The 144,179-nt window shown below is 40.7% G+C and overlaps 1 protein-coding gene across 7 annotated transcripts; it reads left to right on the top strand.

Annotated features, from left to right (window-relative positions):
- Window positions 1–52,917: 52,917 nt before the first annotated feature.
- ADRA1A (adrenoceptor alpha 1A) lies at window positions 52,918–143,946 on the top strand. Of its 7 annotated transcripts, none has more exons than XM_067039922.1 (4): window positions 52,948–53,236; window positions 54,504–56,037; window positions 137,308–137,693; window positions 142,324–143,946. In XM_067039922.1, exons 2-4 carry the CDS (start codon window positions 55,155–55,157, stop codon window positions 142,330–142,332), a joined length of 1,278 nt encoding a protein of 425 aa, XP_066896023.1. In that variant the 5' UTR covers window positions 52,948–53,236; window positions 54,504–55,154; the 3' UTR covers window positions 142,333–143,946. The 7 variants fall into 7 exon arrangements, with proteins under 7 accessions (XP_058927712.1, XP_066896023.1, XP_066896025.1 ...); XM_067039924.1 differs by having other exon boundaries at window positions 53,024–53,085; XM_067039923.1 differs by lacking the exon at window positions 52,948–53,236 and adding an exon at window positions 53,782–54,012.
- Window positions 143,947–144,179: the final 233 nt, after the last annotated feature.

Genomic DNA, 144,179 nt, shown 5'->3' with positions numbered 1-144,179 from the left:
TTACAGGTTACTTTCAAGCTGTGTTATACCACATCACATACAGTAAAAATAACCTTAAAATAGTATACTTTCATTTCTCCTCTCTTGGACTTCATGCTGTTTTATTAATATATTTTATTTATAGATATGTTGTACATTGTATAATACAATGTTATTATGTTTGTTTAAACAATTATCTTTTAACAATATTTAGATAATAATTAAATTAGATAGGTAGATAGATACAGATATTGATATATATCACCCATGTAGTTAGTATGTCTATTCCTTTTCATTTACTTCTGTAGACTCAGGTTTTCATCTGGTATAATTTTTCTTCTGCCTGAAGGAATTCCTCTATTTTTTGTGCTGTGTGCCTATTGATAATGAATTACTTTATCTTTTTTATATCTGAAAAACGTTTTATTTTGCCTTCATTATTTAAAGGTTTTTTTCCTGGGTAAAAAATTCTAGATTGACAACTTATTTTCCCCCCAGTATCTTCAAGATGTTGCTTCACTGTCTTGCTTAAATTGTTTCTGATAAAAAATCTTTCAACTTTATCTTTGTTCTTGTATACATAATATACAGTTTTTCTCTGTCTGCTTTTAAACTTTCTCTTTAACATTGGTTTTGAGCAATTTGATTAAGACATGCCTTACTGTAGTTTTCTTTATCTTTCTTTTGTTTGGGTTTATTTATATTCTTAGAACTAAGGGTTTATAATTTCAGTCAAATTTGGAAAACATTCAGCCCTAATTTTGCCATATAACTTTTTCTGTTCTCCCTATCTTTCCTCTCCTTCAGAGACTTAATTACACATATAGGCTGTTTAATTATGTCCCACAGTTTACTGATGCTCTTTTCATTTAATTTTTTCTTTGTGTGTTTAATTTTGATAGTTTTTATTGCTTGTCTTCAAGTTTAATAATCTTTTCTTCTGCAATGTCTAATTTGCCATTAAACACATCCATGGATTTTTCATCTTACATATTTTAGTTTTCATCTTTAGAGGTTTAATTTAGATTTTTAAAATAATTTTCATGTCTCTAACATTGTAAACATATAGCATTCAATTATAATAACTATTTCAATTTCCTTGTCCTCTTTTCCACATCTGTGTCAATTTTGGTTGGTTTCAAGTGACCATTTTCTTCTCATATTTCCTGGCTTCTTTGCATATTTAGTAATCTCTCATCAGATGCCAAGTATTGCAAATTTTGCCTTGCTGGATACCACATATTTTTGTATTCTTATAAAGTTTCTTGAACTTTGTTCTAGGATGTAATTAAGTATGTGGGAAACAGTTTGATCCTTTTGGATCTTGCTCTTAAAATTTTCTAGACAGGACCAGAGCAGCATCTCATTTAGTTATAATTATTTCACACTACTGAGTCAAGACCCTTCTGGGTACTCTATCTAATTCTCCATTAATTATAAAGTTTTCTAGTCTAGCTGTCATCCTTGTCCATTTTTAGAACTTGGTGCTGCTTGGAGGGAAAGAGAGGGTATTGGTCCATGAATATGGAATGCTCAGTTAGAGGAAAGTTAATTAGAACATTGATTGTTTACACCTATATTTTAGCAACCATAATTTTTCAAAGCACATTAAAATCACTGAGAAATGTGATCTTTTAGACATTACCAACTTAGAAATTAACAACATCAGAGAATCAGAATTTTTAGTATTTTATACACCCTTAGAAATGATCTTAGCTAATGATTTTCAAACCCATGGAACCCTTAGGATTCTATGGAAGTCCTCCAGGACCTTGGGAGGGACCAGGGGGGCAAGGAGTGTCAGAGGAAAATAAGTGGGCCACCAAAGATTTTTGGGAGGGAGGGAAAGAAGAGAAAAATGTTGCTTAGCTTAAAGAAGTCTTTCCTCATTAGTACTCACTAGTAACAAAATTCTAATCATACTTGAGATGTAAAAGTACTCAGCTCAGAAGACTACATTTCCCACCCTCCATCACAGAGATGGAGTTTTAGCCAATGAGATGTCAGCAGAACTTTACATGAGACTTCTGGGAAGACTCCTTGAAACGTAGGGCCACCCTTTGGTCCTCCCTTGCTTCCTCTGCTCTGGCTTGGAATGTGCAGGTGATGCCTAGAGTTCCGAGCCTCACCTTGAGCTCTAGGGGACACTGGAGACAGAAACCACGCATTGAGGCTGAAGCAACTCAAAGTGAAGAACTTCAGTTGAGGATGAGAGTATGGCGCCATCATACTACAGCAGGTCCCAGACTGCCTGCTTCCAGAACTATTTTAAGAGTGAAACATAAACTTCTGTCCTGCTCAAGCCAGTATTCATTTCTGTCAGTTACAACCAAATGCAATTCCTAGTGATAAACCACATTTAACATATTAAAAATCAGAGGTCCTAAGAATTGCCTTTGAGGAGTCACTTCTAAAGAACTTAAACATTTATCCACTGTTCTTTTTGGAATACCAGTTTGAGTAACGTCCCAACCACCTGGGTGTTCTTAATAAAGAAGTTGTGACCATCTATAAACATGTGCTCATATTTCAAAACAAATTTTACAGCAAGAAAAGGAATTTTTATAAGCATTTCTGTGAAATTAAGCCATATAAGCTTATTTTCAGAAACAAGTTAAATTAGTTGACCATGAAAATAAACACATAAGTTGCAATAATTTAAAGATGATAGTAAAAAATACTATTACATTAAGTCAAGGTATGTTTATTTTTGGACAAATCCTCACAAAAACTTTAGAAGAAGAATTGTATATAAACTGCCCATTAAAATTAGCTATAAAGTTAAAAAACAGTAGGAAAATACATAGTATTGTGAGTTAAGAGAGGAAGTATCCAAACTGTACTACTGTGAATTCGTCTTTTTTCAAGGATGTTGAAAGAGATTTTGAATTTGGTTTTGAAGTAAGGATTATGAAAAAGAGAGAGTCTAGTAAGTATACCTGCTCACCTGTCAAGATGAAAGCTTGACTCCACACCATGTAATGTCTATTAATCCCCTTTGATTTGTAAAATATGTAAAAATTGTATGTAAAATATAGAAGAAATAAAATTAAATCCTTTCTACTCTACATTTCACCCCAAAAATGGCCAATAAAGCTCCATGCCTTTCTGTTTTGATTTGGTTTTGCTCTGAGAGATTGTTTGAAGGAATATTTACATCTCTAGATCAAAATTTCTTAACCTTGGCACTGTTGACATTTGGACAAGATGATTCCTTGTGGTGGGCTGTCCTGTGCATCATGGGGTGTTTAGCAGCATCCCTGGCCTCTACGCACTGGATGCCAGTGGCACCGCTGCCCACACAGTCATGATAATCAAAAATGTCTCCAGACATTGCTGGAAGTTCCAAGTGGAGAACAGCCACTCTCCACTGAGGACCACTGTTTAGGCTGTGTTTTACTTTAATCAAAGGTTAGAGAGCTTGCCTGATGCTAAGCATGTTGGAAGCAGGAAAAGAATGAAATAAGATTCCAAGCCCTTCTCCTGCCAACTTTGTAAAACCCGTTCTCTTAGAGGAGTTAGCAGAGATGACTTGGAGAAGCTCACCAGCCATGAGCTCTTCCCAGGCAAGGGCCCTTTCCTCTCTGCTCAGGTCCTGACAATTTAGTGTTTCTTCTGGCCAAGTTGGCCTGTAACCGAGTCCAGGCTCGCTCTGCTGGCCACACGACAAGTCAATAAATCGGGAGGCCAGGTGCTGAGACAAGGAATAACGACTTTATTGGGAAAGCCAGCAGACATAGGATGGCAGACTAGTGTCTCAAAAAAACATCTCGGGGGCTTCCCTGGTGGCGCAGTGGTTGAGAATCCGCCTGCCGATGCAGGAGACACGGGTTCGTGCCCTGGTCCGGGAAGATCCCACATGCCGCGGAGCAACTAAGCCCGTGAGCCATGGCCGCTAGGCCTGTGCGTCCGGAGCCTGTGCTCCACAACGGGAGAGGCCACAACAGTGAGAGGCCCGCATACCACAAAAACAAACAAACAAACAAACAAAAAAACAAAAAAACCCATCTCATCAGGGTCTGAATGCCAGTTTCTTTTATAGAACAGAGAGGGGAAGGAGTTGAGGAAGTCAATTAAAAAGACCATTTACAAAATATCTCCTGCTTGGCCAGCAGAGAGGAAGGGAGTGTGTTAATTTCATCTTTTCTGCAGCCATTCACAGGTGGACAGGGTCAGGGTGTCTCCCCGTGAGCTGAACAAAGGCACATTAGTTTAACTGTCAGGCAGAGGAGCAGGGTTCCCTCAGGCAGGCCATTATGTATGATTATAATAACAAAAGCAACGAAAAGCAAAGGTTAAAGTAAAAGAAACAGATCCAGCATCAGTCAGAATTGGCTCTTCCTTATTAACAGTCCTGGGTACGGGTTATTGCAAAGAAACCCTCTCCCTGCTGGTAACTGGTGTCTACCTACTGCTCCTTGTTTCCTTCCCTTTGGCCTTGAGGGCACTTTCCGGCAGGGAAGGAAATAAGGTCTAAATACTGTGGAGGAGGAAAAAACTTTCCTGTACCCTTCTAGGCATTTCTGGCTGGTCTAAGAATGATATTGACATGAGACAGATTAACCGGAAAAAAATCAAATTTAATTACATGCAATCATGAAGGGGATATCTATCTATCTATCTATCTATCTATCTATCTATCTATCTATCTTATTTAAAATAAATTAATAACTTTTTAAGCCTCCCCTTAATCCCACATCTCTCTCTGCTTCCATTTATCTGCTTCTGTTCACAGACCAATTTCCTAGTCATGTTCTGTACTCACTATCTGTTTCCTTCCTCCCCATTCACTCACCCCTCCACCAGCTCCAATATGGCCTTTGTCCCTGTTTTTCTATAAGAAAAGCATTTACTGAAGTCCTCAGTGACTTGTAGGCTTCAAAATGCACTGGACATTTTTCAGCTCTCATCTTATTTAACCTTTAAGCAGCGTTTGACACTGCTTTTCTCTCCTTTTTGAAACACCCACTTTCCTTGCTTCCATGACAACTTACTCTCCTGGGCTTTCCTACTGGTTCGACCTTCTCATGGCCTTTCTAGGCTCATCCCCTACTTGGACATTCCATTCTCACAATGCTCAAGGCTCAGCCCTAGGCATTCTTCTCTTCTCTCTCTGTCCCCCCACCCCCGCATGTTCTCACCCTTGCTCATGGCTTCATTTGGCCGTGCTCATATATATACACACCAATGATTCTCAATGTCTATCTTTTGACCAGTTCTACCTTTTATACATTGGATCCTTATGTACAACTATCTACTTGAAATCTCCACATGGACTTCTCAAGGATATCTCAGACTTAACAAGTCCAAGATCAAATTCTTGATCTTCCATCCAGTCCAAACCTGTTTATCTTCCAGGATTCCTATATTGGAATGGCACCTCCCCTCCACTTCATCTCATACCATACTTCACCTTATTCTCTGGCTTTGGATCATATTGGCCTTCTCTTTGCTCTTCATATGGACCATGATCTTGTCCCCAAAAGGCATGCTGTTCTCTCTGTCTTGAATGCTCCCCTTGGCTGCTCTCTTCTAAACGTGGACTCATCTTTCAGATCTCCACTCAGCATTGCTCTGCAGGCAGTTTTTCCTGATATCTCAATATATGAGGGACTCATCTGATATCTGCTCTCATAGAACCATGCTCCCTTTGCTTCATGTAATTACATGTCCATCAGTCAGTGTCTGACGTCTTTGGATGGTAAACTTCATGAAGGCAGGGGCCCCATCTGTTTTTAATCTCCATTTTACTCCAGGGTCAATATTTTTGGAATGAATAAATGAATGAATCAAAAAAAGAGAAAATTGCTTTCCCACACTGAGTTGTTTGCCTTTCCTCATTATTTATAGTGTTTTCACATACTGACTTTCTTATTTTTATGAAATCGAATGGGTCCATCTTTCTTACTTTAAGACCGTTTTTCAAATGGCCTTTGCCATCCCAAGATTACATAAATATTCACCAAAATTTCCTTCCAGTACTTTTATGGTTTCATTTGCAAGGTTTAATTCTTAACTCCATCTGGAATTTATTTCTGAAGGAAATGAAATAGTGCCAGCTATTTTATTTAGAGCCAATTTTTCCTAAATTGAAAATTTCGGCTATAACCAGTAGTGTGATGTCATTGAAGATAACAGGATTTGGAATCAGAAGTCCTGGATTTCAGTTCAGCTCCCTCACTTGCTCACTGTGCAAATTTTAGCAAGTCATTTGATCTCTTTGAGAAATCAGAAAGTTTTATGAGAGGAGGACTCAAGGGAAGAGACATTTCAGAAATCCTCATGAGCCAGATGGCCATTGAAGGGGAAAGGGAAGGGAAGGATAGACTAATGGTTAAGAGCATGTTTGAGTCAGACTGTCTGGGTGTCAATCACTATGCTCCTTACTTTACCATCTGTCAAACAGGACAACAACTGAGACCTTCTTTATATGGTTTATTGTGAGGGCTACACAAATTAATGAATGTAAAGCACTTAGACCAGAGTCTGGATCTTGGTAGCGATAAGTAATAAGCAATGGTCCTTATACAAAAGGGATGCCATTATTTCAGTGAGGATAACAGAGAAGATGTCTTTTTCATACTCTCTTGAAGGTACGCTGTCAGGGTGTACTCCATAATGAGCTAATAGGAACAGTAAAGAAATGAAGTCGAAACATCAGCTTACCGGCAATACAACCAAAAGCAACTCTCTCCCAGGTCTAATTTCATGTTCTTCTTGCAAATCTGTTGTCTGTGGTATATTTTTATTTTTTTAATTAATTTTATTGGAATATAGTTGATTTACTATGTTGTGTTAGTTTCGGTTGTACAGCAAAGTGAATCAGTTATACATGTACATGTCTTATTAGTTATCTATTTTATATTTAGTCGTGTGTATATGTCAAACCTAATCTCACAGTTTATCCCTCCCTCACCCCTTTCCCCCTTGGTAACCATAAGTTTGCTTTCTACATCTTTGACTCTATTTCTGTTTTGTAAATAGGTTAATTTGTACCATTTTTTTAGATTCCACATATAAGCTGTGGAATATTTTTAACACAAGCAGAATAACCTTTAATGTTTTCCAATTTAAGGGAGTAAGTTTATTAAATTCAGTAAATTATTAAGTCGAAGTTTATAAAAACCAAGTCCTTTGACATGGACAGATTTTAATAATATCACTGGATATGAATTTTTTTGAAAAGAACTGAGAAATGTGTCACATAGTGTAAGTGAGCAAGTGAGTGGGGGAGAAGAGTTACCTCATATGCCCAATCACAATGAATTTTTCATTATCATTTTGATCCCCCAAATGCAGGAGTAACCAGAGAGGTGGCATGTTTTAACTGCACAGTATCACAGAATAATAAACACAAAACCACGATTTTCACCTCTCCTTTCCTTTCTGAATATTTCCTTAGGTTGCAGACCCTGATATGGCCTAGCCTCACAGAACAGTCATAGCCAGGCCAAGACATGTGGTGTCCAGAAAGCGATTTCAATGATGAATGGAATTACGTGTCTCTTTCATTGAGTTCAAAATAGGGGATTTATTACTTGCACAGAGTTTAACACTGTAGCTCATTTAGAATAGCTTATCATTTTACAGTTTGTCACATAACTGTATAACATCAGTCACTCAACTAAGGATAAAATAAATCTGTTTTATTGGTTTTGTTTTGGAGTTTTTTGTTTTATTTTGTTTTTGCTTTCATGCTGGAAAAAAAGTGTTTTTATTTTCTTATGTGTTCACTTTCGTATTAGACATATTTTCAATTGGCAAGTTCCCATAGAGAATTCAGGTGCTCATTTGACATCAATGATTATAAATACAGTAGTTTAGTAATTCTATAAAAATTATAAAATATAATTTTATATTGTATTATATATTATATATATACTATAGTAAAATTTATAAACAGAATTCCTGTTAGCAGCTTTTCTATAATGTATTGAATCAGAGAAGCCGCAGTTATTGGAAACTTCAAAATAAAGTAATTTTTTCCTACATATATCTACCCTCTCCTCCATCACCGGTTCAGTGAGTAGGGTTGGAGGTGGAGCAGGGAGCAGGTGTGAGTCATGGTTAAAAAAAGCAACCCAGCTGCCACATAGCACCTCTGTGCTTTGTGACCACCTAGAGGGGTGGCATAGGGAGGGTGGGAGGGAGGGAGACGTAAGAGGGAAGAGATATGGGAACATATGTATATGTATAACTGATTCACTTTGTTGTAATGGAGAAACTAACACACCATTGTAAAACAGTTATACTCAAATAAAGATGTTAAAAAAAAAAAAAAGCAACCCGGGCTCCACTTCTCTGGTTAATTCATGTTCAGTGATTAACCATCCACGGCCAGCCACCTCCTGGGGTGTGTAGCCCCAGCTCTCACTTCTGGGACTGCCCAGCCAGGTCTCTGATCCTTTGCTTCTGGCCTCTCGGTGCATAATTCAAGTCAGTTCTTCAGTGGGGGCCAGTTAAATTCAGAGACAGGAGTCAAATCCCCATTTGCTCTCGGGTTCAAGCCAGAATCTCCAGTCCAGGGCTGGCAACAGCAAAATTGGTGCTTTGAAGCCTCCCCTAATCCCACCCCCTTTTGCCATCTTGTGTTTCTTCTCTACATATTGGAAGCCAGAGAGAGAGAGTCATGATTAACCGGGGCTTGTGCCCTCATGGCATAATATGATCAGAGTTTGCTCGATCCAGGGCACCCGGCAGAATTCTCATGATTAATTTTACCAGTTCTAAAATTATATTTTGCCAGTTCTATTAGTTTCCTAGGGCTGCCATAAGAAATTAGCACAAACTTGGTGGCTTAAAACAGCCAACATTTATTCTCTCACAGTTCTGGAGACCAGAAGTTCAAAATCAAGGTGTCCACAAGGCCATGCTCACTCCAAAGTCTCTAGGGAAGAATCCTTTCTTGTCTCTTCCAACTCTTGGTAGCTCCAGGCTTCCTGGGTTTATGTCCCCATAATTCCAACCTCTGCCTCTGTTTTCACATGGCCTTCTCCTCTGTGTGTTCTTCCTTCCTATTGTTCTATCAAGTCTTTTGTCATTGGGTTTAGGGTCCACCTTTACCCGGGATGATCTCATCTTGAGATCCTTAATTACATCTGCAGAAACCCTTTTTTCCAAATAAGGTCACACTAACAGGTTCCATGTGGACATATCTTTTGATGGGCCACCATTCAACCCACTATGACAGGTATGTAAGAAGAGGATGTCGGAACCTGAGTTAGCTGGTCCTGTATTTCTGATGTATTTTAATGATTTCAAACCCCTTAGAGAACACATTGCCTTTTTTTTTTTTTTTTAATTTAAAAATTTTTTTTTCGCTGTGTCACACGGCTTGTGGGATCTTAGTTCCCTGACCAGGGATTGAACCTGGGCCCTCAGCAGTGAAAGCACAGAGTCCTAACCACTGGCCCACCAGAGAATTCCCCCACTGCCTTTTGAAGCTTCCCAGCTGGCCCTATCTCAAATCTGACTCCTGGCTAGGGAGGGGAGGGCAGAAGTTGTGCACTGATTTAAGAAACAGACATTTGAAAGGAGTCTTACAATGGCATTCTGTACATTCCTCCACCAGAACTCCACTGGTGAGTGTTCAATAATCCTAGTTTCGAGAAACTACATCTACCAATATAACTAATATAACTCCCTTGATTATCCTCCCCAGTCAATATTACCTTCCTGCTTAAACCCAACATCTAACTTCCCACCCTTATTTCCAATTATTGACCAAAGTACTCACCTGCCTCATATTAAATTCATGAAACCACCAACAAATGGACATTAAACACTGATCAGCTATCCTACCTTGTTTTCCTAAAAAGTATGCTTCCCATCTCCTAGAACAGCTATTTCATACCTTCTCCTCTATCATCAAGAGTTTATCCCACAACACTGTTAGCCAATAATCATGCTTCTCAATGTACTGATAAAATTGAAACGGTATTTCCATTCTCAAATCTGTAATCAGCTGGCATATATATCCATAATCTCTGTCTATCTTTGTCTTTCCTCTCGTTATAATTTTTTTGTATCACACACTATTTCTTTTGGATAGCTTCTCACAACCCCTTCTGAAGGACCTCACTCCTGCAATGAGCTCTTCTTTCTATCAGCAGCTCTCCCTCCATGGATCATTCCTACTTCCATGTATCAATCCTGCTAGTATCCGAGCATGTTCTAGCAGCTCCAATACATTATGAATAAGCTCTTCCTTGGCCTGAAAGCCCTCATCTATTTGGCGTCTTTCTCTCCACCCCCTTTTTCAGCAATTCTTTTTCATTTTACCACTCATTTTCCTTGGATTTCATTTCCCATTACTCTATGGATTCTAACCATGTTCATGTCTCAAAAACTTTCATGTTGTCAATTTCATTGATTATCACTGTATCCTTAGCTTCCTTAAATTTATTTGAACAATTTCCCTGTTCTTTGTAGATTTCTGCACATGTTATTTTCTTTATTGTATCAGTGACTTCGTTTTTTGTTTTGCTTTGTTTTGTTTTGCTATATCCAAAATAAAATCCTATGGCCAATCTACCTCCCTCAGTTTTCTACTTGGGGAACTGATTTTTTTAAATCTTGGAGCACTGCTGAATTATGCATATATCTGTTTTAGCAATAGCATTAAAACATCCCTCTGTAGTATAAGTTTTATGTATCAAACAAAATGGTCATTGGGTTCTAAAATCTATCAGAATAATGAATAATTATCTTTAAAAATTGGCAGGACTTTTGCTTCCTGCAGAGGTGATTGAAGCATGACTTTTTGTGCAAATTAGACTGTTAAATTATTTCTTTGGAGCAAGAGGGTCTAAATATATTCTAATAGTATACATTTGTATAGCCCTTTATAGTTTTCAAGGAAATTTCATGTCCATTATTTTATTTCATCCTTACAACCACCCTGTAAGAGACTGGTATTTATCTAATTTTCACAAACAGGAGGAATGAGGCTTCCAGAGTGTATATGACTCGAGGCATTAGGATTTTTGAAAACCGTCCAGGCAGTTTCAGTGTGCAGCTAAGTTTGAGAAGCAGTAGATGGCCTGTCCTTTCTGGAGGAGGGCTGTTTCTCCAATTCAACTCCTTCTGTTCTTACCTTCAAAGGGAGTTTTACTGCAGTTTAAAGGAGAAGATGACCCTCTTGGGACCAAGTTTCTTGCAACACAGATATCAGCCATTTATAAGGGGGAAAAAAAAGAATTAAAAAAAACACTATAGGGCTTCCCTGGTGGCGCAGTGGTTGAGAATCCGCCTGCCGATGCAGGAGACACGGGTTCGTGCCCTGGTCCGGGAAGATCCCACATGCCGCGGAGCAACTAAGCCCGTGAGCCATGGCCGCTGGGCCTGTGCGTCCGGAGCCTGTGCTCCGCAACGGGAGAGGCCACAACAGTGAGAGGCCCGCATACCGCAAAAAAAAAAAAAAAAAAAAAAAAAAAAAAACACTATAAGCCCCTTTAGATATATAATTTTCTCCCACGCTAATGGATGTTTCTGCATCTGTATTGATTGGAAGATAAAGGAAGTCAAAATGTATACAGTGTGATTTGTGGGAAAGTATCAAAACATTCGGACCTATCTCATAGGTTTTCACACATCATATGGATATTCATATTCAAATGTACATTTCAATAGCTTATGAATATCGCCATCTTATTCTTTGTAAAGGAATTACAAATGTGGCTCTGATAATATGGCTTACCTGTTTCTTTTTAATAGCTGGGGATAACATTAGAATGATTTGAGAAAGAGCCTAAGTATCTTAACACATCCCAACATATGTAAGGTCTGAGAACTGTTGGTTGTAAAATAATTTTTACATTTCTCCACTAAGCTCTGAGGCTGAACTGGAAAATGGGAGTTATTCTGCCGTGATGATGAAATGGCTCTGCTCCTAAGCACGCACCGGGGAGAGGCAATGTTGGTAAAATGTAAACCAGCAGCACACTGCAGTTTTTCAGTTACTAAGAGAGCATTTTTCTTGCAAAGTTGGGCTACGAATGAAGAACAAATAAAAAATAAATATTCCCAGAGCGCAAGTATATTCCAAGACTGATAGCAATATTATTGAAAGAAGAGTATAAAAATTGAATTAAAAATGATGATCCTTATACCTTTAAAATGATGATCAAGTCTTAAGAATATAAGGTTGCATTGTTACATTATATTCTGAAATCTTTGCTTCAGTTTGCTATATGTAAAAATGGGGATATCGTTTTTAAATTCACACAAAGCCTGGAGAGTTTCCTTCTTAATTTTCTCAACCCACAAAGAGCAGAATGAAATCATTTTTTTGTTGTTGCTGTTACTGAATTAGTTTCCATTGCTACATTTTAAGTGAAATACACTTAATTATGATTGCTTAGGTGACTCATTGTAAGGGAGCTGTTGGAGACTCATGCTCTGTCCATTTATTTATCTCTAATTATTATACCGAAATGGCATACAACACTTTCTTGAATGCATTTTCATCAGATGCATGCCCAGCTCAAGAACATGGATTCCTATTACTATTAAATGAAACCAAAATACTTTCATTTAATTTCTGAGGTGCCATCTCTATCCATCTTGTTTCTTCCTGTTTCCCAGCATGCACTCTGTCCCAGTCAGACTGTCTTCTGTCACCCCTCCCACTTCCTCATGCTAATGCCCAGGCCTGTGGCTGTGTTCCTGCTGCTTTCTCAGCTGGACTGACGTTGTACTTCCTCCGTAAGGGCACGCTCCATGGGAACCAAAGGGCAATGTAGCTCTTGTTCAGACGATGCTACAGTTACTGTCTCAAGATGGAAGGGGTCCCGTAAGCAGATTTTTTGAATGTTTGTGTTGTGCCGCCAAGATCAGTTGACTTTTTGGTGCCCCTGCTTACTCAGCAGAAAATGTGTCAGGTTTACTGCTCCTTGGGGAATAATCCATTTTCAAAATTCTGCAACTGATTTTCTTTGTATTCAACAGACGGACTTTTTTGCTCATTGATTTAGCACCATTTGGCATCATTAAATTTAATTAAACAAACAAGTTGGTTATCGTCCCCTTTCTTCTTATCATGTACTTGCCTGAGTGCTATTGACCATGTGCAAATGGCCTGTCACCGTTTCAGCTGAGGTGTGCATTATGCGCTACTATAGACTATTAGCAAGTGAACCAGACTATTCCTACCTCCATCCGTACCCCTTATGTGATTCACCAGTGTGTGAGGAACCAGTACTGCTTTGCCGTGTTTTCTCCCCAAGTCTGAGGTGCCCCTCAGCAGACTAAGCCTGTTGCACCTGCTGGTATAGCAACCGGCCAAGGCTACCGTGATTTTTTAAGGGAGGGAGGACTACAGCTTCTACTTCCTGTGAAATTCAATCAAGAATATCCCAGGCCCAAACTGATCTGCTTTCTCAAAGTTACCGCTCACAGAAAAGGGAACCCTCTTGCACTGCTGGTGGGAATGTAAGTTGATACAGCCGCTATGGAGAACAGTATGGAGGTTCCTTAAAAAACTACAAATAGAACTACCATACGACCCAGCAGTCCCACTACTGGGCATATACCCTGAGAAAACCATAATTCAGAAAGACTCATGTTCCAAAATGTTCATTGCAGCTCTATTTATAATAGCCAGGACATGGAAGCAACCTAAGTGTCCATCAACAGATGAATGGATAAGGAAGATGTGGCACATATATACAATGGAATATTACTCAGCCATAAAAAGAAACGAAACTGAGTTATTTGCAGTGAGGTAGATGGACCTAGAGTCTGTCATACAGAGTGAAGTAAGTCAGAAAGAGAAAAACAAATACCGTATGCTAACACATATATATGGACTCTAAGGGAAAAAAAATGTCATGAAGAGATTAGTGGTAGGACGGGAATAAAACACAGACTTACTCGAGCATGGACTTGAGGATATGGGGAGGGGGAGGGGTGGGCTGTGACGAAGTGGGGGAGTGGCAGGGGCATATATACACTATCAAATGTAAATTAGATAGCTGGTGGGAAGCTGCTGCATAGCACAGGGAGATCACCTCTGTGCTTTGTGACCACCTGGGGGGGTGGGATAGGGAGGGTGGGAGAGAGGGTGATGCAAGAGGGAGGAGATGTGGGAGCATGTGTGTATGTATAACTGATTTAGTTTGTTGTAGAGGGAAAACTAACACACTATTGTAAAACAATTATACTCCAATAAAGATGTTAAAAAAAAAAAAAAAAAAAAGTTACCGCTCACAAATAGCTCCAGTCCACCTCGTCTTACTCTCTGTCCTCCAGGGATGGGTTAAAATAGGTTAGGACAGAGGTTCTCAATTCTAGCTGAACCTTAGAATCACTTTGGGAGGCTTTTTTTTTGGGGGGGGGGAGGGTGTGGTAGCAGCTTTATTGAGATATGATTCATACAGTATATAATTCACACATTTAAAGATGTGTTTATTCAATGGCTTTAGTATATTCACAGAGTAGAGTAACAGTTCATTTAGAACATGTTCATAATCTCAGAAAGAAGCTCCATACTTTTTAGCTATCTCTCCTCTAACTCCCACCCCCATACTCTCAGCCCTAAGCACCCACTGGTCTATTTTGTCTCTACAGATTCACCTATCCTGGATATTTCATAAAATTGAGATCATATAATACGTAGTCTTCTGTGGCTGGCTTCTTTCACTTAGCATAACGTTTTCAAACTTCATCCATGTTGCAGCATATATTAGTACTTCATATAGTACTCATTAGTAAATTTTTATGGCCAAATAATATTCCACTGTATAGATATGTCACATTTTGTTTATTCACCCATCAGTTGATGGACATTTGGGTTGTTTCTACTTCTTAGCCATTATGAGTAGCCAAATAATACTGCTATGAACATTCATGTACAAGTTTTAATGTGGACATAATTTTCAATTTCTTGCATGTATATCTAAGAGTACAACTGCTGTATTCAAATGATAACTCTATTTTAACATTTGAAAAACTTCCAGACTGTTTTCCAAAATGACTGCACATTTTCATATTCCTACCAGCAGTATGACTTCTAATTTTCTCCATGTTCTCACCAACACTTGTTATCATTTGACTTTTTAATTCTGGCTGTGCTTGTAGATGTGAAGTTTCTCATTTTGACTTTTATTTGCAACCTTTTGGCTAATGATGATGAGCGACTTCTGTGCTTATGGTAATTTGTTTATCTTATTTGGATAAACGTCTATTCAGGTTCTTTGCCCATTTTCAATTGAGTTGTCTTTTTATTACTGAATTATAACAATTATAAAATTTCAAAAATCATTAAAAACATCTTTGTATATTCTAGATACAAGTCCCTTATCAGATATATGATTTGAAAATATTTTCTCCCATTTTGTGGGTTGGAAAGTTGTTTTCTTTGGTTTTTTTTGTTGTTGTTTTTGCGGTACGCGGGCCTCTCACTGTTGTGGCCTCTCCCGTTGCGGAGCACAGGCTCCGGACGCGCAGGCTCAGCGGCCACGGCCCACGGGCCCAGCCGCTCCGCAGCGTGTGGGATCTTCCCGGACCGGGGCACGAACCCGCGTCCCCTGCATCGGCAGGCAGACTCTCAACCACTGCGCCACCAGGGAAGCCCTGGAAAGTTTTTTAATAATGTTAATGCCTGGACGTACTTTTAGAGACGCAGATTTACTTAATCTGCTGGCTACCTCCACTCATACATTTTTTAGTGTGCCAGGCATAGAAGTACTGCATTAAGATATCTACCACCTTAGAGTCCTAGAACTGTCCTCTTTTGCCTTTAGAGCAAGGACCAATTTACTGGTAACAACTATTTCCAGACCCAAAGTAATTTTATTTGGAAGTTTTATTGCCCTTTGCTGCCCCAGAGCTTTGAGCAGGGTCACCCAGGTTTTCCTAAGCAGACTGATCTAACTTTGAACTTGAGAAGAAGAGATTGAGAGTCTCATTCCCTTTTCTCCCTTTGAGTTCCTTATGCAAAATCTTTGATGATACCCTCACCATCACCCAGACTTCTGCATCTCAAGTAGTTTTGGGAGGAACAAAATTTACCAAGTCAGAGAGAGCAAGGTAAAAGTAAAGGGTCTTCTAACACCTTTTCTCAGACAGTAAAACACCCTTCCTTTGTATTTATAAACCTACAAAGACAAATCTATTGACATTTGCTACACTAAAGAATATGCCCCAGATGACCTGCTATTGTTACTTCTAGATTTAGGTGCAGTTGCACAATTTTGAATGGCAGTTTCCCTTGCTTAAAACATCAATAGATAGGTGATAAGTAGAGGATACATAGATGATAGATAGATAGATAGACAGATAGATAGACAGACAGGTAGATAATAGCTAAAATTCTATACCCTCTACACAGGCTTATGATTTCCATCACTGCATCCACTGTGTGTTGAGAAGGTGCTAAATGACATTTAGACGGTCAATTCCTCATCTTTTTCTTTATAGGATAGTTCAGCATCCTTCTTCCTCCTCTTGAATTTAAATGTAGTCATTTTGAAAACCCCAAATGCCCCCATTTAGTTTCAAATTATGCTTTTAAAACACTGATTCCCAAATCCCCAAATATATGTTTTCAGCCAGGACAATCTGTGCCCTAAAGCCCTCACCCAAATTTCTAACTGTCTGTGCTGTGAATCAGTCCATGTGTAAATCCCACGGGCAACTGAAACTCCATGTTTCCCAGGAAAACTCATTTTTCCTCCTTCCAACCTGCTCCCCACCTGCATTTCTTGTCTAAGACACCTTCCAGGGGCTTCCCTGGTGGTGCAGTGGTTGAGAATCCGCCTGCCGATGCAGGAGACACGGGTTCGTGCCCTGGTCCGGGAAGATCCCACATGTCGCGGAGCAACTAAGCCCGTGAGCCATGGCCGCTAGGCCTGCGCGTCCGGAGCCTGTGCTCCGCAATGGGAGAGGCCACAGCAGTGAGAGGCCCGCATACCGAAAAAAAAAAAAAAAAAAAAAAAAAAAAAAAAAGACACCTTCCACTGTGCATTTCATCACTTTAGCCTTATGACCTCTCTTCCTGCTCTCCTCCAAGTTAATTACCTCCTAAAAATCTCTTGATTTCATCCCTTCGAATGCCTGCTCACTAACCTTTACCTGGGGGACTATTGCAATAGCCTCCCAATTATTTTCTATGCTTTCAGTGGCTTCGTAATCCAATCCAAAGTGAATTTTCTAAAAGGAAAATCTAATCAGGTGTGTCCACTGCTTAAATCCCTTTATTGGCCTCTCATCAATGCTAGTGGCTCTGCGCAGCTGGTGGTCACAGAAGCCTTGGGGATTTAATGGCAGAGTTCCAGAAGGTCTATGTCATTCACAATAATGGCACCTGTTCCTTTTTAGTTTTACCAATCAGTTACTAGAATAGGAAAAAAATTGTCAAAACTAATCAATAAATAAATCAATGATTTTAAGCATCTTTCTCTTAACAAAGGAACACTTTGCTAACTTCTCACTTCATACCTAATGAACAGGGACCACTGTGGTCAGTGAATTTCAAAGTGAACAAGCTCATGTCTCACGCAGTTTGTTACTCGATCGTATCCCACTAGCCATGATGGGTTTGAATTGCTTTTAGCTGTACTCTTAGTTTTTCTTTTATACCCATAATGGACCATTTGTTTTTTTAAAAAAAGCATAAAGAATATAATGTCAAAATTCAAGTTAGGAGAATAAAGATAACAATTCTGCAATCTTATCTCAAACTGATCTTCACCAGATCTGTAACTTGTGTAAATAACAAGTTATCTTTGCAGCAGATTTATATATATATATATATAGATCATATGCAGAAACCAATATATTTACTACTTTAAAAAAAGGAGGGCTTCCCTGGTGGCGCAGTGGTTGAGAGTCCGCCTGCCGATGCAGGGGACACGGGTTCGTGCCCCGGTCCGGGAAGATCCCACGTGCCGCGGAGCGGCTGGGCCCGTGAGCCATGGCCGCTGAGCCTGCGCGTCCGGAGCCTGTGCTCCGCAACGGGAGAGACCACAACAGTGAGAGGCCCGCGTACCACACACACACACAAAAAAAAAAAAAAAAAAAAGGAAAAAGAGGAAGTATAGTAATGAATATATTTAAGTTGACCATTTATTGGATATAAAGAATAAAACTCTATGTTGTTTAAGAAAATAGATTGGAAAGGTGACCAAGATAGAATAGCGGAGTAAGAACACACTGAACTCCCCTACTCTCACAGGTACACCAAAATTACAACTATTTACTGAGCAACTATCTATGAAAACAACCTGAAGATTAGCAGAAAACATTTTTCCCCAACTGAAGATATTAGGAAGGGGATTAAGAGGTACAAACCTCTGGTTATATAATAAATAAGTCACAGGGATGTAGCACACAACATAAAGAATGTGGTTGATATATTGTAATAACTTTGTATGGGAACAGATGGTTACTAGATTTATCCTCACCATCGTTTCCTAATCTATGCAAATGTCAAGTCACTATGCAGTACACCCGAAAGTAACATAATACTCTGAGTCAACTGTATTTTGATTTAAAAAGGGAAGAGGAAGGAAGGGAGGGAGGGAGGGAGGGAGGGAAGGAGGAGGTAAGGAAAGAAATAGATTGGACACAGCAGCCGAAAATCTTCTCTTGTCTCATCATGTAGAAACATAGAAATTAAAAAGTTGTTTCTTTAATTCATGGTCAAGAGGACAGCTTTTTGCCCACTTTTTTTTTTTTTTTTTTTTTTCTGCAGTACGCGGGCCTCTCACTGTTGTGGCCTCTCCCACTGCGGAGCACAGGCTCCGGACGCGCAGGCTCAGCGGCCATGGCTCACGGGCCCAGCCGCTCCGCGGCACGTGGGATCTTCCCGGACCGGGGCACGAACCCGTGTCCCCTGCATCGGCAGGCGGACTCTGAACCACTGCGCCACCAGGGAAGCCCCTTTTTGCCCACTTTTAATGAAGTGATTAATATTTACATTTTAATATGCATATTAATACACATTTCATTCCCACACAAAAACAAGTTAGGCACTCCTAATTTTTTAACAAATTATACTGGCAACAAATTATGCTTTTTTACAGATCATTGATAATGAGAAAAGGCAGATTTTGTCTATAATAAGACTATTATTAAAATTAAAATTATATTTTAATTGGATTTTTTTAAATCTAGAAGAGACAAGATCAATTGAGTCACATGCTGCTGATAAGTAAAGAAAGGTGAGGACTGAGAACGCCTTCACTCATCCAGTTTTTCCCCAAACCCACAGAAAATCGGAGTTTTCTTTAGGCAATGCTATCAAATACTGAACTCATATAGTCCTCAGTTACTCATTCAGCAAATATTCTGAGTACCTATCATGTTCCAGACCCTTAGATACACTGCTAGCAAGTGGTCTCTGCTCTCATGAAGTTTAGAGCATAAAATAAAAAAAACAAAAAACTAAGGGAAAAAAGCAATCAATTAAATAATTACAAAATGTTACGAGTACTATGAAAGTGTCACTTTCAGTCTACCTGAGAAGAGGACATTGGAGCTGAGACTTGAAGGGTAAAAAGTGAGGGCCTGCCGGGGAAACATTTTGCATCAATAACCCAGAAGGAGGATAATTTGGTGGATTCGTGGAATTGACAGGAGGCCAGTGTGACCCGTGCTTAGGAAGGCATGGGGGAGGGAAGTAGCCAAAACGAGGGTAGGACGGTAAGAAAGGGATATGGTGAGAAGTTTCGTTTTTTTAAATAATAAAATGGAAAAAAAACCTTTAAAGTGTTTTAGCCAACTGATTAACATGATTCGATTTGCATTTAAGAAATATAAATCCGGAGAGTTCTGTTTTCGGTATAGAGGAATGAGCTCCTGACAAACCAATCTCCCATATATAATAGTGTAAACTCTGTGAAACAAGAAAAAGCAACTATTTGAGGTTTGTGGAAACTTAACGAAAGGGGGAGATTCGGGGCCCTGTGTAACCTGGTCCCCACCGCTTTTCTGATATTTTTGCTTTTCCTCTCTCCCCCTTGCACCTTCTTTTCCAGGCACTTACTGTGCTGCCCACCTGGAGCCCTCTTCCCTCACACACGCCTAGCTGGCTCACATTCTCCGCACACCTGCACAAAGCCCTTTCCTGACCCTCTAGTAGAAAACAACAACCTTCGGGTCCGCCACCCTGCCAGGACAGCCTGCCCCCTTGCCCGGCCTTATTCCTCCTCAAAACACCTGTCACCATCTGACACACCATATACTTGCTTGTTTGTTTATTGTCCCTTTTATCCAAGCACACCCAGTAGAATGTAGCTTCATCAGAGGAGGGACAACTCCAGAACCTAAAATGGTGCCTGGAACAAAGCAGTAAACAAAACAAAACAAAACAAAACAGAAAACAGTATAGAGTAGTTGAATGGATGGATGAATCTGAGATATTCCGAAGGACTGGAGGGATCTCATTTGACGGTCTGAAAACAGAAGGTCCTCCTGCACATAGTGATGTCCGTGGACAAAGGAGCGATGGCTGGTGCACTGACCCGACTGGACAGGCTGGGACATGTCTGATGTTAGTGTGACCCATTAAACCTTGGAGGGTCAAGTCCACAGAAGCCTTGTGATTCTTCTGATGCAATTCCCTCAGATGAGATAATTAAGATTTGAAATGTGAAATGACTTGCTGAATTCACACAGCAACAGGGGAGATAATGGGCCTTTTTTTTTTTTTAATTCACAGTAGCTTTTTTTTTTCCTTTTAAATCTTTATTTAATCCTTTTTTTCTTAACTTTTAACTGTATATTGGAGTAACGACTTAATTGGGAAAGAATCTGAAAAAGAATAGATACACATGTATGTATAACTGAATCACTTTGTTGAACAACTGAAACTAAGACAATGTGCTTTCTGATCCCTGGTCCAAATCTCTCCACATATACCCATCATATCCCCCAGCCTACCTGCTATGGACTAAATTGTGTCTCCCCGAATTCATATGTTGAAGCCCTAACCCCCAATGTGACTTTAATTGGAGATAGGACCCATAAAGAAGTAATTCAGGTTAAATGAGGTCATAGGCTGCTCGGACAGAATTAGTACCCTTAGAAGAAGAAACAGCAGAGGGCTTACTCTCTTGCTCTCTTCCCCGTACACACTGGGGAAAGGCCTTGTGTGGACACAGTGAGAAGGTGGCCATCTGTAAGCCAGGAGGAGAGCCTGCACCAAGAATCAAACCCTGCCAGCACTTGATCATAAAACTTCCCAGCCTCCAGCCTCCAGGACTGTGAGAAAATAGATTTCTGTCATTCAAGCTGCCCACTCTAGAGTATTTTGTTATAGCGGTGAGCTGACTAAGACACTGCCCTCCCTTCTCAGTTACTGCCTCTTGTAAAACAGGAGTCGAGCTGCTAATCTACATCACCAGGTGGTTATGTCAGCCACTTAGAGAGGAATAAGGAATAAACAGGGAAGTGGGTTATAATTAATATCTTTAGTCGGCTCGCATTCTCAGACATAGCCTTCACAGGTGATTCACTTGACTAATTCAGTGGCTTAAACTTGACGTTTATAACAGCCATCAGAACCATGTCTATGTGAACATTTCAGAAGAGATTCCAACCATCTTCTCCTGTTGTCTTGTTCTCTGAGCACAAGCTGAATATGAAGGTGGAGGCAGAACAGTCAAGGAAAGACAAGCTGCAGTTTTCCAATTCAGTCTCTCAGCTTCCCTGGATAATTCACCCAGTGTGAAAGCAGTGAAGCATGGATTTCACTTATAATGATATAGACTCAGGCATATTAACCCAATTATTTTATTAAATTACTTACAGAAAATTTCTCTTATCTGGTGTTTGAATTACCTTCTTATTCCTAAAACTGAAAAAGAAAACTGGAGACTCAAGTCTTATTTTAGAAGAATCCCTGCCAGCAAAAATATTGATATTTAAATCCTGAGTTGGGGATAGGAAAGTGGGGGAGACTGCGTTAGAATTCAATCCAATTCACCCACAGTTTATAAAATGTAAAGGATATGCAAAGCTCTGGTTATGGTGTTGAAAATGCAAGAAAACCTAAGGCTTGCTGTGCGGTCTAGCTAGAGGTACATTCAAGACTCAACAGAAAGCATTCAGAAGCAATGTGGAGACCAGGCAAGATGATGACATGTGTACAAACATCAAATTGCCTTTCCCCAATTCCTGCTGAAATGATGATAAAGATTACGGAAGGACCTCCAGTGCTGCAGTTCTAGGAAAGATGGTATATACATACATACATGTAGATGATAGATAGATGGATAGATAGATAGATGCCAGAAACATTGAAGAAATCATTTAGATATAGTGAGATAGGATTGGATTAAAAGAAAGAATCATCTACTACCATGCTGTCTGCCCAGAAAGTAAGGGAAGAGAATCTAGCAAAACTGCATTAAAATCCTAGGATGCAAAGCAGTGAAGATTAGTACTGACAGGCTGTGGGGTAATGTGGAGGTAGATGGTGATGTATTACTTCCAATATTCAATATCCAGTGTAATATTGAAGAGCTGGATGAAACGTTTCCATTCTTCCAGCCTACTTGGACATTCTCGTGAGCTGGAGCCATGTAGAAGGTACACATCAAGGCAAGCATCAGGGGGACTGATCCTCTAGGGGTTCAACACAGGGAAGGTCCCTGCTGAGATGCCTTCCCAGCCTGGGTCAGGCTGTACAGTGACTGATGTTGAAGAGGGCATGGAGGTATGCCAGAAGGGAACTGCTATGAGGTAAACCAGAGAAAAGCTGAGCACTCCTGTCTCCCTTCCACTAGACTGAAAGGTTGAGGAAGAGGTAGAGTCATCCAATCTTAGACAAAGCACACACACAAAATCATGAAATCCTAACTATACAAGCTAATCTTGAGCAAACATGGACCTTCCTCCTAAACGGACAATAAACAGAAAGCTAGCTAAGCCATCAAATATTTCATAACAAAAGGAACAAATGTCATCTTCTGAAATCCACAGTTATTATTAGAAACAGGGGCATTTAAAAGAAACTGTGTAATCGTTGTTCTCAGTTTCTTATATTTCGTGTGTGTCCTGTGTGTCCAACTTTAGCACTTAATGCCCTCCACCACCATCAGAGGTGATTCCTCTTTGCATGTTTGCCCTGTCTCGGTAATACAAGTGTTCATCTTTCACTGATTTCCCAGGAACCATTCCACAGTGGCTCAGCTCATAGTAGTAGTAGTAACTCTTTTTATTCACATCAAAACAATAGAAACCTTTAACCAAAACATTTCCTCAAAATAGATCATCACAAATATGTACCTACTGGTGTGCTTATCCTATTTCAAAGGAGTAGACGCCATAAGACTCGTTTTCAACAACGATTGCAAATAGAATTCATTCCCACCTTAACAGCTGATTTTCATTAGGAAGAGCAATTAAATATTATTGTTGGAGAGGAACAATGAAGCATATGAGACTTCAAACTAATCTGAGTTCGCTGAAGATCAACACCGCCCCTTTCAGCTGCCATAATGTCTAAAACCCAGTGACAGAATAGATCACTGAAGTAACAAACCAAGTCAGATCCTTAAATTCACTGGAATCACCAAACAATCGGATCACCTTCAAGGTCATCTTTAAGCCAATACTCCCTAGGCAATCTGCAATCAGTGGCTGATAAACATTAATAATTGTACATCCATTCCCTGTGCAGAGTCAGTTGAAGGCTGTGTCAAGATGGACCACATTTCTGACGGGCGTGCAATACATCTGAAGAACATAAAAGACCAGAACAGGCAAGGGGCTCGCCCAGTAAGAAGAGAGAATGGGTGGAGTTGGCTGGGGCTGAGTAGGCAGTAAGGGTGTGACTAGTAACAAATGATGCATGTGTAAGCCTGCATGCTGTAGGACTCTCCCTACATGGAAAAGGCAAAACTATGGAGACAGGAAAAAGATCAGTAGTTGCCAGGGGTTGCGGGGGGAGGCAAGTATGAATACATGAAGCACAGGGAATTCTTAGGGCAGTGAAACTATTCTGTATTATACTGTAACAGAATAGATACACGTCGTTATACACTTCTCAAAGCCCATAGGGTGCGCAACACCAGGAGTGAACCCTAATGTAAACTACACCCAAGTTGGTCCTTAGCTGTAACAAATAGACTAATGCAGAATGTTAATAATAGGGGAGACTGGGTAGTAGATGAGGAGGGGGTGTATGGGGACTCTCTGCTCCATTTTTCTATAAACATAAAGCTGCTCTAAAAAAGTTAAATCTCTTATTTTTTTTTTAAAGGATGAGTACAAGAAAGACACCATAGGGATAATGGGAGAAAATGAAATAAGACGTTAACAGGTTAGCATCCAAGATGAGCTCAGACACAGGGGGCAGGTTTCAGGAATGTTGAGTAGTTAATAAAGAATAGACGAGGTGGAGTTTGAAGACCCCGATCGGCACAGAAGGGGAGATAGAGCCTTCCTTCAGAGCACAGAGGGCTCCTCTCCAAAGCAGCTCCCTTCTACTTAAATTTCTTCATTATACAGAAGCTGAATTAGTTAATCAGCCATGAGGTCTAGTTAGTTGCTTGTATAATTCGCTTAAATGTGTTTGAAAACACATGTCTAGTTTTACTGTGAATGTAAACCTGGTTAACCGTAGTTTCTTAAAAAACATGGAACATTATTCCTCATCTCATAGAGTCACAGATGCTTACCAACTGAGTAATAGCGATCCAAGTTTTTATTTCACTGGTCAAGGAGCTAAAGATGAAGATACAGGTGAAGTTTTTAAAGTTGTAAAGTCTTAGCCTGTGGTGAATTGGAAAAAAAAAAAAGAGAAATCTGTTGCATTTCTATATGCTAGTAACAAACTATCAGAACAGAAATAAAGAAAACAATCTCAATTACAACTGAATCAAAAAGAATAAAATATGTAGGAATTAATTTAACCCAAGAGATGAAAGACTGTACTCTAAAAACTGTAAGACATTGATAAAAGAAATTGAAGACGACCCAAATAAATGGAAATATATACCATGCTCATAGGTTGGAAGAATTAATATTGTTAAAATAACCAAAATCCCCAAGGCAATCTACAGATTCAATGCAATTCCTATCAAAACACCAATGGCATTTTTCACAAAACTACAACAAGTAATTCTAAAATTTGCACGGAACCACAAACGACCCCAAATAGCCAAAACAATCTTGAGAAAGAAGAACAAAGCTGGACGTATCATGCTCCCGATTTCACACCATAATACAAATCTGCAGTCATCAAAACAGTATGCACAAACCAGATCTGGCACAAAACCAGATACACAGATCAATGGAACACAATAGAGAACACAGAAATGAATCCACACTTATTAATCTTGGCAAAAGGGGCAAAAATATATGAGGAAAAGACAGCTTCGTCAATAAATAGTGTTGGGAAAATTGGACAGCTACATGTAAAAGAATAAACCTGGATTACTTTCTCACATCATATACCAAAATAAACTCAAAATGGAACAAAATATGTTACCATTTTAACAGCAAAGACTTTAGATGATCAGATTATTGATGGTCCTTTTTTGCTTCTATACTTGTTATTAATTTTATATAATGTGTCTATGTTACTTTTTAAATGAAGATAAATGACCACAACTAACATTAATTATTGTTTATGCTTAGCTATTTTCATCAAGTTTTTTAAGGCATAATTGAATTTTAAAATTGTTCTTCCCTCTGTTTCTGTTTTGTTTTTTTAAATTTGTGCTCATTTATCTTGAACACATTTTTATTTATGTATTTATTTATGTTTGGCTGTGTTGGGTCTTCATTTCTGTGCAAGGGCTTTCTCTAGTTACGGCAAGTGGGGGCCACTCTTTTTTTTTTTTTTTTTTTTGTGATATGCGGGCCTCTCACTGTTGTGGCCTCTCCCGTTGCGGAGCACAGGCTCCGGACGCGCAGGCTCAGCGGCCATGGCTCGCGGGCCCAGCCGCTCCGCGGCATGTGGGATCTTCCCGGACCGGGGCACGAACCCGTGTCCCCTGCATCGGCAGGCGGATTCTCAACCACTGCGCCACCAGGGAAGCCCCGGGGCCACTCTTCATCGCGGTGCGTGGGCCTCTCACTATCGCGGCCTCTCTTGTTGCAGAGCACAGGCTCCAGACGCGCAGGCTCAGTAGTTGTGGCTCACGGGCCTAGTTGCTCCGCGGCATGTGGGATCTTCCCAGACCAGGGCTCGAAACTGTGTCTCCTGCATTGGCAGGCGGATTCTCAACCACTGCGCCACCAGGGAAGCCCCCCCCTCTGTTTCTGTTAACCACAACTCCGGGAGGTCAGCTGTATGAATGATGAAATCATAACCAGGGTACAACTAGTGGAAAAAAGAAAGGATATACAAATTGTAGGCAGCAAAACAAAGAAAAAGCTAAGCAGACATGTATAGCTAGCATTAAAGATTTAAATGTTCATTTTGAATTGACGAAAAAAATAAAGAAGAAGAAAGAAAAACTCTTCTGTTCATTCTACATATGACAAAATTAATATCTCCAGAGAACTGAGCAGCAGGCAAGGATTAGCAATGGGTCCACTGGGTCTTATCAGGAACTTTGAGAAATGGGAAGATAATTTCTGGTGTTCCATTTCTTTCAAATACAGATGTATTAACCTAAGTGAAAATTTCCCCAATAAATTGTTGTATAAACAAAAGGGAAAAGATTTAAATGTTAAATTGATAGCAAATATCAAAATATGGGAGTAACAGTCTGTATTGCAAGTAGCGTTGTTATAAGATGCGACTAATGAGACTCTTGTCTGATGAACAACCTCAGTCCAAATTGCTTGATCAAAGTTTAAAGTCTTCCCAAAATCTCGTCTTCATCATGTTCAATAAAATAAAAAACATTATAGTCCTTGGTTAAAACATCCTTAAGAAGCATATTAAAAATTATGGCTTTTGTAATGGAAAAAGGTAGCTGACTATTTTTAAAATTCCCCTAGGATTAAAGAAACTCTAAGCTTGTATCAAATAAAGTAGAAACTAATTTAAATGATATTGCAGATTTAATGTCCTCCATTAACTTTCTCCCCATTCAGCAAGGAAAACATTTTTTTTCTGTCTTTTGCAGTTATCAGCCACTGACCTTGCACCCCAGTCTGACTCCCTGAAGAATTGTGACCCCAGGGCCTGGGGACAGGAGCTGGTTATTTTGAGTCACATCTGTCTGAGCCACAGATGTCAGTTTTGTTCTGTTCTGTTTCTTACTGAGAATGGGGTTATCAGAGAGGGGACTTTGAGTTCAATGGTGCTTACAATCCAACCCAAGGCAGTACAATATTGCATCTCTACTATTGGAGAGGATGCAGGCTAATAGCTTATGTGCCTTTAAACATTTTGTTTTCTTCAACAAGTTAATGTCACAAAAAAAGGTGGAGGAGACTGCTTGGTATTAAAAGATAATTTTAAAGCATAACAACCCAATGAAATGTGTGGACCCTAATTGGTTCAAACAAACCAAAGGTAGGAAGTATTTTGGGCACATTTGGGGAAATCTGACTAAAAGCTGAGCAATGTCAAAGAATTGTTATTAATTTTATTAGTTGTGATGATGGTATTGTGACTATGTCGGCAAATGTCTTTATTGTTTAGGGGTGAGTGTCAAAGTATCCAAATTTTAAAAAATTAAGCAAAAATAGATAAAGCAAAAATGTTAATAATTTTTGAATGTAAGTGAGGAATTTTTAGAGGACTATTATAGCATTTTTTTCTACTTCCCATTATGCTTAAATTTTTTTTACTATAAGAAGTTTAAGCTTTGCAGCAGTAGGAACAATATAAGGCTTGAGAATACATCGATAATATCAGAGAATTTTAGAACCGTGAAAGATATTAGAGAACATTTATTCCAACACCCTCACTTAGAGATATGGAAATTGCTGCCTCAAATGGTTGGCAAGTTACCCAAGGCTACATAATTGGTTGGTGACAGAAGCCAAAGAAGAAACTTTTGGTCTCTCACTCCCAAGTACCATTCTACAAGTACCTCCTGATTCCTAGCTTCTGCCCTGCCCACACATGACATGTAACTAAGCCAACATGGCTGCCACTCCAGAGCCACCAACTCCACTTCTTCTGGGGCACCTGCTGTGGCCTCAGGAGCCATCACCACAGTTGTCCCTGCTGCTGCTATAGAATCACAGGAGTTTCAGTAAGTAACACCATTCCTATGCCCCATCCCAGCTCAGATGCTGCCCCCACCAACAATTCAGCAACGAGACATTAGCACAGCGCCTTCTTCCTAACGGCACTCAAATTTCTTCTATTTCTCATTGCTTAGATTCTACCAGAGTGAAATGAAGTTTCATTGTCATTTTTAACAAAGCGGATTTCCTCCAAAAATGCTTTACTCCCAGGAGATACATTAATTGAGCTATACTGGCATTCCTCTAACATAGTAATTCTGCTTTTTCTTTTAATTTATAAATCTCTGAAGTATGTTAACAGTGAATAGAAGAAATGACATGAATTAGATGTGTGTTCTTTATTTTAGCAGGAAGGCCCTGCAAGCATTTAGGCAGGTTATAAAATTACAAAATGCCTAAACTTATAAAACAAAATTGGTTACACAGTTCATATTTATAGAGTTGAAAGTTGTACATTCAATTCTCATTTCTCATTCTAGATTCACAGTATGAATATCCATCTGTCCTTCCTTCCTTCCTTTTTTAATGCATTCATTTTTATAATGAAAGTTACCAAAGGTGAAATTGTTGAAAAATGCAAAATACTGCACTCAGAGAGAAAGAGAAATACTAAAACATTACTTTTATTATGACTTTTATTTACCACAAAACTTTCATCAGCCTATGTAGTCTTTTGGTAAGGAAGTTTAGCTTCCTTATCTCAATTAGGGATTTGTTTCAGCAATGGGATTTTTCCTACTTTCTAGTTCATTTAGTGCCTGTCCACAGGCCTGTGACACCCAACAGGCAGCATAAAATATAGGAAAGAGTAAATCACTCCTAGGCTCAGCATCCATTGACAATGCTCAGTAGTCCTACTTTAGATGGCTCTCTGAGACGGTGGTTCTGAACCTCATCGTCCTGCTCTTTCCTGCTTTAACTGGCCTCTTAGGACTTCCCTCCTCAAATGTCAGAACTTGCACAAGCGTCCAAACTTCCTCCCATCTCTCCTGAAGTTTTCCTGGTCCTAAACCCTCCTGAACAACTCTGTCCTATTGCTTCTTGTACTAGAACATAACAGTAATATCTTGTGATTGAAAATAAACCCCCAAAATTCTAGAACTGAAAAGTATAATAATCAAAAGTAAGAATTTAATTATTTTGGAATTTAGGCACTGTTTTGCTATTGTTTTAGTAATTACTCTAGAAATTTACTAATTTAACTAAATATGTTTTACAACAAGTTGCACACAATTGAAAAAAGAGAATTAGTAAATAACATATAGGTCAAAAATTATATCAAGAAAAAAGCATAGAGTGATCAAATGATGAAATTTTAAAAAGAGCAGATAAGTGATGTGGGAAATTCAGTACCAAATTCTACTATATAGTTGATTAAAGTCCCAGAAGGAGAAAAAGAAAAACTGAAAGAATAATGACTAAGAATTTTTCCAAACCAATTATAGAGATCAATCTACAGATTTAAGAAGCCCAATAAGGGGCTTCCCTGGTGGCGCAGTGGTTAAGAATCCACCTGCCAATGCAGAGGACACAGGTTCGAGCCCTGGTCCGGGAAGATCCCACAAGCCGTGGAGCAACTAAGCCCATGGGCCACAACTACTAAGCCTGTGCTCTAGAGCCCGTGTGCCACAACTACTGAAGCTCACCAGCCTAGAGCCCATGCTCTGCAACAAGAGAAGCCTGTGCCCCACAACAATTAGAGTTGCCCCTGCTCGCAACAACTAGAGAAAGCCCACGCACAGCAACAAAGACCCAATGCAGCCAAAAATAAAGAAAGAAAATAAATAAATTTTTTAAAAAAAGAAACCCAATAAGTTCCAAGTGGAATAAATAAAAAAGAAACTGAAACTTAGATAAATCATAGTAAAATTGCAGAAAACTAAAGATAAAGATATAATCTTAAAAGCAGTCAGAGTTAAAACAACAGACTACCTTCAAAAGAAAGATAGGATATAGTCTACCTCACAGGAATCAGAACACAGTAGAACAAAAAAGCCTTCAAAATACTGAAAGAAAATAACTGCCAACCTAGAATTCAACTTCAGTACCTCCAAGGACCAAGTTGAACTGAAGATATTTTCAGGTAAACAAAACTGAGGTAATTTGCCCCCGAAAGATTATAGTAAAAGGTATCCTAAAGGTCTTAAGGCAGAAAAAAAGTAATCCCACACGGAAGGCTCAAGATACAGAAAACAAGGAAGAACAACAAAACTGATAAATATAAAGGTAAACCAAAATGAGCACTGATGTTATCACAACAGTGATAACGTCTTGTTTGTGTATTATATCTATGATTGAATTAAATGGGAACAATAACATAAAAGTCAAGAGAGGATTAAAAGAAAGCCAAGTGTTCTTAGGTCCTTTATGGTTTCAGAGAAGGGTAAAATGATAGATTAAAATTAGACTTTGCTAGTTCAAGCGTACATACTGAATTTCTAGGGTAAGTACTAAAATAAGAGTTAAAAAGGACATAAATTCCAAACTAAGAGAAGAAATCAATGGAATAATATAGTAAATCCAAAAGAAGCCAAAACTCAAGAAAAAGAAACATACAACCAGTAGGGCAAATGGAAAGTACACACCAAGATCTTCTGAAGGATTACCAACCTGAGTGCGTCGTTTAAACTCTGGGATATCAGTATAAGTTTTTATGACTCATTCTTGGTTGCCGTCACCTGCGATTATGGAAGAGAGAGAACAAAAACCACCCAGGTTTCTCAACACTTGAACTTCAGGAGTTCTAATGTGTTAAACCTATGTGACCTCAACTAAGTCCCAGTTACAGGGAAGGACAGTGAGGTCCCTGAAATACAATTGCATTGAGAAAAGTGGAGTGCAAGCTCAAGAGGAGGGTTCAGGATAAGAACTGAAGGTTCCATCTGAAAGGATTGGTTTCTTCAGTGGGGCTGCTCCTGGGAGCTCCTCCAAACCAAACACACTGTCACAGTGCTTCTAACCTTGGAAAAATAGCTGAGCATCAGCTAGACAAAAGCCCAAATAGGAACATCTTGGTATGAACCTGGCACTCATCTGCCCTCAGAGGACTTTAACAACCTATTTATTAATCACTTATTGCTGGTTAACAAATTACTCCCCGAATTCGTGTCTGAAAACAACAAACATTTATTATCTCTTGGTATCTCTGATGGAATGAGGAGGTAGGGCATTTAAGAGGGAATTAGATTTAGATGAGGTCATGAGGGCAGAGCCTCCATGATGAGGTTAGTGTCCTTTTAAGAAGAGGAAGAGAGACCAGAGCTGTCCATCTCTCCACCACATGATGACATAGGAACTAGGAGGCTGTGTGCAAACCAAGAAGAGGGGACTCCCCAGATACTGAATCTGCTGGCACCTTGATCTTGGACTTCCCAGCCTCCAGAACAGTGAGAAATAAATGTCTGTTTAAGCCACACGGTCCAGGGTATTTTGTTATAGAAGCCCAAGCACACTAAGATGCATAGATTAACTCATTTAATCCTCACAATGACTCAGTGCAAATGTGTTATTACTATACATTGCACCGTGGAGGAAAAAGAGGTACAGAGAGGCTAAACGACTTGTCCAAGATCATAAAGCTAGTACATGGCAGAGCTGGCATTCAAACCCAGGAAGTCTGGTCACAGAGCCCGTGATTTCATCCATTCATTCCCCTGAGTGGACACCAGTGTCCTCCCTTCAGACTGTGTGAGTCCTTAGGGTTTTGGAAAATGTGTAGTGGGGAATGTAGACAGATTTATCTGATTTCTTTCCAGTATGGCAGGTGGGGCTTTGAGCAAGTGTTCACCAGAAAAATAAAGAAATATGACTACATCTGTTCCCGTAAAGGCAAAGAGTTACGAAGTGACTTGCTCTAGTTTGCAAGCTGACTCTGGGGTGTTTACCTTCTTTGGATTGAGCTGCAAATCCCTCTGCTCTTGGGTAACTGTGGTATGTTTCAGGGAGCAGAGAGGTCGAAAATCCCAGGAAAGGCGTCTATGGTTCCAACTGAACTCCACAAAGATTAGCTCAACGAAAGTCCTCAGAAGACAGCCCACTTTTCTCAGTGGCTTTTGACTCATTCCTTTCCCATATCCATCCTGAAAGTATGTAATAGACAAGCCTCACCTTACATTGACAGCCTGCCATAAAAATGAGTTGGGATAAATTGACTTGAGTTGGACATAATAAAAAAGCAAAGGGGATTTTTCACTTGTACCTCTGAACTTTTTCCTCTTCAAGAGCCCCACGCCTGAAGTCACGGTTCATCTGTCAGCAGCCATCACTGTATCTCCCCACGAGTACAAGCTGTTTGCAGCACAGCACAGGGATAAGCTTTCTCACGAAGTGGGATTGGAACCTATTTGCGTTTCTTCCTACAGATATGAAAATTCCAAAACGTCTTTGATTAGTTTTGCTTTTACCTTTGAAATAGAGTCCACTTACTCTTCCAGCTCACTTAATTCCCTGCGGTCTTCCTTGCAGTGGAGGAGATTCTTCGTGGGTACATGCTGCACCCAGGGTTTGCTCCCAGTAAATATTTGTTGGGTGATACAGTGAAGGAAACCCTCCTCTAAATCCTTCACGTAAACCTAAGTTTTCATTGGCCTAAAAGGAGAATGACTATTTCCATTTGAACTTGGCCTGGCATCAACGCTTTCGGCTTCTCTGGTTTTGATACCACTTCTCCCTCTCGCCAATTTCTCATAATTCATCTGGAAGCCTGGGACAACTCAAAATGCCTTGATAGCCAAAGAAACTCCAGAGCGTGAGAGAGTAATTCTGTAAGCACCAGTCAGCGACATCCAGGGACTTGAGGCCAGTTGAGATTGAAGCAAATGCTCCTTTTGTAATCTCTGAGTACAGACGGGAAAAAAAAAAATTGCCATGGGTAGGTTTCGTTTGGGTGATTCTTTTGCTCCAGTGTAAAGTAGAAGCTGTGACATCTGAAAGGGAGTGAGCAAAACTGGGAAGTGAAAAAGCAGAGCCAGTCTGCAATGGCAGCAGATAAGGCTTATGTTTGCATGTGATTCCAAACACTAAGAACAGAGCCTGCAAAAGTAGCTGTCATGTAGCAAATGTATCCATGAGGTTTCGGCAGTGGTGGGATTCCTGGTTCAATACTTAACTGGAGGCTTAAGTGGTTTTTGGTGTTGGTGCTACTTGCCATTTTATTTGTAGAACTTTCTTAGGTGGAAGGACAAAAAGCCTTCCAGGTATACAGTATGTTCCTAGTAAACATTTGCAGAATTTCCTGGACCTCCACTTCCTAGTCATTGATATAAGGCTATCTCGAAAATTCATTTTAGCGGTAAAAAGCTATGGGTGTTGTCAAGATCCAGGCATATTTGATATTAAAAATGCATTTATCTGTTTCTTTGAATTTCTCTTTAATACTTATTATAACGTGTTAATGCAGTTATTTACATGTCTACCTCCTCCTGTCCGTGAAGTACCGAGGGCAGGTATAGCTGTTATTCATCTTCATACTCTTAGCTTTGGGCACAGTGCCTTTCCATACTAGGTATTCAATAAAAGTCTGGGGAAAAGCCATCTTTAGAAACTACATTTCTCAATTATGAGTCCCATGTTAAATATTTTAAATGATATATAAAAGGGGGAGGGATAAATTGGGAGATTGGGATTGACATATACACACTACTATACGTGTAAGATAGATAACAAATAAGGACCTACTGTATAGCACAGGGAACTCTACTCAATACTCTGTAATGACCTATATGGGAAAAGTATCTAAAAAAGAGTGGATATATGCATATGTATAACTGATGCACTTTGCTGTACAGCAGACACTAAAACAGCACTGTAAATCAACTAGACTCCAATAAAAATTTTAAAATAAAAAAAAATTCAAAGAGAAGGAAACCTTTTCAACCTCTTTATCGCCCCCCTAGTATGAGAATGGGAAAACTATCCTGTTTTTGTGCTCATTATTGGAAAATACTCCTTAGGCTACCACCTTCATGCAGGGTTCTAAGCCAGACGTTCCAGAATATCATTGGATACTTTGAAATATAGAATGACTCTAAAATTGCTCCTATCCTCACCAAAGGTGGACAGCCAGCCTGCCCTTGAGGCAAAAGCCTAGGGAAAAGCCAGGCCCTTTTCCACTGGGGACCAGTTCCTTATCTTCAGAAGTCACACAGGTCAGCTCCTAGAGACTTTCTGGGAAGTACAGGCCAGAGGTGCCCTGAAAACTCCTAAGACTATCCTCCTCCCAAACTCTTCAGGCTAGAGGAGCGTTTGCCAGAGAAGCAGGTGGCTCGAGGCAGCCCTAATGCCAACCATGCCATAAAACAGGGATCAGCAAAATTTCTCTGCAAAGGATCAAATTTTAAGTATTTTAGGCTTTTCAGGTCACATACATATCAGTTGCACATTCTTCTCTGTATGCCTGTTTTCTCAAACCTTAAAAATATAAGAACATTCTTAGCTGGAGGACATCTACAAAAAATAATTTAAGGAGCCAGATGTGGCTCATGGCATGGGTCATAGTTCACCAACCCTGCAAAAGGCCAAATGAATGTGCTTGATGTTAGCATTATTCTTTCACTTTGTTGATACCTCCAAATCAACAACAAGTTCATTTTATTTTGGACCTTTTCCTGTTTAAATGTGTTAAGGATTTAGGTTCTGAAAACCTAGATTTCTATCTCTAAGACGCTGTGTGATTGGGCGAGCTCAAATGACTTCTTAAACTTCAGTTACCTCATCTTAAAAATATGAGTAATAGGCTTCCCTGGTGGCGCAGTGGTTGAGAATCCGCCTGCCGATGCAGGAGACACGGCTTCGTGCCCTGGTCCGGGAAGATCCCACATGCCGCGGAGCAACTAAGCCCATGAGCCATGGCCGCTGAGCCTGCGCGTCCGGAGCCTGTGCTCCGCAACGGGAGAGGCCACAACAGTGAGAGGCCCGCATACCGCAAAAAAAAAACAAAAAAACAAAACAACAACAACAAAAAATATGAGTAATAAATGAGTATCATATAGGGCCGTTCAAATACCCCAGTGACAAACCATACGTCACAGTTCTTTGTAAACTATAAACTTTATTTAAACTTTAGCTATTATTACACTTAATGTTATTGAACTCTTAGGAAATAGAATCACTCTGATGACATTATGGTTTAGTTTGTATATATATAGTTCCAACGATAGAGTGTGGGAAAAATCCCAAAGAAATATTTGGTTTGAATCATAAATTATTCGAAAGCTTCGAACTTTTCTTAGAAGCTATTATTTGGTTTATGTGGGAAATTACTTGCATGGAAAAGAAACTGTGGTTTTTTAACCTTCCACACTCAAAGTAGAAAAACCACAAAAGAAAAAAATATATTTTTCCAAAAATGATTTGTAGAGAGATTTGTTTTCAAGTGCCAAAGCTTCTATCCTCCTGAAGTTAAAATGAGTGAAGACGCATTTCTTTAGAAAAAAGAGAAATTCAAAATTTTGCTGCAAATTAATATAATACATTTGGTAAGGAGAAAAAAGCACATTCAAGTAAATGCTGTTGGCTGATTGTGACCAAAGTGCTACCTTGTCTAATACATTCAGGAATTGAAGAGCTTTTAAATGTCACCAAACTTGGCAACAAACAAAACAACAAAATGAAATTATATTCCACCCATGAGCCTCTTAAGGTATTTCTCCCTCCTCAAGAGTTATTGAAGAACATCAACAAATTGTAGTAAATGGTGATAGCAAATAGTGTGTCCATTTCCAAAATGTGTATAATATATTATCTCTAATGCCTCAGTCTTTCCTTTTAAGCCTTAGCATTTGACATCAGATCATGCTTTTTTAAAAAAGCCTGAAATTTTTGATATTTTATTCTCCCAGCTCTTTATTTTTCCCTGGCTCCTCTTCCTTACTGCACCCTGAAAACGTGAGTATTTGCCAACATTTTTTGATTGACCCAGTTGTCTCCCTAGCTCCATCCTCCGGAAAACAAAATCACTCATACTTATAAATAGTTGTCTAATGCACCTATTTCCGTTAGATTTTAAGCTCCATGAGAACAGGAACTTTGTTTTTTCCTTCCTGCTAAATCCCTACGTAAGAAACATGGAAGGTGGTTCACACTAACGACACCCAGTGTTTTATAATCACCACTGTTCCCCAGCATTCTCTGTAGAACTGTTTTCTGCCACATAGCTCACTAGCAACCTCAAACTCACCATATTCAAGCCACACTTATGACACTCATCAGACACCTCATAAATCTTCTCCTCCTGACTTCCTTCATAAATGTCACCAGCTATTTTCTCAGTCACTTAGAGGTATTTCCTTTTATCAAACAGCAATTTAATTCCTAAGTTATTGTCAATTCTGTCTTTTGAAGGAGGGGAGCTTCTAATATGGGTAGGGAGACCAAATAGTGCCACGTATACGCTAGAACAATGTTGAGAGTAGAAAGGAGCGCTAACGAGTTGGACCGTCAGGACGAGAGCATAAACATGGGCTGTCCTGAGAAAATGAAGCATGCGATCACCTTAGCTACGGACAAAGAACTACACTAGAAATCATACATAATACAAAGGTGTATACAATACAAATAGTTCCCGCCTCACAGAATATAAATAAGCCTTATTACAGGAGATAAACACAAGTAACTCTGAAATTAAGTACAAAGTGATAACTACCAAAATTCTGGAAGTTTCAGAGCAAGATTAATTTTGGCTGGGTTTATTAGGGGGAGGGTCATAGAAGATGTAACATTTGAGTTGTGAAATACAGAGCTGATTTGCACATGTAGATATGGCAGCAAGTAAGGCTGAATGAACACTGAGAACAAAACTTTGTGATTGGCAAGTAATTCAACACAGCTGGTGAGAAAAGGGCAAGAGTGAGAATTACGGCAGGGAAAACAGATTGTAGATTTCTAGTCAAACTGGCACTGTGAGTTTCAGCTTTTATTTGCCCTTCCTCTTCCCCTCTCGTATAAACAGCAACAATATACAAAACATTAAACATTTTACAAGGCTAAAAATATAAAGCCATACTCTACGAGAAATATCTTTATGGATCTAAAAAACAGATGTGGTCAAAGTAGTAAGCTTTTTTCGGAGCACAGGCTCCGGACGCGCAGGCCCAGCGGCCATGGCTGACGGGCCCAACTGCTCCGCGGCACGTGGGATCCTCCCAGGCCGGGGCACGAACCCGTGTCCCCTGCATCAGCAGGTGGACTCCCAACCACTACGCTACCAGGGAAGCCCAGTAAGCATGCTTTAAACAGGTTTGTTGAACCCAGATTTTAGAGACAGAGAAAGGCAAAGCTTTTATTACTCTAAAGAATGAGGAACAAAATGCACCAGAGCCAAGTTTACCACTTGAGTTTGTTTTGTTCGTTTTGTTGTTTTTGTAGGTGTGCGTGTTTGCTTTTTACTTTTTTTTTTTTCCAGAAATTAGCAAGGGATTCCAAAGTCTATATGGAAGTGTGAAGGGGCCAAATGTAGTTAACACAATAATGAAAGACAAGATTATAGAACTTTCACTATCAAAGTTACTGGAAAGATGCAGGAATTAACCAGTTTGATATGCAATGATAAACAAATAGACCAGTAAAGCAGAATAAGACCAGATGCTAGCCTTACATACTCAATTTATTTAAGACCAAAATGACACTACAGAGTAGTAGAGAAAGGATGCTCTTTTCAATAAATGATTCTGGGACACTGAAAAATAAAAAAATAATTTGGGTTACATGAAAAATAATTCACCTTGATCCATACCTCACACCAAACACAAAACCTATTCCTGGTGGATTAAAGATCCAAATTTGAAAGGCAGATAATATAGCTTCAAAAGATAAGATGAGATAATATTTCCACAGCCTTGGGGTATAAAATGTATGAAACATAAAGGAAAAGATGGATACATCTGTTAACATTAAAAAGAAACCTCTGTCCATCAAATGACACCATTAAGTAAAAAGACAAGCCATACCTCAGGAGAAGCGATCTGCAATACATATAACTGCTGAAACACAGGTATTCAGAATATATAAAGAACTCCCACAAATCAATAAGAAAAATACAACCCATTAGAAAAATGGATAAGAGACTTCCAAAATTAAGATATTCAAATAATTAAAAAGCATTTTTAAAGATGTTCAACCTCATTATGCACTAATTAAATGCAAATTAAACTTGCTGTGAGAGACAACACACATCCACTAGAACGACTAAAATGATAAAGATATTTGAGGAGGTGAAGGAACTAGAATTCTCATATTCTGACCTATGAGAATAAATTAGTATGAGCTACTTTTGAAAACCATTTGACATTTATCCACTAAAGCTTAATACACATGTATGCTAAGATTCAGCAATTTCACTCCTAGGTATATACTCAACAAAATGTGTACATAGTGTGCCAAGAGACTTATGCAAAAATGTTGACATCAACTTTTTCATTAAAGTAATCCTTACATCCATAAACAGTGGAACTGATAAATAATTTGTAGCATATTCACACGAGGGATTATTCTAGAGTTGTGCTAGATATGGTAGCCACTAGCTACATGTGGCTATTTAAATTTAATGATTTAAAATTAAATAAAATTTTAAAATTCAACTACTCAGTCACACTAACCACATTTCAAGTGTTCAGTAGCCATATGTGTCTAGTGGCTACCAAATTGGACAGCAAAGAATATTTAAAAATTTCTATCATTACAGAGGTTTATTGGAAAGCAAAATATATATAATATATCCATATATTATATATATATGCTTGGGATTCCAATCATATAAATATTAAAAAAATAGGGAAAGTAAACTCTGGTCTTAGAAGTTAGTATAGTTGTTAACTTTGGGAAGGACAGAGATAATAATAATTGGGAGTGAGCATAAAAGGTCCTACTGGGATTCTAGTAAGAATGTATTTCTTAATCAGGATGTTTACTTTGTGAATATCTAGCTAGCTGTACACTAACGATTCTACTGGGTTTTTTTCACATGTTATCCCTCAATAAAAATTTTATTTAAAAAACAAAACCTCATAAGAGAAGAAAATTAGATAACTCATAGAAATTTCAGAAAGAGACCTGAAAAAACACTGCACAAAATAGTCGACCAATAAACATATAAAAAGTTTCTCAAATTCATTAGTAATCAAGAAAACGCAAACTAAAGCCACAATAAGCTATTTCTACATACACACCAAAGTGGTTAAAATTAAGAAGACTGGGGCTTCCCTGGTGGCGCAGTGGTTGAGAATCCGCCTGCCGATGCAGGAGACACGGGTTCGTGCCCTGGTCCGGGAAGATCCCACATGCCGCGGAGCAACTAAGCCCGTGAGCCATGGCCGCTGGGCCTGCGTGTCCGGAGCCTGTGCTCCGCAACGGGAGAGGCCACAACAGTGAGAGGCCCGCATACCGAAAAAAAAAAAAAAAAAAATTAAGAAGACTGACAACAGAGACTCTTGTACCTATGTTAGGAGTGTAACTGGTACAACTACTATGGAAAAGTATGTGTCAATATCTACTAAAGTAGAACATCTGGAAGTTACACTTTGCCCTATGATCCAGTGATTCCACTTCTAGGAAATATACCCAATGGAAATTCTGGCCCATGTGCACCAAGAATCTTCACACAAAGTTCATAACAACATTATCCATAATAGCTAAACATTGGACAAAGAAAGGATAAATAAATATTGGCTTATAGTATTGACATACTATAAAACAGCATCAATAATGATCTACCTGACTTATATGAAAAGCATGATTGAATCCCACAAACGTAATCTTGAACTAAAGAAGCTAGATATGATTGAATATGTACTGTATGATCTACATAAAATTCAAAAATAGACATAAGTATAAAGTTAGTCATCAAGATAGTGGTTACCTTTAGGGAAGAAGATAATTGCCTATGAAAGAGGCTTCTAGGTAATTGGCACTGTTTTTGTTTAAAACCTGGGTCACTGTGATAATCCATCAAGTTGCACATTTACAATTGGTGCATTTTTCTGCATACGTGTTTTATTTCAATTTTAAAAGTTTAAACAAAGAATAATAGATAAGAATTGTCCAGCAATGATTACATGAATCTTCACTTTGAAAAGACAAAATAGTACCCAACAGAATAGAAACAAATTCACATTTTTTATGAAACTGCACAATACAAAAGGTAAAAATAAAAACTACTAGAGAGATAAAAGATTACATACAAATGCCAATTAGACTGATAGCAAAATTATCAGCAGCAAAAATGAATAACAGCATAAAAAGGATTAATCTTCTAAATACTAAAGAGAAAATAAATGTTGACTTAGAATTTTATCAGCAACAAAACTATCTTTCAAGAGTAAATATGAAATAAAAATGTATAGTTTTATATACACAGATATACACACATGAAGAAAGTTTTATGTCACTACAAAACTTCTGTGAAAGAACTATTAGAGATTATATTTTAACAAGAATTTAAAAATCTATAGAAGAGGGACTTCCCTGGTGGCACAGTGGTTAAGAATCTGTCTGCCAATGCAGGGGACACGGGTTCAAGCCCAGGTCTGGGAAGATCTTACATGCCATGGAGCAACTAAGCCTGTGAGCCACAACTACTGAGCCCAAGTGCCACAACAACTGAAGCCTGCGTGCCTAGAGCCCATGCTCTGCAACAAGAGAAGCCACCGCAATGAGAAGCCCGTGCACCAGAACGAAGAGCTCAACACAGCCAAAAATAAATAAATAAAAAATTTAAAAATCTATAGAAGAGATTTTTGTCTCCTTTGATCATTGATATTTTTCAACTGCCTAAAATAATGCATGGTACAGAGGAAATTCTCAATAGATATTTACTGAATGAGGAAGAAAAGTGAACAGGAAAAAAAATAGATAGCGATGAACAAAGTGAGGAAAAATTAGGAAATATGCTGGTAAGTTCAATTATAATTTTTATTTGTAAAAGGTGGAATTAAATTCTAATTGGCAAGAATGCAGATTTGGGAAGTGTAGTTCAATGGGTATTTAAAGCATGGTAAATGGTTAGTTTTAGGAGAGGAAGAGAAACAGCATAACTCTAGCTTTTGCTTGAAAAACATATATTTAATTACAAATAACAAAAATTTGATAGTAACTACTAACAGAATAGGAAAAATATACCAAATAAATTCAAAAAAAATTAAGTGAAAAAAAGAATAAAGAATAACTTTATTAATGCAGTAGAAAGAGGGAAAACTGGGGAGGAAACAGAGAGAAGTGATGATAATCAGAAAGCAAAATGATATGATTGAAATAAATCCAATTTTGAAAACAGATAAAATAATCCAAACAATCTATAATCATAATGCATGTGAACAGATGAAACTTACCTATTAAAATACAGAACTGTCAAATTATATTTAGAAAAAAAGTAAAGAATTATAGCATCTGCACAGAAGTACCTGTACAGAATAGTCCAATAACAAAATGACTCAAAAAGCTGAAAATAAAGGTCTTGAAAAACATAAACCAGAAATAAGCTGCCTAAAACAAACCCAGTGTTATAATATTAATATCAGACCAAATAAAATTTCAGGTAAAGATCCTTAATAAGAAAAATAAAGGGACATTACATTATGATGTGGCAGGGAATGTTTCTTGCTCTACCCCTCAATACTATGAGTATTATGGAATGAATAATCATGAAGTGGATGAACCTGGCTACAATATCAACATACACAGTGTAACAACTGTCATAATTACAAGGAGACAATGTTATATCCATAATCATAGTGGAAGACATTAAGTCACTTACATCAGAAACTTTTAGACCAAGTAGACCTAAAATTAGTAAGGGTAAGTGGAATTTTCATAACAAAATTAATGTGTTTGGGATTCCTGTGCCCAAGAAATAGAGAATATACATGCTTTTCAAGCACATATGAAACCTTTCAAAACTGATCATATGCTAAGTTACAAAGTAAGTCTGAGGAATTTCAAAGATTCAGTATCATATAGATTTATTTTCCTAGGCATCATGTAATCAAATTATGTATCAACATTAAAACAATAGCTTAAAGTTTTGATACAAAGAAAAATCACACTCCTAATTAATTCACGGATAAGAAAATAAACGTATTGGAATGTGTGAAATGTTTCAAACTAGATGACTATGAAATCACAACATAACAAGTCAAACCTTGTGGGAATGTTAAGTGGAATTGAGAGGTAAATTTCTTACTGTAAGAGTGTTTGGTTTGAAAAGAAACTAATAAAATGTCGAATTTGTGTATGTCCAATGTGACAGAAAAAATAACATCAGAATAAAACCAAATAAAGTAGAAAAAGAAAAAGGAAAGGAAAGAGCAGAAATTATTGGAACAGTAAGCACAGTAACATGTGTTATGATCCCAAAGCAATTAAATTTGAAATCAACAATATAAAGATAAGTTTCTTTAAAGAGACAAAACGAATACTAATGGAAACTAAAAGCGTGATGTTTAAAAACTGAGTTAAAACTATGAAACTTTTAGAAAAAAAAAATGATAGGAATGCATCTCTGGGCTAGGCAGAGTTCTCAGACTTGATGACAAAAACACAAGCTATGAAAGGGAAAATTGACATATCGGATTTATCATTAAGAAGAACTTTTGCTTTTCTTAAAAAGTAAAGCTAAAGACTGAGGAAATTCGGAATGGATCAAAGACGTAAGACCTGAAACCATAAAACTCCTAGAAAAAAACATAAGGAAGAACTTCCTGGACATTGGTCTTCGCAATGATATTTTGGATATGACACCAAAAGCACAAACCACAAAAATCAGAAAGTGGGATTATACCAAATTTAAATGCTTCTGTACTGCAAAAGAAACAGTCAACAAAATTAAAAGGCATCCTATGAAATGGGAGAAAAAAATTGCAAATCATGTATTGAATAAAGGGTTAATAATCAAAATTTATAAGGAATTCTTACAACTCAATAACAACCAAAAAAATCTGATTGTAAAATCGCCAGAACTAAACAGGAATTTTTTTTCCAAAGAAAACATCCAAATGGACAATACGTGCATGAAAAGATGCTCAACATCACTAATTACCAGGGAAATGCAAATTTAAATCACAGTGATATATCACTAACACACCTACCAGGATGGCTAAAATAAAAAAGAGAGTGACAATACTAGTAAGGAGGCAGAGAAACTGGATCACTCATACATTGCTGTTGGTAATGTAAAATGGTACTGCCACTCTGGAAAAATAGCTTGGTGGTTTTTTATAAAACTAAACACATACTTACCATACAATCCAGCAATTGCACTCTGACATTTATCTCAGAAACGTGCAAACTTGTGTTCACATAAAAACCTGTACACAAATGTTGATAGCACCTTTATTTGTAATAGCCCCAAACTGAAAACAACGTATATGTCCTTCAAAAGGTGAATAGTTAAACTAATTGTGGTACATCTATACCTTGAAATACTGTTCAGCAATAAAGAGGAATGAACTATTGTTACACGCAACCACTAGATGAATATTTAGGGTATTATGCTGAGACATAATAATCAACCCCCAAAGGTCACATACTGCATGATTCCTTTGATAATATTTTGAAATGACATATTTTAGAGACTAGTGATTGTCAGGGGAATGGGACAGGTGAGGTGGGAAAGGGAATCTGAGCAGCTATAAAAGGGCCACATGAGGGATCTTTGTGGGGTGAGGATATTCTGTATCTTGACTCTGTCAGGGTCAACATCCTGATTATAATATTATGCTATGACTTTGCAAGACTTGATCAACGTGGAAACTGGGTAAAGACTCCATGAGATCTCTCTGTATTATTTCTTATAATGGCATGTGATCTACAACTATCTAAAAGTAAAAAGTTTAACTGAGAAAACTAATTAAAGAAAAATCCTGATGATATTAAAGTATATCTAGAACTTAATGAAAAAGTAAGGACATCAAACCTCTAGAATACAGCTAAAGTGATGTTTAGAAATAAATTTATATTCTTAAATACATGTCAAAATATAAAGATTAAAATTAGTTATTCAACACCAAAATACTAAGATAATAATTGCAGTGTAAAACCAAAGGTGGTAAAAAGAAGGAAGGAAAGAATGAAGATGATGGCAGAAATTAATAGACTTCAAATAAGCAAAACAACAAAAGAGATGACCAACAAAATCAAAACTGGTGTTTCAGAAAGAAAAAACAAATTAAAAAACACTAAAAATAGAACTACCATACAACCCAGCGATCCCACTACTGGGCAAATACCCTGAGAAAACCATAATTCAAAAAAAGTCATGTACCACAACGTTCATTGCAGCTCTATTTACAATAGCCAGGACATGGAAGCAACCTAAGTGTCCATTGACAGACAGATGAATGGATAAAGAAGATGTGGCACATATATACAATGGCATATTACTCAGCCATAAAAAAAATGAAATTGAGTTATTTGTAGTGAGGTGGATGGACTTAGAGTTTGTCATACACAGTGAAGTAAGTCAGAAAGAGAAAAACAAATACCGTATGCTAACACATATATATGGAATCTAAAAAAAAAAAAATGGTTCTGAATCTAAAAAAAAAAAAATGGTTCTGAAGAACCTAGGGGCAGGACAGGAATAAAGACGCAGACATAGAGCGTGGACTTGAGGACATGGGGAGGGGGAAGGGTAAGCTGGGATGAAGTGAGAGAGTGGCATGGACATATATATACACTATCAAATGTAAAATCAATAGCTAGTGAGAAGCAGCCACATAGCACAGGGAGATCAGCTCGGTGCTTTGTGTCCACTTAGAGGGGTGGGAGGGAGACGCAAGAGGGAGGAGATGTGGGGATATATGTATATGTATAGCTGATTCACTTTGTTATAAAGCACAAACTAAGACACCATTGTAAAGCAGTTACACTGCAATAAAGATGTAAGAAAAAAAGAAAGCTCTCCTGAAAGACTGATTATAAAATAGGACAGAAAGAGTAGTTAAACAGTATTAGGAATAAAAAGACATAAATAGACATAAAATAGAATAAATATTTTTAAAGTTGTATGACAATATCATGAAAATGCATATTTTCATAAAAAGTTAAATTAAAATATAACTTAAAAAAGTTAAAACCAGAGTAAACTATAAACTAGTAAAGAAATAGAAATAGACAAAACTTTCCCCTCTAGAAAGATATTAAGTCAAGTATTTTGTACCTGAATTAGCACAACCTTCAAATAACAGAAGTTCTAATTTATTTATACTGTCTCAGAACAGAAAAAGAGGAAGAACCAGGTATGATTTTCTGGGCGAATACAATTATAATTTCAAAACAGAACAAAGAAAACATACGAAAAGGAAATCATAGTCCAATCTTATTGGTAAATATCACTAGAAAAAGTTATAAATAAATTACAGAAAATGAAACAAAAAGTATATAAAAGAAAACACTATATTAAGACCAAGTAGTGTTTATATCAAGAGCAGAAAAAAAATATTCAATATAAAAAAAAATCAATCCATATAATTCACCATACTAATAAATTATAAGTGAAAAATCATATGATCATCTGAAGAGTGAGAAGAATTTTAAAAAGCCTCTTAACAAATTAGAAATATATGGGAACCAATTTAACAAATTATTAGCAAAAGATATATACACATCATACTAAAAATTGCAGTCTAGAAGCATTCCCATTAAAGTAAGGATTAAGGCAAGAATGCCTATAATTATCCCTAAAATTCAACATTATACTGGGGCTACAATTAAATATAAAAGGACTAAGAATAGGTATAAACATTTGAAAGAAAGGCATAAAATTGTTACTAAATATAGATAATTGTCTTTGTAGGAAATCCAAGATGATCCAGAAATTTTAAAAATCAATATTAATTTTTTGAAAAGGAAAAGAAATAGTAGAAATTCAGCAAATAAGATCATTATACAAAAATTAATGCCATTCCCATATGTCAGCAAAATCTAATAGGGAAAAGACACTGTTTAGAATAGGAACAAGGAACATAAGATATCTAAAAATTACTAACCCAAATCAGGCCAGATGCTTATGAAAAATTGTTTAAAAATTATTAAAGAATATATTTTGAGTAAAAGGAGAAATATACCAATGTTGCTGATAGGACTATCATAAATATGCTCATTCTCCACAGTCTAACTCTTGCAATTACAATTAAAATTCCAATAAGATTTTCATTGAAAACCAATGAACTCATTAAAATTCAAATGACATTTCTACTTTCTGGAAATGGTGGAGTATTTTTGTCATAGTTATCCCGCACATAACAATTATAAATCCTGGATTATCTATATGTATGTGTGTGCATATGCACACTGTGTACATGTCTGTGTGTGTGATACAGACATACCCAGACAGACACACACAGTTTATTCACACTGGTGGTAGCTATATTCCATACAGTCACTGCAAACACTGAATTAGTGAATATGGAACCATTGCTCCTACGGGAAATGCAAGGTTAAGTTCTTGCAAGCCTCTGGTCACATCTTCACCAGCTGATCAATGTGAATCAGCTAGAAAAAACTGTATATTATCTACAGTGACAGAATGATATGAATTTGTCTGACTTCTCAGAAACAATGAAGGTTAGACAGTAGGACATACATACTCTGGAAAATAATTTTGGTGTGTTACACATTTTATAATACTTGCTCCCAACTAAAGTTATAATTTAGGCTTGCCCTTTTGTCCCTTTTATCATACTGAAAAGTATTGAATATTGATGTAAATTTGTCAGTTTTTCTAAAAAATTCTATTCTTTATGTTTTATTTTAAAATTCATGAGATTCCCTTTAAATATCTGTGAATGGAAGAAATGACAACATATATCACAAAGGGCTGACATCCTTAATGTATGTGTTAATTTTGTCCTCCAGTAAGCAGACACCGAGACATAATTAATCATACAAAAGATATAAGGGGGAAATTCCTGTGAAGGTGAAAGGAAGAGCTGGAGAAGGAGAGCCTTCAGACCATGATTCAAGTCAGAATCCTATGAAGCAGAGAGGAAGAAAGGAATACTGGGAAAGAAAAGTGTCAGACAGTTGCACAGTTGGAAGAAAGTTTTGGCCAGCTGATGGGGAACACTTGAGACAAAATCCCCCATTCAAGAAATCCCAGGTCTTGGGCTTCCCTCATGGCGCAGTGGTTAAGAATCCGCCTACCAATGCAGGGGACATGAATTCAAGCCCTGGTCTAGGAAGATCCCACATGCCGTAGAGCAACTAGGCCCATGTGCCACAACTACTGAGCCCGTGTGCCACAACTACTGAAGCCCACGTGCCTAGAGCCTGTGCTCCACAACAAGAGAAGCCACCACAGTGAGAAACCTGCCCACCGCAATGAACGAGTAGCCCCTGCTCGCCACAACTAGAGAAAAGCCTGCGCCCAGCAACTAAGACCCAATGCAGCCAAAAAAGAATATGATAAATAAAATAAAATTAATTAATTAAAAAGAAAAAATAAATCCCAGGTCTTGTAGTAACAGGCCTGCTTTAGGACTTCTGCTATGCTTAGCCATTGGTAGGGAGCAGCCTATAGGAAGTGTGGCATGAGCACAGGGATGGATCCAGAAGGACAAAATGTGACACTGTCAGTCAATTATGCAGCAGGAGATGTGATGGCACATTTGCATGGCTGCCATAATATATAAAGAGTACTTACAAAGCAACAAGACAAAAGGGGGAAACACCAATATAAAAATGGCCAGTGGACATTATACAAAATTACCCATCAGCCACGTAGAGCCATTTTCCCCCTTCTATGCTCCTCTCTGCATTGCAACGGCTGGAAGAATCTCTCTCAACCAGATTTTGGGTTACAATGTACCAATAAGAGGAATTCCTGTAAAAGAGAAGCAGAAGCCATTGTGTACCATGTAACACTGTCATGTAGGAATGAAGGCTTCAGCCCACAGCACATGTGAGGATTTGCCAGAAGATTCTTTCTGGGTGTCCTGCACATTATTGATGCTTCAGGCACCTGAACTCACCATTGTGATTTCCTGATATTCCTGTACTTACAGATTTCCTGAAAGCAAATAGCAGCTCTCCCTGATCTGTTTTCCAGTCTTTCTTAACTGTCTTATGAGCCTCTAATTCCTCCCTCCCTCTAAATCACTCCCTGCTTGAAACACCTACAGCAATTTCTGACTAAATCCTGACTGATAGAAACATGGACAAGCAAATCAGAAAAGTATAAATGAAAATGTCAAATCAGTGTATAAAAATACACTTATAATTACAGAATAAAAATTTTACTGAGGTTTTTTTACTTGTTAAATTGGCTAAGGTTTATTTCATTTATATTTATGTACTTATCAATTTTATTATAAATACTCAAGGTTAACAAGAGGGAAAAAAAAGGAGGTTCTGCCATACACTACTCTTAGGAGTTTACACTTTCCATTTGCATTTGTAAAACTTTCTTAGAAGGCAATATGTATTATAACCTTTTAAGTGTTCACAATTTTCGATTCTTTAATTTCACTTATAGAAGTTATTCTTAAGAAAAAATTAGAGTACAACGTTATATATGGGTATTTATCACAGTACAAGTTATAAATCAGACATCTGTTAAAAACATAAATATCCAAGTATTAATTATCCAAATATTTAAATTTATCATGACATATACACACAATGAAATTGCTATGCAGCCATTATAGGTCAGGTTTGGGCAGAAATCTAATAATATGGTGTTAATAATATTAAATGAAAAAACAAGATATATAACTGTAGATACAGTATGATCATAGTATTGTATATAATGTATATTTACACACATAATATTGTAAATACATGTATCTAATATATTTCATATATATATATGTCATTTATACACGTGGGTTTAGAAAAAGGGAAAATATTGCAAATATTTAAGTGTCTATTTCTCCAACGAGAGAATTACAGATTAGTTTTATTTTTATATATTTCTAACTTTTTAAAAATGTGCTACTATTAGCATATATTTTATAATGAAATTCAGGTCAATAAGAATTTTAATGTGCCTGTAAGAGCAGGTCAGCAGATGGAGAAATGAGAGAAAGAATTTCTAAATTTGTTACAGATATTGATTTAGGTGTTTCAATTCCCTTTCTGTCGTTATTGGACAAAGGTATTGGAAGAATTTGATTGATATGCCTCAACTAATATTTGCTACGCAAAGAGCAGAGTTTTATTCTTTTTAAAGTATAATTGGCTACAGGCTGACTTGATTCCACATTCCCACCATAACATACACTGTAGGGATGGGACGCTGTGACCCCCATAACTTGAAGCAAGTAATTTTCTCAGGGCGACGAGAACAATAGGGGTGAATGAGGCCAAAGACAGAATCATTATCTCATCCTAGGCTTCCTTCAGCAGTGTCTGTGCACTGTGAGTCTTCTCGGTTCATTCAAGGATTCGAACACAATGTTTGTTTGGAGAATCATGACTTGGATACTGCATCAGTATCATTCTGAGCAAAGTTTTTCATTTCCCTCACACTTTTTTTTAAGCCTTAGGAGAAGTCCTTGAAAAGCCAGGTCTTTTTGGTGGATACTAGCATTAAACCCTCTACCCTGTCAGTGGAATTATAAATTCCAGAAATCAGTTCCTAATTTCATTGTGTATTGTCTTGTAAGATAATGATTGACAGATTCTTTTTCTTCTTCAAAGTTTCCCACACTAGCTGACTTTCTCACTAGTCACTTACAGAGTCCTGCCAGTCTAAACATCAGTGTATGTCGACTGCAAGCCCTTCTTCTGCAATTAGATTGGTTCCCACAGTGTCTGTGAACACACACACACCACACACACACACACACCACTCTACTGTACAGCTGCTGTCCATCTGCTTACCTTACTTTTGTCTACCAATCCGAATCCTGCTTATCCTGCAAGCACTAAGTCAAGCAACATCATCCCATGAGGCTTCCCAGAACCTCCCCTGCAGGAGATTTCTCAAGTTCCAGCACATCTGAAGTCTACAGAGTAGCAGCCTTAGGTCCAGGTGATAGGACCCGTGCCTTGGGTGTCATGCTTTAGAAAACCCAGCTCAGACTCTCTCTGGCTGTGGCCCTTTCCACGGAGCAAAAAGTCCACAGGAGTAAGGTACTATCCCAGCCGGGAGCCTGTGCTCTCTCTTCTAGATCATGCTCTGTGATCTGGCATCTCCTGCCCCAAATGGCCACATAACCACTTTCAAGGACTTTAGGCCTTTTTTCTGGGTCTACCCTCTCAAGGGAAGACCATATCACAGGTGTGTGCACCCTGAGGCCCAAGGCCAGGAGGCAGCTGTTTGGGTGCACAGACTGAAGCGTTCACACGTATCTGCAAGGCCCTTCAAGATGTGGGACAAGAAGGGATAGGAAGAAAAGGAGGAGTAGACAGGAGTCATAGCCAGCTCTCTCACTCCGCCGTGTAGGGTCACTCTGGTTACATCAGTGGACCGGGGCATAGTTCGCAGGGCATTTCAAACACCTCTCCAGCTGAATACTTTGTGCTCTTGTGCAATGTGGAATTTGCACCACTCTGGGTTAGAAGTATGTTTCACTTTATTTTTTTTTAAATTAATTTATTTATTTTTAATGGTATGCAGGCCTCTCACTGTTGTGGCCTCTCCCGTTGCGGAGCACAGGCTCCGGACGCGCAGGCGCAGCGGCCATGGCTCACGGGCCCAGCCGCTCCGCGGCATGTGGGATCTTCCCGGACCGGGGCACGAACCCGTGTCCCCTGCATCGGCAGGCGGACTCCCAACTACTGCGCCACCAGGGAAGCCCTGTTTCACTTTAAAGCAGCACACAAAACAAGCAGAAAGGGAAAGGGTTAATAAGATTAATAACAAGAGAGTTGATAACTTCATGAGATATAATTTCACTCAGTCCAAATAACCCTGGGGTTGGGGGTTATTGCCTCCCTTTAAAAATTAAGAAACCAAGGCTCAGAAAAGCTGAGTTTCACCCTGGTTTCATAGGAGGGCAGGAGCAGACCTTTACCACTCCACAGCCTCCTCTTTCTTCGCTCCACCTTCCCATAGGCCTATCTCAACATCTTCCGGGACACCCGCATCAACCATTCTTTATGAAGATGAAGTTTCCTGTTTGCAAGTCTGTGAGAAGCCATGGAAAAATTGGTTCTGAGAGCTAGTTTAGCCAAGATTGATGTTCACCGGCTTGGAAGTGGATTTGAAAGACCTACCTGGTAGCATACAGAGGCCAAGGTGGAAATAAAGAGCTGCTCCTCTCGTCTGGGCACTAGCTAATTGGTTGGGGGGGGTGGGATTGTGAGTATGCTTTTTTGTTGGAGGTGGGGTCCTGGGAGTTCCAAAAGCTTTTGTACATTTTGACCCTGCAGAGTTGAGCAATTTTCAGTCACTCTTCTTGATAACACTACTTCCCTGATTTGCCACAGAACAGGTCTTACTAGAAAGCTCGCATTCACGGTGTAAGGTTAATGAATACGAAAGTAAACAATAATATCATCCTCTGGTGGATGAGATTTCTGAAGAACAGACATTGTACACGTATTTGATGATAAGATGTTGGAGTCTCAGGGAACTGCAGTAAAGCCTCTTCCACGGAGGGGACGGCATCTCAGAGAGCAAGTGACTTAGTAATTAGAGGGAACCCAGATTTCCTGTCTCCTCACCCCATATGCTTTTCCTACAACATAAAATTCACCCCCCTATAGATGTGGCGGGTGGGATGGCATTGTTTACAGGAAAGAGGTCATCTAAATATTAGGTCTTTGATGAAGCAGGGCTCCCTGATACTCTTGAGGGCATTCCTCTGAGGCATTTGGAGGTAAACTGCTATAAAAAAAGTCTCCCAGACATCTCCCTTGGAAAAGGTAACAATGTTAATAAACTTTTGTTCAGGTGAGGGAATTCAAGTACATACTTAACCTGTACTGAAACTTATCTCTTTATTACGAGGTTTAAGAGAACCTACTAGCTACTTTATGAACAGTGTGTTTTGTCTGAATCAATAAAGATGAAAGAAGGGGACTTAGGAGGTGGGAATCAGAGTGGAGAAAATTCTGGTATTTTCCCAATACTCTAAAACACAGGTGGTTTTCTTCAGTTTTAAGCTAAACAGAACATGGAATTTACCAGAAAAAAAAAAGTAAATAAGACTGGTGATGTCAACTTTTCATACTCCAGCTATTCACGCATTAGAGAGAAGTAACACTCTTTTAAAGGGTACATTTTCTTACGGAAACTGGAAAATAATTAATAGCACTTTAATAACACTAAGCCACGTAAGAAACTGCAGTGTGACCATCATACTTTCTAAGTCCATTTGTCTGAAGAAATGAGAGACGGATCGTATTTCAGAAGATTTAGATATGCTTACTTTATTTTCCTAGAATTATAATTTTATTATAATCGGATTTATTGAATTTTATCTGATTTTACATTCATCTTAAAACATCTGCAAATAATATAATTTACCTGCATATTTGGCACAACAATATGCTTCTTTTTTATTTTAACAGAACCTAAGTGTACATTGAATAAAGCTGTTCAAAAGTAACTTTACTGAGCATTTCTTTGAACACATCATACACACAGTAATATGTGTCTAGCAAGTGTCTATTTTTCTTTACTTTTAAAATCAGATAATTTAAAACAGTTATTTACTACAAATAAAAAATCCCTTCTCCCCGCTCCCCCCACCCCCACGCCACACACACACACACACACACACACACACACTTTCTTAAAGTGAAGCAAGAACCCAATTCACCCAAGGCAAGAGAAAAAAAAAATACTGCTGTGCAAACTGTTCCTGTTACCTCAGAGTAATACGGTAACAGCAGGAGATTACGGTACTAGCTGGGGCTACTGACTGTGTTACGTCAGCGAGAGCTGCAAAGTTCCTTGCCATTCTTTGCTGATGTCGGGGAGCTGAATATTAAAAGGGTGAAGGTGGAGTTATTGCCTGGCTGTATTTGGTTTTTTCTTTTTCTATTTTCTCTCTTTATTTTTAAAATCTCCAGGTAAAGCGTCTGTGAGACAGGAGCTTAAAGACGTCTGTGGTAGAGAAAGGGGTGAGTCAGCGGGTGCGAAAGAACTAGCAATTGGTTCGTCGGAAACGGTCCCCTCTCCCCCGAGGGAGGAGGCGTCAGGGCTGCTCCCGGGACCGAAAGCGCGTCCAGTCCCCGCCACGCGCGCGCGAGTGGCTCTGCATCCGCGCTCCAGGTGAGTGCGCTGCAGCGCCGGGCGCCGGCGTCCAGCAGGGCCGGGTGGATTAGCGAAAACCTCCCTCGGCCTCAGGGTGAGACCCAACTCCCACTTTTCCCCAAGCTCCTCCCGCTTCTTTCACCCGCACCCTTACCCCACCTCGTTTCCCTTATATATTTTGGGAAGTTATCTCCTCGTTAACAGGTGTGTTTTTTTTAACCCCGTATTTACCGCTCCGAGGTAGGGGGGAACGGGTTTCTGCAGTTGCTTGCTTCTTGTACCGCCTGTGAGCTCTAGAACTTGTGATGTTCACAGCAGCCTTTGCCCGGGAATCCCGCCTCAAGGCCCAACCGCAGAGTCCTTACAAGGCAAGGTGTGTCCCCACTCCCCGCATTCCTCCGAGATCCTGCGGTCGGCCCGCAGCTGTGGAAACCTAGCTTTCTTACGCAGACCGTGGTACGCAGCTCGGAAAATACGAGGCGTCCCCCGTCCGCCGGCGCGCGGACTTGATTTTTACGCCTACTGTACAAAATCAGCCGTGACTGGCGCCTGCACAGCCCCTTAGACAGAATGACGCTCCTCGCTCCCACTCTTCCTCTTGGACCCCCGGAGCCCGCCTGGGTGTGGCTTGAGGCTCGAGTCCTCCGGGACAGCTGATCCTCTGGCTAGGAAAGGAATCCTGCACCGATCTAGGTCGCGTTCAGCCCTCGTTGGGTCGCGAGGGCTTTGCTCTGGACGCGGCTCTCAGGCCGGCTTGGCTGGTCGACAGACCGACGCTCTCCGCACACTCAAGTGTGAGTTCCTCGGGCGTGAGCGTGCGCGTGGCACTGGCCCTGCGGTCCCCAGGCCGCCTCCTCCAGGTGACTGCGAAGCAACCTGTTCAAGTGGCAACCGGGTAGATCCTCCGGGTTTCCACCGGCTTGGCTCGGCGCTGCGTGCCCGTCAGCCGCAGTCGCGCTTCTCGGGCTCTGGGATTTTAATTTCACTGCACGGCTGCTAGCAGTCCGGCTGCCGGGCGCTGCAGCTTGGGGGGGGGGGGGGGGTTGTGCTTCGGCTCTTGAACCCCGCGAGACTCTGCGCGGCGGAGCGCGCCAGGGCAGATTCCCGGCGGCGGGGCACGGCTCGCGGTCCCTCCCGCGCGCTCGCCTGCTGCTGGGCGAACCGCTTCGGGATCACAGAGTCGGCGGGACTCCCCGCCGGGTCCGACCGCCAGTCGAGGCAGGGCACAGCCTCGCTCCCCAGGGCGCCTGGCTTACACTCCGCATTTCTCTTTGCGCTCTTTCAGGAGGACGCTGGCAAACGACGCTCCGCAGCCGCCTCGGTCTTGGCAAACATTTCACAACCACGTCCCCCGGCCTGCGCGCCTAGAAGCTGCATCTACCATGAGTCCAGCCACACTGAGGGTAACTGCGGGTGGGGAGAAGCGCCCAGATGCCAACGGTTCCCGCTTTTGAGATTAGACGGCAGACCCGTGCGTGCTTGTGGTTTGTGGGAGAGACAGGCGCTGGATGTTTGAATTCCAAATTATGTGAGAATGCTCAATCTTCACACCCGGACGGATCCGACAGTGCAGGACTCGCGTAATTCTGGGACTGCATTTTGCATCGCGTCTCCTCGAGCTCCGTGCTGAGTCTCGGGTTGGGAGGGAGTTGGGGCCCCGGGCCAGCGTTGCTGATACAGAGGGTCGGCGGGCAGCCCCGCGCGCCCCTGGCCATGTTGCGTTTAATGCCCTGCCCCTTTGCGTGGCCTTCTGAGGGTTTCCAGGGCTGGCCCGGGTTGCTTCCCACCCGTACGCTCTCTCTTACCCCCAGACAACCCCAGCAGGCAAGGCTCCCCGGAGCGGAGACCTTTTGACTCCCCGCTCCCTCTTTCCCACCTCCGCCCAGGCCCGGAGCGGCCCTCAAGAGCCGGACCTCGCCCGGCCCCGGCTGGGACCATGGTGTTTCTCTCTGGAAATGCCTCGGACAGCTCCAACTGCACCCACCCGCCGCCACCGGTGAACATTTCCAAGGCCATTCTGCTCGGGGTGATCTTGGGGGGCCTCATCCTTTTCGGGGTACTGGGGAACATCCTTGTGATCCTTTCCGTGGCCTGCCACCGGCATCTGCACTCGGTCACTCACTACTACATCGTCAACCTGGCGGTGGCCGACCTTCTACTCACTTCCACGGTGCTGCCCTTCTCCGCAATCTTCGAGATCTTGGGCTACTGGGCCTTTGGCAGGGTCTTCTGCAATATCTGGGCGGCGGTGGACGTCCTGTGCTGCACTGCGTCCATCATGGGACTCTGCCTCATCTCCATCGACCGCTACATCGGCGTGAGCTACCCGCTGCGCTACCCCACCATCGTCACGCAGAAGAGGGGTCTCATGGCTCTGCTCTGCGTCTGGGCGCTCTCCCTGGTCATCTCCATCGGGCCTCTGTTCGGCTGGAGGCAGCCGGCCCCCGAGGACGAGACCATCTGCCAGATCAATGAGGAGCCGGGCTACGTGCTCTTCTCCGCGCTCGGCTCTTTCTACGTGCCTCTGACCATCATCTTGGTCATGTACTGCCGGGTCTACGTGGTGGCCAAGAGGGAGAGCCGGGGCCTCAAGTCCGGCCTCAAGACCGACAAGTCGGTCTCGGAGCAGGTGACGCTCCGCATCCATCGCAAAAATGCCCCGGTGGGAGGCAGCGGGGTGTCCAGCGCCAAGAACAAGACACACTTCTCCGTGAGACTCCTCAAGTTTTCCCGGGAGAAGAAGGCGGCCAAAACACTGGGTATCGTGGTCGGCTGCTTCGTCCTCTGCTGGCTGCCTTTTTTCTTAGTGATGCCCATTGGTAAGTCTTTACAGCATCTCATTTTAGCGTTTAGGAGTCTTCACCCTCTTCCCATTATGCTACCCCAGACTCACAGTCTGGGGTGGAAGAAAATGGATCTGCATTTCAAACAGCAAAACCAGGGAGGGCAGTTAAGGAAGGGCTCCTATGTAGAAAAGTAAATTTTCATTCCCTTTCTGCTCCTGGTTTCATTTCCATAACGTCCTAGGGCACTTTTTCAGCTACTGCAAAGTGGCATCCTGCTGAAGCAGATTAATTGGTCTCCTTAATAAGAACGTCAACTTTTCTTAATGCTTTAAAGCATGTGTTTAATTTAAATACATCCATCCTCGGATTTCAAGTCTCAGTCTCCACCAGGCACTTAGGCAGGGGCCATGGAATGCCACTTTCACCTCTGCTGCTGTGGACTGCAGATTCTTGTGTCCTAAAAGTAAGCACCATGCTTATTCTGGACAAACGTGTAATTTTATTATTAGATTAGATTATTAAGGGTTAGTTATAATGGTCTGCTTATGTTCTGTATCTGTGTTCATTTTGTTTTCTGGATTCAGTGTGGAAGAAAGCATGGTGAGCCACTGACGAGAAAAAAAAATGATATTATGTCCAAACCAATTTAACCTTTAAAGAATTCAACATAATGTTTCCAATAAGTAAATACATTCCGCTTTATTTTAATACCAAGTATTAAAGCAAACACTACTCTTAGCCAAAATCATTCAGGAAGCTTCAGATGACACTGTTTGAAAATAATACAGTAATGTTACAAATCCAATTTTCGCAAATGCTAAATTAGCTGTTGTCAAACTAATTAGTTCATTATAAATATCAGCAAGCTGATCCGCTTGGAATCGTCGTCTGTCTCTGGAAGGCCTTCCTGAGATCCCCAAATGGTTGTTTGCTATTTTTAGTTTGTGAGCGCAAATATAGACCCACACATTGGTTATCCACTAACTCTGGCAAACAAAAAATTACAATAAAAAAATTAATTAAGGTCTGTTTCTGTACTTTTAGAGCCAATTTACATGGCATGTACTGAAAGTAATTTGCAACACTGTGTAGTAATAGCAGCTGTTCTTTTTTGAGGGCTAACTATGTTTCAGATATTGACAATTTCATATCATTAGTCCTCTCAATAACTCAGTGAGGGGAAGGGATTCTTCGGGTTCTAGAGCTTTGCTGTCTAACACCATAGGCACCAGCCCCACGTGGCTATTTAATGTAAGTTAAAATTAAAGAAGATTAATATTCAGTCCCAGCAGCCGTATTTCAAGTGTTCGATAGCCACATGTGGCCGGTGGCTACTGTCTTGAACAGCAGAGATATCACTGCAGCAATTTCTACCCAACATGGCTGCTTGAGAGGCCCTTCCAAGTCCACTCCCTGGCCTTTCAGCATTATTGCTTGCTCCTAGAATTGTATCAGAGTTTTGAATTTATTTAAATAGCACTCTTTACTTGAGCCACTGGCTGCTTACCTGCCTGTCTGCATACCATCCCTTCCTCCTGCAGTTTGCACATTTATTTTTGCATCTATCTGTTCACTTGTCGAGTAACTATTAAGCACTTGCTCTAGACACTTAGGATGAACAGGGCAGAAGAATCCTTGCAGTAAGATGTTTGCAGTCTTTGGGGGGAAATAGACAAAAACAAATAAATATATCTTAAGAAGTCAGGGATTAATAAGCAGTATTTTTAAAATGAACAGAATAAGAGGATAGAGTGGTGCTCTATCTGTCGATGTGGCGAGTGGGCAGAAAAGTCCTCTCTGAAGAGGCGATATTTGAGCAGAGACCTGACTGAAGTGAGGAGCAAGCCTTGCAAAGTCTGGGAGGAGAGGGAACAGCAGGTGCAGAGGTGGGAATGAACCTGACCTATCTTTTAAGCCAAAGTAGAATTTGCATATTATTCCAATTGTGATGGGAAGCCATCCAATCAAGGGGGCTTTAGCAGGTGAGTGGCCGGTCTTATATTTTTAAAGGATCATTCTGGCTTCTGGGAGGAGTGAGGGCTATTTTGGCGTGAGAGTGGAAACAGGGAGACCAGTTAGGAGGCTGTTGGAGACGTCAAGGAGAGAAAGGTGAGGATGCCCTGCACTCAGGTGGGACAGGTGAGGGTGATGTGAAGTGATCACATTCAGCACTTATTTCAAAGGTAGAGCTGACACGTTTGGACATGGGATATGAGAAAAGGAGAGGACTAGAGATAAGTCCCGGGTTTGGAGACCTAACAACCGGGTAAACAGTAGTGCGTTTTACTGAGATTGGGAAAACTAGAGGTCGTAAGGGGCTGGTGGGAGGGTGAAGTACAAGTGCTTATTTTGTACAGCCGTGTTGAGAAGTGTCTATTAGATGTCTTAGTAGAGATGTCCAGTAGGCAGTTAGATACTTGAATTTGGAACTAAGAGGGGAAGCTGGGCTATGATATAAACTTGGGACACATCACCATACTTAAAGCCACAGAAATGGAAGGATCTGCAAGAGAGAAAGTCTGGAGAGAAAAGAGAGATAAGGACCAAGGCTTGGGGCATCCTGATATTTGAAGGTCGGGAAAAGGAGAACCAACCAGCAAAAGAAATTGGGAAGGAGTGGCCAGGGAGGTAGGAGAGGCTGATGTCCCCGAAGCTGCAAGGAAATGTTTCACCACGGCAAGAGTCATCAGCTGTGTCACATGCAGCTGCTAGGCCAAGTCAGAGGAGGACGGGGAATCAACATTAGACTTGGCCATGTGGAGGTCCTTGGTGATATGAGGAGGTGCTTTGAGGATAGTAGTTTCCGTGGAGTGATGGAGACAAAAGCCTGATGGTGTGCTTTCTTGAGAGAGCGAAAGATGAAGTGGGGACAGTGAAAACAGGCAACTCTTTGGAAAGGTTTTGCTAGACAGTGGAGCAGGGAAATGCAGTGTAGCTAGAAGGATCTAGAGAGAATTTTCAAAGGTGGGAGACAGGATATCATATTTATATTCTGATGGAAATGATGGAATAGAGAGATCCTGATGGTGTAGGCAAGGAAGGAGACCAGAGGGTTTAGAAATGACAGGGGAGCCAGGGTGTATGAGCACAGAGGCAGTAGCTATGGAGGGAGAAAGGGAAAGATCTCTTCCAAATATATGTGTATCCTCAGTGAAATAAGAATCAAGATCATCTCAAAATCTGATGAATTTTATGTATTTTTAAAACTAAGTTATTTTTTAATTTCATAATGACCAAGAGAATAGAAAACATGCAAGTTTTTAAAAAGCAGGTGTTCCTCACTACCAAGCCAAAAACATTGTTGTGAGAGTTAAATTTTAGATGTGGGTAATGGTAATTGCTTGTGCTTTGCTTTGCACATCAAGAGCAAATTGTAGTCAGACAGATAAAACTAGACATCAGCTTAATTCCTCTTTCTTCAGGTTCCCTTCTGTATAATTCTGCTCATTCTTAAAAAGAAGTGGACCAAATATCTAAATGTATATGCAACTATCCTGTGGTATCTATATTCCCTATCTTCAGTAAATTGAGTTGAGTTGAAAAGAAATAAGAATCAAGATCATCACCTAAGAGTGAGGAAGGAATAGGAAATGATGGAGGTTTGAGGAGTAAAAGAAGATGTGAAAGATTAATCTTCGAGATGAGGGAGTAAATAGATGATGGAAGTTTAGGAGGTCCTGAGGATGTGTTTGAGACTTAGGGTCCTAAATTTAAAGGAAGGCCAATCCAGAAGGCTGGATGCTGCTTTCTCACAGCTAAGAGGCTGAGGATGATAGGGAATGTTGCTGATAACTGACTGTATCTAGGGACCCTGGTAAAGAAGGGGAGTGTGTTATAGCTGATTCACTTTGTTATGCAGCAGAAACTAACACACCGTTGTAAAGCAAGTATACTCCAATAAAGATGTTAAAAAAAAAAAAAAAAGAAGAGGAGCGTGTGAAGGGACATAGGCTAGATCAGATTAGGGGTCATACAGAGTTAGATGGTGGAAAAAGTTCAGGTGATTGGGAAAAGATAGGTGATTGGGAGTTTGGGAACGCTGGTGGTGGCTTAGCTATCCAAGGAGATGAGCATGACAGACTGGGTCTTGAGGTCCTCCAGGGGAAGGGAGACTCTGGTCTAATCATAGCCTCCCTCTCAGATCTGCTGTCTCGGAGACCTGGTAATGTTGAGGTGAAGATGGGCACAAGATCACTGAACCTACCACATCTATGGTCCACGGTTTCTTCCTGACACTAACCTAGTAAGGCACTATTTCTTCCAGGAGTTATGGCTGTATAATAAGTCCCAGGCACTGCGTTAGACAGGACAAAAGGATGACTAAAGCACGTTCCCTGCCCTCAAGGGCCTCACAGTCTAGTTAAGGAGACAGATTGAAAAAGATTGTCACAAATCTGTGAGATTGGTCCCCAGAGTGGCATTACAAGTGCTGAGGAATATAACAGTTAACTGTGTCTGGAGATCGATACAGAAGCTTCTAGAAGTATCGCAGGTGACCAAGCAGGGACTTGAAGACAGCACTACATCTGCCGGGCCATCAGTGAGATGTTATTTGTTTTTAGTAGCTATCTTAAGTCCATAGTTCATGCAAAATGTGAATAGAAGAATAAACATGCCATTGTGTTATTATACACAAGGGACACGAGCTTCTAATTATAACAAGTAGTCTCTTGGAAAGAATAGCTTATCATTTTGCGCTAGGCTGCCAGAGAACAGTGAGATTGGAAACTGAAACCAGAGCAGGGGGTGAGTGAGTGTAGTATACAAAGCTGAGAGGTGAAGCACCCACCTGTGTAAGAACCAGACCAGGATGTGCGGGTGAGTGAGGAGTTTCCGTTTCATTGCTGAAGGTCGCTCTGCATTTATGAAAAGGTTCTGTCTCCTCCTGGACTCTACACTTCACTCTCTCCCCGGCTCCTCCCAACCAGGGCTGGGTTACGTGCTGGATTGAACAGCGTGGTTGCAGGTAGGAATCTGACGTGTCTGCTCTCAAGTCGAAGTCTTGCTAGTCTTGTTGTCTTTCTGCATCCTAAACGTTTGGTTGAAATTGAGAACCCCTTCGGGGGAGGGGGGATGGATCATGCTTCACGTCGTTATCAGTCATTTATACCTTAGAGTGAATGTTTTTAAAAAACAAGTTTTGATCCTGAAGCTAACGAAAGAGAATCTGAAGGTGTTAGCTTTCCACATATGAAAGAAGGAAGCGTGTGACTGTGCCTCAAGGAAGCTTGGGCACCTGAAGTGTGGGCATCACCTTTGCTTATTTCATCCTTTTGTTTAGAGCCCCACAGTACCAAAGGCAGTGTGCTGGGTGGAAAAAGTGTGGACCTGAGATTTCAACCCAGGCTTTCTTCTTCATAAAATGTGCCTAGCATAGCCCCTAACACAGAGCAAATGGCAATAAACGTTAATCTTATCTGAATTCATATGATTCGCAGACCATCACTGACATTTTTTAAAAAAATAAATTTGTTTATTTATTTTTGGCTACGTTGGGTCTTCGTTGCTGTCGTGGGCTTTCTCTAGTTGCGGCGAGCGGGGGCGACTCTGTGCCAGTGCGCGGGCTTCTCATTGCGGTGGCTTCTCTTGTTGCGGAGCACGGGCTCTAGGCACGCGGGCTCAGTAGTTGTGGCACGTGGGCTCAGTAGTTGTGGCTCGCAGGCTCTAGAGCACAGACTCGGTAGTTGGGGCGCACGGGCTTAGTTGCTCCGCGGCATGTGGGGTGTTCCTGGACCAGGGCTCGAACCTGTGTTGCCTGCATTGGCAGGCGGATTCTTAACCATCGCACCACCAGGGAAGTTCCCACTGACATATGTTGATGCAGGATGTTGCCATGAGGGGTGGATGCCCTTGGAGGTCTGAGAAAAAGAAAGCATCAGAAAGAAAGGTCTGAAGGGGGGCAACATCTACTGAACCTATGGTTATGTGTCAGAACTCTGGGCACATTATCTGATTTAAATACAAAATAGGCATTATTGTCAGACTGAGCCATTGCTATTATCTCTGAAGGAAAGGAGACAGCGCTGGGCTGAGCTGTGGTTCAGGTGGACATCGACTACTTGAGAATTAGTTTAAAATAAAAAAGACAGCAGACAGCACATGGTAGGGAGGGAGAATAAGTTTTAAGATGGAGTGTTTGGGGAAAGTCAGTAGTGGCAAGGACATGATCAAGTGGAAGCAGTGAGGCAGAGAATGATTCCTTCATTTAATCTGCGAAATTTCAGAGTGTGTAGTACGTGCCAGGCGGCTGGAGAATCCCTGGAGATAAAGACAAATCCCTGCCGGGACTTCCCTGGCGGGCTAGTGGTTAAGACGCTGCGCTCCCAATGCAGGGGACACTGGCTTGATCCCTGCAGGGAACTAGGATCCTGCATGCCTCTCCTTGGCGTGACCAAATAAATAAATAAATACTCCTCTGCTTTATCCCACAGCATACATACGACACTCTTAGAATAAAAATAACAGCACAACCAGCAACATGATTACTGTAAACGTTAAAAAAAAAAAAAAATATTCCCTGCCCTAGTGGAGCTGAAAATGTGCACAATTAAATACATAGCAAAGTCTCAGACGGTGACGTGAAAAACAGCCAGGAAAAGGGGCGAGGAAAAGACTCTCGTGCCCAAGACAACTCGAAACTCTGTTGCTTCGCTGCAGGTACAAAAGATCAGGCCCCTGATATTTATGGAAAAGGTTGACTTCGGAGAGATAATGGTGGGGAGAGAATCTAAGAGCCACTGTGATCTTACCATGAGACCAGCTTTTCAGTTACTCTTGGCGTACCACCAGTCGTCTCGAAACATAGTTAACTGAAAGCAGCAGTCATGTTATGGCTTGTGACTCTGTGGGGCGGGGATGAGTCCAGGCCCAGTTCACTGGGCTGTCTGGCTGGACGTCAGAATCGGTGGCCGCTCTCCCTCCAGGGTTGAGACTCTCTCTCCTGCAGCGTGGCAGTTCTCTCCAAGAGGGCAGGAGCTGCCAGGCTTCTGAAGAGAGCGGCCCAGACCGGGCCCAGTGTCACTGCTGCCTCATTGCGCAGGACAGGCGAGTCATGAGGCCAGCATAGGTTCAAGGCGGGGAGAGAAATAGACTCACCTCCCGATGGGGGAAGCAGATCCATAACGGGATGAGGGGATTTTTGTGGCCATCCCGCAGCACCTCTTCCTCACAAGCGTATCAAATAGCATTTCTCTTTCATCCTCCAGTTATTTATGGAGAGCTCCCCGTATGCTGGGCTTTACACAATACACCATGTAAACACCAGTCCGGGTGCTTGCCTCCCTGCAGGCTTCTAATCTCCGCGGGGAAATAGACATCAATCAGATAACCACATCAAAAGTCCAGTGAAGACGGTGGGGTGGTACCTTGGAAACCTACACTGTGGATAAGAGTGACCCCGGGCAGGAGGGCAGAAGAGTCTTGCTGGGAAGGAGAGCTTGACCTCTGAGCCGAGATCTGTAGAATGAGGAGCTCTTCATTGGCTAAAAGGAGGAAGGAAGGAATGGGATGGGTAAAAACTCTGATAGGACTGGCCTGATGCTTAATGAGGATCTTCCAGAAGGCCCGTGTGGCCAGAGATGAAAGGCTGATTGAAAACTAGTATCAAATGAAGCTGGACAAAAAGAGATCTGACCAAAGAAGCCTTTAAAGTCATATTATGAGTTTGTGTTTTTATCTGAAGAGGACCAGGAGCAGAGACGACTTGATCAAGTCTGTATTTTAAACTATCAAAGGCTTAGTGAAAAGAAGACTGTGGAGAGACCAGTTGGGAGACATTTACACAGGACAGTTGAGAGGTATCCTGCCAAGTAGGATCCTTCTCGCCCGTGATTGAAAATATTTATTTCTGTGAGCTGCCACGTGGCCCTTGAATGCCTCTTCTGTCGCTGCCTTCGGAGCAGATTTACGAGAAATGCTTTCCCTGATCACAAATAGTCTGACCAGACTTGGCTTTAAGTTAATTGTGGCTCTTTTTTGCAAGACGAATGTGTCAACAGAGATTTACCGTCATCTTCAAAAGAATGTGCTGCAGGCTCAGAAAACGTCTACTATAAGTTCTAACAAAGCTTTGAACAATAGCCGCCTCTTTCAAACCAGCGGCACCCCGGCAAGTCATAACTTTGAAGGAGCCCGATACTTCGTGACCTAGGCATTGCTGTGTTTTGTTACTTCATAGTTTCAGGTTCAGATGCTAGGATGTTTTCCTGAGGCATTTTCTTTGTTTGGCAGATTCACTGTCTTTTAGCCCTTTTACTTGGTTTTCCACCTGGACACTTAGTGGCTTCTCCTTTTGAAACTGCATGTTTCTTTACTATTTGAAAATTTCCCCCCATATTTTTATCACTCGTTTATATTTCTATGTTGTGATGTGAAATTGCTCATCTGTGCTCTTTGGCCACATTTTATTAAGTCATTGATTTTCATTTATTTTCTTTTTGTAAGATTATTGTATACATTGAACATTAATCCCTTATTACGGCATATCCTGGGTTGCCAGCTTTCTCATGCTATATTCAGACATGCTGAGAAAATGTACCTTCTTTATTTTTCAAAAACTGATATGATCTTTTTCATGAGCTCCAGCGGGGAGACACACACACACACACACACACACACACACACACACACACACACACACACACTTTTAGTTGAATCCAATAAGTTCAGTCAAATCCAGTCACTTAAGCAGTGTCTTTATATACTCAGCCCCCCTTGGATAACTCAGCCTTTCAGGTTTGCCTGCTAAATTGTTAATCAGGGGCACACATAACCTCGTGGTTATTGGGGTCGGGGAGAGAGGAAATTATCGGGCCCTCAGTTGACCTTTCATGGTGATTTTCAGTTTCCTGCACTGGGGATGTTGGCTTAGTCTAGTGACCGGTACCCAGGCGCTGGTCCCCAGCCATCACGCAGCTGTCTCCCAGTAAGTCTGGGGTTGCAACACCCATGGACCATTGACACACCTGATGACTCAGCCCCACTCAGTCCTTACTGCGACTACAGACACTCAAAGTTTATGTGTGTCTCCGTTTGGTTCCTGGCTGGGGAGACAATTGCTCTGTGGCCATTAGCCAAAGAGTCACTTTATCCATAACAGCCCCCGTGATCAGCTTTCACAAGCTTCTGAGCTAAACCCTCAGCAATGTTTCATGCCTGTCTCAAGGTATGGAGAGCCCTGTGGGTTCCTTCCATGCCCCTCCACGCCACACCATCTCATTCCACGCCCAAGCACACCACACCAAACAGGTGTGCCAACCCAGACTTACTCTCTGCCCACCCACCCTGCCTGGGTGCTAGAGCCCTCCTGTGTCCTCTCCCAGATGCCCAGAATGGAAAGTGGGGAAAAGCACCTTCACTACCACCTTTATCTTCTTAAATGCCTCTGTGGTCCTTGTTGAGAGGGGAGCTCAGAACAAACACCAGGCTGCCTCTTTTCACTGCCTCCTTTCCCACTTTTCCCCACGGTCCACCTGTGGAGGACAGATGCGGCAGGCTTTCCCTTCCTTTTTCTGGCTAAATGGAACCCTCCTCAGAACCATGTCTTCTTCCTTCCCCGGGGGGCATCCATCTTCTATGGAACAGCGATGGCAAATGGATGCAGGCAGAGAGAGAGAGATAGGTTCACTAAAAATGGAAAAAAGACCAGGAGTATTTAACAAGGTTATAATCTTTATACATATTCAGCAACTGTTTTTCCCATTGGTTTTTTTTTTTTTTTTGCATTTTATCCTTTTTTGTGGCTTTTACAAATCCACAGACATTTAAAATGTTTATGTAGTCACATATTTTAATCTGTTTCTTCATGGATTGTGCCTTCTCAGGGATGCTTGGAGACATCTTCCCCCATGTAAGTCAGATAACCTCTATTTTCTCCTCGTTCTTTTAAAGCATCATTTGTCATCTACCTGGAATTTACTTTTGTATTTTGGTAGGTGATGTCTAACTGTATTTATGTAGAAATGGTTAACCAGATATTCTTAAAAGATTTATTGAATAACGTATCCTTTCCCATCTTCTCTGGAAAACTACCTCTGTTGTATTAGAGAGAATCCTGAATCTATTTTGGAACTCCCACTTCTGTGACATTTATCTGTCTCTCTAATATTGGTGCTACATTATTTTAGCTACTGTGGTTTCATAATACATTTTAATATTTTCTAGGTTAAGGCCCCTGGATGAATATTCCTTTTTAAAAAATAAATTTATTTATTTTATTTATTTATTTTTGGCTGCAGTAGGTCTTCGTTGCCGCGCGTGGGCTTTCTCTAGTTGCAGCGAGTGGGGGCTATTCTTCGTTGCGGTGCATGGGCTTCTCATTGCCGTGGCTTCTCGTTGCAGAGCATGGGCTCTAGGTGCGCAGGCTTCAGTAGTTGTGGCTCGCGGGCTCTAGAGCCCAGGCTCAGTAGTTGGGGTGCATGGGCTTAGTTGCTCCGTGGCATGTGGGATCCTCCCAGACCAGGGCTCGAATCCATGTCCGCTGCATTGGCAGGCGGATTCTTAACCACTGCGCCACCGGGGAAGCTCTGGATGAATATTCTTTTTCAAAATGATTTTGTCTGTCTTTGCACGTTCTTCCAGGAAAGGTCTGGACTCATTTTGTCAAGTTACATCTCTTACCCCCACCAACACCAACACACACACATCTTTCTATAGTTTATGGAACAATTTTATCAAAAATGAATTTTTAATTTTATCAAATGCTGCTTTTAAAATATGCATCAATATAATATTTTTCATTGATACTGATTTGATAAATTTTATTTCCTAATATTAACCTATCCACATATTCTTGGATTAAATTCTATCTGATTAGTGACATTATTTTTTTTTATGTTACTGCATTATACTAAGTATTTTATTTCTGGTTTGCATCTATTTTTCTATGTGAAATGAGTATATTGTTTTATTTTACAGTGTGTTTTTGTTGCATGTTGGTTTCAAGTTTATGTTAACTTTATAAAACGAATTGTGACACTCTCCATTTTTTTTTCTACCATCTGTAACAATTTAAATAGCATAAGAATTATGTGTTCCTTGAAGGTTTGAAGGAACTTGCCCATAAAACATTTGGACACAGCTCCTTTTATGGATGCAGCTCTAGGAGACTGGTTTCTATTTCTTCCATGGATAGTGGTCTATTCTGATTGTCAGATTTGATAATCTTTGTTTTCTTATTTCCCTTCTCATTGAGGTTTAACATTTTAGCACAGAATTCTACATGAAATTCTGTTATTTTTCATTTCTTTTCTATCTTTCTCATTTCCCACATCATATACTTGCGTTTTGTTGCTTTTTGTCTTCACTGAGATATCTTGAAAGATTGTCTATTTCATTAGTTTTTTCAAAGAACCCATGTCTTAGAGTTATTAATCACTTTGCTCTGTTTTCCAGTGCACTAATTTAATCTCTAGATATTTATTTTTCTGGTTATATTTTTTCTTTTATATTAACTTGAGGAAAATGTTTGGTTCACATACTTGAATTTATTCCTGTCTAAGATTAAAAACAACCAAAGTTGTACATTTTCCTCCAAGCAGACTTGAATTCCTTGCTTTATGTTTTGCTAGGCAGTACTCTCATCCAGTTTTTCTGTTTTTCCTCTTTTAGTAGCTCCTTAGTCCTATGTGGACAGAAGAGGATTCATTGTATTATTGTTGTTCATTAATTTTAAAAATAATTGGTGTTTTTATCCCCCATTTTTAAAAATTAATTTTGAATTCACTGTATAGTGGTCAGAGAATGTGAATCCAATAATTTCTAACTTATGAAATGAATTGAGGCTTTTTTAATGACTTGATATATGATCAATAATTAGTGCATTTAATAGATTTGATGTTTGAAAGATATATATTAATTAAACGTTAACAGGGGTGTTTTTAAGATCAACTTTATCCAGTATTCATTATCTTTACCTTTATCCATGATCTACTTTGTTACATATTGAGAGAGGTATGGTAAACCTTCCTACTGGGAGTAATTCTTCCAATTATTTCTTATATTTTTAACAGGTTTTACTTTATATATGTTGATGCGGATGCATGATATTTAAGAGATTAAGTCAATAATACCTTCATTTAAAGGTACTATTTAGATTTATTTACTTAACAGACTTTTTGTCATATTTATTTTTCCTTGATATGTACATTTTTGAAAATTAATATTGCAATCTCTAATATATTTTTGTTTGCATTTACCAACATACTTTTGCCTGTCTTTTTAAAAAAAATTATTTATTTAATTTATTCATTTTTGGCTGTGTTGGGTTTTTGTTGCTGCGCACGGGCCTTCTCTAATTGCGGTGAGTGGGGGCTACTCTTCGTTGCGGTGTGCGGGCTTCTCATTGTGGTGGCTTCTCTTGTTGTGGAGCATGGGCTCTAGGCACGTGGGCTTCAGTAGTTGCAGCAAGCGGGCTCAGTAGTTGTGGCTCGTAGGGTCTAGAGTGCAGGCTCAGTTGTGGTACATGAGCTTAGCTGCTCCGTGGCATGTGGGATCATCCCAGACCAAGGCTCAAACCCATGTCCCCTGCATTGGCAGGCAGATTCTCAACCACTGTGCCACCAGGGAAGCCCCTGCCCATCTTTTTAATACATCAGCTTGTGTAACTTGCATCAAATGGATTTTTCAGTGTCTGTGTGTCTTATCTGGGTATTTGTCTCTAGCAAAAATATAGCTAATTTCCACTGATTGTAACAGATATATTTGGGTTGATTTTTGTCTCCTGGTTTTATGTTTTCTTCCTTTTCTTGTTTTCTGTCTCTTGCAAACTGGACCATTTTATTCTTTGCTTTTTAAATTCTGCAGTATTTTGGAAAGGTGGTCTCCTATTTTTAATTCTACTAGATATTATCTTTGAGCTTTTCAAAAGCATTTTTTAAACCTTTGTTTCTCTCTTAAACAACCATCCCTATCACCCACCTTTGCGTGGGTGATAGGAAGGTGATAGGGAGGAAGTTTATCACACTCTTATTTTCCCTTCCTCGGGAAACCTACATCTTTTGGTTAATAAAATTTTGTGTTTTAAATGTCAGTTACTGCTATTAAATGTTTATATTTCCTATCCTGTCTTTTGTATCTTTCTGTAATTTAGTTTAGTAATACAAATAGCCTTCTGATTATATACTATGATTTACTCATTCATGAGCTCTGCATTTTGCTTTACCTACCATGTGAAATAGGGACCAGCACACTATGGCCTGTTTTTGTAAATAAAGTTTTATTGGAACACAGCCATATACATTTGCTTACAAATCATCCATGGCTGCTTCCATGCTACAGTGGCCGAGCTGAGTAGTTGCTGCAGAGACTGCACGGCCCACAAGGTTTAAAATATTTGCTATTATATTAGAGTGTAATGCCAAATAAATTTTGACCAATAACAACATAAGCCAAACACATTTTTTAAGCCCATATATGCCTGAGCCTAAATACATGAAAGACAACTTCTCTGAGTATAGAACTCGAGTTATATATTTTTTTAATTTCAAAATACTGTTGTTACTCCTCTGTCTCTTGGTATTTAGTGCTTTATAAATGACTTGAGGCCAACTTGATTATTGTTTTCCTTTTCTCTTTATTTATGTGTTTATTTTCTAACCAAGATGTTTATAGAATTTTTTCCCAATCAAATTAAAAAATGTCCCCTGGACATTTTTGGTTGTGGGGTAGCTTTTTCATTGTGATTGCCTGGAGCCCCATGCACATTTTTTTTTTTTTTTTTTTTTGTCCTGAAGCTAAAGATAGCATCCTTTGGTGATCACTTCGTCTGCTTCACTCTTTCTCTTGGAATTCATATTAGCTGTATTTTGGATCTCCTGTACCTGCCCCCATTTTCTCTTGCTCTTTAACTCACATTAGTCATCTTCTCGCTATTTTCCTCTGACTTCCAAGTTTCTCACGTTTCTCCAGTGTGTGTTCTATTTTACCTAGTTAGCCTTAGTAGCTACCTCCACCACCTTTGCTCCAGTCCACTCAATTTTATTGGCATATGGTTCCATCTTCATTATCGCCTACACTGAATTTGTAAACCCAATAGCTCCTTAAATCACATTTCAATACAACATAGAGATTTTCTTCCAGATCACTGTTTTAAAAATGGAGTTTATTTTTTATTTATTTATTTATTTAGTTGCACCGGGTCTTAGTTGCAGCAGGTGGGCCCCTTAGTTGCAGCTCACCAGCTCTTTAGTTGTGGCATGCAAACTCTTAGTTGCGGCACACGTGTGGGATCCAGTTCCCTAACCAGGGATCGAACCCGGGCCCCCTGCATTGGAAGCATGGAGTCTTATCCACTGTGCCACCAGGGAAGTCCCCAAAGTGGAGTTTTATATCTGAGGATCTCAGATTCCTCAGATCGATCTCATCTCCTGAACAGCTGCATCTTTTCACAGGAACAGTAATTCTCTTTTTGTTCAACCTCACCGAGGGTGACCTAGGGATAGAATTTGAAACGGGTTCTGTTTGGAACTGGTTGGGTCCTGGTCCAAATCTTTCAGAACCATATTAAGGGGGGAAGAAAAGAATTGTCTTTGTTGTAGTTTATATTTGCCAGAGTATACCGATCTGTTCATCCAGAGTGAGCAGAGAGGAGGTAGAAGGACAAAAGTTCACTGTTGCACAGCAGAAGAGTCCTTGTCCTGTTTGGTTGACACAGTGGGTGCAGTGATCTCTCCTCCAGGTGGCATGACCGTCCCCCTAGGCTCCACATCCCGAAGAGCCTCCCTTTACTTGTTTGCTTGTCTTGATGGGAAAAACCGAGGGATTTCCCACCCTGTGTGGACCTCAGCATCAGTACTCTCCTTAGGCACTCGAGTGCAGATACGATTTGTCTTTGAAAAGCTACCCCTGAGTCTGCCTGGATCTTTAGCGTCTGCTATTCCAAGCCCCTGGGGGTGTCACCTGGCAGCATTTGGGAGCCATCTTCCCTTCACCTCTTTTCTTGAGGTAAACTGAGGACTCATTAGTCCTTCATTGAGGCTGGTGGTGATGGAATTATAGTTTCCAGAAATCTCTCAGAGGTTCTAGCTTATGGATATGGCCCTTCCCCAGTGTTTCTTAGTAGTGATGTAAAATTTCACCTATACGTGTATTCTTTTAGATTTATTAAGAATTTAGAAAAGGGATGAGGAAGTTCAGCTTGATCCACACATCACTGCCTCAGCCCTGGCATCTTTTCAGGTTGACATCAAAATGTGAAGCAGAAATGAGAATAGCCTGACATGTGATCATTTCCTTTGGTTTCATGGAAGCTTGGGGTTCAAGACAAAGCAATCAGAGGGAGATGCCTGTGGAGTCAGATGGGGCAGAGTCTGTGTAGGTAAGCAGGCTGAACTTTCTCTTGATCACAAGTGGATGAGATGAAATCATGTGAAGAGCTTAACAAGTCTTCTTCTAGGTTAAAGAAATGAAGGAGTTTACGTATGGGACGTGAGGGGCAGTTGCCCTTGTCAGTTCAAGCTGCTGTAACAGAACACCACAGACAGGATGTCTTAAACAACGGCTATTTATTTCTTACAGTTTCAGATCTGGGAAGTTTCGAGGTCAGGGTGCAGCATGGTCAGGTTCTCGCGAGGACCCTCTTCCTGGTTTACAGATGGCTAGTTTCTCGCTCTTTCCTCACACCGCAGAGAGCGAACCAGCTCCGGTCCCTTTATCTCCTTATAAGAACACGGATCCCATCATGGGGACTCCACCCTTGTGACCTCATCCAAACCTAATTACCTCCCACATTGGAGGCTCTGCCTCCAAATACCATCACAGTGAGGGGTAAGGCTCCAGCAGATGAATTTGGGGTGGGGGACACAGCATTCAGTCCATAGCCGTGGTGCCTGCAGACCACTTTTTGCATCTACTTTAATTCCTAGAAAAAGCCTGTAAGATGGAAATCTCCGGGCTCATGTAGAGAAGTGGAAACCAAGGCACAAGGAGGAAATGACATCTTGATGCAGCTCCCTGGCTGCTCTCCCTGGAACAGAGGATGTTCTGGCCATGAGTTAAAAGCCCTGGGTTCCAGCTCCTCATCTGTAGAAAAAGGGGCTTGCATGGGACCGGTAGAGTTCCAGCTTCTCAGCTTCACAATTCCTTGTTCCAATGATATCCTACTCAGAAGCCCAAGATATGAAATGGATGAAAGTGGTGCTGTACCCATGGAAGCGGCCAGGGAACCCTGAGTCCTGGATGCTGAGTCCTCGCCTTCCCTCTGGCAGTGGCCGCAGGGGGGGGGGTCTGGAGCACAGATTGCCCTCTGTAATAGTATCTGATTCCAGACTCAGTAAAGGGTATCAGAAGAAGTTCGGTTCGCATTTTCAAAGGAGAAGGAGGGAAAGTTGACAAAGGGAACATCGGCTCTCATTGTTCTGGAATGCTGGCAGAGCCGTAGTCTTTGCCCAGAAAGGGTTTGAAAAGGGAACATTGCACACCAACCTTCTTTATTTTTTTGTGTACTCTCCGCATTTAGCTTATCGCTGGGCATTTAGTTGCCAGTGAGAAACCTGCTGTTTACAAATTGGTCATGTAGTTTGATCCCATATGATGAGACATGTTTTTGAAGGTTACCTGCCATCTGCAGTCATTTGCTTTGTAAAATGATTTTGCTGTCATCAAGAGATAACTGAAGGACAATCTCAGAAATGGATATTGTTTTTAAGGAAACTCTAGAATGAACTCCCAGAATAACAAACCATTCCTAAAGAATTCACAGCAGGAGTTCTCAACCAGGGGCGATTTTGACTCCCAGGGGACATCTGGCAATGTGTGGAGACATTTTTGGTTGTCACCATGTCACAGTTGGGGTGAGAGGTGCTATTGGCATCTACTGGATAGAGGCCAGGGATACTGCTAAACATTGCTGCAGTGTGCAGGATGGCCCCACAAAAAGAATTATCCAGCCCCAAACGATAACATTGCCAAGACCGATAAACCATAGTTTATATTAAAGGAATTCCTAAAATCAATCAAAATCTTTAGAAACACCACGTTTAAAGCAAAAAAAAAAGAACAAAACCAATTCTGATTATGATTCAGAATTTTTTTTTAACTGTGTTTCCAATATCTTGGCTAGTGATTCAAAAAAAAAGCAAACGAAAACAGTCTCCAGATGCCTCAAGGTCCCTAAAAAAGTAATAGTTGTCTACTCACTATTTTTTTTATTTTGGTAAAATTTACCATTTTATAGCGTACAATTCAGTAGCACTTAGTACATTAACAATGTTGTACAATCATCACCACTATCTACTTCCAAAACATTTTCTTTACCCTAGAATGAAACTCTGTTCCCTTTAAAAGTCGCTCTCCGTTTCCCCCATTCCAAGCCCCCAGCAACCTTCAATCGCTTTTATCTGTATAGATTTGCCTATTCCCGATAGTACATATAAATGGAATCATACACTGTGTGGCCTTCTGTGTCTGGCTTCTTTCACTTAGCATAATGTTTTGAAGCCTCACCCCTGTGTGGCATGTATCAGTACTGTATTCTTTTCCGTAACTGAATATCACTATATGGATATACCATGTTTTATTTATCCTTTCATCAGCTGATGGACATTTGAGTTGTTTCTACCTCTTAGCTATTGTGAATAGCACACTGCTATAAATATTCAGGTAAAAGTTTTTGTTTGAATAGCCGTTTTTAGTTTCTTTCAGTCTATACCTAGGAGTGGAATTGTTGGGTCAAATTGTCCTACTATGTTTAACTTATTGAGGAACCAACAAACTGTTCTTCACAGCAACTACCCCAGTTCACATACCTACCAGCAATGTATGAGGGTTCCAATTTCTCCACATCCTCACCAATACTTATTTTCCTTTTCGTCTTTTAATTATAACCATCCTACTGGACATAAAGTAGTATCTGTTGTGGTTTTGAATTGCGTTTCAGTGATGACTACGGAAGTTGAACATCTTTTCATGTGGTTGTTGGCCATTTGTGTATCTTCTTTGGCGTAATGTCTATTCAGGTCCTTTGCGCATTTTAGAATTAGGTTGTCTTTTTTGTTGTTGAGTTGTAGGAGTTCTTTATGTATTTAGGATACTAGAACCTTATGAAATATATGACTTGCAAATACTTTTCTCTCATTCTGTAGATTGTCCTTTCACTTTCTTGATAGTGTCCTTTGATGCACAAATGTCTAATTTTTATGAAGTCCAATTTACCTAATTTTCCTTTTGTTGCTTGTGTTTTTGGTGCTATATCTAAGAAATCATTGCCTGATCCAGGTCACAAAGACTTACCCCTATCCTTTCTTCTAAGAGTTTTTCGATTTAGCTCTAACCGTTAGGCCTTTGATCCATTTTGAATTAATTTTTATATGTGGTGTAAGGTAAGGTTCCAACTTCATTCTTTTGCATGTGGAAATCCAGTTGTTCAAGCACCACTTGTTGAAGAGACTATCTTTTCCTTCACTGAGTGATCTTGGCATCCTTGTAGAAATTCAATTGACTATAGATATATGGGTCACTTCTGGACTTTCTTTTCCATATTCCATATGTCTATATTACTGTCTTATGCCAGTATCACACTGTTTTTTGTTTTTTTGTTTTTGTTTTTTCTTGTGGTACGTGGGCCTCTCACTGCTGCGGCCTCTCCCGTTGCGGAGCACAGGCTCCGGACGCGCAGGCTCAGCGGCCACGGCTCACGGGCCCAGCCGCTCTGCGGCATGTGGGATCTTCCCGGACCGGGGCATGAACCCGTGTCCCCTGCATCAGCAGGCGGATCCTCAACCACGGCGCCACCAGGGAAGCCCTATCACACTGTTTTGATTCCTGTGGACTAGTTTACAGAGTCTGGAATTTTCAACTTTTATGAGGTTTTTTTGGTCCCTTCTGGAACATCCTTTAGAATGAAAACTGCCTTGGCCATCCATGAGGTGCATTCATTCTTCCTCTGGTACATCCAATCCTATATCCTTAGCCCATTATTCAAGTATTATTTTCCTTAACTCCACAGTTCCCCTATAAAGTTGTGAGGAGGTCTTTTTATCCTTGTTTTACCTGCCCAAGAAATGAAACTCATAGGTGTTAAAGAGTTTAACCAGTGCCACCAAGCTAGTAACAGAAGGTCCGTCATGATTTTTCCTCTATGGTGTGTTAACTTCCTCAATAGAACCATGTCGATCATATGGCAAACAAGGCATTAGCCTTGGCCATCATCTCCAGGAGAAAACAGAAAACCCTGCAGTATCTACCCTGACCCTGTCATGATTAGCTCGTATAATTTCCTGGATGAAGGGGAAAAGTAGTTATATGAAAGGAATTGAAGCTGGAAAAAGCCAGGACACGTAGAGGGATAAGCAGAAAATGAAAGGGAGCAGGGAGTCAATTATTAACAATGTGAGTCTAACGTTTGCTGAGTTCTCAGATGTTTTCGTGTCCAGTTCTCCTCCTGAACTTGTTGATTAATCAGAAGTGTTTACGGAGCAGCCAGCATCTGCTATGTGCTCAGTTCTAAGTCTAATGGAGGATACTGGAGAAGGTGACCCACTGCCTTCAAGTCCAACGGGGAAGAAAAGGATGACACCCATGAAACTATAGTTATCAGAACAAGCTCTAGGATTCAGAGGCAAGATAGGTCAGGCAGGGATTAGATAGTCATGGAAATCTCTGTGGAGGGAAAGAGTCTTCAACTGGGTGTTGAAAGGTAAGATTTGAAAAGCCAAGCTCCAAGGCAGAAGTGAACATGGCATGTTTATGCGCTAGTGAGTTCACCCCCTTGGGGAGGGTGGTTGAGCATGTGTGTGTGTGTGTGTGTGTGTGTGTGTGTGTGTGTGTGTGTAAGCGCGCACATGCAAGGGACAGCCATCGAAGACAACATTGACCAGGTTTGGTGGACGCCATTTCCTGCGTGTCTTATTGAAAACCAGACAAGGATTTTGGCCTTGAATTAAGAAAAACTGGGGAGCCACTGTGGGTAGAGAGCAGGGAGGTGACATGGTGGACAAGTGTTAGAATAAGATGAGATCAACAGTGGGGGTAAGACCCAGGCTGACTGTCTATGTTTGAATGAGAACCTGAGCAGGGGTGAGGCTATGAGGCACAGAGAAAAGGGATATTTCAAGGTAGAATCTATGGGAATCAGAGGCTGCATGTGATGAATCAGAGTGGGATAAACAAAACGTAGCATTTGTGCTTTGAGTGCGGAGTGGGGTTGCAGTGCCAAGGACAGTGACGCTGGGAGGATGAGTATCTTCTGCAAGGCCTTCAGTTTTGACCATGTTCAGCCTGAAATCATGGTGTTTAAGTGAAACTATCAAGAGCTGTGCTGTTCAATACAGTAAACTCTAGCCACATGTGGTGCATTGAAGTTAAATTAAAATTCATTGACTTTAGATAACATTAAAAACTTAGTTCTTGTGAAAACACATGTAACATTTTTCCCATGTGGTTCCACTCTAAATCCCATTTCATACATCCCCTCTCCCCTAAATTTCTCAGTGCTCTGCAAATACCCCATACCAGATATAAATGCCATGTCAGCTGCAAACACAGTTCCATAAAAAGAAAATGAAAATAAAAACTTAGTTCCTTATTCAGGCTCACACATTTCAAAGGCTCATTAGTGACATATGGCTAATGGCTACCATATTGGACAGTTGCAGGTATAGAACAATTTCTGTCATCTCGGGATGTTCAGTTGAACTGGACTGATCTAGACATCAGTAGCAAATATCAGCGTTTTGGTGATGGGGTAGCTCCTGGGACGGGAATGGGGAAATGGTGATGCTAATTCAATGGGTAATCTCTCAAGGAGGAGGGCCTAGGGATGACCCTTAGGACATACATGGAGTTGAGAGAATGAGGCATAAGAAGAACAAACAAAAATTGCCCTAGGTTTTTAGAAAAGTGGGAGACTCAGCATAGCATAACATCCTGGCAACAAAACAAGGAGAAAATGTCAGTTAGGAGGGAGTGGTGCCAATGTCAAATGCTGCAGAGACGTCTCGGAGAGAGAGAACCGGAAAAGAAATCGTGTTTAGTAATCTGAGGTCATTGGTGACCTAGCGGACTCGATGGCGGAGGGAGTGAGAGATGTGATTAAATAGGAAGGTTACCCGCTCTCTTTGAGACTGGGGTAGGATTTCGGGGACTAGGAGCAGTTTCAGGAGAGTGGTGGGACCAGGGCTTGGTAAGGAGGATGTGGAGGAAGAAAGTAAACGTGGGGTGCAGAGCCAGCAGCCCGGAGAAGGGAAAGGAAGGAAGAAGATGGAACTGTCACAACCAACGGCATCACAGTCAAGTATTCTTTCCCCAAGAAAAGGAAGATGGATACAAAAGAGAGACTCTTCAGGGATTGGTTGAGAGGATTAGAAGAAGGTACCTGTGAAAACCAGACACCTTTACTGTTGGGATGGAATGAGAAAGGGGGCATGAGGAGAGGGGTTAGACTTTGGGGGGCCCAGGGGATGGCGGAGCAGGGGAGCTGTGGGTGGGCTTGTGGCCGTTGTCCTCTGAGATCAGTAGAGTTGCATGAAGCCGGGGAATGGCTCAGTTTGGTCTCGCTCTCCTGTCTTCCCCACTTCCCTTCCACTGATTCTTCCTTCAGATCGATTTAATTCTGATTTTTTTTTTCTAACGCATCAGACCTTAACATTTATGCATAGTATTACTCCCTAGCTTTCTAGATTTCTCTAAAACTCTTGCAACTCTACATGTACACTTATTATTTGTCCATGTCAGTGTCATCTGTTTTATAAACTTTATTTATTGATTGATTTTTGGCGGAGTTGGGTCCTTGTTGCTGTGCGCAGGCTTTCTCTACCTGTGGTGAGCAGGGGCTACTCTTCGTTGCGGTGCGTGGGCTTCTCATTGTGGTTGCTTCTCTTGTTGCAGAGCACGGGCTCTAGGCGCGGGCTCAGTAGTTGTGGTTCGCGGGCTCTAGAGCACAGGCTCAGTAGTTGTGGCGCACGGGCTTAGTTGCTCCGCGGCATGTGGGATCTTCCCGGACCAGGGCTCGAACCCATGTCCCCTGCATTGGCAGGTGGATTCTTATCCATTGCGCCACCAGGGAAGCCCGTGTCATCTGTTTTAGATTTTTAAGGACAAGGACGGGCTCAGTTTAACTTGAGATGCACAGGGCTCCTCAGACTACTATGAACATAGGGGCAATTATTTCAATACTATTTAATTATAAAAATCAGTAATTACCCTTGTGTTTGAAGAGCTGCTTTTAAAAATAGATGTATACAGTTGAATACGTGTGCATGCGTGCGTACATATGTGTTGGCAACTGCATTGGCCAGACAAAGATCATTTGTCCTCGTTGCCGTTAGGGTAAACAGTTGTTAGAGACTGATTTCATTTTAGATTTTAGTTTTCTGTGGGCTGATAGTAAATGCTTTGTGTGCATTATTTCATTGAATCCTTGCAAACATTTGGAGTAATAGGTACTCTGATTCTCATTTCAGAGATGAGAAAGTTGTGGCAGAGGCTGGTTAAGTAACTTTCCCAGGTTCATGCAGCAAGTACAAGTGGCAGAGTAGGTATGGGAACATGATTCTCTCTGGCGCCCAACCTCGTGCCCTTAATGTCCTCTGTGTTCTCAGGCTAGTGCGCTAAAGCGACCAGTCTATTCCTGCTATCATGACCATGTTGACCACAGCTGTGATCATGCCCACATAAGGATGTGTCTGCTCTCTGGAGCCGTAATTCTCCTCTTGTTACTGAGAGGTGGAAAAATGGCTATGGGGAAATAACACAAATAACACCTCCTGGTGTCAACCCAGCCTCCATGGGGGACAAAATGCTTAGCAACTCTTTTCGAAGTATCCAAGACAAAACTTGACCTTTACACAGTTTCTCCATTTAGAGTTAAATTTGTTTTAACAAGTATGGTTTGAATAAATCAAGACCTCCTGTTTTAGCTATTTAACTGGGAAGGTAATATTTTCAATATGATTTAAAAATTTTTCTGTTGCCAAATTCCACAGGGCAAGGGGAAAAAAAGGAATGCTCAAGTTCAGGATAAAAAGAAACTTCCCAGGAAGTGCGCTGATACAAACCATAGCTGTGGTCATCCTAAATATCACTTTTACTTTACAAAGTAAAGTCCGGGGTTTCCATGGGAACTGCTTTTACCCCAGCTGGTTTGCATCATGATTTTGTATAGACGCCAGTGGAGCAGAACCCAGCTGCCACAAAGTTCAGGGGTCAATATCAGACAGGTCTCCTGGGACAAACACCAGAGAGAAGAATATTGCATGCACACCTTCTCCACCCAACCACTGCCTCCCCACACCCTTGTGCCTTTGCTGCTGTGCTGACCAAGTGCCCAGAGCTCCCCCGGGTCAGACGTCCTTTCAAAGTCAAACGATCAGGGGCTTCCCCGGTTGCGCAGTGGTTGCGAGTCCGCCTGCCGATGCAGGGGACGCGGGTTCGTGCCCAGGTCCGGGAAGATCCCACGTGCCGCGGAGCGGCTGGGCCGGTGAGCCGTGGCCGCTGCGCCTGTGCGTCCGGAGCCTGTGCTCCGCAACGGGAGAGGCAGCGACAGTGAGAGGGCCCACGTACTGCAGAAACAAAAACAAACAAACAAAAAGTCAAACAGTCAGCTGCGTCCAACTGTGACTTCTCTCTGTGTCTAACTGTGTCCATTGGATGGGAGTTAGAGCCACATGCTTTGATTTACCAATGTTACATCTGTCAGTACTCTTGGGCAATCGTGTTTCATAAGGGTTAGAACGTGGCTTCGATAGTCCAGGTCAATTGCAAACTGGAGAAATTGCATCCTGCCCTCCTGTGACTCACCCCAGCTTCCAGAGGGAAGTGATTTCCCAAGGTCACTACAAAGCTCGGTACAAAGGTGTCTTGTATGGAGAACATATGGCATGACAGTGCAAAAGAAATTGTACCGTGAGTCAGGAATGCCTTTCCTGTTCCCACCCTTGAACCTGGCAGAAGAGCCTGCCTCTGAGAACTTCCCTCCAATCATGGGAGAATCACAGGAACAGCGAATGCCTTTCCTCTTCCCCACGCCCTTCTCACCAGCCTCGTCCCACGCCCTGCTCCTGTTTTCTAGGCAGAGCGAAGGAACCAAGGAAGAAATGTGCCTCCTTCCACCACACCATTTCCATTTCTTAAAATAAATCCCAGCTTTCCTCTTCTGGGAAGTCACCCCGGAGTGGACTAGGATCTCAAAATATCTTTTATTTACTTTATGCAAGAAACATATTGAGAGCCTACTGGGTGGCAGATGCAAGCGGACCCTGACTTCAAGGTGGAGACCTAAGTAACTGAGCCCAATAAGGGGCTGTGATTATTACACAGGTACCGTTGGAAGAGGTTCCTTTTCCAATTTGGGGGCAGCGTGTCATAAGAGAAGTGCCTTGATGAGCATGATCTTTTTAATGTAATTAGCATGCACATTTCATAATTAAAATGTAGATTTTAAATACACACATCTGCATGCAAGTCTGTCTCGATATCTCCTTAGATTACAAAAATCTTCAGCATGAAAACCTGGTTTTTATTACTGTGGGTTAAATAACTGACTTACCTAGAATTGAGCTGAGGACACAGTGAGAGAGTCACTGTAACCTTGACTCTGCCTTCAGAACTGAGGGGACAGATTGGAGAATCTGCAGGCAGTTTATGTGAAGGGGACGCCGGCTGGATAGCTGCGCGGGTAGCGTCCAACTGGGAAATGGATTGACAACTAAGCCCCAGATCTACAGAATACGGGACATGCATACACTACTGTTATTTTCTACCACTTCTTTTTATTTTCTACCATTTCTTTAAAAGTAATGGCACCTACATTTTAACCATGATTTTGAACTTTTGAATTACCTTGGTTCCAAAGCATGACTTTTAAAGGTTCACACTTGCTACTCTTTGGCTCTGGGAAGGTTCCTTCTCCCCTGGACTCAATTCTTTTGTAAAATATATACTTATTTATTTTTTTTATGTTTTAGCCGCACTGTGTGGCCTGTGGGATCTTAGCTCCCCGACCAGGGATCGAACCCGTGCCCCCTGCATTGGGAGCACAGAGTCTTAACCACTGGACGACCAGGGAAGTCCATCTTTTTTTAAAATTAATTAATTTACTTTTATTGAAGTATAGTCGATTTACAGTGTTGCGTTAGTTTCAGATGTACAGCAAAGTGATTCAGTTATACATACATATGTATCTTTTATTTTCAGATTCTTTTCCCTTCTAGGGGGTTATTACAAAATACGGAGTATATTTCCCTGTGCTATGCAGTAGGTCCTTGTTGGTTATCTATTTTATATATAGTAGTGTGTATCTGTTAATCCCAAACTCCTAATTTATCCCTCCCTACCCCCCTTTCCCCTTTGGTAACCATAAGTTTGTTTTCTATGTCTGTAGACCTCAATTCTTCACCAAAAGAATGATGGGCCTGGTTTAGGTGATGTCTCTTAAGCTCTGTATTATATTCTATATACTCTATATTCTCACCTAAATCTGTCTTAATCAGTGTTGAATCCTCATGTCCAATGCACAGTAGTAAGTACTGAATAAATATTTGTTGAATTAAAGAGACTCAAAGCCAGTTCTACATGAGATGATAAAACAGGTCTTAATGTAGAGTTCAGAGATCCTGTGCCATATTGTATATAAATAGCAGAACCAAGAGTTTGGGTTTTCTCCCCGTCACAGAGACTTGGTGGTGACTTGGCTCTTTAAATTGGTCCAACTTTAATCTTCAGATGCAGATTCAGGCAAAGACTGGCCCGAGCCTCGTGTTGTTAAATATTTAAATTTAAAAGAAAAAAAATTCAATTATCCAAAACACTTATATGTGATCTTGTAAACTAAAAAAGTCTCTAAGTTTTCTTTTGGTGCCAGGAAAGTAAACACAGTGTGAAACATCTGTATGATCGAAAGCCTGTCCTGGTTTGTACTTGGTTACTTGGCTTAACTACATAGCCCTGAGAAACAGGAGTCTTGTGATCAGTGTCTACAGCCAACTGGAACAACTCAAGCAAAAAAATAAAAATAAAAAGAAGGAAAAATCTGAATTGTCCTAATTGTATGTTGTAGTGCTTCCGGTAACTTAAAGACAATTCTATTTCCCTGTCCTGAGTTGCCTTGTTAGAGAATAAAGTGTTAGGACAGGAATCCAAGTCAGAAAAGGTGGAAACACTGAGCGGTAGATGATGCATCTTCTCCTTGTGTGTTAGATCATTGGGGGGGTGGGTGTCAGAATAGCCACTGCAAATAAAGCATCCCCACTGTGGACTTTGATCAGCCCTCCGGCTATGCATTTGAGTACCAATGGCTAGTGCAGACTTCGATGCAACTCACTGTTTCTCCTTTTGACTGTGTGGTTTCCTGTAGATTCCACACTCCACCTGAAGCTATTTTAATACTATAGAATCTGTGTGGGACCAAAATAAATCAAAAATCTTTCAGAAGGGTCTTCTGGAAAAGATGCAGGCAGATGCCTGGTAGAGGAAGTGAACTCTACCTGCTTTTTTCTTTCTACTTACAAAGACACGTATTTTCCAGCACTTATGTGCTAAGCCATTTCCATATACCTTTGTTTAATAATTGTTGTTCTATTAGGCCCATTACCCAGTAAGGAGTGGCAGGGCTGGAATTCAAACCAGGACCCTGTGACTCTGGAACCAAGGCCTTGCCCCTGCACTGCACTGCCTTCCAGAGCTGGTCATTTGCTTCCCTGCAGCTCTTTTGGGCTGCATTTAACCGCACGAAGCCTGAGGTGACCTGAGCATTCACCTTTGCTGTCACCCACACCAAACACCATTGCTCGCACCTCCTGCAGGAGACAGAGAAAAGCATCCCCTTTTGAATAATGAGCAGAGATTTTGTTTGAAATTTCTGAGATTTCTTTGTAGTTTAATTTGCAAATTTGGCCTACAAGAGGCTACTTACTTGCTGTTACGTAAAGTACCTGCAGGTAGGAAAAACCACTAGGAGGTGAGCATAGCCACCTTAGTTACGGCCAAGGAGCCTAAATAATTCGCTGTGCTTCTCAAAGAGTTTAACGAGAGTTTTTAGTTTTTAGTGCCATTGCTGCAGTGTGATTTTGCTATTGTTTTTGAGAACCATGGATCTTTGACATTTGTTTCCTAACACAGTGTTGCAGTATAAGAACAGTGTCATTAGCCCTAGGGGTCTGGACAATTTGGTGGGCTTTCTCTTCCAGGATATGGGGTCAAGAAAGGTAGAGAGGGACTTCTGTAGTGTGAGTACTAAACGCGCTCCGTGGACCAGGGCCATGAGATTAGACTCGTTGCGTAGAACAGTAACCAGGTCACTGCCACGTGTGTGGCTCCTTTAAGGTGTGGGAAGATCTCAGGATCATGAATCAGAACATTTCAGGTGAGTGAATATAGCTTCCTCACTAACCACTTTGGCCGCGTCACTAAATATCTCTGCCAGGATCTGAATTCCTTGCCTGACGAATGGGGTTTGTTTGAAAGCTGCCTCAATCATCTCAGAATAATATTTTTGGAGATTCATCTGAGGGAGAAGATTTGAGTGCTATAAAAAGTTGTGTTAATACAGATGTAAGATTGTCTTGTTACATAGACCGCAGGGCGTGAATAATCCTTGTCTAAAGTGGTAGCCAGCTTGGTGGTGACGAGGTTTAGAACGTGCAGTCTGTGGACCGGGTGCCTGGCCAGGGGTGGTGGTCACTGGTCTATGAAGAGAGTATTTAGAGACATTTATAGCAAGATGACAGAAATTTTATGCCTGTTGAATATAATAATAAAAATAGGAGCTTGTATTTGCTCGGTCTTTAAGGTATTTTTCTCCCTTTTTAAAATTTATTTTTCTTACATTTAAAAAAAGGACTGGAACATGTTGTATTTGGAAAAAACTGGCCCTTCACACAGATGTGAGAAACTGTAGTATGTGGGGCATCAAAAATCCAGAAGACAAGTGAAAAATTAAAATAAGGGTTGCATGTTTTACCTATCCCTTAAGAGGCTGACAGGAAGTGGAAAATGTTAAGTGTTTGTTCCAGCTGGATGGGTCACTTCTCTCGAAGATGTCTGGTGTCTTGTAAACACAACCAGAGGACATGCTCTAAGGTCCCAACCTCGGAGTCTGACCCAGTATCATCAAAAGGAATAAAGGCCCAAAGGGTAGGGCTACAGGCACTTTTCCTAAGGTGGTGTCGAGGGCCACAGGGCCGATGGGACGTGGGTGGAGGTAGCCAGGAGAAGAAATCCCATCCACAGGAGGCCACGGTCAGCTGAGGAAGGAGAGAATGCTAATTTCCATGTCCGGACCATCAGAAGTGGCTAAATGATCAGCAGACAGCCTGCTTTCCATTCTGGTATTGATATTTATACATTGATGCACAGTTGACCCTTGAACAACAGGGGTCTGAACTGCACAGGTCTACTTATATGCAGATTTTTAAAAATAAGTACCTCCTACGTACTACACAATCAGAAGCTGATTAAATCTGCAGATGCCAACCGCGTGCAGAGAGCCAACTGCAGAGTTATTCACGGATTTTTCCACTGCGTAGGCACTGACACCCCTAACCTCCATGTTGTTTGACAGTCAACTGTAACTTTGAAATATATTTGAGAATCGAATAGGACAATCCTCATCTGATTTTGGCTTTTCATCCATATTTATTCTTCTAGATGAAATTTAGAATTGCCTAGTTCTAAATAAACTCGAATTTGGAATTCTGTTAACTTGTATATTAAAATATATGAAAGTGACATTTTCACAATACAAAGACTCCCCATCCAAGCATGTATCATTTCATTTAAGTCAGTTAATTTTTGTAGCTCTCCCTTTGTTTATTCTATCCATTTCCTGTTAAATATATCCCTAGGTATTTTAGATTTTTATTGTTACTGTGAATGGAATCTTGACCCCATTACATTCTACTTCTAATGATTGCTGGTAGATAAGAAAGCTATAGATTTTAATATTCTTTAGGTTTAACCAGTCATTTTCCTGCTCTCTTATTACGGTTCTAGTAATTTTTTAGCTAATTCTTTGGGGCTATCCAGGTTTACAAAAATCATCTGCACTTACTAAATGTGGTCTTCTTTTCCGATATATATAATTCATCCTTTTCTTGGCTAATTGCATTAGCTATTATTTCTAGAACAATGTTACATAAATGAGATATCCTGTTGGGACGATAGACTTTCTTTCTTACCAGCAGAAACATGGAACTTGAAAGCTCTGTGTCAGCCTCCTCTTCCTCTCCATTGTTTCTCTAACACTTGCTGATAGAAGTAAAATCTCATTCAGATGACTGTGAAAGACAATCTTGGGAGAAATATGCAAGTTGAGTGCTTTCTCTTTGCTTTGCCTTAATAATATGGGGCAAGAAGGAGAAGGTGGGATCGAAGGACCGATTCTAATGATGAGGTTCCTACATTTTATAGCATCTTAATTAGTCTCAAGAGGGTGTTTACCTGAGTCACCGCGGGGCTCCCTAGTGCAGGCTGGGTCAGAGCAGTTGCTCCAATTTTACAGCAGGCTATATAGCTCTGCCTTTCAGGGAGACAGTGGGGGTCCTTCTGAGTTCTTTACTTTGCATTTCCTACTTGACTTTAATTCAAATCCGTATGCAAGGTACCCACCCCTGACAAGCAAAAGGAAGATAAAATTTATCCCTTGGTTCTATTTCCAACCCATTCAAAAATAGAAGGCAGGCAGAGTTCTCAGGAGTAGAAGTTGGTTCAGCTGGGAGACTGGGTGCCTGGTTTCCACTCTGACAAGGTCAAGGGAAATCGCCAGAACTGCCCAGGCTGGGCATCTCCTCTGTTTCCCCTCGATATGGAGTCAGGTTAGGCTTCAGAATTGTCAACGTTCAAAGTACAAGATAAATCTGAAAGTCAAAGAGGCTGCTCTTTTCTTCTGCTTATGCTTTTCCTTTATAGATCTGCACAGACACTATATCTCTAGTTTCTCAAATACACACACATGTGATCATATCCCATGCAGTGGATGCCGTGCTGGGCCATCGGGTTCCTTGCCTCCGGGACCGAAGCAGTCATCCTCTTGGTGCTGGACGTGCTGATGGCCCACAGTTCACAGTTCAGTCTCCCCTCTGCTGGTGGGAGCTGCCCCCTCTCAGGGAGCAGCCCACGTCCAATGACAGTCTTTGTCCTAATTCAGGGCGACTGTCCAGATCTCTCCCAGCTCCCTTGGGATTGGCTTCCCTGCCCTACAGGTGTGACCCCGAGGGCACTTCCCATAAACCTCCTGCATGCAAACCTCCATCTCAGTGTCAACTTCCCAAGGAGTGGAGTCTACTGCCCAGTCTGTACCTCAATCCATTTCCCTGACCTGTACACTCTGCTTGAATTTTTAGTGTCATTCTTCTGCTCTTTTTTTTTGTGCCAACTCCTCCCTTACGTACACAGGTGCTTATGTACACAGGTGCTTTGGCTTCTAGGAGATAGATCCCTAAGAGGAGGATTGCTGGTTTAAAGGGTATGTGTGCTTTCCATTTTAAAAGACATTGCTGGATAACCTTCTTAAGACTTGGGGAGATCATTTCACCAGCAACGGAGGAGACTTCCCAGCTGCTTATGCTCTCCCCTGAAGATCAAAGGGCTCATCTTCCATCAGGGCTTTGTTCAGGCCTTTGTCATTTCCCGCTGCAGACCCGACCTTGTCTCTTCCCTGTTGGAAAGAAGGAGAGTTTGGTGAGGGAAAGACAAGGCTGACGGGCTTGAGAGAGTCCGAGGCCTCCAGGTGACTCCTTCCTCTAAATGGATGGAAGACACAGTGGGCCCAAAAGGGTCCTTAGCTAGTACCCTGTGAGAGGAACTATGCTCTTCTTGTCCCTAAAAACAAACAGGAAAAAATCTGGTGTGTCGCTGATGTACCCAGGCTGGACAGGGGGGAAGACCAAGGTGTGTATTCTTAAACTGAGAAAAATCTGTTTAGGATATTTGAGCACAGATGCACCTCCTCCCACGTCTAAGATGTTGCATATGGCCTGGCACCTCCATGACCTCTACACCCTTTCCAGACTGGCCACGATCAGCAATGGGGCATGGTGGGGGGCTTGTTGCCAGGCGGGTGTGTCTCTGCCTGGTCGGGCACTGGGCACAAAGCTTATCCCCTGGCTGGTCTTCATTGGCACCTCCTCTCCTCTTTCTGGTGTATGAAACTGAGCTGAGGGCTTCCCTGGTGGCGCAGTGGTTAAGAGTCTGCCTGCCGATGCAGGGGACACGGGTTCGTGCCCCGGTCCGGGAAGATCCCACATGCCGCGGAGTGGCTGGGCCCGTGAGCCATGGCCGCTGAGCCTGCGCGTCCGGACCCTGTGCTCCGCAAAAGGGAGAGGCCACAAAAAAAAAAAAAAAGAAAGAAAGAAACTGAGCTGACCCTATATGCTATTATTGTGATAAAGGATCATTACCCCTCATAAGCATTTCATAACAATCTATTTTTGCCAATTGTTTTAAGTCTCTTTTATTAGCTATGTTAGGCATGCTGTTATCTTAATCTTCTTAACGTCCATGTGAGAGTTTGACAAGTCAGCAGGGGATGTTGCCTTAGCTGCCAAGGGTACATGATTAGGTTACAGCTCCAGCGACCCCGCCGGCTCCGGAGCCTCGCTGCCCGCCCGCCTCCTGGCCGACGATTCATCTTCCCAGCATATTTCTTTATAAAAGGCCTCTGTCTCCTGAAGTCTGGGAAGTAATGATGCATCAGTGAGAACAAAGACCTTATGAAGACCGATATCTTGGGCTTCATTCAAATCATTTAATCCTGTGAAAATAAGTAAAGAGGAAAAAATGTGTGTGTGTGTGTGTGTGTGAGAGAGAGAGAGAGAGGGAAAGACCCCAACCAACCAGCAAACAGCGTCCAAGCTGCAGAATCAAATATATATAGATACACACATATATGTGTGTGTGTGTGTGTATGTATATATATATGTATATATATTTAACTTAAAAAACTTTTTATAGAAGCATAGTATACCCATAGAAGAGTGCACCTAAGTGTCCAGCTTGACAAATCTTTACAAAGTGAGCACACCTGGGTATCCAGCACCCAGCTTAAGAACCAACATCACCAGAACCCAGAGGCCCCAGGGGCCCCCTTCCTCTCCGCCCAAGTAACTGCTCTCTCAACTTCTAACCCATAGATTCGTTTTGCCAGCCTTTGGCCTTCGTATAAATGGAATCACACAAGACGTGGTGTTTGAGACATTTGTGAGCTTTTCCCATGCAGTCAAGGTCCTTTTAGTCTCATTATGCAGAATCATATTTTAATCTTCTGAAAGGGTTAACACAAGTCCAGAGGGAGTAGCTGACACTGTGGCAGAGCCTGAGCGATTCTTTTCCTAAGATCATTTCAGGGTAGGAAAATAATTGAGGTTTTGGCAGCTGAGCTGACTTTGGGCAGAACAGCTATTTCTCAGTTAATTCCTTAAGTAAAGCATCGTCTCTGCCAACTCTTGCTGTAGCCACGACGCTGAGCAAAGGTCCGGCTCCGGCTGCCCCTCCAGCCATACCATCTTTGGTTTTTACCTTCTGTTAACTTTTCCCCTTTTTGAGTTGAAAGAATTACTGTCCAGAGCCTCACCCTTTCATGGCCGTTTCCCTGTGGTCCGGATGTGGGTCCCGATGACTAAGTCGGAGGTTCTGGAGACAGCAAAAGCAAGCGGGGCTTGGAACCGGGTCCACAGAGTGAGATGGCAAGGAGCATCCTCATTTCGTAGCCGTGTTCCTCCAGGTCCTCCCCTTTCTTTAAAAGCAGGGTATCCATGGCTGCCTCCAAGGATCAAGTGCAGGTGCAGCTGGAATAGGCCATGAAGCATCTTCTGCTACCAGTGCTCTTGGGCTTTGACCTAACCTTCTGCTTGCCCCCCGGGACCACTGGGCCCCGCCCCAAAGCAGCCGCCTCAGTGTCTGGGCGGCAGCTGCGAAAGTGGTGCTTCTCAGGCTTTGGTGAGCATAGCCTGACCTAGAAAGCTTATTAAATGTACAGATTCCCAGCCCCACACTCCCAGAGATTCTGCCTCATGCGGGCTGGGCTGGGTCCTCGCGGTCCTGACACGAATAGTTGAACTGAGTCTGTTAGAGGTTTGTCCCCACACACCTTGTTCCCTTCAAGCTTTTGACATTTCTTCTCTCTGCAATACCCAGTCCACCTCCGTCTGCATTTAGGAATGTAGAGCCACTATTTCCCTAATGAATCGGCCTCAGCTCGGCTTGCCTGCATCTTAGATGAGGGTTTTCAGTATTTCCTCTGAAGACCCTTAACAGGAGTACGTGTTATGGAATTACTTATCTTTTTCTAGGTTTCCGTGTCCTGTAAGGTAACCGTCTGAGCCCCGACACTAGCTGTTTGCCCACGTTCACGATAACCTCCAAATGCAGGCTCTGTATGTTCAGAAGTGGGATCAAAGATTACGTAGCTGCATTTCTTTGCTATGTGATTGAGCCTTTTATCCTTTTGCCTAGTGTTCCTTTGTTGTTGTTTTCTTTCTCCATTTATTGAATTGTCATCTTTTCCTTGCCATTTTTTCTTATGGGTGAAATTTATAACATAATTTTAAGTGCCGATGAAAATTCCATTAAAGGTAAATTGATTAAAACTATGGGATGAATTGGAATCTTTGCAACATTGCTCTTTGCTTTAAGGGACATGCAGATCTCTTCATTTTCTCATTTTGGGGGAATGTTCTGGAACTGTCTTGTCTTCCTGTTGCCTCCTTTTAATGGATACTACTGGTAGCCATTAGAATTTGCCTTGTTTTGTGGTCATTTTCTTGTCAGCCCTGTATTTCCCCCCTTGTCACCTGGTCTTGAATCCAGCAGGGTTCATCCAGACCCTGGCTTTGCCAGCAAGTGAGGCAGGCAGGTTACCTGTGTCTCTACAGGTAGGGGCGGGTGATGGTTTGATCCCAGGCTCCGGTGGAAGCTGGAAGGCACCATGGTTCCTGGTGTGTTTCCCAGCTTCCAGCAATTGTTTGTGTACCGTGGCTCTGCTATTACTGAGATTACAGTGCTTCTGGCAAAATTATGTGCCAGACACCGTAAGCTTGACCTGAACTACCTCACGCGTACAGCCCCGTAGGTGCTGTTATGATTCAAATTTAAAGGAAGAAACAGAAATGGAGGAATCCCATGACTAAGTGATATGGCTTGTATGTGGCAAAGGCAGGACTGGCATCAGGCCCTGGGCTCTAACCAAGGATACCCTGCGTGCGGTTATGACGCGTCCCTAGCAAATATTAATGCTCACTAGGCTACAGGCGTTTGCAATGTTTAGGTCAACTGACTCATGGCCACTGACCACAAAGACTTGAAAGAATTGAAATGTATACCCCACGACTTCATTTATTAGAGAAGAGGTCTACAGGCAGCGTAGTCACTCTAAAATCAAGAGGATTTCATCGTATTGTGGTCATGCCAATATCACGGAAACAACAGATGCCTAAAGAAAGAAACACAGTCAGTCCTCTGCATCTCAGGCTTTAGCCCCCAGCCCTGCGTTCTAAAACTCCCTCCCTTCAGCAGCTGCTGGAGCTGCTCTCTGGAGACGAGAAGCACGTTTATGTTAAGGTGTTAACGAGTGATGAAGGACTTGGGCGTTCCCCCCTTCCAGGAGTACAGTGTTTTTATTTTAACAGGGTTGGGACAGGGAAGAGGACCTAGCATTCTTGAGCTTTGTACCAAATCTCCTGGTCTTCCATGAGGACTTGGAGGCTTTCGTAACCACAGGCAAGTAGGAGGAATTTCTTTAGACTAATCTTCCTCAACAAAAAAGTAAGGCAACCTGGTGGCAGGGAGACCCCGGATGGTTTTGTTTTGTTTTTGTTTCTGTTTTTTAAACTGAACAGCAAAAGGAACTAAGTGGGTTTATTTTTTTAATTTTTATTTTATACTGGCATATAGTTGATTAACAATGTTGTGTTAGTTTCAGGGGTACAGCAAAGTGATTCAGTTATACATATACATGTATCTATTCGTTTTCAAATTCTTTTCCCGTTTAGGTTGTTACAGAATATTGAGCAGAGTTCCCTGTGCTCTACAGTAGGTCCTTGTGGGTGGTCCATTTTAAATACAGCAGTGGGTACACGTCCATCCCAAACTCTGGGATGGTTTTTTTAGTACTTGTAAAGCAACTACTATTATAATTTGATTTTGCAGATGAGAAAACAAAGTCTCAGAGAGATTAAATACGTGTCACGTGTCACCCAGCTGGTGAGTGGCATTCAAACCCACATCTGTCTTATTCTAAACCCTTTTGGTTAAACCTCAACATTTTCCATAAACCAGCTTTGGCTGCAGTGAGACATGAAAACTGCGGCCACACAGTATCATCCTGCGGCAGTTCTTTGAAAATCCTGGCATTCTATAACTACGAGTCATCATCCTATTAAATCATAATGATAACGAAGTTAACATTTATGCAGTGCTTACCATGTGCCAGATTCTGTGTTCAGCGTGAATCATCTCATTTCATCCTCACAGCAGTACCATGAGAAAGATTCAAATCTTGAGCTCCATTTTACAGATGAGGAAACAGAAGTTTACTGAGTCAAGGAAATTGTCCGATCGTGCACAGCTGTGTCACGAATAACACACAGCGCCCTAGCTCTGGACCAAGCACCGTGCAATGTGCCCGAGAACTAGCAAGAGACCTGAGACCCTACTGTCTGTCTGATGTGTACGTATCATATGGGCAGAGCAAGTGCCCACAAGCTGGTTGCCAAGGGCATGGGTGGACCAGTGCCATGGAGGTTCAGACCGGGGAGAGACGAGCACAGACGGGATAAGAACAGTACCTAGGAACCAGGATGCTCTTAAGGCCTCATGGAAGGTTTCAATTTCTTTAAAATCAGAAGCCAAAACTAAACTTTGAGGTCAAAGAAAATGTATTCATACATAATATATTCATCTTTATACCAACAGTCATAAAATATAATTTTTAAGATTTTGTATGGAAGAAGAGCCGTGAAAGTTGTAATGTGGCCCTACTGCCGCCTCCTGATTGCAGGTGACACCACGGCCTTCGGGGGTGGCAGAACACGGGTGGAAGGAGTCTACTGAAATGCCGCATGCCCGTCAGAACACCCAGCCACCAACCGGAAACAGCTTCAAAAGATCATCTCGTGAGACAATCGTCTGAGTCAATTATTCTAACATTCCTCGTTTCACTTCCTTGGGGAAAGTGAAGGTACTTACGGTTATGCAGTCTGAGGAAAGTCACAGAAGGAAGTCCAACTTGAGCTGAGCCTTGACAGACATGAAGTATCGGCTCAGCTGTAAGGCGTCCTGTTTTCATTGTCTTCGTGATGAGAGGAAGGTCAGTTTGTACGGCTGGCCATCTCCTGAGAAAGAAGAGGTGAAGACGGCATTGCACAGAGCGTGTTTCTGATACGACCAGTGGCCAGCTCAGTACCTGGAACACTGGGGGAATTCAAAAAACTACGTTCTGTGTTGAATTGAAGCCTAGCACCATGGAAAGGTGTCTCTGTGGCTTACCAAGTTCGTGCCCTCATGCAAACACCAGCGTGTGGAAGCTGGAAGTGGGTTTTCTGTTGTAAGCAGGTATCAAATAGGCAACCAGGTCTGTGCCTAGCATTGAACCAGGACACCCATGGAGGACACAAGAGTGTTAGGAGATTTGGTCTCCTTCCTTCAGGATCATGAAATCAGGACGAGGAGTCTACGTTACACAACAATACAATTTGTATATAATTACGAAGTACGCTTTGTGTTTTTCTAAAGAAGCAACAGGAGTTGTATGGGGGCTGAAGCAGCTAAGGAAGAAGTTTTAAGGAGGTGGTACTTGACCTGGACTTAGAGAATAAATAAGACTTAAGTAGGAGGGATTCGGACATTTTGACAAGAATGGTTGACAGCTTGCAGGCGGGGTAAACACGGCCTTTGGGGGATGAGAGACCCAAGGCTGACTGGTGAGAAGGGCTTTTGATCTCCTTGCAGGTAAGGAAGTGGGGCTGACTTAGGAAATGAAGGAAATCCCTCCTCCTCCTTGCTTTCCTTACACCTTTTGAAATGCAGCCCAACTCTCTCTTTGGTGTTGGATGAACACCAAAAGGAAGAGAGAAGGAAGAGAGAAGAAAGGAAACAAAGGTACTGTTGGAAGGCGGAAAGCCAGCTGCGGGGTGGGGAGGGATGACTCAGTTGTCCTAAAACCCTCTTAAAGAAGAGGCTCTCTCCTCCCCCCTCTCAGCACAGAAGTGGGCACCGAGGCCCTGGAAGGTCTAGCAAGCTCAAGGTAAGAGATGTGGGTGTGGATGGCTTCTCTGAAGCATCCTTGTTTCATGCACTGCTTGATTTCCGAACATTCAAATGCTCTCAGAATGGAGCTGGCACATTTTTGTGACGATAATTCAGTTCCACGCTGTAAATCTGCCCACCAGCTTAAGAACAATTACTGATGCAATGGAAATCTTATGTCCAGTTGGAAATGGAAGCCGCCGTCTTTCTGTAGATTAAGAAGCAAGCCTACTGGTGGATCAGAGAGACTTGCTGTCTTTTTCCCCAGAAATAGTGTTGGGCTCATTTAACATGATTTCTACCTGTTCTCCTGCAATTAGTGTTTAAGTGACCATCTCTGGGTATTAGTCACTCCCAGGAAATGAAGTGATGCTATGGTAATTGGCCATGTAGGTTTCTTCACATCCCTGGGGATTTCACTTGGCTCGAGAGCATTTTTACATAGACCCTGTCTGCACTCTTTATTTAGCTAATTAGAAGGCTTAAGGGAATGAGCTGGCATTGGGGGAGGAGGGAGGGAAGAGAAGGAACAGCATATTGTAACAGGAAGCTCACTTGATTGAAACAATATCTGGGTTCTAGTCCAAACTAATAAGTCTTCTCTTCTATTATGTTCTTATCTTGGACAGCTGTGTTACATACATTATCTTGTTCAATCGTCCCAATAAACTTATGAAACGTATCACAACCCCCTTTACAGAGATGAGAAAAATAAAATTTCAGAGAAGCTGCCCTGACCAAGGTTTCCCAGCCGCAGTGTGGCAGAGCTGAGATTGGAACTAGAATTGGCCTTAATTCCCAGGCTCTGCTGGGAATCTCCACTTACTAAATAAACCTCTGTCACCTGAAGCAAGTCACTCCACCTTCCTGTCTTCCCTTTCTTCAACTTTTCATGATTCTGTGAAGATGCTGGCTCTCATGGAAACTCTAAGTGCCTTTCTTTTTTTTTTGTGCCTTTCTTTCTGAACCAATGGAAACTATTAAGCACCTTTTGTACTTTTTTTGGCTCCCTATTTCTTTTGTTCTGCTTTTGTCCTCCTTTCTACATATCTGAACCAGGGCTGGTGTTCACAGAAGTAGGGGCTGAGCAACGAAGGTAGGGGAAGGAGAGAGAAGCAGGTATATTCACTAGGCATTCCATTATCCAGCCCTGAACAGTACTGTCTTCTGACTGAGCTCAGAGGACATCCCTGGTGGTCCAGTGGTTAAGACTCTGCACTTCCACTGCAGGGGGCACAGGTTCGATCCCTGGTCAGGGACCTAAGATCAAACATGCAGCACAGTGAGGCCAAAAAACTAGTAAATGAGCTCAGAGCACCATGGTATATGGCAAAGACCCGAGGGCTTGGAGTTGGAGGTTTTCATTTCCAGTTTTGCCACCTTCTTGTGAGGCTTTGGCCAAATCGTGGTCTTATTGTACCTCTGGTTCCTCATCTATACAGCTGTAATTGTGATATACATCAGGGCGTGATGTTTCCTTTTCCTTGTAGTCACAAAAATGTACAAGTCAGTGTAAATAATGGAATTGTGGTCCGGGTGGGGATCTTGAGCCATTGAGCTCTGATCCTCCATTTTACACAGGAAGAAAAGGAGCTGCATTGCCTGGTGCCACATGCATAGTTGGTGGCACAGATATGTCGAGAACCCGGGCAGCCTCATAGCATTCCCAGTGCTTCTGGAGCCAGCCCACTTGTCCTCATTTCCAAGATGGAAGAAAAGTTCTCTTTCTTCAGGAATTTATACCTGTCATGGGGAAATAATGAACTCTCTGTCAATGAACCTCATCTACTTTCCTTGTACAAATTTTTGAGAGGGGGGAATCAGAGATGGGGCTAATCAGGGACAAGTTTTTCATGCCAGAGCACATCTCTGTGGGTGACCTATCTCCATAATGAATTCTGTGAGATGATGCTTTGTGAGGAAGCAGAAGACAATTGCTACCCGTGCCCAGCCCCCCAGCAGAGAGCCACCATGAAGGGTGGAGCTCATCAGGTGACATTGTGGAAGGAAGATGCCATGCTGTGCGGGTGTCTGAGAGTGGCACACTTTGGAGAAAGGCTAGCCACACATTTTACTTCCTGATGCCATCCTCCTTCACTTTGTACATTTCTTGCTGGTATTTATTTTTCTTTTTTAAAATTTTATTGAAGTATAGTTGATTTACAGTGTTGTGTTAATTTCTGTTGTATAGCAAAATGACAGTTGTACATACATACATATATTGTTTTTCATATTCTCTTCCATTATGGTTTATCATAGGATACTGAATACAGTTCCCTGTGCTATACAGTAGGATCTTGTTGTTTAACCATGCTATATATCCTAGTTTGCATCTGCGAATCCCAAATCCCAATCTATCCCTCCCCACCCCTTGGCAACCACAAGTCTGTTCTCTATGTCTATGAGTCTGTTTCTGTTTCGTATATATGTTCATTTGTGTCGTATTTTAGATTCCATGTATAAGTGATATCATATGGTATTTGTCTTTCTCTTTCTGACTTACTTCGCTTAGTATGATAACCTCTAGGTCCAAGTATTTATTTTTCTATTCATGCCTATAATAAAACAAGTCAGTTCTCAATTGGAAGGCAGAAAAAACCTTTCTCAGTCTGTACCCAAGAAGTCCTTGATATATTATACTGACTACAAATATCATTTTAGGTTACATACTAGAAGGTCTTCAAAGCAGTTTTATTTTCTGTATTTCTATTTACTCTACCTTAATCCTGTGAGGATTATTGTTATCCTCATTTATAACAGTTAAGTCTGTGTTGTCTAATATTGTAGCTACTAGCCACATGTGGCTATTTAAATGACTTAAAATTAAAAGCTTCACTTCCTCAATCATACTAGCCATATTTCAAGTTCTCAATAGCCACATACTAATAACTTGTATGTGTAATCTCCTTTAGCCCTTAAAACAATTTATGAGGTAAGTACAATCTTACAGATGAAGAATGTAGGTCTTGGAGATATTTTTTCACTTGCTAAGGTCATATATGGTGGAAGCATGGTGGATATTGGCTAGTCTGACTCCAAAATCTCCTCTCTAACCCACCATAGTGTATTTTACTTCTGATGGATAAATAGCAACAAAAAATTCTTACAAAATGTGACTAATGACTTCTTCCAGAAAGATGGAGTATATGTACTTTTGCCTAACCCTTCCACTAATTTTAACTAAAAATCCTGGACATTATGTATAAAGTAAACATAAGAAGATTCTGAAAGATGGAGAAAAGATAGACCAGCTAGAGACCTTCAGACCTGAGGAACAACACAGTGATAAGTTTCCTGTGTTGTCTTTTTTTGCCTCATAAATCACAGACTTGGCAGAGTAGATTTTAAAAACATGACCCATCTATATGCTGTCTACAAGTAACTCACTCAAATATATTGATATATGAGCTTGAAAGTGAAACAATGGAAAAAACAGACTATGCAAACATTAACCAAAAGAAAGCAAGAATGTCTATATTAATATCAGATAAAGTAGTCTTCAGAGCATGCAAATTACTGATAAATAGGTCAGACCACCAAGAGGACATTTAGCAATCCTAAATGTGTATGCACCAAACAACATAGCTGCAAAAGATGTGGAGCAACTGATAGAACTGAAAGGAGAAACAGAGAAATCCACAGTATACTTGGAGATTTCGACACCCCTCTCTCAACAATTGATAAAACAACCAGACAGAAAATCAGCAAGCATTTAGAACTCAACGCACTATCAATCAAGTGTCTAATTGACATTTATAGAAGGTGTCACCCAACAACAGCAGAAAACACACTTTTCGAGGACTCTTAGACTATATATCATTTTCTAAACCATAAAACTCACATCAACAACTATAAAATTAAAAGCATATGTGTACAGGTGGTCTCTGACCACAGTGGAATCAAACATGGAGTCAATAACAGAAAGACAACAGGGAAAACCCCAGACACTTGGAAACTAAAAAACATACTTCTAAATAATCCATGGGCCAAAGAGGAAGTCTCAACAGAAATACATTGAACTGAGTGAAAATGAAAAGCAAACATATCTCAAACAAAATGTTTGGGACACAGCTAATGTAGTGCTAGATGGAAATACTTACATCATAATGAAAAGTCTCAAATAATCTAAACTTCTATTTCAAGAAAGTAGAAAAAGGAAAGGAGAATAAACCCAAAGCAAGAAGAAGAAAGGAAATAAAAAGATAAGAGTAAAAATCAATGAAATTGAAAACAAAAACAATAGAGAAAATCAATAACACAAAGAGCTAGTTCTTTGAAAAAAATCAGTTAAATTGACAGACATTTAGTAAGACTGACCAGGAAAAAAAGAGAGAAGACATAAATTGCCAATATCAGGAGTGAAGCAGGATATCACTGCAGATCCTGCAGACATCAAAAGGATGAGGTAGTACTACAAACAACTCTACACACATCAATATGACAACTTAGATGAAATGGACTAATTTCATGAAAAGTGCAAACTATCACAACTCACACAATATAAATAGATAATTTAAATAGCCCTATAACTATTAAGGAAATTGAATTTGTTACCTTAAAACTGTCAGAAAAGAAATCTCCAGACCCAGATGGTTTCCATGAAGAATAATATCCAAAGAAAATAGAAGGGGATAGAATATTTAGCAACATATTTTGGAGCTAGTATCAGAAAGGAAGGAAAAGAGGGAGGGAGGGAGGGAAAGAAAGAAAGATAGAAGGAAGGAAGGAAGGAAAAAAAGGGAGAAAGGAAGAAAGAAGGGAGAGAGAGAAAGAGAGGGAGGGAGGGAGGAAGGAAGGGGAAAAAGAGACAAAGAAAACTACGGTCTAGTATCTTTCATGAATGTATGCAGAAATTCTTAACAAAATGATAACGAATAGAATTTAGCAATGTATAAAAATAATGGTATATCATTACCAAGTGGAATTTATTCCAAGGATGCAAGGCTAATTTAATATTTGAAAATCAATCAGTGTAATTTATCATATTAACACACTAAAGTCACATGATCTTATCAATTGATGTAGAAAAAGCATTTGACAAAAGCTAATATGCAGATATTATGAAAACCCTCAGAAAACTAGGAGGAGATGGTGAAACTTTCTCACCTTGGTAAAGATTATCTACAACAAACCTACAAATTACATTCAACATAATCATAAAAGAGTAAATGCTTTCCCCCTTAAATCAGGAACAAGGCAGTAATCTTCACGCTCACTACTCTTATTCAGCATATTGCTGGAAGTTCTAGTCCATGCAGTAAGGCAAGAAAAGGAAAGAAAAGACATGAAGCTGTCATTATTTGTAGATGATGTGATATATACATTGAAAGTCAAAGGAATCTATTTTTTAAAAAACCTTCTAGAACTAGTAAGAGTTCAGCAAGGTCTCAGAATACAAGTTAAACAAAACAAAAAATATATATATTTATGTACCGGTAATGAGCACATGGACATCAAAATTAAATATATCAGGGGCTTCCCTGGTGGCGCAGTGGTTGAGAGTCCGCCTGCCGATGCAGGGGACATGGGTTCGTGCCCCGGTCCGGGAGGATCCCACGTGAGCCATGGCCACTGAGCCTGCGCGTCCGGAGCCTGTGCTCTGCAACAGGAGAGGCCACAGCAGTGAGAGGCCCGCGTACCGCAAAAAAAAAAAAAAAAAAAAAAAAAAATCAATACTATACAAAGACTTAGGTTTAAATCTAATAGTGCATTATACAGTATCTGCATGCTGAAAACAATAAAATGCTGATGAAAGAAATCAAAGAAAATGTAAATAAATGGAGAGATATATTGTGTTCATGGACTCAACATAGCAAAGATATCAATTCTCCCCAAATTAATATAGAGGTTTAACACAATCACTATCAAAATTCTAGCAAGATTTTTTTTGTATCAATAGTTATACATAAGACTCTTCTCAAATGTATGTGAAAGGCAAAGGAACTAGAATAGCTAAAACCACTTGGAAACAAATTTCAAGTGAGAGGAATCACTCTACCAGATTTCAAAATTGATTATATAGTGACAGTAACCAAGCAGAGGGACAGACACACAGATCAATGGAACAAAATGGAAAACCCAAACGTAGACCCACACAAATATTCCCAATTGATTTCTGACAAAGATGCAAAAACAATTCAATGGAGGAAAGATAGCTTGTTCAACAGATAACGCTAGAGCAACCGGACACCCAGAGGCAAAAATTGAACCTCAACCTAAATCTTACACACTAAACAAAAATTAACTCAAAATGTATCATGGATGTAAGTGTAAAAAACACAAAGCTAGGGCTTCCCTGGTGGCGCAGTGGTTGAGAGTCCGCCTGCCAATGCAAGGGACATGGATTCGTGCCCTGGTCCGGGAAGATCCCACATGCCGCGGAGCGGCTGGGCCCGTGAGCCATGGCCGCTGCGCCTGCGCGTCTGGAGCCTGTGCTCCGCAACGGGAGAGGCCACAACAGTGAGAGACCCACATACCAGAAAAAACAAAAACAAACAAAAAAACCCAAAGCTATAAAACTTTTAGAAAAACAAAGGAGAAAATCGTTGACATCTAGGTTTAGACAAGACTTGACACTAAAAGCATTATTCATAAAAGGAAAAATTAATACTCTGGACTTTATAAAAATTTTAAAATTTTGCTCTGCAAAAGACCTTGTTGAGCAGATTAAAAGATGAGTTACATACTGGGAGGAAATATTTTCAAATCCTGTATTCAGCAATCCTAAGACTGCTATCTAGAATATCTGAGGAACTCTCAAAACAACAGTAATAAAGCCAATCCAAGTAGAACATGGGCAAAGGACATGAACAGACATCTTAATAAGTACATGAAAAGATGTACTTTTGAATGATAATGAAAAGCATCATTAGCCATTAGGGAAATGCAAATGAGAACAATAGATATCATTACACAACTATCAGGATGGCTAAAATAAAAAATAGTGACAACATCAGATGCTGGCAATGATGCAGGTAAATTGGATCACTCATAAATTGCCGGTGGTAATGTAAAATGATACGGACACTGGAAAAGTTTGACAGTTTCTTAATCTAAACATGAAACTATCATGCAACCCAGTAATTACATTCCTATCATGCAACCCAGTAATTACATTCCTGGGCATTTATCCCAGAGAAGTGAAAATTTGTGCTCACACAAAAACCTGTACCGGAATATTTATAGCAGGTTTATTTGTAGCAGCCCCAAGCCACACACAGCCAGATGTTCTTTAGTGAATGAATCGTTAAACAAACTGATCCATTCCTACTCAGCAATAAAAAGGAAAGAACTATTGATAAATGCATCATTCTTTGGATCAATTTCCAGAGAATTATACTGAGTGAAAAAAGCCGATTCCAAAATTATTACATACTGTATGACTCCATTTATAAACATTATTGAAATGAAACAATTATAGAAATGGAGAACAGATTAATGGTAGCCAGAGGTTAAGGAGGACATGGGGTTGGGAACAAAGTAGGGGTGGTATGCTGGTGATGGAAACATTTTGTATCTTGGCTGTATCAATGTCAATATCCGGGATGTGATATGGTACTATAGTTTTACAAGATGTTACCATTGGAGAAAACCTGGTAATAAGAGACCTCTCTGTATATTCTTACAACTATATGTGAATCCACAATTATCTCAAAAGAAATTTTAATTTTTAGACACCCATTACTTATAGACACGGTCATTCCAGAGTCTCAGTGTAATGAAGCCAGTTCTCTTTTGTAACAATATTTATATATTGACACATGTGAGCATATGTATTGATATGAAACCACAAATGCATGGCTTGGTTAAGTAGTAGGTGGTAGCAGAGAAGCAGAGAATGCTTGGTACATGCCTTAGTAAGGTGGTGAAAAGTCTCACAGAGAAAGGAATGTTTGTACTGTCCTGCTGAATGGATATGAAGCTGTAGGTAAAGGAGATCAAGGTCATTTAATCAAGAAATTACTCTTCATGGGGAGATTTAAAGAATTTTTTAAAAGGAATTTAAGCAACTTTACAGAATAAAAGAAACTGGTGAATAATTCTGTCTCTCCTAATCTTTTTTACTTAAATAATTATAGTATCTCTTTCATAAGATGCTTGTGAGAAGTTAAATGAAAGTGTGCATGTAGAAATGAGGACTACAGTACCTGGCACATACATGCTAAGAGATTAATAGTGGTGGTTATGTTTTTAATAAGAAATTCCCTGTGGGCATTTGATTGAGGGTTCATTCATATACAGTATAATTTATTCCGTATAGTTACACTACTGCAAGAATGTCATATTAAAGGAGTCATACAGTATGGAGCCTTTTGAATCTGCCTTCTTTTATTTAGCAGAGTACATGTGAGATTCATTCATTTTATTGCATGAATTAGTAGTACATGAATGCAAAAAAGGTCTTTGATCCACCTGTAATTTATATTTATGCATAATATGAGATTGGAATCCAATTTAACTTTTTTCCCCCTCGGATATCCAATTGTACTAGGGCCATTTATTGAAGCATCTGTGTTTTCCCCATTAATTTGCAATGTAACCTCTGTCACACATTAATATTCCATATATATATGATTGTCTCTGGGCCCTCTATTCTTCTTTCTTGGTTTGTTTGTCTATTCCTAAACCAATATAGCACTGGTTTATTTTATAAAAGCTTTATAATATCTTGATATTTAGGAAACTGAGTTCCTCCACCTTCTCCTTTTTTTTTTTGGCGGTACGCGGGCCTCTCACTGCTGTGGCCTCTCCCGTTGCGGAGCACAGGCTCCGGACGCCCAGGCTCAGAGGCCACGGCTCACGGGGCCCAGCCGCTCCGCGGCATGTGGGATCTTCCCGGACCGGGGCACAAACCCGTGTCCCCTGCATCGGCAGGCGGACTCTCAACCACTGCGCCACCAGGGAAGCCCTGCCTTTTGTTTTTAATGTCCTATTGCACGGTGGCCGAAACAATGGTTATAGCAATGGAGAGAATACAAGAATGCTTACTTATCAGAGTTACTTGTTGACCTTGTTACTTTGTCAGGAATAAGCTGGCTGCTCGGTTTGTGTGGGTCCTATATCACTGGAAAGAATGAAACACAGACAGAATGTCCACATTGTGGAGTACTGGTCTGGGCTCTAAGCATCAGATGGATGGATGGATGGATGGATGGATGGATGGATGCAAGGGTAATTAAGATCACTTTCAGCCACAGGTTCCCTGACAGGGAGAGTCTTCATTAATTCACTAAGTCTTCATTAATCTGTGAGGCAGAAAGTTTGGGAGGGGTAGGGCTGAGAAAGGCAAGACAAAAGAGTGCCAAATAGTTATTATGCCTTCTTTCTAATCTTGCCTTTAAAAGCCTCGCACTAGGTATGTTACTGAAAATCATTTTACCTGATCTTTTGGTGGCTTGGAGTAGGTTGCCTACCATGGATATAATAGGAGGAAAAGCCAATATTTATCAGTTTTTGCTTTTTCAGAGCAACTGAACAGCTTTCACTGAAAAACCTTCCTCTACTATGTGTAACTATTAAAGAGAGTATAATCTTTCATTACCTGTCCTTCGACTCACAATTTCTAGAAGTATATGGTTGTAATTAATGCTTAACAATTGTAGTTACACTATGTTTCCTGTTAATATGCATGTATCATCAGGAGAGTGGTGTCATTATTATTTAAGCCTAAGTATTAGTCACTTGTTATATTTTTTTCTGAGTAGATGTAAGTTGAAGGCATGTGGAGAAGGTACGGAGAATGTCCCAGAACAAGAATGGGTGAATAAGAGTTGCCATGCCTAGGAGTGGACGCAGAAGGGGAGGAAGAGGCAGGAGTAGGCATATCAAAGGCAGAAAAGACACAATTTTGCAGAGGTTACCTCTGGATTCATCTGATCAGAGTCCTGTTTTCTCAGCTTCCTATTGCAGCAGGTCACGTTGCCTTTTTCTTCCAAGAGAAAGTACATTAAATATATCAAATCAGACATTTTTTTAAAGGGCTTTTTGTCTCCCAAATACATTTATAAGTATGTTCATAGCTGTTTTATTTGGAGTGGCCCAACAACAAGAAACAACACAAATATCCATCACCTATTAAATAGGAAAATGCATTGTGTTGTACTCATATAGTGGAATACTATACAGCAATAAAAAAAATCAAACTACTGATATATATATAACAGTATGAATGAATCACACAGATAACGTTGAGTGAACAAAGTCAGACATAAAAGAGAACAAACTGCATGACTCTGTTTATATGAAGTTCAGAAACAGGGAAAATAAGCTATAGTGTTAGAGGTTTGAAGAGCCACTACCTTTATGGGGAGTGTTGACTGGAAGGGAAGCAGGAATGAGGGAGCCTTCTGAAGTGATGGAGATGTTCTGTATTTGGAGGTGGTTAGCAATTTCCTGTGTGTTCACATCCATATAAGACCATTGAGCTGGATACTGAAGATCTGGGCACTTTATAAATTTTAAGTTAAATCTCAATTTTTTTCTAAAGCAAGACATTTGAAGTAGAGCCCCACTTATATACTCTCATGCGCTGGAGTTAGCTCACGTTAACTCACGTTAACTCCAAAACCTAACTGAGCGCAGAAGCACATTTGGAGGAAATCATGAAAGAATAAAATGCCATGCCAGGTGAATCTTGATTTATTTTATTTTCAGGTAACTTTTCAAATAATTGGTTAATCATAGTTTAAATGAAGGCAGCTCTCTTTTTTTGTTTTTGTTTTTTTTACTTTCAAACTCTTTGGGGTCAGGCAAGCAGGAAGCACACGTATTAAAAACAATTGCAAAACCTGCCATCCAAGGAACAAAGATGTGTTGTCCATACATGATTCACAGGAGTGGATATATGCGATTTGGAAGGTAGAAATGAAATATACGTTCTGGTCTCTGCTAAAGTCTCCATGCCATCTCTCTAATGAAATAGTTGGTTTTCTGCAAGGAAAAATCACTGTGCATACTTTAGGCTGGAATATGCCAGGTCTGCCTTGCCAGTGTGACTTAGGAGTGAGATGTTAATAAGGGCTTGCCTTCTTATTTAAGATGCTTCAGATCATCCCGTAAATACTCAGTTACCTTTAACTGAGCTTCTTGAAATATTCTCCACCATCCTTCCTTAACACACTGCTAGAAGATTCTAACATATGGTTTCATTCAGAGTACATGTGCAGCCTCTCTCCCTGTTGAAATGGAGCAGCTGTTTTAAGCTTGTTGCCTGTCACCAACTCCTAGGATGGAGCAAGTAGAAAAATCTGCAATCACGATTACATTCAGTAGAAACTGCAGAGGGAATTCAGAAATTCAATGTGAAATTAACCCACAGTGGAAATTACCTGAACTACTAGAACTACACGACTACTCTTTTGTTTTTTCTTAAAAAAAAAAAGTTACTTTGGTACTTGAGATAGCCACATTACAAGATGTTGGCTTTTATTGACTTGACCTCTGAGTTTAACAAAAAAGACATGTACAAGCCGATGCAGCATAGTTAAGAGAAGGGCAGCCAGTTTCCAAGGGAAGATCTCCTTCTTAGAGAGTCCGACTGCTGTGATAAAATTTGCAAGCTGAGACACAAGAAAGAGTTTAATAATCTAAGGAAGAAATTATATTAACCGTCTAGGAAATCCGAGGACCAAATTGCTGGAGAGACTTTGCCAAAATTATACAGCAAGTCTTTTACAGAGATAAGCCATGTTCAGGATTGTCACTCTTTCATCTTCCTTTGAGTAGGTGACATCACTTTGCATTTTATGAGGCTAACTCAGTGGCCATGACTGTCCCTCAGCTCTTTGAGGGAACAGACCATCCCTGCATTCCATGTATAGCACAGCGCCCAGCATATAGTAGAGGTAAAAGCTGAATACGTGTTTGTTTATTTATTTGAGTTTAAGTGTCCTTTGTGCATCACTAAAGTAGATACGATTTTGTGTTTTCACAAATGGTTACTATCTATCATTTCATGGGATTCTCCCTGTTTGTCAATAAAAACTGTAAGGCAAGTATCAGTCTAGGACCAGATGACACTGAAATAGAAATGAGTAGTTTCCAACAGCAGAGTCTCTTACTGTTTCTTGGCTCGTGGAAGCTGAGACAACAGAATTAAGGTTCGGTTTTTCTCTACTAAGTAGCTTGCTTCCTTTGGGGGCTCAATATTTTTAGGGTAATCAGAAAGTACTTCTCAGAGAGGCTGGACCTTGGGGAATAATGGGTTTTCAGTATGTGGCCAGAGTGGCATATGAGGAAGATCAAAGGCTATTCCAGGCAGAGAGAATAGCATAACCCAAGGCATGGAAGCCCAAAAGGCATCTTTCACAGTGTTCAAGGCGGCTTTGGTTAAAGTTCAGTCAGAGTAATCGATTAGTGGGAGGTAAGATTGGAAACTCCCACAGAAATTATTTTGTAGAGACAAATTCAACAGTTGTATACTTAGCACATTCCATATGCCTTGCCTCATGAGAGATGAGAGGGGTAGGGTGGTAAACAGGCAGACAGGTTCCTACTCTTACAGAGCTCACATCTAAGTGTGATTACAAACAGCGATATAAACTTTCTTCACCAGCCGTGGGATATGCGTGATGACAAAAAGTAATCCCATCAGAATCATGGTGATCTGCCCCCCACAAAGCTTTCTGCATGGTTATAGTGGAAAAACTAATTATATATTGGTTTTTAAAATGTCTCCAGGTATGAGTTAACAAGAACCTGAACGAGATAGCAGCAATCAGAACCAAAAGAAAGGACGTATGTCCAGAATGCTGTACAAGGGGCAAAGAAATGAGGTTTTGTTTGCCCCACTGGATGTAGAGGTAAAGGGAGGGAAGAAGTCACGGGCAACAGAAGTTTTAAATCTTAGTGAGTAGGAGAGCGGGCATGACATCTTAGTGTCTATACCTTCTTAGTAGGAAACCCTACTAAGCAGAGGAGGGCGGAGGAGAAATGAGGTCAGTTTTAGGGTTGCAGTTGAGATATTTCTGAGATCACAACATTGTAATATTCTGGAAGCAGCTCGAACAGGGGAGAGGGCACACCTGCGCAAAAGGGCTCTGTCCCCAGTGTGGAAGTCATCTGTGCAGTTCTAAGAATGGCTGAGATCACCAAGGGACAAAGGCAATAACAAGTAAAAGACCAAATTCAAAAACTCTTCAAAATTACTAGGTCATCCATTTCCACAGTGTGTATAGTAAGAAAAATAGGGAGGGATCAAGCCAGGAATTTTAGCAATAGGGGACTGGTTTAATAAGCTATGCTAAATACACACACTGGAATACTATCCAGCTAGGACAAAGGATGAAAAGATCTTTACACGTTGATAAAGAAATGAGTACCAAGATGCATTAAGTGAGAAAAAGAAAGGAGTAAAAGTATATATAGTATGCTATATTTTGCGGAGGAAATGTAAGCAAATAAGACTATATAGACACACTTTCTTACATTTGCAGAAAATAAAACTTTGGAATAGTAAACAAGAAAGTAGTAAAAACGGTTTCCTGTAGGGTTGAGGGGGAATAGCATAGATGGAGTCTTTTCTTTTTTTAACAACTTATTTCCCATTTATTTGTGATTTTTGCAGGAGTTCAAACCAATGAGTAAAAACCAATTTTTACACAGAACTTGTTACTCTACTATTATTTTCAGAATCATTGTAATAAGAACTCTACCTGAAAAGGCTAATGCAGAAGAGAACTTTAAGGTCTCAAAAGGTTGTGCAAAATTTTAACAATTGGCATTAACAACAAACCAACCAGGGAAGGCTCTGATATTTGGCCTCACATCTCTCTTAGAGCAGTGGTCTTCAAAGTCTGGTATGTGTCAGGATCAGCTGGAGAGCTAACAGAGCCTCCGAAAGCCGGGATCATTTCCATACGAAAGGACTGGATCTCTGCATCTTTATCAAGTTCTATAAGGAATTGCAGAGGACATAGCATAAGGGGCTTGGGAACTGGGTCTGTGTCCAGAGAGAAGGAGGTGACGATGGAGAGAATTAGCCATCTTGTGAGGCAGTGAAAAGGAAGAAGGGAACAGAATGTACAGGTGAGGAGCAAAAACAGGTGGGTCCTGGCCTCTACGGCAGATCTATTTCTCAGTACTCCGCAACCCCTGTTCTCCAGCCAGGCCACCCTCACCTGCCTCTTCCTGAATATTATAAGTATACTCCTTCTTTTGTTCATGCCACATTCCCGCCAAGGGAGTACTCTTCCCAAGGTTTCTCACCAACACAAATTTTCATTCATTCCTTTATTCAATGAATATCCAAGCACCTCCATTCACTAGACATGCTGGCAGACCACACACCTGAATGAGGCACAGTGCCTCTCTTGAAGGGATTCACTGCCTATTAAGAAGAACAGACACTGAGATTAATGGTGTAGCATAGCATTCCAGAACAGCTTCTCAGATAGGTGACACTGACTCTTTTTTTTTCCTAACATCTTTATCGGAGTATCATTGCTTTACAATGGTGTGTTAGTTTCTGCTTTATAACAAAGTGAATCAGCTGTACATATACATATATCCCCATATCTCTTCCCTCTTGCGTCTCCCTCCCTCCTATCCCACCCCTCTAGGTGGTCACAGAGCACCGAGCTGATCTCCCTGTGCTATGTGGCTGCTTCCCACTAGCTATCTATTTTACATTTGGTAGTGTATATATGTCCATGCCACTCTCTCACTTCATCCCAGCTTACCCTTCCCCCTCCCCGTGTCCTCAAGTCCATTCTCTACGTCTGCATCTTTATTCCTGTCCTGCCCCTAGGTTCTTCAGAACCACTTTTTTTTTTTTTTAGATTCCATATATATGTGTTAGCATACGGTATTTGTTTTTCTCCTTCTGACTTACTTCACTCTGTATGACAGACTCTATGTCCATCCACCTCACGACAAATAACTCAATTTCATTTCTTTTTATGGCTGAGTAATATTCCATTGTATATATGTGCCACATCTTCTTTATCCATTCATCTGTCGATGGACACTTAGGTTGCTTCCATGACTTGGCTATCATAAATAGTGCTGCAATGAACATTGTGGTACATGGCTCTTTTTGAATTATGGTTTTCTCAGGGCATATGCCCAGTAGTGGGATTGCTGAATCGTATGGTAGTTCTATTTTTAGTTTTTTTGTTTGTTTGTTTGTTTGTTTTTTTTGCGGTCCGCGGGCCTCTCACTGTTGTGGCCTCTCCCGTTGCAGAGCACAGGCTCCGGACACGCAGGCCTAGCGGCCATGGCTCACGGGCTTAGTTGCTCCGCGGCATGTGGGATCTTCCCGAACCAGGGCACGAACCCGTGTCTCCTGCATCGGCAGGCGGATTCTCAACCACTGCGCCACCAGGGAAGCCCCTATTTTTAGTTTTTTAAGGAACCTCCATACTGTTCTCCATAGTGGCTGTATCAATTTACATTCCCACCAACAGTGCAAGAGGGTTCCCTTTTCTCCACACCCTCTCCAGCATTTATTGTTTGTAGAGTTTTTGATGATGGCCATTCTGACCGGTGTGAGATGCTATCTCATTGTAGTTTTGATTTGCATTTCTCTACTGATTAGTGATGTTGAGCATTCTTTCATGTGTTTGTTGTCAATCTGTATATCTTCTTTGGAGAAATGTCTATTTAGGTCTTCTGACCATTTTTGGATTGGGTTGTTTGTTTTTTTAATATTGAGCTGCATGAGCTGCTTGTAAATGACACTGACTCTTAATAGTGAAAATTAGTTAAGAATTGACTAGGGGAGAGATACCCTGCAGTCAAATCAGAAAGAAAGAGTCGTTTTGCTCTGATTCTAACTTAATGGTACCGATCATCTGTATTTCTTTCATTACTTAAATTAATATTTGAATCACCCTCCCTGATTCTTGCACGTACACTGTTATTTCATTACTAAAAGAAATCCTGTGAAATAGCTATGACCATCCTCATTAGACAGATAAAGGAGGAAGACTTGGAGAGGTAAGTGGCTTGCCCAAGGCTGGAAGCTAATTCCTCTTAGGAGGCTATGTTTAGTGGGAGGCAGGTAAGCTTGTAATCTTTATGAGGGAAAATAATTATCGTTGCGAAAAATATTATAAGGCTCTCTCTTCTTATATTGATTGCACCTGGTTATAGGACCTTGTTGAGCCACGGGTTTGGGGAATTTTAAGCTCATTCATTGAACACATTTTCTTTTGTAGTGTTACCCCTACATAAGTTTTACATTATGAACAAGGCCAAAGTCAAGCTCTGCAGGCCCTCAGTAGAGAAGGCGAAGGTCCATACGTATCCGAGCCCCGGCCCTCCTATCACTCATCCATCCTCTCTCAGTGCCCACAAGGTCTACTCCCCCTACTTGCATCTACTCTGGTGACCTGAGGTGGAGGGCTCTGCCCTGTTCTCCTTTTACTTCTTTCAAGCGGGGTCTAGAATGTCACTTTCCTTTCTGTGGATACCTGGCAGGTTCTTTCTCCTTTTCCAGGACGGTCCCTCAGACCATATCTAACCAGGGCCAACCACAATGTCTCTTCCTGTTTCATCCTTCAAGGCATGTGGCTGCTTTATATAGTGACTGAGCTCTCAATTAATCCAGAGACTTGCTCCCAAAGACACTTAGGGAGCAACCCCGATTCTCTGGCAATAGCAACAGCTCTACTCTAAACTCTAAGGCATTTTCACGTACTGCCCTGTGTAAAGCTTGACATCTTCCCACTAATTAATAGTGACCCTCTCGGTGATGAGTTACTATCTGGATTCCCATGCACCATCTGGAGAAGAGCCTGGACACCAGAGAATTTCTATTTTTATCAGGCTCTGGCATTGTACTTACATTCCGTTAAAACTGAGTCAGAAGCCACAGAAAACTTGAATAGTGCTTTTTTTTCCACCTAGGGCCACTGTATTAACTGATAAAGAGCTTTTTACACCCTCTTCGCTCTATTGTACTTCAAAGGATGAGCAAAACAGAAGCCTGGTTTCAATTTAAAACATAAACTCTTATGTGTAAACACTCAGCTTCTGGGGCTGGTTTCACCATATCCAAAGGAAAGCTGTGGTGGAAATTATTTTGATACAAACACAGTTAGGAGGCTGAATGAATTGCAGCCAGTTAAAAATACAACAGTAATAATTCCCCACAGTGGGTCATGCTGGGGTTGCGGGGAGAGCAGAGGTGGGGCAGAAGTGGTGGCCTGATAGATAGAGGTTTTCTTTCTTCCTTCCGAGGAAGAAAACTGTTATATCAACATGCCAGCTCATTCTTCAAACAAAAAGGATGTGGCTGCATGTGGTAAGGCCGAGGGGTACAGGCTGAGAGCATAGGTTCCTGATCACTGGGTTGCGTGAGTTCAAATCCTCTTCCTCCGTTTCCTTCTTGAGTGGTGTCAGGCAGGTTCCTTAGCCTCTCATGCCTGTTTCCTCATCTGTAATAATACTGTACTTCATAGCATTTTTGGAAAATTAAGTGAGATAATATATGGAACACATTTATAAAGTTCTGGGCACATAGTGAACATGCAGTAAATGTTGGGTCTTGGTTGACCTGGACTTGGGCTCCCTTCATTACAGCAAATCATTTGCCTCATCTTTAAGGTGGAAATGATATACCCACCTTGTTGATCTTAACCAGCAAATACCAATTCATGTTAATCTGCTGTCCAGCCTGTGACACTTTAGAGAATGAAAGAGAGGCTATGAATAATTATGCCAAGACAACTGGCGTGAACTGCTTCTGCCCTGGGCAAACTAGGAACGTGACTTTAAGTAAAAGAGATAGGTAGACATATGTGGCCCCAATTTCAGTGGTCACAATGAAGCTCCATCTAACTGATCTTTTAGGATTTGAATCCTAGCCTAAAATGAGCATCCAAATCACTGGTGGCATTAGAAAAAATGTCAGAGCTATGCCCCAGATCTCCAGAATCAACATCTGTGGAATCCAAGTGGGGTGTGTGTGTGTGTGTGTGTGTGTGTGTGTGTGTCTATGACTCCAAAGTTGATTTTAATATACACCCATAGTTGATGCTCACTGATGAGCTATGAAATCCCAATTTCATTTGTTAATAACAAAACAATAAGAATAAATTAAATTTCTATCAGACCTTATAATTGCTATTATTTTTCAAAAGTCATCTCATCTGATCTCTAGTACAACCAACCTCTAAGGCGTTAGATATTCTTCCGATGGGTTGAGGTTGTAAGAGTTGTAAGAGTTCTTTGTATATTCTGGACACATATCCTTCATCTAATATATATGTTGCAGATTAGTTTCTTCCTGTCTTTTTGTTTTTTGAATAGTGTCTTCCAAAAACAAAAATTTGAGGTTACCTGACTTGTCAGTGGTCATTCTGGAATTAGTCCCCAAACTTTTAATTTAGAGATTCTCCACTTTATGTGAGCATTTGTTCATTCAACAAACAGTGACATATGTTTGAGTAATTCAGAGCATAACTCTGGAGTCATGGACTTGTGCCTCCAGGCAAACACTAATCTGTTTTCTGTCACTATATATTAGCTTGGAATTTCTAGGCTCTTGTGTGAATGGAATCATATAGTATGTACTCTTTTTTTGCCTCTTTAATTCACCATGATTTTGAGGTGTGTCTATGTTGTATGTATCAAGTTAGTTCCTTTTTGTTGCTGAGTAATATGTATATTATAACATGTTTATACTTTCAACTATTGCTGAACATTTGGACTCTGAAGTTTGGGGCTATTACAAACAAAGCTGCTTTGAACATTTCTATCTAAGCCTTTGTGTGGATATATGTTTTCGTTTATCCTGGGTAAATACAAATGACTGGGTCATGTGCTCAGTGTGTGTTTTAACTTTTTAACTCCCCAAATCTTTTGCAAAACGATTCGACTATTTTACATTCCCACCAACAGTGTATGAGGTTTCCAATTGCTTTTCACCAGCATGTGCTATTGTCAGTTTTTTTTGTCTATTGTAACGGGTATACAGTGGTATCTCATGGTGATTTTACTTTGTATTTTCCTGATGACTAACAATGTGTATTATCTTTTCATGTGATTACTGGCCATTTGTTTCTTTTTTGGTGAAGGATATCTTCAAATCTTTTACACATTTTTTTGTTATTATGTGACATATATTGTCTTATTATTGAGTTGTAAGAGTTCTTTGTCTATTCTGGACACATATCCTTTATCTGATATATATGTTGCAGATTAGTTTCTTCCTATCTTTTTATTTTTTTAATAGTGTCTTCCAAAAACAAAAATTTGATAAAGTCCAATTTATCAATATTTTTCATTATATTTCATACTTCTGGTATTCTATCTGAATAACCTTTGCCTACTCCAGGGTCACAAAGCTGTTCTCCTATGTTTTCTTCTAGAAATTTCATAGGTGTAGGTTTATACTTAGGCCTATGATCCATTTTAAATTAATTTTTATGTATGGTATGAAATAAGGGTTAATGTTCATTTTTTTCCATATGGATAACTAGATGGTTCAGAAACATTGTTGAAAAACACTTTTTTTTTTACCATTGGATATGTATTAGTTTACTATTGCTGCTCTTAAAATTACTGCAAACTTAGTGGCTTGAAACAATAAAAATTTGTGGTCTTACAGTTCTTGAGGTCAGAAATAGATCTTACAGCACGAAAATCAAATCAAAATCAGCAAGACTGTGTTCCTTAAGGTTCTAAAGGTGAAATTGTTCCTTGCCTTTTGGAGAATTCGACAGACTGTTTGTGTGCCTTGCCTAATGGCCCTCTCCATCGACAAAGTCAGCACTCACATCACTCTGACCTCTACTTCCACTCTAACCCCAGCCCTCCTGCCTCCACTTTTACTTACAAGGATCTTCATGATTACATTGCGTCCACCTAGATAATTCAGGATAATCTTCCCATGTCAACATCCTTAACTTAATCATGTCTGGAAAGTTTCTTTTGCCACGTAAAGTAATATATTCCACAGATTCCTGGGAATAGGACATGGAAATCTTTAGGGGGCTGTTATTCTGCCTACTACATGTTACCTTGGCATCCTTGTCAAAAATCAAATGACAATATTTATGTAGGTTCTTGTTTGGACTATAATGTATAGTTGATCTACATACCTAATGTCTTGCAAATACCAAACTGTCTTAGTTCTCTAGCTTTCTACGGTGTTGAAATCAGGTAATATGAGTTTTCAAACTTTGTTCTTTTAAAAATTGCTCTGTTTATTCTAGATGTTTTGTATTTCCACATAAATTTTACAGGTTCACTTGTTAATTTCAACAAACAAAAAAGCCTTTTGGCATGAGTTTGGAAATGTTTCTTCTTCTTCAATATTTTGAAAAAATTAAGATTGGTATTTATGCTTCTTTAAATGTTTGGTACAATTCACCAGTGAAGCCATCAGTTCCTGGCTTTTATTTGTTGGGAGATTTTTGATTCCTGATTCAATCTCCTTACTCATTATTTGTCTGTTCAGATTTTCTATTTCTTCATGATTCACTCTTGGTAGGTTGCATGTTTCTAGGAACTTATCCATTCATCTCAAGGCCAAAATTATTCTCATAACAAATTATTCTCATAGTCAGACAAGTATATTACAAGAAAAAATATTAGGGACCAATATCCTTGGTGAACATAGATGCAAAAATCCTCAACAGAATACTAGAAAACTGAATTCAAAAGCACATTAAAAGGATCCTACACCATGATCAAGTGAGATTTATCCTTGGATACAATGGTTGTTCAACATATGTAAATCAATATTTGTGATGCTCCACATTAACAGAATGAAGGATAAAAATCATATGATCATCTCAATAGATGTAGAAAAGCATTTGACAAAATTCAGCACACTTTCATGATAAAATCTCTTTACAAATTAGATATGGAAGGAATGTACCTCAACATAACAAGGGCTATTTATAACAAGTGCACAGCTAACATCATAGTCAATAGTGAAAAGCTGAAAGCTTTTTTTCTAAGAACAGGAGCAAAACAAGGATGCCCATTCTCACCACTTCTATTCAATATGGTACTGAAAGTCCAAGCCAGAATAATTAGGAAGAAAAAAAAAGGACAGAAAAGAAAAGAAGGAAGGAAGGAAGGAAGAAGAGAGAAGAAAGAAAGAAAGAAAGAAAGAAAGAAAGAAAGAAAGAAAGAAAGAAAGAAAGAAAGAAAGAAAGAAAGAAAGAAAGAAAGAAAGAAAGAAAGAAAGAAAGAAAGAAAGAAAGAAAGAGAAAGAAAGAAAGAAAGAAAGGAGAAAGAAAGAAAAGAAAGAAGAAAGAAAGAAAGGCACCCAAATTGGAAAGGAAGAAGTAAAATTTTCTGTTTGCTGATGACATGATTTTATATGTAGAAAACCCTAAAGACTTAACCAAAAACTGCTAGAACTAATAAATGAGTTCACTAGAGTAGCAGGACACAAAATCAACATACAAAAATCAATGGTATTTCTATACACTAACAGCAAATTATCCAAAAAAGAAATTAAGAAAACAGTAGCATCAAAAACAATAAAATACTTAAGAAATTTAACTAATGACAAGAAATACCTGTATATGGAAAACTGTAAAACATTGATTAAAGAAACTGAAGTGCACACAAGTAAATGGAAAGATATCCTGTGTTTCTGGATTGGAAGAATTAATATTTTTAAATGTTTGTACTAAAATCTACAGATTCATTGCAACCCATATCAAAATTTCAATGACATTTTTCACAGAAATAGAAAAAAAATAAGTTGGAGGAAACACACTACCTGATTTCAAAATATATTACAAAATTATGGTAATTAAAACAACATGGTACTGGCATAAAAATATACATATAGGGCAGTGGCTGAGAATCTGCCTGCTGATGCAGGGGACACGGGTTCGTGCCCCGGTCCAGGAAGATCCCATATGCCGCAGAGCGGCTGAGCCCGTGAGCCATGGCCACTGAGCCTGTGTGTCTGGAGCCTGTGCTCTGCAATGGAAGAGGCCACAACAGTGAGAGGCCCGTGTACCTCAATAAATAAATAAATAAATAATAAATTTTAAAATATATACATATAAACTAATGGAATGGAATAGAGACCCCAGACATATATCCAAGTATTTATGGTCAATTGATCTTTGACAAAAGTACCAAGAATACACAGAGGGGAAAGGATAGTCTCCTCAATAAGTGGTGTTGGTAAAACTGGTTTTCCTCATGCAGAAGAATGAATCTTGTCCCTTATCTCACTCCATATAGAAAAATCAACTCAAAATAGATTAAAGAATTAAATGTAAGACCTGAAACCATAAAACTATTAGAAGAAAACAGAGGAAAAGTGTCTTGACATTGATCTAGGCAATGATTTTTTGGATATGACCCCAAAAGCACAGGCAACAAAAGCAAAAATAGACAAATGAGATTGTATCAAGCTAAGAAGTTTCTGCATGGCAAAGGAAACAATCAAGAGAGTGAAGTGATAACCTACAGAATGGGAGAAAATATTTGCAGACCATTCATGATAAGCAGGTAATATCCAAAATATGTAAGAAACTCAACTCAATAGCAAGAAAACAAATAACCTGATTTTAAAATGGGTAAAGGATGTGAATAGTCATTTCTCAAAAGAAGACATACCAATGGCCAACAGATATATGGAAGGGTGCTCAATATCATTAATCATGAGGGAATGCCAATCAAAACCACAATAAGATATCACCTGTTACAATGGGCTATTATCAAAAAGAAATAAGATAAGTGTTGGCAAAGATGTGGAGAAAAGGGAACCCTTGTGCACTGTGGGTTGGAATGTAAATTGATACAACTACTATGGAAAACAGTATGGAGATTCCTCAAAAAATTAAAAATAGAACTACTGTATGACCCAGTAATCTCACTTGGTATCTAACCAAAGGAAATAAGAGCAAGATCATGAAGAGATAACTACACTCCCATGTTCATCGCAGCATGATTTCACAATAGCCAAGTTACAGAAACAAACCCAAGTCCATTAACAGATGAGTGGATAAAGATGTGGTGTATATATACACCATGGAATATTATTCTTTCATGAGAAAGAAGGAAATTCTGCCTTTTGTGACTGCATAGATGAACCTGGAGAATATTATGCTAAGTAAAACAAGCCAGACAGAGAGAGATAAATACAGTGTGATCTCACTTATATATGTGAAATCTACCAAAAAAAAAAATCCAACTCATAGAAGCAGAGGGTAAAAGAGTGGTCCAGGGGCTGGGCAAGGATGGGGCAGGAGAGTGTGAGGAGATGCTGGTTAAAGGATACAAAGCTGCAGTTACGTAGGATGAATAAGTCTAGAGATCTAATGTATAGACATGATTACTATACTTAATAATACTCTGTTAAACAGTGGAAATTTGCTAAGAGAGTGGTTTCAAGTACAGTTATCACACACAAAACTGTATAGAAGTCTTTGACAAATGTTTAGATGTATTCCTAAGTATTTTATGTTTTAGGTGCTACTATAAATGGGATTACCTTTATATTTTACAAACGTTTCCCGCTAGCATATAAGAATACAGTCGATTTTTACCTATTAACCATGTAGTCTATGAGTTTGCTAAATGCATTTCTTAGTTTCTGTAGTTATTTTGTAGACTCAGCCTTTGAGATTTTCTATATACATAATCTTATCATCTGCAAATAAGGATAGTTTTCCTTCACCTTTTCCACTTCTATGCCTTTTAGTTCCTAATGTCCTGAGCAGATATCAGGGGAAAACAATTCAATATTTCACCATTATCTGTAGGTTTTTCATAGGTGTCATTTATCAATTACCATTCCTAGTTTACTGAGAGTTTTTATCATGATTATTTACTTTCGTCTTCTGTATCTATTGAAATGATCATTTAGTTTTTATTTCATTCTGTTAATATGGTGAATTTGATCATTTGATTTTTTGAAGGTTAAACCAGGCTTGTATTACTGGAATAATCTATAATTGGTCATAATAGGTCATAACATGAAAGGTCATATCCTTTTCATATATTGTTGGAAATTTATCCAATTCATCTAAGTTGTCAAATTTGTTGACACAGGGTGGCTCTTAATATTCTCTTATTATCCATTTAATGTCTATATAATATGTAGTGGTAGCATCATTCTTATTCACGGTATTGGTGACTCCTATTTTTTCTCTCTCTCTCTTTTTTTTTGGCAGGGGAGGAGGGGAATCAGTCTAGCTAGAGATTTGTCCACTTTATCGATCTTTTCAAAGAACCTGCTTTTGACTTGTTAATTTTCTCTACCATATGTCAGTTTTCTATTCCATTGATTTCTCCTTTTTATTATTTTTTCCTTCTACTTATTTTTAATTTACTATTCTGGTTTTATTTTTCCTTAGTTTCTAACACGGTAAGCTTAGGTCACTGATTTTAGGTCTTTCTTCTTTTCTAATGTAATCATTTAAAGCTCTAAGTTTCCCTCTAAGCTTTAGCTGTGTCTTTGCGTGCCTTAGCTGCATCCCATTCATTTTGGTGTGTTTTATTTTCATTACCTATCGGTTCAAAATATTTTCTAATATCCCTCCTGATTGCATCTTTAATTCATGAATTATTTAGAAATATTTTGCATAATTATAAGATAGTGTGGGTTTTCTTACGTATGTTATCATTATTAATTTCTTATGTGGTCAGACTGTCTGATTTCAGTACTTTTAAATGAAATGAGACTTGTTTCATGAAGCAGCTTATGGTCTATCTTTGTGAGTGCACTATGTGAACTGAAAAAGAATATGTACCCCACTCTCCTTGAAAGTAATGTTTTATATAAATGACAATAGATCACGGCAGTTGGTAACGTTCAGAACTACACACATTAAATAAACAAATTCAACATAGGTAACTCTTAGGATTTTTTAGCTAATTAAATTTAACGTCCATTACTGAAAATTGGCACCGTGTTCCACATTGTTAAGAATCAAATATGAATAAGGTAAAGTACCTGCTCGAAAAGACCTCCCTAGGCAGGGAAGCAAAGGAGAAAGTAGTGTAATAAATTGTCATATACAAGAAATTAATAAAGGACATAAGATGAAAATCAAAGTGCTCAGAGGAGCACAAGGGAGTATTTAATTTTGACATGGGGTTGGTGGTGGGTGAGAAGTTTCTTAAAGAAGTAACCCTCCATTTGGGTTTTGAAGAATGGTAACCTATATAATTCCTAAAATATACTTTTCTTGTAAAGTTCAGAATATTTTACAGCTTTGTGTCTTTGTTGCAGGCATATACCTTTCTAGCTCTATTTTTCATTAGACTCCATATAATCAGAGAAGTTGGCTTTCCCTACTCATGAATTAAATGATATGTCGAGAAAAATGAACTATTATCTCTGAAAAATGTCCTTGGGACAAAAGTAAATGAGAATAAGCAGGAGGTAGGTGAGAACTGTTAGTGTTGACGACTTGTATAAGCAAAGGGATAAGTGTATTTGGAGCTGCTGAATATATTAGGAGTCCTTTTTAGAACACATTCTTTCTCCATGGGTTAGTAAAGCTATGCTTTTCTTAGTGAGAGATGTTCAAAGCTTTGCGCATCCACTCAGCTAAAAGAGCAGATAATTTGGATCATCACTAGGAATTATTGAAAGCTAACTTACTTGTCAATGCAGATAACAATTTGTGTCTGACTTTGAATCAGACAGCCAGCTTGACAGCCTGAGGATAACTTTTATCCCTCCAGCTTCATTTCAGTACTTTGGACATAGTGAGTGTTTAATTATTATTTACTGAAGTAATTACTATGTCTTGACCACTTTTCCCTTGACATTTTTCCTTTTTTTTCTCTGTATCCTTAATAAACACTTGAGTACAGCAGTTCTCAGACTTTTTGGTCTCAATTTAAAAAATTTTAAATTTTAAAAATTACAATTTTTAAAATTTTACAATTTTAAAAATTGTAATTTTAAATTACAATTTTACAAAAATTTAATTTTTGTAAAAAATTAAATTTTACAATTTTAAAAATTGAGACCCTCAAAGAGCTTTTGTTTATGTGGATTACATCTCTTGATGTTACCATATTAGAAGTTAATCAGGTAATAAGTGAACTGTTTTGATAGTTATATGCTTTCATTCTTTTTTAATTTAAAAAATTTTTATTATCAAATTATCAAATACAAATACAAAAGTAGAGAGAACAGGGTAATGAGGCTGCCCTATCTATCACCCAGGTTTAACAACTATAAATAGAGATGTAGACCGTTTGTTTTATTCAAATTCCCTACTCCATGCAGGTGCTTTCGAAGCAAATTCTAGACAGCACATTGATTCATCTACAAATTTTTCACTATGTACATGTACCGCTATACAATACTCATTTTTGAAAAGCATAGCCATAATATCATTATCATTTCTAAGAGGAAAGTCAACAATAATTACTTATTATGAAATATCCAGTCAGTGTTTACATTTCTCCAAATTTTTTTAATAATACTATTATAATCTTTTTGTTTGAATTGAGATCCAAATAAGGTTCATATATTATGGTTGGTTTTATGTGTCTTAAATCTTTTTCACCCTACAAGTTCCCCCTTCATCTCTTTTTTGTCCTTTTCCTTAAAATTTTTAATTTTATTTTATTTGAATGCACAGTTTTCCGTAGTCTGGATTCTGCTGACTTCATCCCTGTGTTGTCATGTTCCTTTTCTCCTTGTATTTCCTGGAAATTGGTCATTAGAACCAAAAACCTTTATCAGATGTTTGATTTCATTTTAAAATTAATGCTTAGATGGTGTACTTCCATCAGGAGGTACATAATGTTTATTGGTTCTCTCTATCAGTAATGATGACCTCTGCCTCGATTCATCAATTTGCTTTATTTATTAGGATCACAAAATGGTTACATTCTATTCTGTTCTCTGTCATTCTATCTTCATTTATTATTAGCTGGAAAACATCTAAAAGGAGCAACTTCCACTCATCAACTATTTGAGTAGTTGAGGTATAGATTTTACAAAAGAGGCAGGATAAATGCTTGATTCAACCTTATAGATTGAAACACATTATTAATCCTTACTGTGATGATTAATACTTTTTAAAAATCCTTATCAAGCCTCAAACAGTGCCAGCTTTGGCCAATGGCAACTTCTTCAGGTTAGTTCCTGAGTCCTTTTGACATGATCCCATGGCTTCTCATGACTACCATATTTGTGTCTGTTTTTGTCTGTTTCCTGCCCAGACCTGATTTCTCCAAGAATCCTTGGTTCTTTTTAGTGGGAAACAGTATTTGAGGTCACAGTCTAGTAGGAGACTTATTACACTGCATTGCTCATTGTTTCTAGGTCTTTTTAGTAGTCAAAGCTAAGAAATATGATTTTTTAGGATAAAATACACCATTCGTTTTCCAGGCAACAAATCATTAGTATGCAATATACAAATAATAATAAGTTGTCTTTTCCATTATATCCCCTTTTTCTTTTCTTCTGCCATTGCATTGACTGTGCCTTCTAGAACATTGTTCATTAATTATAATTTTAGACAACTTTGTTCATAAAAAACATTTTTAATAATCAAGGAAAGAACAGAAAAAATATTTCTGATCTCAAACAAATTCCCCTTAAAGTGAGGGATAAATCCTTCTTTAGGTATTAGCAAGCTATGGCCCACGGGCCAAATACAAGCCGCTTCCTTTATTTGAAGGCCTGTGAATTAAGAATGATTTTTACATTTTTTAAATGATTGAAAAAAATCAAAAGAAGAATATATTTTATAACAAAAATTATATGAAATTCAGATTTCAGTATTTTCTAAGTTGTGTCATTGCAGTTTTAATTTACTCTTCAACTGAAAAATTATCAATAGATATTTTGCTGAGTTTATATTTAAGTGATTCTACTATGAGTACAGCTTTATCAATTTTTTTCTAAGAGCATTTTAATATCTATACATATACATACATACCTATATATTTGATATCATTTGGTACATAAAATTTAACAAATATAGCTCTATTGGGAAGTATGCCTTTTATCAACATAAAATAAGCATCCTTATCCCATGAAATGCCTTGCACTTTGAATTCTGTTTTGTTTGATACTAATATTGCTACCCCATATTGGTTTGTGTGTGTGTGTGTGTGTGTGTGTGTGTGTGTGTGTGTAATTCCAAACTACATTTTTCTTTTAACCACATAATGATATTTTGTTTTTTACTTTGGTTCTTTCACAAACAATAAATATTTAATTTTTTTAACTCTGAAAGGCTTTGTCTTTTTTATATAAAAGTTTTAAACAGTTTTTGATTTACAGCAAAACTGAGAAGTACAGAGATTCCCCATATACTCCCCCCCACACACACACAGCCTCCCTCATTATCAACATCCCTGACCAGCATCCTACATTCATTACAATTGATGAACCTACTTTGACACGTCATAATCACCCAAAGTCCATAGTTTACATTAGGGTTCACTCTTGGCGTTGTACATTCCATGGGTTTGAACAAATGTACAATGACATGTATCTACCATTATAGTAACATACAAATGTTTCACTGTCCTAAAAATTCTCCATGCTCCACCTATTCATCCCTCCCTCCCTCCCCTCTAACCTCTGGCAACCATGGATCTTTTTACTATCTGCATAGTTTTGTCTTTTCCCGAATATCGTATATAGTTGGAATCATACAGTATTTACCTTTTCAGATTGGCTTCTTTCACTTAGTAATATGCATTTCAGGTTCCTCCATGTCATTTTACAACTTGATAGCTCATTTCTTTTTTATCACTGAATAACATTCCATTGTCTGGATGTATCACAGTTGATTTATCCATTCACCTACTGAAGGACACCTTGGTTGCTTCCAAGTTTTGGCAATTATGAATCAAGCTGCTCTAAACATCTATGTGCAGGTTTTTCTGTGGAGATAAGTTTTCAACTCCTTTGGGTAAATATCAAGAAGCATAAGTTACTGGATTGCATGGTAAGATCATGTTTAGTTTTGTAAAAAAAAAAAAAAAACCACCAAACTATTTTCCAAAGTGGTGTACTATTTTCACATTCCTACCAGTAATGAATGAGAGTTCCTGTTGCTCCACCTCCTCACTAGAATTTGGTGTTGTCAGTGTTTTAGATTTTGGCCATTCTAATAGGTGTGTAGTCATTGTTTTTGTTTTATTATTGAAATATAGTTGATTTACAGTATTGTGTTAGTTTCAAGTGTACAGCAAAGTGATTCAGTTTTATATATATATATATAAAACAAGATATTGAATATAGTTATTCAAGATATTGAATATAGTTCCCTGTGCTGTGCAGTAAATCCTTGTTGCTTAGCTACTTTATGTAAAGTAGTTTGCATCTGTTAATTCCATATATTATATGTCTTTCTCTGTCTGACTTACTTCACTTAGTATGCTACTCCCTAGGTCCATCCATGTTGCTGCAAATGGCAATATTTCATTAGTTTTTTAATGGCTGAGTAATACTGCATTGTGTGTGTTTAATATATTATACCACATCTTCTTAAATAAATAATCTGTTGATGGGCACATGGGTTGTTTCCATGTCTTGGCCCTTGTAAATAGTGCTGCTATGAATATTGGGGTGCATGTATCTTTTCAAATTACAGTTTTCATCTTTGGGGGAAGTATGCCCAAGAATGAGATTGCTGGATCATATTATAACTCTATTTTTAGTTTCTTAAGGAATCTCCATACTGTTCTCCATAGTGTCTCTACTAGTTTACATTCCCACCAACAGTGCAAGAGGGTTCCCTTTTCTCCACATCCCCTCCAGCATTTATTATTTGTAGACTTTTTGATGTTGGCCATGCTGACCGGTGTGAGGTGATACCTCATTGTAGTTTTGATTTGCATTTCTCTAATAATTAGTGATGTTGAGCAGCTTTTCATATGCCTGTTGGCCATCTGTATGTCTTCTTTGGAGAAATGTCTATTTAGGTTTTCTCATTTTTCGATTGGTTTGTTTGGCAAGTTCAGTATTAGGGGGTGCAGTGCAGGATCTGGAGTCAAACAGAGGTGGATTTGAACACAGCTTCACTCTTACTAGCTGATTGTTCTTTGGCAAGTTATTAAACTCCCCAAGTCCCATTTTCCTCATCTGCAAAATGGGGATAAACAGTATAACCTTATAGGGTTGTGATGAGTTAATGAGGTGATTCATGAAAAGCACTTAACACAGTACTGGACACTTGAAAGTACTCAATGACTAACATCTATTTTTATTGTTATTGTTATGAGAACCGCCATTGTCACTCCCATGGTCTCTGAAGAATTCTTGCAGGTTTCATGGGATAATGAAACTTTAAAAAAACTTTGAAGACAAAACCAAGAAAACTATGCCTCATTCCTAAGAGCCTTTTCATCTAAAACAGACAAAAATAAGAAACAAAGTGCTAGGTGGTAGAAAGGCCAGGTGCCCCTTCATGAGGAGGGGATTCAAGAGAGAAATGCAATAGAATGAGCATGTGGCTCTAGCCCTAGTCTGGACACAGCACAACTTGGAAAAGCACCTACTATTTATGTAATTAGACTCAACCCAGTCCAAGAAAATTCTCAAATGGACAAAATTATACCTTTCCTTTTTGTTGCCAAAATTAGGTATTATCAGGCAGCAGGCTATTCAAGAAATGGGAACCCACGTCGGTGGGAATGTACTTTTCCCCCCAATACAGCGAATAAGAGTCAAAGTTCTCTCGAAGTACCTGGGAATTCTCAGAGCAGCTGCTTTGAGAAAATGACAGGTGTGGTATCTGGCTGATCATTGTTTAAGGAGATAATCAAGTAGAAATGTTGTCAGGGAGGGCTCACAGGAGACCAGAGCCCTCCTGTCAGAACAAGAAACCCGGATGCATCTCGATAGGACGATATACTCATGGATTATCAGAAGGGCTGGCTTCTGACCTTGGAAAGTATCCCTGAAGGTTAAAAATAGACAAGATCAGCACTAAAGAATGAGGGAGATACCCTGAAGCTAGATGCAAAACTGACATATATGCAAGAAGAATTCACTCAAATGTAATGAGTGCTTACAGCCAGGCACTGTGCTTACCTGTAGGAGGAAACTGAGGCACAGAGAAGGTAGGAAACCTGCCCTTAACAGTAGACCAGTAAGTGAGCATTCAGGATTTCCTTCCCAGGAACAAGGAGCAGCTCTAAAGAGTCTGTAGCAGGAATTGGTATTTTTATGCACCACAATAGGTGGTAACTATTTTCCTTTTGCTCTCCTTCACTTTTGCCTTCCCTCCATGTTCAAGAACTACAAATTTCAGTTCTCCTTTTAAGTCTGAACTCTAATTTTTTTAAATAAACGACAAATCATACCTTCTGACCTAGTCTAACCTGATTGTTTTCTAAGCCGACTTTATTAATAGAGTTTTGTCAAAGGTTTTTTCTTTGTTTTGTGGGGTTTTTTGCGGTACGCAGGCCTCTCACCGTTGCGGCCTCTCCCGTTGCAGAGCACAGGCTCCGGACGCGCAGGCGCAGCGGCCATGGCTCACGGGCCCAGCCGCTCCGCGGCACGTGGGATCCTCCCAGACCGGGGCACGAACCCGCGTCCCCTGAATCAGCAGGCGGACTCTCAACCACTGCGCCACCAGGGAAGCCCTGTCAAAGGTTTTTTGGCAGAATATAATGTTCACAGTTTTTCACGTGGCCAATCATGTCTAACTTGAGCAAACAAAATTATTAACTTGGAGGAATTTATTGTTGTTTTAATGGTTTGAATTATACATTTCTCTGCTTTCTGAAAAATAGGACATAAGATGTGTGATTAACTTTCTTGGCCACTCGGATGACTGTTTTTGTTTTGAACTTTGAGCACTGTAACAGTGAACACTATTTTCATTAAGAAGCCACCAAAGCAGAGACCTACTCTTAGCGTAATCTAGAGGTTAAAAGCATAAGCTTTGGTGTCAAACAGGACTGGGTTTGAATCTGAGCTCAGCTATTTCTTTAGTTGTGAATTAAACTCCTTAAGCCTCAGTTTCTTCATCTGTAAAATGGGGGTGAGAATATGTCCACATAGGGCTGTAGGGAGGAGTTAAACGGGATAATGTTTGCAAAATATATTGCATGATGTCTGGCATATGAGTGCTCAGTGAATGTGAGTATTTTTCATGAATATTTACTCAATGCCTATGCTGTGCCAGGAACAATTCCTATCTTGATGAAATTTATATAGGGAAAGACATTAAGCAAATCATCATATACGTAATCATATAAGAACAATTGTGACAAGTGTTAGGAATGAAGAGTATAGGATGTTTTGGTTGCATTTAACAAGAGAATTCCTAGGTGGAATCCAGAGTGTGTAGGTGGGTAGAGAGAGATCAGAGCTAGTTTTCCTGAAGAGCTGGAATTTAATCTTAGACCTAAAGGATGAGGAAGACTAAGCACCACAAAAGGGATGGAGACGGAGAGAACATTACATGTAAAGGGAACAGCAGGTGTGAAGGTCCTGGGGCAGAGAATTAAGAGAAGGTGAGGATGATTGGAGGAGTCATGGAAGGTATGCAAGGCAGATTAGGAGAGAGAGGCAAGACCAGATCGTATGGCCTGATGAGCCATGTTAGTGATTGTGGATTTCATCTAAGAGCACTGGAAAGCACTTGAGACATATAGGCAGAGATGTCACAGAATTGGAGTTACTTGCATTTCATAAAGATCATCCTAGAGAAAAAGGAGGATGACGCATGCATGCAGGAGACCAAGGAGAAGACTCTCTTGCAGATGATAGATGGTGGTGGCTTGGATCAGGCCATGACAGTGAGACAGATGGATGTGCAAAGACTTGGGCAATGTTAGGAGGTATAGTCTACCGGAGATATCAAGAAGGTATCAGGATGGACTGCCATGTTTTTGTCACAAACAAGTGAGTGAATGTTAAATATCATTTATAGAGGTGGGGAATGCTGGTAAGGCAAAGAGATTAGGGTGTCATTTTGGACAGATTAATATTGAGGTTCCTGTGAGACATCTAAGTGGAGATGCATGTATGGGTCATGAGCTCAAAAAATAAGCAAGGGCTCAAGCTATATTCTTTTTTTTTTTTTTTTTTTTGTGGTATGCGGGCCTCCCACTGTTGTGGCCTCTCCCGTTGCGGAGCACAGGCTCCGGACGCGCAGGCCCAGCGGCCATGGCTCACGGGCCCAGCCGCTCCGCGGCACGCGGGATCTTCCCGGACCGGGGCACGAACCCGTATCCCCTACATCGGCAGGCGGACTCTCAACCACTGCGCCACCAGGGAAGCCCTCAAGCTATATTCTTAATATCTAAATGCTAGCTACAGATAATAGTCTTGATGGCATCCATATTTCTTAGAGCAGATTCTCTGAGCACTCCCAAATAATCAGAGCTATTTCTACGCTTGCAATTGAAAAATTCAGTGTATTAATTAATAGAAAGGCTTTATGAACCGGGAGTCTGAAGACAAGAATCTTTAATCTAGCCCTTCTGCTTCACCGGCTGTGTAACCCTGAACACGTGCTTTACCCTTTCTGCATGTTCACATCCTTATCTATTTGTAGCCCAGATGTCTGCTCGGCTCTTGGTGCCTCAAGAGTTTATAGGAAGTGGTTATAAATAATTTCCACAACAATTTACATCAAAATATGTATGCTGGGGCTTCCCTGGTGGCGCAGTGGTTGAGAATCCGCCTGCCGATGCAGGAGACACGGCTTCGTGCCCTGGTCCGGGAAGATCCCACATGCCGCGGAGCAACTAAGCCCGTGAGCCATGGCCGCTAGGCCTGTGCGTCCGGAGCCTGTGCTCCGCAACGGGAGAGGCCCGCATACCGCAAAAAAAAAAAAAAAAAAAAAAAAAAAAAAAAAAAATGCATGCTGGATCCCAAATAGACTACGAAGAAAATTTACAAATTATTGAAATACACGCAGACTAGTCCCACTCCCTGAGTTATACATCCTATCTTAGGGTACTTTCACCGATGCTAAGACTTATTTTCAGGGCAGCCCAAATCTGATTTCCTACAGCTTTTAGCCATTGGTCAGAAATCTAAGACAGATTAATGTACTAGTCTCCTAGTTGGTCTCCCTGCTGCTAATAGCACCCCTATTTAGTTATTCTTAGATATGTAAGCTTTCTGAAAAAAAAAAAAAAAAATACTAGGAAAGTGGAAACCTGCCAGAGCCCCAGGTTCTAGCATTTTCCTTAAGCCAGCCACTTGCTAACACTGATGTCCATCTCGAGGCGTAAAGTGGAGCTAACTTCTAACTCACCAGAATCAAATGGGAATAAGAGACAACAATGAGTATCATTATTTTCATGTTGACAAACTGTCACCTTCTTCTCTTCCCGTGGGAATGTTTCTGTGAATGAGAGAGACAAATTGATAACGAATCCAGGTAAAAAGTTCTGCTGCTTCCACACTTGCCTGGGGACTGAACCCAGCTGGGCTGGAGTTGCTGAGGGAAACTACTTTTCCTAACAGCGCATCCAAAACATACTGTCTGTGATTATCGAGTGTGTTCTGAATGCATCACCTGACGAGCCGATATCGGGTGGGCATTTCCGCGGGAACCACCGCAGTGGGGAACAACCTTTCCGTAGAAACATGACTGGTTTTGGTAACAGAAAATCACACCGTGCACCGGGGATTAGTTCTTTTCAGGAAGCCTCGCAGGCATTTGTCTGTGTCTTTGCTTTTTCTTCACCGTTTTGCATGTTTATCCTCCAGGCATCTTTATTCCCAGCTCAGACCTTCCAGATGCTGCAAAACTCTCTGCATCATTGTCAACATTACCACTGGGACGGCTGGAAATTCATAAGTGGTTTCTATTCCTTGACCTTGAGAAGACTTTAGTGGGCATGATTCTGTCTGGAAGCCAAATGTTTGTTCCTTAGGATTAAGATCAACAACTGTAACCCCAAACCATATCCTAGCGAACAAAAATGCTCTATCACTCACTTGAGGTAACAGTTAACACACAGTTATTCCTGTTGGTTATAATTTTCTACTTTTCTATAAGACTAACTAGAGTCTTCGAATGGGCTCTGGGATCACCATAGTCTACTAACTAGTTATCTAGCAAAGTGGATTTTCACTCTCCCAGACCCATGAACCTAATAAGGCCTAGTACAGAATTTGTGCTAGATCTTGAACTCAGTGAGGAGTCACTGAAATGATTGCATCAAGGAAGATAAAATCAGCTTTGTTTTCTCAGACTCTCTCTGGCTACAATGTGAAAGTATGTTGGAAGGCAGTGAGATGAGAATCAGGAAGCTTAGTTAGTAAGCTGATGCGGGATCCTGGCTAGAAATGATGGTGGCCTGAACTAAGGATGGATGGTGACAAGGAGAATGAAGCTTCTGCGGTCTGCACTGGGTGGCTGGATGGAGTGGAAGAGTTGGGCGAGTGAAGGGTTGAGGGTGACAGTGGGTTTCTGTCTGGGACACCTTAGGGGAAGGGGTGCCGTGTACTGAGGATGGACCAGAGAAGAAAGAGTAGGTGTTGTGAGAGACAGTGAACTCAGTTTGGTTATGTTAAGGATGAGATGGTTTGGGAACATCAGGAAAAATGTCTGGTAATAGCTGTGTATACAGAACTGGAGCTTAGGAGCCAGATATGGTCTCAAGATAGAGACTGGAGAATTCATCAAGGCAAAAAAAGAAATCGAAACCATGGAAATGGATGAGCTTCCCTGACTTCTATCTTACCCCCGTAGAGCGTCAGACAGTTCTCGGTTGAGACTGCAAAAGGCTTGGTTAAGTTTGAAAACAATGAGAATGTCTCCTGCAAGCAAAACTGAGATGTCTCGGCATTGCATTTATTATGAAAGATGGAGGCATAGTCAATTCTTTTTTTCAAAGGTGTCTATAATCAGAACAGGGCCATACTCTATTGCCTTTTAAAATTAAAAAGTAAATTTTCCCAGCCCTTTTCTGCATTTTAAAATTAGTTTGCCCAGCTATATTTAGAAGTCAGATTACAGCTTCCCCAAAAGCACCTTTTATTTTGAAAAATAAGCTAGTAAAATGCCTATGTGTGTACGTTATGTCAGTCTGGATACCATCTGCTTTTGATGGAGGTCAGGCATTCTGCTGGTCTGGTCCAGCTTGAGTCTAGGGCTGGGGAGAAGTGGCAGGGGCCAGAGACCACCTCCATCCCTGGAGTAACCCAGACAGGGGAAGGGGATGTGCAGGGGGCTCCCGGTGGAGAGCAAAGTGTTTTTCGTATTCTACCTTGAACTGAACTAGATGACATTCCTGGAGAATGGCTACAGCATCAGGGGACATGCCTCTGGGTGACCCAGTGGCCAGTGAGAGGACCTGGGATGTCATTTCCAAGTAGGGACTTGTCCAGAGAACTCAGATTCTGGGCTTCCCTGGTGGCGCAGTGGTTGAGAGTCCGCCTGCCGATGCAGGGGACGCGGGTTCGTGCCCCGGTCCGGGAAGATCCCACGTGCCGCGAAGCGGCTGGGCCCGTGAGCCATGGCCGCTGCGCCTGCGCGTCCGGAGCCTGTGCTCCGCAACGGGAGAGGCGACAACAGTGAGAGGCCCGCTTACCGCAAAAAAAAAAAAAAAAAAAAAAAAATCACATGAAACCAGAGAACTCAGATTGCATATTTTTACCAGCAGTCCAGAGTCAACAGTCCCTGCTGGCTCCTCCGTTCACCTCTCAGCTCTCACCTCTTACATAGCCAACTCCGCCATGTCCCTGGTGGCCAGACTCTGGAACAGAGCCTCCGGTAGCCTTTAAGCTGAACATGAAGGCACATCATCGTGAGGAACTCCCATGCTTCCTCCCTAGGGGACCGATTTGGGTTGTTTCTGTCACTGCTTCGGATTTGTGGTGTTTGGCCTTGGACTCACATCCCACAAATATGAGAGGCTGTTGACTATCGCATCTTAATGACAGGCTCTGACCTTTCCTACAGGGCCCTACAAAATGTCTTTATAAGTACTGGAAGTAATCATTTTATGAAGTGCCTACAACTTAGCTGTATAAAGTTATTTGTACAATGGTTTTATTTTTGCGTAAATATGAGTGTCTTGAAGATCGGGAAGATAAAGTGTTGGAATGGGAGTTAAGACAGGCTCTCTTTCTCCATTTAAGAGCGTATTTCCAGCTTTAAGTAGTTAAAGCAGGAGTTTTATACAAAATGTCATTTTCTTCAATCAGCAAATGTCACCCATTGATTTGATACACATTTATTGAGAATTTTGTTCGTCACTGAAGGAAATTTAAATGAAGGATAAGGAGTAGTATGCGTCTTTAGAGAGACATTAAAAATAAGGATTGTGTTATTCGTTCAGCAGTATTTGTTGTGAGCCTGCTATATGTTATAAACTGTGGTTGGCATTGTGGACATAGCAGTGAAATGAAAAGACAAAAACCTCTGCCTTAGAGGAGTTCATATTCAAGCAAAGGGTCAAAGAAGAAAGAAGCATAGAAGATGGTGATGAGTGCTATATCGAGAAAAGGAATTAAGGTTGAATGCTTAGGGGAGGTGAGAAAACAAGTTACACTATCAAGAAGGAAGGGTTCATGGATGAGCTGGATTTTGAGCACAATTTTGAAGACAGAGAGATTTTGAATGAATCCAAGTTTGACTAGGGGAGAGGGACAGACCACTGAGAGAGGAGTAGGAGAATGAAGGTGACAGCCATGTGAGCTGAGGCCATAGTCACCTTGGTGCAGGCATTTATTGGAAATACTTATAAAATGTAAACTCCAAGGGGCAGGAACCTTGTGCATTTTCCTGATCATTCTATCTCCAATGTCTACAACAGTGCCTGTCTTGTAGAAGGCACTAAGCACATTACTTGTTAAGTGAATGAATAACGGGAGAGAGAGTCGTGTAAGTCTGGTGAAACCAAATGATGAAGGGCCTTGAATGACAAGGTGATGAGCTTGAACTTGATCTTATCAGCAACAAAAAGATCATGTACATCTCTTGGCCGATCTCACTGTTATGAGGTTCCCTTATCCCCTTGAAAAACCTCCCCTTCCTTTGGTTGTTTCTGGGAATTTTCCCTCATGGCTTCCACCGCTTTCTGTCCCATCCCCTTGGATGTGACCCGACGACGTCTGCCATAGCACCTTAGGCGCTGGATGTGCGTGTGTGAAGCCCCCACGTTGCCAAGGAGCACGGGTGCCCTGGAGCCGCCAGCAGCCTGGACCACAGAAGAGCAAATGCCATCCCCACTCAGTGTGACTCACTGTCATTGGGCCTCAGAGTGTCACCCATGCCTCTACACAGGTGTGTCTCATGACAACAGCCCTTGGATTTCTCCTCCCAGTCCTTCTTTCCCTCCAGAAGGCACAGATCTCCAGGATGGATATCAGGATGTTTTCCCTAAAACCTAACCTAGGACCTCGAGTTCCCCCCTTTCAACCTGCCCTCTTCCCTTCCGGCCATCTCCCCACAAGTTTCTTTAATTATCCCTCCTGGCACAGACTTGGGTATCATTTTCGATAGTTTTGGTTTTCCAAAAGGAAACCCCTGTAGTGCTTATTAGACACTCTGGAGAATGAGACTGTCAAAGAAAACAAGTAAACAAGACGACTTACAGGGTATGAAATGGGTGAATGGATCAAAAGATACAAACTTCCAGTTATAAAACAAATAAGTCCTGGGGATATAACGTACAGCATGGTAACTATAGTTAATAATACAGTAGCATATTTGCAATTTGCTAAGAGGGTAGATCTTAAACACCCTCATCACAAGAAAAAGGAAAAAGAAAATTTTTTTGAAAGAAAAATAAAAGAAATCGTACACGCCATGAAAGAAAGAAACCACGCTCACAGGTGTACGCTTGAGGATGCCTCTTCTTTACACTGGGTGGTAGGAGAAAGCTTTTGTAGAGATGATAAGAAGATGCTTCTAATGTGAGACTCATGAAACAATGGGGGACCTTAATGAAAAAAGGCAAAGTTTGGAAATAAGTTGGTTTACGAAAGGAGATTGCTTTTTGAGGAAACAACGGACAAAAGAACACCTGACTTAATTTCTATCGTTTTCCTGAATCAAAATATATTTTGTTAAGTAAAGGAGAAAAAAATCTTGCAGTCTGTTGAAATCGTTTGAATTCTGTATTCATTTCAAAAGGAAACAGGCAACACAAAGAGCTCTTCTAGGGAAATGTACATGGTGAGTCCAGTGCACCTGGGTCAGAGTCATCGCGGGTTTGGGGGCCTCACATGCGTGTTCTGGGAGACACAGTCCTCTTTGCTAAAAGGAGAAGTACTGTTTGGGGCTTCGGTAACTGGAGAGAGGAACTCTTTGAAGAGCTTTACTTCGAGCAGCTTGGACTCCTCCAGGATAAAATCCCTGATATTTGCAGAATTACACTTGACCAGCCAGAAAGATCCCATGAAGAATGTCTCCCACTTGCAGAAGTATGAGGTATGAGAAAATGTCTCCCCAACAGACCTTTTTCCCCACCATGGTTGGAAGAAGCAGTGTTTTTTTGTTTTTGTTTTTTTTTTGCGGTACGCGGGCCTCTCACTGTTGTGGCCTCTCCCGTTGCGGAGCACAGGCTCCGGACGCACAGGCTCAGCGGCCATGGCTCACGGGCCCAGCCTCTCCGCGGCATGTGGGATCTTCCCGGACCGGGGCACGAACCCGTATCCCCTGCATCGGCAGGCGGATTCTCAACCACGTAGCAGTGGTTTTTGACAACAGTAACCATAGGCTGATATACCGCAGTCCCCAGAAAACAGAAAAGGGGCAGCGCTCCCATCCTCCACTGGGTCCCCAAAGTGCGTCAGATTTGTCTGTTTAACGCTATATACCCGGCAAACAATGTGCCTCTCTTCCCCTGCTCACTACACCCTCCCACACCATCCTTCCTCACCTTGACTACTATTCAAGTTTACCTCCAGAAAGTTCCGAAAAGACCCAACATATTAACTCTCTCCAGGGAGCAATCAGGTGACTGCCCTCAGAAGCACAAGATGAGAGCTGTGGTATTTCAAGTCCCAGTTAACTAGGAGAAGAAAAGAGCAGGTCCTTCTCAAGAGCTGTAAACTGGCATCCTCTTGCCATGTTTGTAAGCTGGAGGCTCTTATCAGGAGCTATTTGCTCCTCTTGAAGCAGAGTCTGGACAGAAGTTGTTGAAGAGCACAATGTACCTACTGTGACAAGAAAAATAGGAGACCTCATGCTTCTGTGGATAATTCAAAAGTCTGGCTCTTCCTATGAAGCATGGTGAGAAAAACTAGAGTGTTAGACACCAGGTGATGCAGCATGGAAAACTAAAATAGTGTAATAACAGCCCAGAAAAAAAGCAGAGGGATCTGAGAAGAAAGTGAGGTTGGGAATAGAAATTGTGAGGAGTTCAGAGAAGATGGTGCCTGAGTGGAAAGATTTGGGCAGGGAAGTGGACACCGAGATGAGCACACCCTGATCGGGACCAGGAAGCAACAGCTCTTTTCCAAGCCGGACCCCAGCTCAATCTTTTCATCCTAGGAGAGGGAAACTGAAGGGAAGGAAGATATCTCAAGATGTGAATAATATAAATAAGGATGGAAACAGCCTTGTGCTGTCTTTTCTTAACTTTTGGAAAGCATTTGAAGGAAGCACAGTTATGAGTCTCTCTCTTCACCCCGGCTGGGAGCTGCCAAGAGAGAATCACCCCCAAGGGAGGATGGACGCAGTGGCAGGAGAAGTAGGTCCCATGATCTGCCCCTGTGGGACCATCAGATCTAGGTTTAGACACATCTAGGTGCTGTCACACACCTGATGGGATCAACCAAGCCGTTTCATTTGTGGGAAAGCCTCTGGCCGGAAGACTCTCCCATTCACTATCTGAAAAGCCAAAAGTCTAGAGATTTGCTTGCATTAGCAACACAGTATTCCTGCAGGGTTAAAGCTGGACTATGTGACTTTCAAATCTTAGTGTAAATTCATTTTAACCATCTCCTTTCTCACCCTGTACCTCAGCTGCAGTGAGGAAACGGGTGTCTCGAGCAGGGCACATGAGGGGAAGGACCAGTATTGACCTCTGAAGCTGTGGACACAACAGGAAGGCCAGAGTGACTTGGCGCTGGGTCAGCCAGACCTGGCATTAAGGGGGCCTCAAAAGCGAAAAGAGGAATGGGAGGAAAGGGACTCAAAGGAAATGTTGAGAGGTTTGAATGCAGAACGGGGCGCTGTGAGCACAAAGAGTGTCCCTGAAGGAATTATGGGAAATTCCAAGGATCCCGAATCATCTCACTAGCATTCACATTCAGAATTCATGTGGTTTTGTTTTTCTTTTTCTTTTAATTTAAGCTCTTCAAATAAGGGAAATACGCTTCCCTCTCTAGCTGATTTACAGAATAGTGAAATTCCAAGACAAGGTAATTTGGGGCATGCCCTGCCCATATATTCTCATTAAGCCTGAGCCAAGGCCTGCCTTGTGAAGTAGGTTCTCTTAATCCTGTCACTGTTACTATCAGGAAGAAATATTGGACAACATATAGGCATCATAATTAAGATGATTTTTTTTGTGTGTGTGATATGCGGGCCTCTCACTGTTGTGGCCTCTCCCATTGCTGAGCGCAGGCTCCGGACGCGCAGGCTCAGCGGCCACGGCTCACGGGCCCAGCCGCTCCGCGGCATGTGGGATCTTCCCGGACCGGGGCACGAACCCGCGTCCCCTGCATCGGCAGGCGGACTCTCAACCACTGCGCCACCGGGCCCCTAAGATGAATTTTTTCTGGAACTGACTACATTCCCACAAAACCACCATTCATGTTGGTGTTGGCTGCTTTCCTCACCTCTCTGCTTAAGTTTGAAAAACCATCTTTCCAATTTAACACCCCCAACTATACACCTCATCATTCTCTACACACCGTCCTCTTTCCCTAGAGATGTATTATTCTAATATATTTTGAGACTCGATAAAGGAACATAGGCCCCAAAGTCAGACTTCCCAATTTCAAATCCCAGCTCTACCAGTAACCATCTGCTGAGTGACTTTAGTTGAATTATTCAATCTCATTAAACCAGTTTCTTCATTTGTAAAATGGGGTTGTTGATACAAATCATATAACTTTTAAAAAATTTTTATTGGAGTCTAGTTGATTTACAGTGTTGTTTTAGTGTCTGCTGTACAGCAAAGTGCATCAGTTACACATATACATATCTCCACTCTTTTTTTTAGATTCTTTTCCTATATAGGTCTTTACAGAGTATTGAGTAGAGTTCCCTGTGCTCTACAGTAGGAATCATGTAACTCTTGATGTTACTAACGATGATTAAATTGTATGTAAAGTATTTAGCACACAGCCTGTTCGAAACTAGACATTCCATATGAGTAACTTATAATTATAGGAAAATGTTAAAAGCTTTGGAGCTAAAGAATAATACTTTCTCACTTAACAACCTCATCATCTACGTGTGTGGTTGTGTGTGTGTGTGTGTGTGTGTGTGTGTGTGTGTGTTTTAATTTATTTGAGACACACTGAATTTATCAGGGAGTATGTTTCAGAGATAAAAAAAAATGCTCTCATTAATCACTGTACCATTTTGCCTTCTCTGGCTCTGCAATATTTAACTTTACTCTTTGTTTATATTTATGAGATTCTCTGCAAAATTTCAGGGCATTGCTTGCCAGAGTAGATTTTTTTTTTTTTTTTTTTTTTGTGGAACGCGGGCGTCTCACTGCTGTGGCGTCTCCCGTTGCGGAGCACAGAGCACAGGCTCCGGACGCGTAGGCCCAGCGGCCATGGCTCACGGGCCCAGCCGCTCCGCAGCACGTGGGATCCTCCCAGACCGGGGCACGAACCCACGTCCCCTGCATCGGCAGGCGGACTCCCAACCACTGCGCCACCAGGGAAGCCCGCCAGAGTAGATTTTTAAGCCTACCCATCAGTTTGTCATGACTCTGATGGGTCTCTAGAGCAGAGACAAAAAGAAAGACGTAAAATCAAGACCTTTATTCGGCAGAGGCAAAAGAAAAAAGTTGTGCAGAGAATAAAGAACACTGGGCTTGCATAGCACAGGGAGATCCCCTCTGTGCTTTGTGACCACCTAGAGGGGTGGGATAGGGAGGGTGGGAGAGAGGGTGCCGCAAGAGGGAAGAGATACGGGAACATATGTGTATGTATAACTGATTCACTTTGTTGTAAAGGAGAAACTAACACTATTGTAAAACAGTTATACTCCAATAAAGATGTTAAAAAAAAAAGAAAAGAACACTGGGCTTGGAGTTCTATATCTCTTTATCCATCACTGTGTTAGTACTGTAGCTATTAAGTTTGTGACAGCCACTTTAATCATCATTTTTTTAATCTGGAAATTGAATAAAATAACCTCTAAGACAGTTCCTGCTTTAGGGTTCCATGCTTTTGCCATTCTGCTTCCAAGAGCTATGAGATAGTGACCACAGAAAATGTCAAGACGCCTGAAACTTGATCCCTGCTGTGGAAATTAGCGGATGTCTTAAATAGGTGAAGAGACAGGAAAGAGCATTTTAGACATCTGGACCCAACTTAAGAGAACCAAAACAATGAGCAATGATCTGGAGAAAAGTTTGTAGTGCGTCTGGTTAGAGTGGAAGTGTGAATGTTAGAAATCTAGAGTAGGTTTAGCACTGTGGAGGACCCTGCATGTCAAGCTATTGGCAAGCATTTGGTTGCTACCGGATATTTTGAGCAGACCAGTATACTGTAATGTCAAAAGGCATCATCAAAGGAAAATTGTCAAAAGGAATCATCAAAGGAAAATAATCAAAAATCACTGGCCAAAGTCAATATTTTGTAAATTTGGGATTCTCATTAACATATACAACTCCAATAGTCAGGAGAGAAAGAATTCATAATTATTTAGGCTGTGCCTGTATAATACTGCATCAAAGAACAAAGGGAACGTTCAGGTAACCCTATTTTATTATGCATTTTTGAATGGATTTCAACTTATTTTTAAATTCGGGAAAAACAATTTGCATATGTAGACTCAGCTTAAATTTCACGTTTTCATGTTTTAAAGCTTTATAGCGGACACCAAGTAATGTTTTATCACTAAGAACCAGCACAGCCCTAACCCTCTGGGTCTTTGCCCTTAAATAATATTGCACATGTGGACCAAATGAGAATGGCCTTTGAGGATATTACCAAGGGGTTACATTCCTAGGGGACAGTCAGTCAAATGTGAAAACTCAGATGCATTGGGAATCATCTGAAACTTTTTAAAGATATAATAAGGTGTTTGTTGGTTGGTTGGTTTTATTTTCCTAGCCAGTTGGTCCGTTGGCTTGCAAATAACATGTATGAATCTGTGTGTTTTCTTCCAGGGTCTTTCTTTCCTGATTTCAGGCCCTCAGAAACAGTTTTTAAAATAGCATTTTGGCTCGGATACCTAAACAGCTGCATCAACCCCATCATATACCCATGCTCCAGTCAAGAGTTTAAAAAGGCCTTTCAGAATGTCTTGAGAATCCAGTGTCTGCAGCGAAAGCAGTCTTCCAAACATGCCCTGGGCTATACTCTGCACCCACCCAGCCATGCCCTGGAGGGGCAGTACAGGAACCTGGTGCGTATTCCAGTGGGATCCGGAGAGACCTTCTGTAAGATCTCCAAGACGGATGGAGTCTGCGAATGGAAATTTTTCTCTTCCCTGCCCCGTGGATCTGCCAGGATTACAGTGCCCAAAGACCAATCAGCCTGCACCACCGCCCGGGTGAGAAGTAAAAGCTTTTTGCAGGTCTGCTGCTGCATGGGGCCCTCGACACCCAGCCATGGAGAGAATCATCAAATTCCAACCATTAAGATCCATACCATCTCCCTCAGTGAAAATGGGGAGGAAGTCTAGAGGACAGGAAAGATCAGAAGGACAGGGGCATGACCTTAGGGCACCCACTCTGCTTCCTACTGGGAAGGCCAGTTCACATTTTGTGGATGATGAGACAGGACCATTAAACCAGGGACCATCTGGGAATGGGCTGGGGAGCAGACCCGACTCTTGGGCAGTGGGTAGGGCTTAGGGAAGAGGAGGATGTCACACCACCATCCCGTTCACAATGATGTTAAGCAGCATTTCCTTGAGGCTGATGCTCTCTGGGTCATCCTCGGAGCCCGCTTTCCATGTCTGGCCCTTTCAACGAAAAACACCATGGGAAACAGAATTTCATACACAATCCAAAAGACTATAAATATAGGATTATGATTTCATCATGAATATTTTGAGCATGCACTCTAAGTTTGGAGCTATTTCTTGATGGAGTGAGGGGATTTTATTTCCAGGCTAAGCTTACTGAGAACCACTTTGGGTTTTTACGGGGAGAGGGCCTGGAGAGGAAGAGCCTTAAGATGGTGGCCGGTATCCAGACACGTTATTTTTAGAGCGAGTTTTGAACTCCACCATTTCTGACACGTCCAGTTTCTCAGCCTGGGTGAAACTTGACAGTGAGAGTTACCTTTGGCTCTAATGTGACTGCTTCTGATTGCCCAAGGATGAGAGTGGGGCCACTCATTATGTCTCTGATATAATGGAGGCACGTCATCTACACTTGGGTCTAGAAAGAGTTGAAAGAACCAGTCGGGGAAAGATGGCTTTTCCTAATGGAAGACAGTAAAGATGAGGGTCAATTTTTCAACTTAACTTCTACGGACAGAATTCCATTAAGTGGCTCAAAGACGAGGCGGAAGAAGGCTTCTTGTGTAACATACTTAAAGATCAAGAGGTTGGGTTGGGCTATGCTAATTTCATGCTAATATAGAGGCTGCATAATTACTCCACAGCCTTTGCAACATGGCCTAGAAAGGCTCTTCTTGGCAAATCACTTACCTTTTCCAGAATTCCATTATGAAAAAGCAGAGCTTATAATATTTTGAAAGGCACATCATGACTCCCATTTTTTTCTCAGCTGCTTCACTGCTGCATAATGAGTGAAGTCCACAGTCCCCGGGGCACGTGGGACATGTTTGAATGAGGCTGACGATCCAGAACTTTGAAAGAGACACATGCTTAGCTTGGGAGGATGCTTTCTGGTCACCAAAAACCCATCGGAAACGGAAGTTTGCGAACGGTTTTTGACAGAAGCCTATTTATGCTGATAAAAGATCCAAGAGTCCGTTTAGTTCATCTGTCCCCACTTTTAACTAGAACTTGGGGAACACACTGGTTTTTGCTATATGTATACCAAATTTTGGTCAACCTTAATAATTCCGTATATTACAAAGATACAGATGGTGACTATATGTGAAAATTAAAATATTTTCGCATTCCACAATAAGAATTTAAAAGAAGATTTATGTTTTTTGAAATAATTCTTGACTAGAATCACTGGTCTTAAACTCCTGACCATTTCTGTGGCCTCTTTCCCCTATGTGGGGTCATAATTCCCCCTAAGAATTTCAAGGCAGATTGTAGCCATTATTTAACCTTCACAGCAAAGGTAGTGTCCCCATCATCCTTTCCTTCTTTTCTTGCAGCAAAACGATAATTTCCTGAAATCTTTCTAAAAGGCGAATTTCTTTGCATGGTGCCCTGGAAGGTATGCTTGCGTGTGGATTTGAGTTTGGTTGTTGGTTGTGTTTTGACCTAGAATGTTACCGCTTTCTCAGCCCTTTCTGGAAAGTGTCTCGTTGTTGACCAGATAGACACTGTGCCTTGTGCTGGTAACTTGGATTCTGGCAGTGGATGTTGGCTGGATTTTTAGACTCTTCTGGTCTGTTTGTACGTCTCCTCACAGCTCTTCCGGATGTAGGTGTCCTATTAGGCCTGTAGGCATCAGGGAAGGACTTGACTATGCAAACCTCACTTCAGTTTGATTGTTGAGAAGAACTTCTTTTAGGATCTGAATTTTAAAATCTTACTAGGCTCCCCCTTACAGGAAGTGTGTCCCCATGAAAAGAAAGGTAATAGCTTTTCTTCAGCAGAACATGGCTCCATATTTGAGATGTTCTTTAAACACCTCTACAGACAAAATTAAATTTTAGATACAAGAAAGCTTAGGATCACCGGAGAGCTACCCTTAATGCCACTTCTAATCAAAATAACTCGAAAATCTTTCGGTCATCAGATAAAAGCCATGACAATTGTATTCATGTAAAACTATCCATAAATAATTGTCTGCTACACCCTTCTCTATCCCCACTCCCTCCAGGGAGGCAAACTTTAACAATTTTGTTCTTTCCCATGACACGATATTAGGTATAAACATGCCAATTTTATAAGAAATTGATAATGTCACCCAAAACTTAGTCCAAAGCGGGATAAACAATGTACGAGTTATATTTTTACTCATCCACAAAAATCTCTGTACCTTTGAGCATGCCAAAAGCTCTCTAAAATTGTCACAGTTAAATAAATGATTGTCATATTTATACTCACATGTTTACTGCTTCTATTTGGAGTTTGAAGAACATACCCAGAGTTACAGTGGTCAAAATATCTTCTCTAATGTGTTATAAAAAGCAGTTGCTGGGCTTCCCTGGTGGCGCAGTGGTTGAGAGTCCGCCTGCCGATGCAGGGGACGCGGGTTCGTGCCCCGGTCCGGGAAGATCCCACATGCCGTGGAGGGGCTGGGCCCGTGACCCATGGCCGCTGAGCCTGCGCGTCCAGATCCTGTGCTCCGCAACGGGAGAGGCCACAACAGTGAGAGGCCCGTGTATCGCAAAAGAAAAAAAAAGCAGTTGCTTTGGGATTGTCTAAACATCACCTTGACATTATGGGATAGGTGAAATTTGAGTTTCTCCTGCAATTCAAATTGCATGCCTTAAGAGAGACCTTGAATCTCTTTACTCAAGAATTTCCCCAGACCTTTGCAGGGATTTCAGAAAAGCATTTTACGTGTCAAGTTTTCTTCCTTTTACCTCCCTTGGGTCTCATTTAAAGACTTCTTCTGCCTGTAATTGCTTGGGATCTGCTAACGCTCCCCAAGATATTAAGGCTCCTAACGCTCTCGCCGCCTACTTGGATTGGTCCTTCCAAAGTAGACAGTGATGTTTGGGTAAATAAGTATTTTCTTAGGGCTTTCTGGATAGGTGCTACTGTATGCCAGGCATTGGAAGAACATTTGGCACCCATTGCCTCTAAATGTCATAGCAATTCCATTCTTCTTATTTGACAGATAAAAAAATTTGATAGTTAAATGTGACTAAGGACTCACCCAAGGCCAAGGAGGAACCATGATTCGACCCGAGGTCTTCCAAACCCTAGAGCCGGCATGATCTCCACCAATACCCCAGCCTCATAAGTAATGAAAGTCAAAGTTCCCCCAGTTGGGATTGGATATGCTGAGGCTACTAAACCATACCCACACTTTTTAATGTTTCGTTTCTTTGGGATTTGCTTCCAGTCAATCTCAGTAAACATGCTGCCAAATCTCCATCCCAGCCAAACCCAAGAGTAGGTCGTAATGGGAAGGGTTTGGCGCCTATTCTAACTATGAGATGGCACCACTTTTGTAGGGGAGAATGGCCTGGAATGTTCTTCAGGCTCTGCATGAAGGACAAATTATATCAAACTGGGTGACGATGGACATATAAGAGAGTGCAGAAGAGTCTGGCTTGGCTTAGAACAGCAAACACAGTTGTGGATGCAAAACGCATTGTGTGGTGTGTTGAAGTTATTGGTGAGCAGCCAGCACACTTTCAGGAAGTATATCCCTATTTAAAATACATAAAAAGCAAATGCAGTATCACTTCCATGCACCTGTACTCCAAAGAAAGTGTTTTTTTGAGTTGGAGAGAAAGAAGGAATTATAGACATTTCACCAGGAATTACACGAAGCCCAGAGAGTGTGTCAAATATGTGAAATTTCATATCTGCCACCATGAGGAGATGGTTCAGAATGCTGGTCTTCAAGTAGCCAGAGACCTTGGCAATCTTTGAAAATGAAGAATCAGTTGGCAGCTGTGGCTGCTTCTTAGATGACATCCTCTTGTTCCTGGATTTCACAAATGAAAGCTTTAAGTCCTGAGTGTCTCAGCTACTCCCATCCCTCAAAGTGAACCATCACACAGACCTTCTGGCCCAATAGGTTTCATGGTCATGGCCTGGGAGTGATAACTTGTTAGGAACTATTTGCTTGGGCAGGGAATTATTCTCTCTTTAATCACAGCTGCTTAATCACAGCTTGACAAACATTCTCACTTGCTTCTGGGGCTGTTTCTGCTCAGATCCTCTTGCCAAAAGAAACGCTGCCTCTGTGTCTGAGTCCTTGTTGACTTAATTAAGAGCTCTGCTTGTCAGCAAAGGGAGAAGGGAGCCCAAGCACATGGAAAGTAAATTCTTCAAGCAAAACCAGGGAGACTAAATCCGAGGTATGCTCACTTGTTACTCTGATTTCTTTTTACACTACTAGGACTTTTAACCATGAAACTACCTGCACACAGCTCCGGTCGAGCCCGGTTGGAACACTGTTGGCCCCATACAAATGTGCTGTGGAGGAGGGCTGAGCCCAGGCTGCTGTGGGGTCCACCATCTTCAAAAAGAAATTGCAGCAATGGCCTCTGGTCCTCCAAAGTCCCTGCAAGATGAGTGCTGTGGGTTTGGGCTGGCGAAAGCCAGCTGGGATTTGAGCAGAGGACACCAGCCCTTGCCAGTGATCCCATCAGCATTAACTCTTTCATGCTTCCCCAGACCCAAATGTCCTGGGGGCTGAGGATGGACCTTGTGTGTTCTGTATAGGAAAATGTCACTTCTTTGCTACTGCAACACAGACTACTGAGTCTCCCACCTAAAAGGAAGGTCATGACGTTGGAAGGAGGCTGTTGAGGGGGAAGAAGACTCACTGTGGACGTTGCTCAGAGCTGTTCGGTAATGCGTTGCAGCAACTGATAAACGAGGAACTTCCCTAAAGCTGACGCTTATTCATTTCCAAAGACAAAATAGTTGTCTTTCTTATACTTGTGGCTCAGGAGTTCCTACAATACTTTCCTTCCATGTCACAGTCAACGTTGCACGTTATGAGCTGGAAACGATTATTGCGAAACTATAAGAAATACATACGTAATTAGGTAAAAAAAAAATCTAAGAGCAAATTAATACTATGTTTGGCAGGGAAAAAAATAATGAAGGCACTGACCTATTAAAAAACCTGAATATAGTAGTTTCATTCCGATGTGATAGAAAAGAAGCTACAGAAAATCCCAACATGAGTTTAATATTTTATTCTATTTATATAATATTTCATATGGATCCAAAGACTTTTGCCTATCTCGAGTTATCCCTGTGAGGAAGAAAGAGAAGGGAGGAATTATTATCTTTACCTAGCATATGAACAAACAAGGGGAAAGATGACACGAGGTTTAAGGATTTCTTTGAATATCTTCAAATCCAGCCTCTGACTTCTTTTTCCATGATGCTTTCAATATCCCCAAGGTCCACTGTGTTTCTCGAGACTCTGACATTCACATTTCACTCACTCACTCACCTCTTGAACCCTATTTTCAGCTCTATTTGTACCTTCTCTCCTGCTGTATCTCTGCCAGTGGCTGGGCCGATCGAGATTGTTCTAGGGGCTGAGTGCATATTTGTCTAGGGTTCTCTCACTGACTAAAAGACAAGCAGATGTACTTCTGTTCTTTCTCCCTAGATAGGCAGCAAGAGCTAAGGAAATAAGCAAGGAGGGGGGCTCTTGGGTTGCTCAACGGGGTGACATGTAAGGCAAAGCCAGAAGTGATTGACACCTTAAGGACTTCAGGAAAGGTCCCAGAGAGAGAGTTTCGGGAATGTTTGATTTCCAGTGAGCCCGAAAACTGTATCCACCCTGATCATCACCATCAGCGAGCCGTCCACTTCTTCTCTTGCACCTGGCGCTGCACTTGGCACAAAATAATACAGAAAGGCACAGACAGTCCCCAGCTTATGATCTGGGTGTGTTCCAAGCTCATCTGTTGCATTTTTCCAAGAGGCATTGTTTTAAACGGGGACGGGGAAGGATGTTCCCAGATGAACCGAAAAATAAAAATCTAATTAACGTCCACCAGGGATTGGCAAACTTTTTCTGCAAATGGCTAGATAGTAGATATTTTAGGCATTGTGGGCCATACGGTCTATTACACACTCTTCTTTGTTTGCTTTTTTTTTTTTTTTTGGGGGGGGGGGACAACCCTCTAAAAATGTAGAAACCATTCTTAGTTCACAGGCTGTACCAAACAATAGGCCATGGGCCAGATTTAGCCCATGGGCGACAATTTACCATCCTTGATCTCTGCT

The sequence above is a fragment of the Kogia breviceps genome, chromosome 8 (assembly GCF_026419965.1).
Source record: "Kogia breviceps isolate mKogBre1 chromosome 8, mKogBre1 haplotype 1, whole genome shotgun sequence".
NCBI classification, from domain to species: domain Eukaryota; kingdom Metazoa; phylum Chordata; class Mammalia; order Artiodactyla; family Physeteridae; genus Kogia; species Kogia breviceps.
Note: the sequence above shows the minus strand (reverse complement) of the source record. Positions and strands in the feature narration are given on the sequence as shown.

Bases quoted from the DNA above. Each gene is read 5' to 3' on its own strand.
- ADRA1A (XM_059071729.2), top strand. From the start codon at position 55,155: ATGGTGTTTCTCTCTGGAAATGCCTCGGACAGCTCCAACTGCACCCAC. The intron at 56,038-137,307 runs GTAAGTCTTTAC...GTTTTCTTCCAG, and splicing joins TTTCTTAGTGATGCCCATTG to GGTCTTTCTTTCCTGATTTC.